Below are 134,847 nucleotides of genomic sequence, written 5' to 3'. Positions count from 1 at the left end.
GCCTCTGGATCCAGAGGGCAAAACCCAGTCCTGGCTCTCAGGTCCCTTTTACCCAGCTCAAGGGCCACCTTCCTCCCCTCCTGGCACAGCTCTAACCAGGAGCAGCACCCTCAGCACACCCACAGCAGGAGCTGCCCTGCTGGACATGCCAGCACACACAAATCATTGCAATCAGCAGAATTGTTTCTGGCCAAGATATTCCATGGATTCATCCAAGCACCAAACAAAACCATGTCAGAATGGAAAGCCCGGAGCACTGCTGCTTTCCCTGCCCTCTCCTGCAATCTCAGGGTGTGAGAGCAGGGCAGGCAAACCCAGCAAAGCCCTGGTCTGACTCACAGACAAGCAGCTTTGTAGAAAAGTTACACAGTGCCACAATTTCCACACCAAACCCAGGGGTTTTGGGCTGCAGGGCAGTGAGGCCTTTGTCTTCCACCACAATCCAGACAAGCAAACTGGACCAAAGCCAAAACCAAAGCTGCAGTTCCACCAACACTGCCAAACCAAAGGCAAAACCAAAGCTGCATCTCCACCAACACTCCCAAACCCAGCTCCCACCCAGCCAAGATCCCTCAGCACACACCACGTACCTCAGAGCAAGAGGGGACAAATCCAGGAGAAGTTCAGGGCAACGTCCACCTGCTGCATGCCACGGGAATCCACTGTCACCCCTGGCTGCTCCTCTGGCATTTGGGTGCTCAGAGGATTTGGGAACCTCTGCACAAACAGCACCTGGTCCTGCTGCAGGTGGTGGAGATTTGATGGAAATGATGATGAAATGATGGAACTCCAGAGCAGCTCACAGCTCCAAGCACCACACCCTGCCCTGCCTGAATGAATGAAAGGATGATTCGAGTGAAATCAACCCCAAACCTACCCCAGGTTCTCACTGAATTGAGTGGTGCTCAAGGGTGAAGCCAGCTCAGAGCCAATCTGGAGCTGCCCAAGTGTAAATACGGGCACAATTTGACTCCTGCCCACTCAGCCACAATTCAAACACATTTTTCTCATCAGCCTTCGAGTCTATTAGGAGAAAACTCAGGTGCATGTGCATTTAATTTCAGTTGCAAGTGCATTTCTTTTAACATTTATTCAACAATCTCCTCCTCTCTCTTTCCCTAATCACTCAAGCTACCCAGCCCTATCTGCTAAAGATGGTGAAGCTGAAAGAAAAAGGCACTCTGATATTTTTTAAAAATCACTTTATTCATCACAACCATTTGTACTGTTTCATGCCCAGTTAATCCAGGCAGCAATGAGATCTCCTCATGTCTCTCACCCATGTGCTGTTGGCCTTTTTTCCTACTCTTAAGAATTTGCCAATAGTCCCTATTAATTCCTACGTGACAGTCAGCCAGGAGAAGGTCATGTACTTTCCCTTCATGCACAAAATCATTCCCAAACTTGCACTCTCTGCATCATTCTGAGTCATTTTCATCCTCAGGGGTTTCTTTTCTGTTGAAGTTGACATTTGCCTTAAACCTGATTGCTCTTCCAAATAGTTCTCATAACTAAATCAGGTGGGCTTTGTTATTGTATTTTAATCTAGTAAATGTTTGTAACTTCATTCTCTCTGAAAAATCATGATTAATTTGATACTGGAGCCTTTCTGTCATCTTGCAGAAGTGTTGAAAAAAGTATTGCAGTGAAATTGAAGTGTTTAATAATTGCCTGGGAGGAAAGAAAAATTCTGGTTTCAAAAGTTACCTTCACTTCAGAAATTAAATACTTTGGGGCTGATTGCTGCTCTCCTACAATACTTTGTATGACTCACTACAGCCCAAAGTAGATGCCCTCAATTCTGCATTTACAAGGCATCATTTTCATCTGTTTATAGTCCCTTTTCAGTACTTTTCTTCCTTCTGACGTCTGAAATTGCCACTCTTAGAGCACTTTCTGCTCCTGCATAAAACATGCCTGGCTCAGGTCATGGTGGGCTGCTCTTCCTCCTCCCTTTCCTCGAGGCAGACACGTGCAGGGAGCACAAAAGTTGTGTTTTGGCTGGGTTTGTGCTGTTCTCAGCCCTGCCCTGCTTGGTGCTTGTGCTCAAGGAGCAGAGGGGGGACAGGTGGGGGCTCACCTGTAGGGAAATCTCCTGCAGGTTTTGGGGCACTTTCCCACTCAGAATGGGAAAGTTTAGGTTTAATTTCACAGACTGTGGTGAACAATTGCCAGTCTCAGCACACTGGGGCCATCCTGCATCCCTTTCCCCAGAGTCCCAGTTCTCTGATGGGAACAAGAAGGATGGCAAATGGGAAAAACAAGAAGTGGAATCCATTAGCTCAAACAGGCCCAGGCAAGGCAGAGAGCCCCAAAAGGCTGGGCCATGACTGGCAAGGGTTTGCAAGAACCTGCAAAGGCTTTAATGTTCAGAGAGGTGAGACATCTCAGACTCCCTGTGTGTTGCATAATCAGGAATGACAACGTGCTGCAGGCAGGGAGAAGTTTGGAGACTGCTGGATTCACTCTGGCTCCTTCCCACAGTGACAAAGCTTGTTCCCAGGAGCTCTGGCAGGGAGCTCTGTGCCCATGAGCTCTGCCCAAAGGGACTCTGTGTCACTGCACTGAAGGGTTCTCCACAATCCTGCCACTGGCATCCCTGCAGGTGCCAACTGTGCCTAACGGTGACCAGGGACAGACCCTGCCCAGTGCACAGGGGACACGAGAGGAGGTGGCAGCAGTGTGGATTCATTACCTGAGACAGGAGCAGGAGTGCTCCCTGTGCAGTGACAGGGCACAGGGCACACTCCCCTCTCCATGGTGCTCCTCCCTGCCATGGCTGGAAACAGCAAGTGAAGGGATTGGGGAGTGTTCCTAAAACACAAAAGCACCTCCTGCCTGCCCAAACTTGTCTCACTTTCATGTTGCACACACATCACATTTCTCTGAAAATCATATTTAACCTTTTTTTTATTTTCCTTGCTAAAAAACCATCTCAGGAACACGGTGCATCTTCAGGAGGCCACGTTGAACTGCAGCAGCACACCAGGACACGCCCAGATTCCATTCCTCTTGGACCTATGGAATGAAGGGGAGGAGGCCAAGAGCCCCAGGATCCCTCCCACACTTGCCTGATAAATGGAAACGCTCCTCAGCTGCTTTGGCAGGTCACCCTGACCCCCGGCTGAGGCACTCCAGCAGCTTTTACAGCCACAGACTGGAAGGGCCTGGCTTATGTTGGAATCTGCTGGTTGCCAGCTTTTCTCTGCTTTTTCTTCTTCTTCTTGACCTTGGCCCCAGCAGTGTCCATCCCACTGGAATATTCAGAGCACAGGAGCTCAGCAAGGCGACGTTTGCTGTGGGTCTTCTTGAGCAGCTCAGACCTGGGCAGGGGGAAGAGCAGAGCAATTCAGAAATTCAGGAATTCAGAACCCCTTCTCCTGCAACACCACTGACAGCTGCACATTACGGAAGGAGCAGCTCCCTTTCCTTGAGGCTTGATTTGAAATTCTGCCTCGTGCAAAATTAGGTTTTGTTGTGACAGGTTTCCACAAAGGTGGCAAAATCTCACGGCGTTTTTTCAAAGCAAGCCTTTGTTCTGTACAAATGCTCTTGCAGGGGTGGTGGGGAGAAGGAGGGAAGCTTGTGTGCCTGAAGGCTGATGAATGAGGTGACACAGCAGTTTGGAAGAAATAATAATAATAATAATAATAATAATAATAATAATAATAATAATAATAATAATAATAATAATAATAGTCCAAAACAACCTATCAGCCCAATGACATTGAACAATGGAAACATTTTCTAAACAGAGCTTAAATCCACAACCCCCTCTCAAATAAACCAAGGGAAAAATTAGAATGTCATGAGTCTAAACCCAACAGATCCATCAGATTTTCTTTTCTTGCAATGTCCTGCAGCCATCCCATGCACCTCACAGCCTCCCTCTCCAGAGATTGGCTTTTGCAAGGGTAGCTGCATTTTGCATGGCCACCAAACTCCAGCATGGGTGTCCCTGCAGCCCTAAACTGCCAGCTATAAATATAAAAACCCACTCAGCATTTTCCCACCATGAGCTCTGCCACTGTCCTGCTCTATAACCTTGGGCAAAGCTCACCCTCAGTTATTTAAAATACAATTTCTTGGGTGCAGGATCAGCCATTCCCTGCCTCATCCCCATGATCCTGGGCACAACAGGGTGTCCACATGGCATGTCCCACCCTCCTCTTCATCACCACAGAGTCACAGCCTGGTTTGGGTTGGAAAGGACCCTAAACATATATAATTCCTTTCTCTAGACCAGGTCCAACCCTTCCAGCCTGGCCTTGAACAACTCCAGGGTCACCTCTCTGAGCAAGTTCTGTAACAGATCTCAAGCGCTTCCAGAAAGAGCAGAAACCTGTTTGTCCCTCTGCACAGGAGGGAACTGAACTGAACTGAACAGCAGCCCCAGAGAGCTTTGGTGACAACACAGGGACTCAGCCATCCTAAAGGTGACACTTTCTAGCACTCAAAGTCCCTTCAGGTGTCCAAATCCATGCTGGGTGTTGGAGAGAAGGAAGAAATTCTGGCTGCAGCAATGGATCAAGGCATTCAAACACCCAGGGAGGACAAGGGAAGTGAATTCTTGCCTGCCTGGGGTGTTTGTGCTCCCCTCCCACAGCCTGTACAGGGATATCCCCTGCTCAGCCCCTCCACCAGTGGCTGATGTTCCTATCTGACACTTTGATTGTTGTCTCCAAGCATTTCCTACAGTAATTCCTGGGTTTCCAAGCAACACACCAGTTTACTGAACAACAGGGAACTCTCTGCTGCAGAAGGACAAGGAATCCACCAGTAGCTGCAGGGCTGAGCTGCAGCTCAGCAGGGAGGTTGTCCAACACTTTATTATCAATCAGGTGAAATTGCTGCCCAATTAGTAAATCAATACTCCCTGCTGAGGTGATCAGCTGTGCACAGAAAAGCAGGGATGCAGGGGAAAGGGAGCTCCCTCCCTCTAACCCAAGGCCACAAAAATCAATGGAGTTGTGCTGTGGAACCTGTGCTCATCACACAGAAGAAAAGCAGCTGTCAGGGCCCTGTGTAACCATGAGATGGAGGAGCTGCAGGGAACCAGGAAACTGCACCAGCTCAGGAGCCCTGATTCCTGCTGTAGAGCTGTGAATTCCCCTCTCTGCCCAGCTGGTGACAGCCTCTGGGAGCAGCAAGATAACCACAGGGCACCTTCCCTCACCAAGGGTATGAGACAAAGCCCAGGAGAACTGAGCAAGCCCTTAACACTCACCCCTGAGCATCCCTGGGTAAGGTTTTTAATCTCTTTGGCCTCCCTGTCCATTCTCCCAGCTCTCCCTGGGCTTTCCCTGGTGGGATGTTAATTTAAGGGAGCTCTGTGGTGATACCGTGGCAAAAAGATTCACAGAAAAGCTGTAAATGTAAAGATGCATTTGCAACACAGACAGAACCCATGTTCCCATCAATGGAAAAGCACATGGGTGGTGAGCATCTCTTGCTGTGATCTCATGTCTAGGTATCATGGTACACTGAGACAGAGGAAGGAATAAAAGAGCTCAGGTTCAGAGCTGCCTGTGCACATCTGTAATGAAGCTGCAACCTCACAAAAGCTGGTACCAAGACCCTCAGCAGAGAGACAACAAGGAGAAAGGGGAACTGTCCCCAGATGACTTTGTTATCTCCTCAAGGGCTGGAAAAGACCAGGCCAAAGTTTTACAGACAAAAAAAAAAAGCCTGACTCCTTCAGAAAACTGGAATGATTTAAACACTGTTTAAACATGAGAAACTTGTGAATCTTGCTAAATACATCACTGAATGGTGAAAAGGCAGGAGAAGAACATCTGGAAGGAAAAGTGTCCAGTGAAGGGAAGAGTAAAATCCTTCTCTCCTCTGCTTCAGTTCCCTTCTACACCCACTTACAGTTCCCAGCCTGCTGCTCCCCTTCCCCACCTCAGCCACAGGGTTCTCAGGGATGCTGGTGCTGCCCAACCCTCCATCTCTGAGCAAATCTGAATGCTTTGCCCTGATCTCCTTGTGCTGGCTCAGAAGATGCCTCCGCTCATCTTTCCCCTCATTGTGAGTTTGTTCTTGGAGGTGCCTCTCAACCTGGCTGGCATCACTGCCAGCTCCTTTGTCTTGCTGTGTGAGACGCTGCTGCAATGCAGTGCCCAGGTGTAGTGACCTTTACCCAACTCCCAGCATCTGCAGCCTCCAAAGGCTCCCAAACTGCTCCAGCTGAGGCAGGAGGAGGATGAAGTTGTGCCACAGAGTCCCAGAACTCGTGGTGTGTCTTTGGAGAGACCCGAGGAGGCCGTTCCATTTATCAGAAACCATTTCAACGTGGATTGCACCATCAATCTGCCTGACAGCATCCCCAACAGCTCCTTGACACTGTGCCAGCAGCAGAGCTGGGTTACCTCTGGGCCAAGGCTGCTGCAACACCTGCTTTTCCTGCTTGGAGCATTGGATGAACCATCTGCAGCCAATGCAACCCTGTTTGGGTTGGTTTTGCTGCTGTTGTTTGTGCAGAGTGGGGGCAAGAAATCCATCAGCAATCCTCCACTGCTCTCGACAGGTCAACAGATGGCCCAGGTCCTCTGCTCCCAGCTGATGCAGATGCTTGAGAAGACCAAGGAAAATTATTACCCAGCCAGAATGAGCACCAAGCCTGGTCCAGAACACTCAGGGCAGGGTGGTCTCCACACTGGGGTGTGCTGAGCAGCAAAGCCCACCTTGCCCTACTGAAGTTAAATGCATTTCAGCCACACAGAAACCCCAGTCTCACTTTCACTGGCATCCCTTGGTCTTCACCCTATGGAAAAAGGCCAAAAGCAGGATCCTCCCAGGATTCTTGCTTCTGTCAGGCCCTTTCCCAGCCCAGAGATCAGAATATATTTCAATTAGAGAGAGATGACAATTTTTGGTGCACAGAGGTTTTCCAGCTCTGTGGGCAAGCACTGTTCACTTGATTGGAGATGGAGCAGAAGCTCTGTGCTGCAGCCACAGTGGAACAGGACAGTAATAAAGGGCACTGCTGTATGCAGGAAACAATCAGATGGGTTTCACAACTATAAAACTTTCATTTCATATGAGGATTTCTTTTACAACATCATGATGTGGTAGCCAGGACTCACCTGTGTCCCTGAACTGCCTTAATGAAGAGTGATGGTGATGTTTCTTTTCACAGCAGCCATGTCTCTCTTACTCTCATTTTTGGCTCCATTTGCCCATGCTCTTACCTGAGCTCCAGTCTGGCTTTCTAGAGCAGACTGCCCAAAGTGAAATTCCCAGTGGGCAGAATTCCAAAGCTGCATTTTGACTAATTAAGTGATATCAGGAAAGCTCTAAATGTGCACATAAAAACTGGCAAGCAAAGTGCTTCTAATGATGAGACAATTGCTGTGCAGGGAGGCCCAGCTGCAGCCTTGAGTCACAAGCCCTGTATTTATTTCTTCAAAAATTCTCAATGCCAAGATGTTCAAAAGTGGAACCAAGGATGTGAGGGGGGAGAGAAGGTAAAAGGCCATGGTTTGCACCCAAAGCAGAGTGCTGCCCTGGCCATGTGGAGGACACAGGGCTACAAAGTCTGTTTCCCAGGAGCTGTCTGATTCTATCTGGCCATGCTGAAGAATGAATTAACACAATGATCCTGCAGCCAAAGCCTCCAGGCCATGCCCATCTCCACATCAGAGCAATGGCACTGTGATAATGATGTACAGCAGTGCTCTCAAACTCCTCTCCCTGATCCCATTTCACTCGAGGGCTGGGCTTAAACTCTGAAGCACGAGGGGGTTTTCACCTTTGTTTTCATATCACTTTTTGCATATGCTGTAGCAATTCTTGATACTCAAAAGTAAATTCAATTTTTCTGAGCATTTCTTGCATCAGAAATTCCTGTAGCAGGGAGTTCCACAGAATCAGCTGAACTAAAGAGCCACCTTTCTTTGTGATGGCTCGAACTCACAAAAAAGCCAAATTAAGTTGCAACTGCTCAGTGCAGTGAAAGCCTTTGGGGGCACACACTGATTTCAAAGGGAAAGCAGGCCCTCAGTTGATGCAGAATGCAAAAGCCTGAGCAGCACAGGGATGCATGGTGGAATGTGCATTGTGAAGGAGTCAAAAGACAAATCTATCTGGCCTGTCAGCCCCTTCCTCGGCGTGCTGCGACTTCAGCAAAGCAAGGACAGCTAATCCCTCAGTGCAGGTGGGATCAGCTTCCTTGCTCCAGCCTGCAGCCAAAGCATGAGCCCAGACACTGACTAAGCTGATGTCCTGTAATTCAATATGCAGTATCTGGTTCTTGTGCTCATCTCTCACCTCAACACAGCATTGCAACTTTCTGCGGACAGCGGCGGCAATTATTTCTCCGCCTTCAGATCGGGTTTTGCAAGATGCACTCCAGCTAAGGGGACAGCTGGTTTGCACAAAGACCTCTGAAAAATGCATGGAAGTTGACATGGGCACTGAGGAGAGGGCTGCTCCCACATTTCAGCACTGGAACATCACACACCTGGCTGCTCCCTCTCGCTGTCTCACCTTCCCCCAGCGGGCTCTCCAAGGAGGCGCCAAGCACAAAAGGAGACTTCAAAAGAAATGAAAAGTTTTCTTTGTCCTCTTAAGGAAACATTTAATGATTGCCTTTACCCCACTTTCAACCTGCTCTTTATTCTCTAGGCAGGTGCTGAGAGATGAGGCTTTAGTGAGCAGCCTGATTAAAAACCAGTATCAGATGTTGGGAGACAATGTGTAATACGACAACCAACACTCACAGCATCATGTGAGAAATATAATTAAAAAGATTGCTCTGTGACTGTGCTGTTATAATTTCAAGCCTTGCATTTTACAATGAGAAACCATTTGTCTTCTAAATGGCAGGCTAAGTTTTGCTTTCTGCTTTGTCAGTGTGAAATCAAGAGCAATTCTCTAAGTTAATAGCATAATCTTGAATTTATGCAAGTGCAGACTGAATTTGAATCAATATTCACTTTCTCTAAACTATCCTATAAATACTAATGTACCCTCTCCCTTTATTTATTTTTTTAAGCACACACAGAGAAAGCTGATTAAAGCCAATTTTCAAAGGCAGAAACAATTGTTGCACATCACAACTTTGGCTACTTTTTTTTTGCAGGGTCTTAACTCTGCAGATGCTCCCGGATTTGAAATCTGGAATCTTGAGCCGTGACAGAGCTGTGCAAAGTCTGCCCACTTTCCTTGAGCTGCAATTCTGTGATCCACGTGCAAATGAGCTCTCAAATCACTCTCAGACCATTTGTTCCAACACCTCCACATCCCCCAGCCCCACAGCTCCTGTGTGTAAATACCTACTGTATCCTGGGCTTGTCTGTGCTCTAATGGGATGAAGACTTGGGGAGGAGGAACCCCCATCTAAAAGAGGTTTGTAACAAGGGAAAAAGTAGCTCTAACAGAGTAGCAACATCACAGGAACAGAGAGAGGCATTGTTACAGGCCAAGTAATCCTGTGACACGCTACTGTCACTCATAGCTTGACACCCTGCTGGGCCAGCAAGACATCAAAGCCCACCCCATACCATCTTACATGCTCTTTATCAGCTAATCAGGCTATTCTTCCCGAAATAAAGCTCCCTTAAATCCCCTGCTCACAGGGGCATTCCCATCCTGTTGCCCATCTGCTGAGGAGGGTCAGCTGGAGCAGGAGGCAGAGCAGTGGCCTGTCCCTGGTGGCTGCTGAAAGCAGGACAAAGCTCAATGCAGGCTCCAACTTTTTATTTTCAAATCCCTTCCCCTTGCAATTTTTTTTCCTTTTCACAGGATAGGTGCATGTGCAAGAGAAGTGCCCAGCCCTGGAACAATTATGTGGATTAGTGCTTTAATTGCATGGCTGAGGTTTGCTAACAGGGTTTGTAGCAACAATTACACGGAAAGAGTCATAATTGATGCTGATAAACAAAAAAGATTTTCCTCCTTTGAATTATTGCAATGATTTTTCTGGATCCTGCCATTGCACTGGGGAAGAGAGCGTGTCCTCAGCACTGTGATCCCCAAAGAGAGGATTTTCTGTCCTGAACAACTCAGAGCAGCCAGGGTCAGATGCACTGAGCACCTTCAGCTCCCCTGCAGGCACACAAGAGGGCTCAGGGCTCCTCCAGCTCCTTACACACAACAGGAGGACCCAGAACACACACTAGAGGGGATAGAGCTGCAACTATCCTCATGAGAGATCCCACAGGATTTGCAGAAATTCTTTTCCCAGAGCTACTCCACACCTCCAGGCTTGCAGAAGGATCATTTCAACCAACAGATCTGCTTTTTTTACACTCGATTCCTGGAGCAAGCCCAACCACCTTGAGGAGCAAAGCACAGCTCAGGAACATCAGGCTGACCTACCTTTTTGGCTTTGCTTTGGTTTTCCTCTTTGAGCCTGCAGTTGGAAGAGCAGTCAGGTTCTGGGGGGCATCTCTCAGCCCAAAGCTCTTGGCCACATGACCCAGGTGGAGAGATTTGATGTGGAAGATGTGCTTGAGCTCCTTGGGATAGGTGGTATAGGCACAAAGGAAAGACTGCAGTGCTGAGGGGAAGGAAAAACACCAGTGAATTCTGTTTGCTGCTGCATTTTTATATATATTTATATAAACACTTAAAGATTCAGCTGTTCCAGCTGAAAGGACATGGGGCTGGTCCTTTGGGACACCTTCTGGTCAGCAGCTGGCAGAAAAGGTTGGCATGTTAAAAACCTGTGAAGGCTGCACAGCACCTGGTGCAATCCCAAAAGGTGCTGGGGAGGTGTTAGGAACTGAAACAAAGCTCCACTGAATCGTTGGGTTTGGCTCCTGCAAGGCTGCTCCTTTGGCCACAAAAGGTGAATTTGTGGCATTTCTCTCAAGAGCCATTGATACTGAGTGGCAGCAGATAAGAGGAGAGCGGGAACAGAGATGCAGGGATGAAGAAAGAGAAGCATGGAGATGGCACAGGAAGGCTCCTCTGATATTAGAGTCCCAGTAGTCCATGCATTTTTCACCAGTTACCAGCTAGTCCCTTATAAATATCTGAGAGCCGGATGGATTTCCTGACTCATCAGCACACTGAGAACAGAGCTCACCTTCTCAAAAGGGAAAAATAATAGAACTGTGTGCAAATTTCCCTTCCCATCTTTATATTCCTGTAATGCCCTTCCCTCAGGGCTCATTGCTCTAAAGACAATCATCCACTAATATGAGCACTACCTCTGCTCCTCCCCATCCCCAGAACGTTCACTACACCCGGGCTGGCCCCTGCTCTGGGAATAAAGAGACTTCCAGAAGGAAATTCTGCAGCTCAGAAAATGCCTCCCCTCAATCCCCTGCTTGCTAAACCTCCTGTGTGCCCCCAGCCCTGAGTCCAAAGCACCTCCTGCACCTTCCTCTCCCTCTCCCTCCCTCCAGCAGTGAGCTCTAAACTCTCACCTCTCCTGCCCTTGCCTGTTGAGCCACCGGACCAGCAAGTTTGCCCACAGCTTATGTCTAATCTCTTGGCAGCAGCCGGAGATTGGAGTTTATGAACAGTAATAAAAATGTCATTTTAGCAGATCAGCTCCTGGAAGGACCCAGGGAATCCATCAAAGCTCTGTTTACTGAGCAAAGCGAACTCCTTTTCCCAATCGATGAGAAGAAAAGATTGAGTTTTTTGCACCTTCTTCCCAATTTCACAATGCTGCTCTTTTAGAGGCTTCTGAGCACCAGGAGACCTGTGTTTTCCCAAAAAAGAGAATGCTAAATTCCAAATACTGTCTCAGTCTCCTGTCTGAAGGCCATCCTTCTGAGGGCTTATAAACCAGCTCAAATGCTCTTAAAACTCCTGTTCTGCTGCTGTTTTTTTTTTTTCATAAAGTTATTGGTCAAATTCACCTATGAGAAGGTGTAACTCTTCAAAGGGAACAACAGGAACTTGCTCCTGCTTTGAATTGAGTCCCATTGGAGCTAATACAGCTGTCTGCCTCAGAGCATTTGAAATGGCTGATACTAAAGATCCTGTTATTATGAAGGCTGAGCTCACCTCCCACAGCCGTGCAGAGAGGAAAAGCTGCTGGTACCAACCCCCCAAAATCAGAATTACAGAATGAAAAGTGTCAAAGGCTCCCCCTCTTCCCAAAGCCCTGACAGACATCTGCCAGATCCAGCTGTGAGCACACAAAAGCAGGGAGAGCTGCAAGGCACTAACCCAGAGCTGAGCTGGGAGCTGCAGGTCACAGAGCCAGCCCAGGAAATGCCTCACCTTGAGCAGCCCAGAGCTGAGATGTTCATTACAGCACCCAAGAGATTGAAATGAAGACCTTTGTGGATGAGATTCTTCTTAAAATCTTTACTATCAGGTCTTTGAACCTCTCAGTGTTGCCAGAGTCATGTTTTCTGGCTTTTATGTGCAATTAGAGTGGCCAGATACTGAATGCTTTATTGGATTTTTTTTTTTTAAAGTTGAAATTCTTTTATGATTTTGTGGTCAAAGAGACAGAGCTTTAGGAAAACAACTCACAAAGACTGGTAACAGGGAAAATTATGGTCAGGCCATAATTCATGTACAGGGTTCCTTACCTTGATGCCACAGGAAGTGTGAGCTATTGAGAGTTTTTATCACACCAACACAAGTCTAAGGTAACAAGTAGTGGCTTGGAGTGGGATTTGGGCTTGTGCTCACTAAGACAGAGAATTTAGGTTGGTCCTTTGCACCCCTCCATCCCTATTTTTTCTCCAGGAAATGTAAGTGTGGAAAATCAAAGGAAAAAAAGAAAAAAGCCAGAAAAAGAAAAGATGATGGGGGTTAGATGGGCTGGTTTGTTGTTATTTTAAACAGGGGATGAGAGGGTAATGGGATATGAAAGGGAGACAGGTGACATAACCTGTTCACCAGGCTCCCAGCACTGGCCCCAGGGCAGGGCTGGATAAACTGGGAGGCACTTTGGAGAGCAGCTGGAAGCAGGAGGGAAGGAGGCACCAAAACCACCACGGATTTGAGCATTGTGCCACAGCCCTGGGCTCCTGTGACTCTGCTCTGCCTCCCCACACACAGGTGCTGAGGACAGAAAGGAAGGAGGCAAAATGCTCAATGCTGGCTGTAAAACTGGGAAATAAGGAGGAGGAAAGCAGGGTTTGTTTTCTCACCCTCTCTGTGACTCAGGGGCACACAGGATCACTCTCCTGAGCTCCTTCTGGCCCCACAGCTCTGAAATGAAGCACTACCACCATGCAAATCCTCTGCTCCCCAAAAAGGGCTCCACTCTTGCTGAGGTTCATCCTCCAGGTAGCAGGGCCCAGGCAGAGCCCTCCTCCCACCCATCTCAGTGCTGATCAGTCAATCAAGTTTGAAGGGCAGCACCTTCCCTGAACCATTTGATTCGAGTGTGAAAAGCACGGGAGGCAGAGGCAGAAGGGGAGGGCGGGCAGGGAGCCACTCTGCTTTTGAAAGCAGGCTGAGGTGCAAGCACTGCTTATTAACATTGACTAGGTCAGAAAATGGGGAAAAACAGAAAAAGAGAGAGAAACAAATGCATCTCTGGCACAGTTTCCAATTGATTGTCTGCCATGAAAGCAAAAGCCAGCTGCCATGTTAATTATTCATGATGCCTGGCTCAGAGGGGAGGAAGAGGGGCTTATGGAAGCCACTCAGCAGTGGAAAATTTGCATATGTAGATAGCAGAGTTGGAAAAAGAGGTGGAGTGCTCTTCTACAAGATAAATGGGATGCAGAACATTTCAGCATTTCCTGATGTATTTTCTGTGGTTCTTTTCTGTGGCTAAAGAAGTTATTCATGCTGAGGTCAGCAACAAGTGTGGGTGGGTGGGTGCACAGTGACACTGGGTAGAGAGGAACCACAGAGGTTTTTAGGTGTGACCAGAGTTATTCTCTGGTTGTTCCTGTCACAGGCACTTCAGGTTAGAAGTTTGCAGGGGGTACAAGAAATCCCAAGGGAGCAGCAAAAAGCTCATCCATGCAGAATGAAGGATTATGATTGTTTTAGTCAGATGTTTTGAGATTGTGGATTTAAAAGAGCAGCTACAAAACTGCACCACACACCTGAAAATGGGCGCAAGCTGCTTGTGTAGCAATTCCAACACTTTCACTGCAGGAGGAAGGTGTTTGAAAACCCCAAGGAACTGAAATCAGCCCTGCAACTGCTGGAGGTGGGGTGAGATTTCAGCCCGGGGATGTGCAGTGGTGGGGGGAGAGCAGAGAGTGAAACAAGAATTTCAAACCCTTTGCACCTCAATCCAGCCACACACAAATAAAAAAGCATGCAGAATAATTGGGGTAAGCAGATAGTCACAGGAGATACTCTGGACTGTGTCATCACCTGAGAAGGGAGTACAACTTTCAGAAAAAAACAGCACCTCTGACCTCCTGAACAATCACTTCTCAAAATTCCAAACAATTTTCATGCTGAACTTTAATCTTGAGCACAGCCTCTCCTTCTCCAGTTTCTCCAAACACTGTACAACTCCAAGAGCAATTTCCCCATATGGTTTTGGACCCCTTGGAAGGTGATTTCAGGTGATTTCACCTGTCCCACACCTGTATGCAGGTGCACACAGCAGGTACACAGAGTGGTAGACAGGAATGATGCAGACTGTTCAAATTCATCTCTCAGGATGAATTAAAATTAATCTTAAACTGGAAATTAAATTAATTATGAAATTAAAATTCATCTTAAACTGGAAATGTTGCAGAACTGAAATAACTTCTACACAAGCTTAGAGAGCAGGGCTCTCAGCAATGAGGTAAGAAAACAATCAGGAAAGGAGATGTGGGAAGAGGAGACTCAAAAAAAGGGGAAAGGCTCCAGTTCTAAATACTGTGAGCAAGAATGGCACAGCAGTCTCTTTCATAAAGGGTTTGCATTTTGTGGACTTGTAATTCATAGTCAAATTCCCAGGAGTTCTGGGCCTGACTTCCCCAGTGCCAACCCTGCTCCACCTTTATGGCTCCTCTCAGTTTGGTGTTTCTTTTCCTACCAAAACCCCAGCAAGATTTTAATCCTTCTCCCAAATCTGTCTTCCTCTCCATTTTCCAAACTGAGAGGAAGAAGGGCAGAGTCTCTCACACTGCTCAGTGCTAACTGCTTGGAAAAGATGGCACATCAAACCCCAGACTTGTACACAGCTACGATTACCAAGTCCATCCCAGTTTTTATTCTTACTGCCTTTTTGAGTTGTTGCCTCCTCTCTTTTATCCCCCATCCCACTCAACCAGCTCCAATCCAAGATCTTTTACTGGTCAGGGTTGTATCCTACTTTTCAGGCTTGAAATTCACCCCTGGGGTGAAATGGAGGCATCTGATGGGAATTGCAGCAGGATGTGGTGAAGTCACCCATCCCCTTCCTAGCATAACACACACAACCCTGTGATTGGGTCAAAGCCCTTGGATGTGAATCCCACTGAAAGCCAAGACTAAATCTCATTTGCACATAATATGGGAACACCAGAAATTAACATTTAATATCACCACAAAGCCTTCTGGGCCTGCCTCAGCCCTCTGCAGAGCCCAGCAGCCCCAAAATGTTTCTTCCAGGCCTTTTCCCTGATGCTGTGGCCCAGAAGGAAACCTTGGCAGCTCCTCTGAGCCCTTGTGGGATAAGGGGAAGGAAATCACTGACCTTTCTTGGCCCACTGGACAGTCCCCTCGCTGGAGTGGACGAGATTTTCAAATTTTGTCTGCAGGACTGTGGCCCTCTCCCGGACTTCCTGAGGGTTCTTGCCACAGGATTTCTACCAGGGAGGCAGGAGGATTAGAGGAAAGAGAGAATTTGAGTCAGGAATAATGAAGCAGTTTACAATAGATTTAATAACAGTAAAATCACACAGCAACTACCCAGGGGCCAACAAAGGTAATCCTCTCAATATTACTAGAGGAGAAAAAAAAAAAATCCAGATAAAGATGTTAAAGTCAGAGCAGCCAGTGAGCGCCGTGTGGTGGGGAGAACAAATCAGTTTTAATTTTGTGTTTTCTAACATCTATCGCCTATCTTTTTCCTTTTCTTTTCCCTTCTCTTTTTTTTTTTTTTTTCTGCTTCCCGGTACAACAGGCCAGATCCCACTGCCAGTTTCCATTGGAATTATTTGGAATAACTCCCCCAGACCCTACAATAACACTTTCAGAGTGATGCTGCAAGCTCTCCTGTGCCCTTCTCCAAAACACCCAGGGCAGGAGACCATGAGATCCACAACCACCCCCAAGCTGCAGAGAAGAGACAAATTCAGCAGCTGTGAACAAAGGCAACCAAATGAACTTCCCATCAATTCCAGCATGGATTTCTACATGAAGTTTCCTGACTGCCAACACATCACATTTGACTGGAACTGCCATCACTTGGCTCCTCTAGAGCAGGACAAGCCCCTTGCACCAAAGGCATGACAGAATAAACTTCCTCAGGCCAAAAGGGCAATTTTGCACGTGTTCCAGCTATCCTGGGATCAGATTGTAGGATGCACTTCAGGAAATGGAAAACAAACATTCCTGGGAGCAAGCTGTTACTGGGAGGAGAAGAGAGGCTCTCTCCCTCTCTGAGGGATCCAGGCAGAGAAAGGAAATGTGGACCAGGAAAACAAGTGAAATGTTTGATGGAAAGCTGACAGCAAAGTGCAAAGCCAAGCATCCATGGATGTGCACCTCTCCACATCTCTCCAGTGGGACTCAAGACAGGAACCAGCATCCAAGTGGGAGAGTGCCAGATCCAAGGCAGCAACTTGGTATGGTGAGACCCCTCACCCCAGCAGGGCTGGCTGAATACAAACACCCAGCTCCTGGGATGCTGGAGGAGCCCTGTGCCAAGGCAGCAATCCTGCTGCTCCTCCCTGCCAGATCTGCATGCTAATGCTGCAAACCCCTCTGTCCTGTGCACTGCTGCCAGGCCAGAGCAGCCACATCCCACTGACACCACAAACCAACCCCGGGGACCCTGGGGGCTGCCAGCACCTGACACAAAATGCTCTCCTGTCCCACATGTGCCCCTGTGTACCCAACAGCAAATGTGCCCAGAGACAGACCTCAAATGGAGTTTAAATTTGCACTGTGCCCTCTCTGAAACTCCAGATCCCACAGCTTCCAGAATTGCAGGTAATTCCTCAGCAAAGCAAACACACCTGGGGCTGCAGCTCCTGCTCACTCACTGCCTGGACTGCCCCTCCAAGCACAGCCTGGCTCTTTGAACTCATTAACTCCCAATTTCTGCTCTCTGCTGTCTCCCAGTCCCCTCAAGAAAGGCTCATGACCCATCTCACAGAATCACAGCATCCTTTAAATCAGAAAACACCTCCAAGATCATCCAGTCCAAACTTGGACTGATCATCACCTTGCCAACCAAACCATGGCACTGAGTGCCACATCCAGTTTTTCCTGAACACCTCAAGGGATGGGGACTCTACCACCTTCCTGGGCAGCCCATTCCAATGCTCAACCACCCTTGCAGTGAAGAAATCCTTCCTGATGCTCCACCTGAACCTCTCCTGGCATGGCTTGAGGCTGTGTCCTCTCCTCCTGTCCTTGTTTTTTGGGAGCAGGTCCTGACCCCCATCTGGCTGTGAGTTCTCCTCCCTGAACCTCTTTTCCTCCAGGCTCAGCCAGTTCTCCCAGCTGCTCCTCACACAATTCACTCTCTGGATCCTTCCTCATTTTCTCTGGACACTCCTTTCACGGATTGTTCTAAATTCAGGTGTGCCCTGAAGCTGAAACCATCCCCATCCAAGAGCTCTGCAGAGTGCCACAGTTTCTTCCCCGAATCTCTTTTCCTCCAGGCTCAGCCAGTTCTCCCAGCTGCTCCTCACACAATTCACTCTCTGGATCCTTCCTCATTTTCTCTGGACACTCCTTTCACGGGTTCCTTTGTGAGTTGTTTTGTCTGAATCTCTTTCTCTCCAAGCTCAGCCAGTTCTCCCAGCTGCTCCTCACACAATTCACTCTCTGGATCCTTCCTCACCTTCTCTGGACACTCCTTTCACACGTTCCTTTGTGAGTTGTTTTTCCTGAACCTCTTTTCCTCAGGGTTCAGCCAGTTCTCCCAGCTGCTCCTCACACAATTCACTCTCTGGACTCTTCCTCACCTTTTCTGGACATTCCTTCCACAGGTTCCTCTGACTTCAGGTGTGCCCTGAAGCTGAGACCATCCCCATCAAGGACTCTGCAGAGGTTCAGTGACCCCCAGGTGGCCACTCCTTGTTGTCACCACCAACTTTCCACCGCCGTGAAACACAAAACTTTCTGGCCCCGCCTGCTCCTCCCGGCCCCCGGCACTTTCCTTTTGTTCAGCCTCCTGGCAGCACCAAGTGTCACCTTCCCAGCGCTTTTTAATATGAATGTGAAATTAGTGAGGTTTGCCCTTTCCCCTGGCGGACAGAATCCTCTGTTATTAAAAAGTAAAGCACTTTAATAATGAAAACTTTTTCTCTTTTTCCTGTGTTTTAACTGTTTAAAATTAATGAGAAGGGCATAACGGTTGTCAAAGCGATATTGAAAGCTGGGTAGCCAGGACCGAATAAGCACGAAAATCCCTCCAGAGTGTTAAATAAACAGTGCTTCAGCCCCCTCTGAATCCCTGTGTTGGTTATTGTATACATTCTGTAACAGCACTCAGAATAGATCTGAGCACCAGGGAGGCAGAAAGGTTTCAGAATTCCAATAAAGGCCTCAAATTAAAGACAGCCTGGTGCGAATTCCAGGAGAAAATTAAAGAGACCTCAAGCTTAAGTGACAGGTGACTTGCTTCTGTGTCACAACTGTCAGGGGATTTAGTGATAATATGGCAATATATTACAAAGGACTTTTCTTATTCCCCCCTTTAGGTTTCAAAATGAGGCATCTCTTCTTCCTGGTGCTGGGGGAAAATAATAAAAAAAATAAGAAGTAAGACAAAAATGAGGGATAAAAAGCTAGGTGCATAATTTCCAAAGTGTGAGGTCAGTGCAAGAGATATAAATAAAAAAAAAAGCAAATGGCAGGAAACATAATGTCCCTGAAAAACAGCTTCTCCCCTCCTCCCATCTCCACTTTGTCTTTTATCCCCTTCAGACCCTTGAGACAGAACTCATTTTAAAATTGCACCCTAATGGGCATGAAAAAAAAAAACCAACTGTGTTTGATTCCTGTCTTCCAGGGAGGTTCAGCTAAAAAAACAAAAAAAAAAAAAACCCCACCCAAATAATAATAATAAAAAAGAAATCTACATTTAAAACTGACTCAGAGGTAAACTGAAAATAAAACCTGCCCATGACTGAGTGTCTGGACAGATCAAATAAATCAGTGCTACTGGAGGGGCATGGAAGCCATTCCATGTGCTTTACTCACACAGGCAAGCTTTAATCCTGGTTCGGATGAGCAGGACAATTAATTTGAGACCTTACACATTTTTCCAAGACCCCAAAGATAAAAGCCTACCCCAGAGGTTTGCTTGATCTGCATCCCCATCCCTCTGTTAAACAAGCAGCACTGTTGCCATCATGGAGAAACAGTGGGACAGGAGAACTTTTTCTGCTTTGTGATTCCTTAAAATCCTGGCATAGTGAGTGTGGACAATAACAGTATTTAGAAGCTAAAAGAAGAAATTCAAGAAAAAAAAAAATCAAAGTGCAATGTTATTTAACCAGTTTGAGACATCAGGGTAACTCCCAAAAATGCCAACTCCACCAGGAAAAGATTCATGGATTTCTGTCAAAAAAAGGAAACTTCCAGTGATGAGGATGACAGGTTTTAGGTTTGAGAGGTTGGGATAAGTACTGAAAACTTTTGATTTCATTAAGAGAACATGATAATGGAAAGCAAAAAAATGAAACACAGTAAGACTAGACTGAGGTAGAAAAGTTCATTCTTAAAACAGGAAAAAAAAAAGAAAGATGGGGAAACCCACCAAAAAGCCTGGCTGTAACATCTCCTGCTTCCATTATACTTCAAAACAAAATGAAGGATTTTGTTTTAATAACAACTTTTTACTAACCTCCACACACCTTCTCTAGAACTCACCAAGTCCCCCTTGCCCCCCTTCCATAAAAGTTGAAAGATCAGATTTATTCTCTTTGTAGGCAGGTGAACATTCACACGCCCAGACATAGCCACATATATATTTCATATACCTAAATATAAAATATACATTTTACAGGCACTTCAGCTTGCTCCCTGGCTGCACACAGAAGCCCAAAAAATACATGTTCCAACGTGGTACTTATAATGGACTTGAGTTGAGGCAATGAGAACTGAAGAGCATCATAATGAGGTTCCTGTGTGCAGGACTATAATATATACATGACTCAGAGCTCAGAGAGAGTGAGAGCAGAGCTGAACCTCCCTCCAATGGCAACATCCCAGCAGGATCAGGTTCAGCTCCTCCTGACACCTCCTCAATCCCCCCTGTCCCACTCCATTCTCAGCTTGTTGTGCTGTCCATGTGGCAAATTTAGGGAATTTAATAGAGATTAACCCTCCTGAAAATTGGGAAATGCCCCTGCAGCTTCTGAGCTGACCACTCAGAGCCTCCAGGGCAATATAAACATGGAGCTAACAAACACAACAAGTCCTTGATTGCATTAATATGTTTTTCAAGTCAATCCTGCAGGAGTCTGTTTCATACTGACAGAACTGCTGTAATTCCATCCCCATTAAATGATACAGAGTTTTTCCCAGGAAGAGAAACTCTATTCTTAAATGCCAGTTCTTTCAGATTGAGTCACATAAAAACTGGTTATCCTGTATTTATAAGTTCCTGAGAGAGATTAAAACCATCCTACAGCCACAGTGGATGGATCTCAGCTCCAGTGAAGTCAACAGCAAAATCCCACTTGCTTTGATGTCAGTGGGAAAAGAGGAATTTAATCCCACCTTTGAAAGCAAAAGGAACCAAGTCCTTCTGTGCAGCACCTGGCACTGCCCAAACCAGCAACTGCTCCTTTCAAAGAGGGGCTGGGTTTGGAGCTTTTTGGAAAGAAAAGGAAGAAAGCCAAAAGATGTGTATTTAAAAAATTCTCTGCTTAAATGTGCAGGGCATTTGACAATTTGGAAGCATGGTAGAAATACCAAACAGGCTTGGTTAGGTTTTTGTTGCTAAAAAGGGATTTTCTCCTGCTGCTTTTCAAAACTTAAATTGAAATTTCCTGGAACAAAACATGTTTTCTTTTTTCCCCATGTCCCATGAAATAACATTTGTCCCCACATCTGGAACAGCGAAAATTCTGTTTCATGTCAGTAACAAATTTAAAGTACAATTTCTAAATGGAATTGTTGAAAAAGTCTTTAAAGGAAATATGAAGTCACTCTCCCTATAAGCACATTTGGGACAAAAGGCAAGTGTTTATACATGGAATTACTTAAAATAATTTCTGCACTAACAAAGCACAACTTTGTTACGAGGTGATATTTGTAGGCATGACCCAGCCATTTAAAACACAGGCATTAGAGGGTGATTTCAGCCAAAAACAGTGGTGGGAGAGAGCTTTAAACAGAGCTGCATCTGAGCTGAGCTCAGACCTGGCTGTGAGTGCAGAACACTGAACATCTTTCCCAGGCCGTGTTTCCCAGGAACGCCACAGCCCCACCAGCCAGCACTGGGAATGAGGAGCCTCAGACATGGGGTAACAAAGGCACAGGCAGGCAAAACAGCAACAAGAGGGAAAAAAAAGAGTGTGTGCTGCATCATGCTTGACACATTCTTGACTTCCATTCAAAAATGCAGGTTCTTGCAGGATTTAATTTGCCAGAGCGCAGCAACGCCCGAGACATCAATTGCAAATGAGTGAATTCTGTGAATTAGCAACTTGCAGGCAGACCCAGAGCTTGCCCAAGTCAATAAAAAGGTGCCTGTCAACCCAGGGAGCTTTGGTTTAGGCTCCAAGTAAATATAGATGATAAAAACCCTGATGTAACACATCGCCAAATTCATTTTCCTTGTTTCTTCAGAGAAGTTGAGAGCCATTCGTCATCTCCAACAGGATTTTAGTGCAGAAACACAGGAAAAACAGAAATATTGTGCATGAAGAAACACAGAGATTTTGCATCCAGAAACCTTCCCTGCCTGTTACAAAGACATTTGCTGAAGAGTTAGCAAACAACTGCTTGGTGGGAACAACAAAAGACTGAAAAATTGTGATATAAGGTAGTTCTATAATTATTTACACTGACTGACGTCATGGATGTAAAGACCAGACACTGAGGCAGGAACACTTGTGATGTTGGATTGGCAAGTGAACACTGGAGCAATTCCAAAGCAGCAGAGGAACTCACCCTGCTCCCTGGTCTGTGCACCCTGAAGCGATCATCTCTCATCAGGGTGGCCAACACCTTCTCCATCTTCAGCTCTGAAACACTGAGGCAACAAAGACAAAAAATTACTGTTTTTCCTGCTTTGAAACACAGCCTGGGATGAGCCTCAGGCTGGTAATGGAGAGCAAAACAATTGAGATTCACAGTTTAACTTGGGGGAATTTATTCCTGAAATACACAAGGTCTTAGCCCAGACACTCCCTCACCACCCCTAAAAGTGGAACTGCTGTAAAATCCAAATCCCTGCTTTCAGTGGCACAGAGACACAGTTTCACCCTCAATTTTGTCACTGTTTTAAGTCAGCAACACACACACTCCAATTCTAGCAGAGCATCAAAATAACTGAGGGTGCACTTTCTATTCACTGAATCTCCTTGACTCTCAACCAAGAGGAACTGATTAAAGAAATTAATTGGATTACACTTCCATTATTTTAATAATTTTTCTTTCCTTGCACTGAGAAGCATCAGGACAACTGGGAAGCACCTGGTTGCTCTTTTCACCAAAAGAATCTCAAGACAGAGCTGAAGCAGCTCATAACCTTAATGCTCCCTGTATATTTGTTTAGTAACTATAAAGAATTAGAACTGCAACCTTCACCTTGAACCCAGGGGTTGTCCAACATTTTTTTTTTTCACTAAGTGACATGGGCAGGAGCAGGTTGGTCTCAGAAAGAGACTGAGGCACCCACAGGCTGGAAACACCTGCTCCACTTTGTTTGCTACTCCTGCCACATCTTGTCTCCTCCAGTTTAGCTCCCAGAGTCTCTGGAATGAGACACAGTGCTCAACCCTCACTCAAAGGATGGCACTCTCATGTTTACACACGAATAATGACCACTCTCACAACACCAAGGAGCTGAAATTAAAGCTGTGCAAAGACACAGCTCCTTCCTCTCATAGTCACTCAAGAGGGTAACAACAAAACCTCAAGGAACTTTCCCCATCAGCCAATTCCCCTGCAGCTTCCATCCCTCTGGTGACATTTCTTTCCTTCCCACAGGATCCTGTGTGATTCCAGCTCCTTGCTACCTCACTCAGGTCAAAGCTCACAGGCACTTCCCAATGGACAAACTCACCCTCCAATTCATTTATAGCCTCAAAAGCCCCCTCTGACACCAGGCACACAGTTTGCTTTCCTTTCCTGCTCTGAGAACTCACCTCCCCTCTCATCTGAAGTGCCAAGCCAAAGCCCAGCCCATTAGGGACTCCACAGCAATTTTTTTTTTAAATACAGGAGACTCATTCAGCTGTCCTAGCCAGGCTTCACACTGGGCATTTATTTTCATTCTGTCGACTCACATTCCTCCTGTAGGCTCAACCAGATGATTTATTCTCCAGTCCTGCTTGCATGACACTGCTGGGTCCTGCTATGGCCCAGATATGGAAATGCTTAGAAACCTGCTTCATTTCCAAGTGAGCAGTCCTGCTTAAAGGTGCATTTACAGGACACTAGAAATTCTTTGTCCTCTTTAACACTGTCTTAAGGGGCACACACACCCCAGGTGACAGCACAGGAACAGCTGTGCAGCTCCAGGCCATTAATATTACAGCTGCATCCAAACTGGGTCCCATTTCCAAGGGAATCACTCAGATCATAAAAGCTGAGGTCTGTGGGCCCAGATTTTCAGTAATGGACAAAAGTTATGTCTAGAAAAGAAGCCAAGGAGTTCACTTGGGATTAAACCAATCTAAAGAAGAGAGAAATCTTTGGGGTTCAACAGTTCTGAGATTCCTGAATCTCAGCTGGTCAGAAAGCTGCCTGTGGTTTCTGAAAGGAAGCATTGCTGCTACTCTTCAATTTGAAAAGTATAAAAAGAAACTATAACAACAAGGATATCTTCTTCTTTTCACTCCAAGCTCTCTACCATCAGGCTAGCAGGAATGGATGAATTTCTGCCACAGTGTTTGACAGGATATTGTGATCCTCACCTGCTCCCATCCTTCCCAGCTAAAGCAACAAAACCTTTACTTTTGCAACCTTCCTTTTCAACCTCAGCCAACTCAGCACCACAGCAGAAGGCAAGGAGAAGGTGCAGAGGAACAGCCATCCAGCCTGGAAGGGATGGGCCAGAGTGGCCACAGGACACCCTACAAGGGAGAGCAGCCCCCCATGTGCAGCTGGGCCACCCCATGCCCAGATTCCCTCACAGAGGATGCAGAGACAGGCGGGGCAGCGATGGGGGAGAAAGGGAAATGGAGCATAAAATGACAACCGAGGGTTCCTCTGTCTGGTTTTGAAAAGTATAACAGCAAATTAAAACATAAATGGTAACCACTTAAGCAAGAGGAAAGCAGACCTCCCCCTTCCCCCTGCAAAGGTTGCTTTGACACGGCAATGAATGAAAATGTCAAACCTTTGACATTGATTTGTCGGAGTTGGGTCCTCCCCTCCCCTGGCGTGTCGCCAGCAACAGATCCCTGAACTGGGTTCACAGCAGGGAGCAGGGAGGGGAACAGCACAACCCTGAGAAGGGAGGGAAACACTGGAGCAGGGAGGGAAACGACTCGTGCCTTCACGGTGATGCCTCCTCCTTTATAAATTAGTTAGGCTGCTGTTAGCAGATAAAGAAATTATCTGATAGCTGTCGAGGCAGGCGCTGCGAGATTGCAGCTGAAGGAGCTAGAAGAGACATAAAGGAAAAAAAACCAAAACAAAACCTTGCATTTCTTCTGCTTGTTGCCTCCTCCCTTTGAAGGGAAATCTGTTAGTTTTGCTTGGAGCTGAGACAGAACATTTTGGAGTCTATCCTTTTTTTCCTTTTTTTTTTTTTTTTTTTTAAAGAGGGAATGGAGAGAAAACATGAGTGTGCACGTGCCTGCACATCCACATTTACAGCTGGGCAGAGCAGCCACAACTTCCAGGCACACAAAGCCCAACCTGAAAGTTGCAGAGAGAGAGGAGGCAGCTTTGCTGAGCCCCAACAGGAATTACAGATCTCAGCAGAGCCAAAGTGAGATCGTTTTGGCAAAGGCTAACGCTGCTTTTCCACACTGGAAGCCAAGGAGAGGCTTCAGGTACCGGTGAAAATTAATTGCAAGCGATTTCCAATTTCAAAGGCAGTCATCTCTAATTCCGAAGTGGATTTTCATCCAGGAACAAAGCCACGTCTGCTCTCATTACTTCCGACTCTCAACATTCCTGGACTTACTCCCATGCATGCTGGGGTGGGTGGAGGGGTTTAGGAAAAAACTCTGGGTCAGATCCTCATCCCCTGTAAACCAGCAGAGCACTGCTCATTTACACCAGCTGAAGGCTGCAGGGACACATCTCATGCTTTGTCTTCTTCAAAATACATATTTTATGAAGTATTTACATTTCAATAAACCCAGCGGGAACTTCATTTAAAAAAGGAAAAAAAAAAAAAAAACCAACAAATTAAAAAAGAAGATTCACAACACAAACTCATCCTCGACAAAAAAAGATTTTAAAATTAAGCTAAGAATGGGGGGGAAAAAAAACCAAACTCCAGTAACTTGTGCAGACCAAGTCAGAAGGCACAAAGATTGAGGGTAAAGGAACAGAAATGAGCAGTGCTTAGAGGCTCGGTGACAGTCCAACACACGCTGTCTTTCGCCCTCACACTGAATTAAATTGTCAGGATTATCACCATAATGCTCTGTTTATGAAGGGTAACGGCAATTTGTGCTGATGGCACTTGCTGCCTTGAGCTTCAAGCTGCCTTCCTGCATCTCCTCAGTAATTCATCAGCTCCCTGCTCTATCCCAGTGCCCCTTCTCCTCATCCTCCGTGTGGGAAAAGCAGAGAGGCCGGATTGCCCTGTGCCCATCAGAGGACGGGGGTCAAGGAAGGCAAATTCCACTCCTTTCTGGCAAGTCCTTCATCTGCAGAACGTAAAACAAACAAGCAAAACAAGAAAAGGCAATCCCCAGTGTTGTCTGGCTCTGAAAAATAAATTCACATAAATCTCTCCCTGCTTATTCAGAGTTTTCAAGATTCCTGAAGACCACGGCCAGCTCGACAACAGGTCTCCTTAGCAGATGTAATTACCAGCCTGAGTGACGCTTCCCCAAACTTGTTAAAAAACAACAACATTGGATAAAAGCATTAACATTTAAAATAAAAAGGAAGGAAATTTCTCTCTCCTTCCTCTAACACTACCAAAATATTATAAAATAGAAAAATAGAACTTTCTACTTGGAGTTAAAAATTCACAATTATGTGGGATTTCACCTTTAAATGTCAGTGCTGTTTGTTACATGAAAAAAAACCCTGTCAGCTTAGCCTTCAATGTCTTGCTGGTGTCTGCTTAATAGATAGTTACCTGGGATGATGGATGGCTCTTTGTTAGACCACTAAATGGCTCACAGCCTAGAATAAGCCTGTATTTACTGCCAACATTTGTTTGTTTCAAGGATGCAAAACCAAATTCGATTCCAAGCAGCTCCACCCGACAGAAACACAAGAAATAAAAGGGAACTAATTTGTGCATGAGTTTACAGGGCTCCATCAACACTGCTACAACACTGGAGGGACTCTGCTGATGTTCTCAAACGCTGAGAGACAGCAAGGCAGGGAGCAAGGGGAGGCACAAACACCCAGCTGGCTGCTGAGGAGGCTGGAGATCCTGCCTAGAGATGCTGAGCAGCCAGTTGTGGGTTTTCTCTACAAAAAGACCATTGTGCAAGCAGAGCTGGACTAAAATCTCATCATGTGTCAGCCATCAGGTACCTGACTGCACACTGGGCTGGTTCTTACTGAGCCTGGCTTGCTCTCCTTGCTGCTACTCTCAAGTCCAAGCCAGAGCCAGGTAGGCTTGGAAGCACACCCCACTTTGGGTCTGCAGAGTCCACCCTCCCTTTCTGCCTTCCAGGACCACACTGCACACTCACCACTTGGCAAATCCTTTCCTGTTCCTGTCACAAGCCACTTAAACAACACATCTCGGTCAACTAACTGCAGATATGGCCCACAGCCCCCCAGCAGATCCCTCCCAAAGGGCCAGCAGTCTCTGACAATATGGTGCCATGCAGGCAGAGGGCCAGGGACCATCTGACAGGCTCGTTTGACTTGCGATCTCCACATAGTCACAAGATTTGTCATAGGTTTGAACCCAGGGCCAGAGAGAAACAATGGAGAGCAAAGGATCTCCACTATCCCTGCCCCTCACCACACACACTCACTCATGCACAACCTGTCAGGCTGATGATTTTCACACACTTCCCTCTTCTCCTTTTGCTAGTCTGGGGCCAAGCCCAGATCACGAGAATTAATAAATTCTTATTAAAACCTGCACGAGACACAGTCCCGCTGAAAGTGCCACGGAAGGTTAATTAGCAAGGATGAGCTGAAACTTTTGTTGGCGTTTCTGACTCACTTAATCTTGTGAGAAGCCAGCAAGCTGACATATTCTGCCTCTGAAGGAGCCAGCACGAGCAGGCTGCTCCCGCGGCAGCCGATGCGCGCCGTCCTCCCGATCCGGTGGATGTATTCCGCAGGTGAAGCCGGAGCGTTGTACTTCAGGAAGGGGGGAAAAAGAGCAATTAACAGGATGTTAATTAGAAAGCACACACCCAGCCCGCTCACCTGGAACAAAAGGCACACCCCACACGCTGCACCTCCCGAGGAATTGGGCTGTTTGTAACACGCCTCGTCCCCCGGAACCATCACTCAGCCCCGCTAAGCCGCGGCGGGTTTTTGACATGTGGATGTGACATGTTGGCCAACTTTCAGATAATAGGACAGTTTTCCCCATCTCAGTGTCTCTCTCTGCCTTTTACATTTTATTTCTATACAGGAACCTGTTCGCTTCCCCTTAAAAAAAAATCAAATCTAATCAAATCTCACACCAAAGAGTGCCCAGGACTGCCCACATGGAGCAGGGAGCTGTCTGTTCTGTATTTGGGAGAAAAACCACAAAATAAAAAACAGCTGATGCCAATTTGGAATTGGGCTAAATTGCTTCGTTTGGATTAAAGGAAATCATAGCTGGTTACAGGGTAGAATAAATCTAAGAGAGAGAAGGGAGTGCTTTCATCAGTCTATGATACAGATAGAAACCATCTTCCCCTGTCCAACTACCAGACACCATGAAAATGTTCCTTAAAGACCCCCCAAATTTAGCACTGCCTCTCATTTACCTCACTGGGAATCAAAACTGCCCAGCCATTTGCAAGATCTGATAAAGGGTGACACATTTCCCTCCCTTTAACCTCCCCCTATTCTTTCCCCCCCTCTTCCTCTCTTTCCTGGAAAAAATGAACAAGCACAGAGATACTGCTCAGAAATGAGCCCTCAGCAGTTAAACTGGAAAAAACCCAACAACCAAAGCCCACTCTAGTGTTTATACCTGTGCCCTCTGGCAAAGTTTCTACTGGCTAGAGGTGTGAGTAAGATGCTGTGAGCAATCTAATTGCTCCCTGCAGGTCCTTGCTCTTGGACACAGCTCTCAGGACAGCTGAGATTTCGCCTTCTGGACACACAGAAGTCTCCCAGGGCTTTAGGTAATTTGCACTGCGTTCTAACACTGGCAACTATATCTTTGGTTAAATTATATTAATATACAGATCTGGGAATTAAAGACTTCACTTTCCACAGCCTTCATCGACTAGCTGGCTGCTACAATATCATTCCTTTTTTTAAAAAACACAAAAATCAAATCAAATTTGTTACCTGAAGGGATGAGGTAGAAATTAAAAAGCTTTGTTGAGGCTCTGTGCCCTGTTCCTTTTACCCAGGTGTCGCTTGATACATGTGAATCTCTGGATCAGTTTTTCCTCTATTCAACTAACCTTTTTTTAATTATAAATCTTTTATAGAAATGAAATCTGTCTCATGCTCCCAGCCTCCTCTTTGAAACGACAGGCTGCTATTTTTAAGGTTCAATCCATCTTCCTTTGTTTCTATTTTTTTTTTTCCCTAGGACTGTATTTCTGTCAACAGCAATGCAGCAGTGTGGGGTTTTGTTGGGCTTGTTTTCTTCAGGGAAAATCTGAACCATGCAGTTCTGCTGGAAGCTGGATGCCTGCAGCTACTCAGCCCCAGCCAAGCCTCACTCAAAACACTCAGGTCACTGCACTGGCACTACCGGGCTACTCAATGTTTAACAGTAGGAATTAACTTAAATTCCTCATGGAATTGCCTCCCCAGCAAGCTCAGGAAAATGGGAACAGAACTGCAAGAGATGGTTGGGATTTCACAAAATTTGGCTTCCTGGGTGGGAAAATGGAGGGTGCTTAATCTCCAGCCATGAGAAACTCTGGTAACATCAGTTATTAAAGAGAAAAACAGACCAAGCTATCCTAGCAATGCTTTATCCTGGCAAAACCCAGAGTTCCAGTCCTGCAGCCAGGAACTTGTGGGTCTCCCACACCTGTAGGCATCAGCACCAAGACCAGCAAACTGCAGGAAGGTTCTGGACTGGGAAGGGATTTAATCTGAGCAAGGCTGCACATAACACACACAGACACACACAGCAAACCCACCTGTACAATCCACGTCACTTGAGGCAGGTCCAGCCCCCGTGCTGCTACATCCTTTAAAATGAATAAGGAAATCACTTTAGTAAAAATCCTTTGGAGGTATCAGCAGAGTGAGGAGTCTTCTGGGATGGCAACTATGGAAGTAGGAATTTTATGTGTCTAATTTGGGGAGAGATGGACTGAAGGTCAGAAATAACACTGAGGGTTTAAAATGTAAGGATTGTTGGCAGTCAGAAGTGCAAAGCAATCAAAAATGCAATCAAAAATAATCCACTACTATGGCCCAAAGCCTGGAGGACACAAACACCTATTTCAGGATGGTGGTGTTGAATTACAGCATTTTGCTACAGCCCCTGAGAGAATCCACTGTGTAAATGGTAGTGATACCTCTGGTTCTTCAGTTTGTTTCACTGATGAAAAGAGATCTGCTCATGAGCACCTACTACCCAAGCACAGAGAGGGAGAATTAAATCTCTGAAAGGCAGCACTAGTTCTGAGCACACCTTTATCCACAGCAAATCTAAGTACTAAAATCAGGCTGCTTATGATGAAAGGGAAAAAAAACATAAAGGCCAATGGTCAGGAATCCCTGGCCTTGGGTGGAATGTCCAAGGATACACTGATCTCTACCTACAAATAATTAGTTATTTCCTAGGTGATGGTCTGAAGTTGAGGAGCAGATGATTTGCAGGTCATCTGGCCCTAAAATAAAAGGCAAATAAACAATTTAGCAGAATCTGTAGGAAGCTGGAGCACAGCTTGAGGAGAGGGGACTTCAGCTATGCCTTAGATTTGCACCAGTCTGACTTTGATTTGGAGAAACAAAATGCAGCTACGAAGAAAAGAGTCTGAAGCTGCTGTCACGGTGTTATCTGATGTGCCAGCTGGTGAAAAAACCCATCAGCTTGGAGAAGGACTTGAATGAGACCCTTTAGTTATCCACAGCCAGATATCTCCAAAAACATACCCCCTTCTGAGAGAAAAGAGAGTTTAAACGCTATCCAAAACAGAGAGTGCAAACACATTTCAATCTCCCTTCTTGATTTTCTGTTCATTAGTAATGTCCTCACATACTCCTCGGATTTTACATTCACCAGGCGCAATAGCAGAGCAGGTGTGCAGATTTAACTCTGTTAGGAAATGTTTTGCAACACATGTATCTCTTAGCTAGTTGCAAAATAGAATATATTAAGGACGTAAGCAGGAGCTTAATGTACTAAAAATGTGTCAGCCACCCACTGAAGTGTTTTCATGCAACTCCCACACACGTTAAAAGAATGGGAAGCTGATGTTTTGGCAGCAAAGGCCTTCCCATAAGCACTAACCAGGCTGTTTTGTGGCTCCAAGTGCAGTAAAAGAGGAGCCACTTTCCACAGCGCCCACTCCGAAATAACGCACGCTCGCGCTCCAACACGCTCATTAAGGAGTGACTTGTTCCCAGAGTCTGAATGAACAGATGTACAAAAAGCCATTTAAAGGAGGTTGGAGAAAATAAATCAAGGGGAGCTGGGAAGCATGTACAGCAGTTACCAGGATAACAAGACTATAAACTCTGCAGCACGATCAGACGGGAGCGCTGACGGCTGATTCCGAGCTGGCTGGCTCTGTTCTTCCACCAAAGCTGACAAGGCTTTGGTCTTTTCCCCCTTCCTGTGCTCTTCCTCCCACCCAGCAGCTGAGGAAAGGCTGTCTGAGGAGAGGGCTCTGACCTTGGCACAGGGCAGTTTCACCAAAATAAACCAACAACCAGGACAGCCCTGTGGTCTGGAGCACCTCTAACGTGAAGAGTGGACAGCATGGGCAGGAGCCATCCCTCCCATCCATCCATCCAGATTCTTTTCCTGCTCTTCCAAGACAATTTTCTCAACATCTCAGATTGGAAAATCATTATCACAGTCAGCACTTTTAAATACATTTGCCCAAGCTGAAAAGGTTCACTAAAAGCCTCATAAACAGCCAGGAAAAACATTTTAGAAGAAGGCTTTCTCCCATCACCAGCCTTGCATTCATGATTGTTTTCACAATGCCACCAGCTCCCCTCAGTTGTTACTGACACACAGCAGCAGCTACTCTCCTGGGGTTTCCCTTGCCTCTCTTTCACAAGTCTCTTGGGATTTACTGGTAATTGGAGTGTTTTGCAAACTCTCAAAGATTCCTCAGTATCAGTCCACCTGTGTCTCCTGAAGCTCCTTTTCCTCAAAGACCCTGGTAGAGAGCAGCAAGGTAGGACTAGGGTAAAAAGTTTGAGTTGATTTGCTTTCCTCTGCTGGCAGGGCCCAGGAGTTCCAACTTCTCAGAATTTTAGAAAAATATTTGTGGGTCACCTTTCCAGGAGAGACAACACAGCTCAAACAACAACAATCCAGTTTTACATTTATTCCACACGCAGAAGCACTAACCTGCTGCCAGTACTCTTTCAGGAAGGCCAAGAGATTTCCAATGTACCACTCTCCCTCTTTTCCACTGCCTCAGATGGCACTGCCCCTTCCATGTGTGACCTCACACCACCGTTCCTTAATTACAGGGAAATCAAGGATATGACACCTTGGCAGGTCACTGCTGCCTCCTTTCCATGGGCAACGGAAGGGCCAATTCTTCAGTGACCATCTCATGGGAGCAAAAAACCAAAACCAAACCTACACCAGTGCCATTTTAAACTATAACCTAAAGCCTTAACCACGTTCTTGTCCTGATCCCATCTGCAAGGCATACAAGGGCACACAATGATCAAGGAACAATCCACCTGAGGGATGCTCTAAAAGCTAAATTTCTGCTTTGAACAATTCATGTTACCAGCCTGCAGGGTACAGGGGTGGGTCCAAGAGAATGGGGTACAGAGAATGGGGTACAGGGGGTGGGTGCCAGGGAATGGAGGGCAAAAAGGTCACACTGAAAGCGAGTCCTGTCACTACAGAAGATCACAACCAACAGGGCCACTGAAGTTTTGCAAGGGCCTTGGTTTGTTCAGTCCCTCTCACACCATCTAATTAGGGCAAAGGAAATTGCTAAAGTTGCTTTTGAAAGACACTCAATGGTGAGGTCTTGAAGGCCCTGAGCTTGACAATTGGCTGCCTACATGAGGCCTAGAAGTACAGATGGAAGGCAGCTTGCTCAGGTGCCAGGCTGTCAGTTGGATTAAAATGACTCATTTATTTACCAAAGAAGCTCACAAAGTGCTTTAGCTAACAGGCAGAGAGGGCCTAACGGCTCTCCAAGCTGGGGAAGAAGCTCTCGCGCCTTCCCGGCCTGCCAAAAGTCATTACAGGCGAGTGTGGAAAGCCATCAGCAGGGTAGAGACCCCCGTCGGCAGGGTGACAGATTGGGCTGCGTAATCAGAGGAGGAAGGGGAGAGCACAGAAGCTGTCAGAGGCGAAAGCTCTTGGCTGGGGCCGCCAGAAAACTGGCAAGATGAGTTAGCGTGACTGAGTAAACAGCAAACAATCTCCAAATGATCTTTCCTCCCTCCCTGGAAGAGATGAACTTGTTTAAAAGGCACATCCCAAAGGAAGCAGCAAAGAACTTTCGGTGAAGGAGAGAGAAATAAATCTGGATGAGACCCTCTGAGATGCATGGCCTTTCTTTATTTTCTTGTCTGCCAGCTTATATTGTCTGGCAAAAATATTTTATGGGCTATATTAATATACATATGACATAGAGCAAATTAATAAAAGGAACAGCAGGTCCCATTGCTTACTAGAGCGGAAAGATGGGTGGAGAACATGGCATAAGGGACAAGGGAAGGACAGCAACATTATTTGTGTTGCTCTTTTGTGAGCCAGGTTTCAAAATTTTGTGGGCACAAAACACGATTTTGCAGAGAAAAGAACAGAACCACCTTACTGCAGAATTTTTTTTTTTTTTTTTTTTGCTGATATGGAGAAGAGTGTCAGAAAAAGCAATGCCCTCAGAGGCAGGAGGTGGTCACAGAGCCTGGCTGCCCTTTGGACATCTGCGTTGGGGAGGCACCTGTAATGTGGGACTGGTGCAAAGTGTATCTCTATATTAAGGTGTCCATATGGTCCCCATTACTGTGGTAACAGGCCACCTCCTGCTTTCAATGCATTTGTCCTCCCAACATCTCTGTAAGATGGAACTGTGCTACTTTCCCCATTTTACAGATGGGGAGTTGAAGCACAGGGAGATTTTGGACTCAAGACACACAACTCACTGTGCTTAACGTGCTGACCGTGTGCCAGCTGAGCCAGAGTCACCAGCACAGGCAGGAGCTGCATCCCTGCCTTGCAGGAAATGCAAAGCAGCTTAGATTGAAGAGGAGGAGGGCTACAATAAATGTGTTACCTTACACCACCCTCCTCATGGCAATCCAGGTTACTCCATATTATCTCCCATTTAGGACCATTACCTCCCATTTGTGACAGATCAGGAGCAAACCCACAGCTATTGCTGCTCGACTGACATGTGGCTATTTGCCTTGTCACCCCAATTCCACCTTCACCTGTCTGTGGCACAGTAGGAAATCAAAACACATCTCCAGTGTCTCAAGAGGGGAATCCCATCCACTGAGATTTCTTCATCCAAATTCTTCCTACCTTGTCAACAGTTGCTCATTTCCTGACAGATTTTTCCTGTCATAGGCTGCATTTTCCCTTCAAACCTTCTCACCCAGGAATTGCTAGCCTAGTGATTGCAATTGTTTTGCTTCCTCTTTGTCTAAATTTGAGCATTTACCTTCCTTCCAAACCCATTAAATTGGAATTTCTAAAACAAAATATGTACCTGACATTTCTCAGTTATGTGAATTAAGGATAACAAAGTTTAGCTATTTATTTTTCAGAATTTACCAAACACTTTTTATCTTCAAAACAATCTATGCCACTGAATGATTTAAGCTCTACTCTCCTCCCTAGTTCTGACACTCAAGTATTTCCTCTGTATACAAGGGAACCAAGTTACAGTTCCACTTATGCACTGCAAAGATGCATTTTGACCTTGATCAAATCACTGAAAGGTTGTACACACAAAGCAGGACCAGAAGGTAACAAGTAGAATTTTACAGGTGACATAATAAATAATTTGGCAATGCTAAATCAAACACTCCTATACACATGGCACTCATAGCTTGAACTGTGGGCAGAAAAAGAAAAAAAATTCAGCTCCCCACACTCTGAAAAAATTGCAACTGGTTTCCTTTAAGAGTAACAGCAGCAAGAACAGGAGTCATTTCAGAGCTGGAGAGGGTTTCTCAGCTCTAATTACTCCCGATCGCTGTAATTTACAGGTTTGCAGTGGGTAGAAATCGCCAAGATTCACACGTTTTCAGATCAACAGCTGCCACTATTAGAGAGCAAATCGTGCAGCCTTCTGCACCACTGCAGCAGCCTGTGGCCCTGGCAGGTCAGGAGCGAGAGGCAAAGGTGCCACCACAACCCAAGGGTGCCACCAAACTTCAGCAGAGGACAAGAATTTCACCCTCAGCATCCTTGGAAGGAGCTTGAAGGGCAAGGAGGGCAGCAAAGCTTGTGCTTTTCCTTCTCTGGTTGGACTCCCCTTTCCACCTCTGCAGGTGGTTGTTTTTAACCTTGGGGTAGTTATTAAGATGGGAAATAACCATATTCCATCCAGTTTTCCTGGCAGTTCCAGGGCACACTAGAAATCAGGATTGCGTTCTACTGGCTGCATGTAGGGGGCAAGGTTCCAGCTTCAAAGGAACAGATTTTTCCAGACATAAGACTACACAAAATACTTAGTGGTCTCTAACACAAGACATCCATTCTTCCAGTATATGGTAGCTCAGCAGAAGATCATGTTAATGGTTTGCAAATAAGGCCCCAGTCCTTACAGAACATGTGAGATGCAGAAAAAGGAGATGACTTTCCTCAAGGTCAGACAGTGAGCTGGAATTAGAGCTCAGTGCCAATTCCTCTGGTTACCCTTAGGGATCAGACAGGCCCATTAGTGTGGAGCTGCAAAGGGACTCCAAGTTACTCACAGTGCAAAGCAAGATGCCAGTCTTGGATTTTAGGAACTCCTGGAAGACCTCTGTCCTTTCCTAGAAGATTGAAAAGGAGGAATTAAAAGACTGCTTATGCACATTACAACCAAACACAAAGCAAATTAGCTAAAGTAACAATTTAATTGTGTCTTGTTCACTAGGATCATGTAAAGATCCAAAAGCAAAGGAATTGGCCTCATAAATGCTTCCTGCAAATGGAAAAAAATCTGTGGCACACAGGTGTGGTCCCAGGTAGGAGGGCAGTGTCTGGGGAAGCCTGGATGCATTTGGGCAAATCAGAGCAGCCAACACCTCCATGGTCTGCACAGAAGCAGAGCCTGTGAGTGCCAGCAAACAGGAACTGTTTGACGTGGAGAGGGGATCCACAAAGGATTAGGCAGCACCAACAGAAGCACTGGCACACTTTATGGGCAAGACAGGCTTTTGTGGAAACAAGCAAAGCTGGCCACGTTCACTGCTGTCTGTCCAGCCACACGATGGGCAGGATAAGCCCATTTTGTTGACACAGTGATATAATCACATCACAAGAGATCAGCCTCATCATGTGCCCAATGGGGCGTGCACACAGCCACTGCTCTGACTCTGGAATTACTGAGTGGCAGGGAAGCTCAGCTGCACAGTGAATGCTGTGGGACAAGGCTTCAAATAACAGGGCACGAGAGATGGCCAGAAATCCCTGCCCAAGAGGAAAGGAGATTTCCCTCCCATGCTTTCCCTTGTACTGGCAAAGGCCACCAATGGGGCTGGTGACACTGGGACTGAGGCTGCTCCTTCCATTAGGATCAGAGGCAGGTGCCCTCCAGCCTTGTCCCCATCTCTGCTCCTGCAGCCCCCTCTCCTTACATGAGCTCAGCCCCACAGGCAGGGCCATCTACAGCACCAGATCCCAAATTACCACCCAGATCCCAAATTAATTACCCTCCAGCAGCCTCTGAGCCATTAAAGGGAACTGCAGGAACCCAGGACAGCCCCTCAGCTCCCTTCAAAAGCCTCCTGCCTTGTCAGTCCCCAAACCTTCCCAAGCACATTCCAGTTATTTTAACTAACAGCTTTGGGGTGTGTTTTTCTTGATGAAAGCCACAAAAACTGACTCTACAACTCACATTACATCACAATGGCATTTGCTATCTCTGAGCACCAATAACCAAAGTTCTCAGCAGAACTTGGTCTTCATTTCCCAATACCACCTCTGTATCTACACTCCCTTTTCTGCTCACCTTCCAAAATATCCTTATTTCCACATTTCAAGCCTTTCCCTGGAGTTCTGGCCAGGAGTTAAGTGTTACATTGATGACAGAGAAGAAACCTCACACACTTGACTCCCAGCTAGAGGTGCTGTTCTAGAAAAGAAGGGAAACTTGGGCCTTGCTGACACACTGAACCCTCTGCTGACAAAAATTAAAGAAGAGAGCACGCTGTATCTTGTTGACAATGACAGCAGCCGTGCTCAGCAGTACCATATGGGATCCACAATTTAGCTCCATTAATGCTCTTAATTTGAAGACATCAAGCACTAATTACACACTGGGTACTAAAAAGGCAAAACCCTTCCCCTGGTGCCAGCTACTTAGTGGTGTTCTGTTGGCTTAACAGCTGGTCAGGGTAGAGTTGGGCCAGACCAGGCCTGCTCACTTGCTCAGGCAGGCAGGTTGAGGAAAGGCCAGACTGCAGGGACAGCAAAGCACATGTTTCTGGTCTCCACAGGATGGGAATGAGTGAGAAAAACAATGGCTCTTCACCTCTTGCTTCATCAGAAGAGCTCCATTCATTTACCATCTCTGCTGTGCAGCTCAGAGTAGAGCAGCAGCTCTCTCCATCACAGACCAAGGGCAGGATCTGGGCCTGAACTTCCAAGGGAGGTCTCTCAGCTATTGAGAGAAATTCTGCAGTGACAGTTCATCTGACACTCTCCTCCTGGCCTCTGTAGCAAGGTCCAACCTCTCCAATAGGTCCAAACCTATTTTGGGGTAATCACTGTGAAATGCCATTATTCCATCCCAGGGAAAACAGCACTCTGTCAAGACACTGCTCTTCAAAACCAAAGCCAAACTGCTCCAGCCTCATTTAATGGGGACAACTTATTATTACAACAGTAATAATGTTTTGGGGCTTAGATAAGGTTTTCCTTTGGCATTAAAAGTCTGTCTTGACTGCATGAGAGAGAAACACAAGAGACATAAATGGTTTAGTGCACCCACTGGGAATAGAGAATGGCTGCTCTGCCTGCTGAAATAACACATTTGCTTCTTCAGGTGTGTTTTTCAGATACAGCTACCAAGGTACTTTCCAGAAATGGGACAATATCTTTATTCTCATTAGCAGATGGAAGACTGAGGCCCCTAGAGGTGAAATGACTCTCTGTCCTCTCTTCTGCCCTCCTCCCCAAAAATAGCCACATAATAAATCATGGGAAAAAAGGAATAAAACTGCAGATCCTGACGTTTTGAGAGTGCTTACTTCCTGTTCCATGTCGCCGTGCAGACGTAGAAAATGCAAGCTCACAGAGGAGAGGGGTGAATGTCCAGGTTGTTCTGACTCTGGCCCTCCTGAAAGGACCTTTGCAAGGAGCTCGTGGTAGAATTCCACTTGTTCACAGCTGGAGAAAAAGATGATCATCTTGTGGCGCTTTTCAAACTGCAAGAACAAGAGAATTGCACATGACCACTTCCAAAGGGCTCTCCCAATTCCCAGATCATGAAAAGATGCAGGTGGTTTACACTTCTGGAGATATAATTATGTGGGAAAGGATTACAGAGTCTGACACCAAACAGAGAGCCCACAACAGAAGAATGAGTACACGCTGCACAGGGATCTCTCTGCCAGCATGAAAGACACAACAGCACCTCAGCTCTCTTGTGGTTCAAGATGCACTTCAAAGCCCTGGATCTAATCCATGCTATCCTCAACAGAGGAACAGATAAAGGAGCTGGAAAAGGCAAAGGGCTACTTAGTAATATAAATGCAAACAGAGTCTCACCTTGCATTTCTGCAGGATAAAAGCTGCTAACGTGACAAGCCTCAGTTTGCTGGGGACCACCATGACATACTGCTGGAGTGTCTCTGGAACAGCAAAGTTTTCCTGCTCCATGCAGTTTGATGAACTGCTGGCTTTCCTGTCTGTTTGTGCTGCTGGTTCAGGCACCTTCTGGATTTCATCTGCTATGGAAATGCTGACGGGGTCATTCAAGCTGATATCAGCCAGGCATGTCACTCCTAAACCACAGAAATGAGAGACAGGTGAGGCCCAGTCTGGCATGGGATGATGCACTCACAGAAAAAAAAACAACTGACACAATTCCAGTGAAAAGGAGTGGAGGGCAAGAACCCAGTGAGCCACCCTCAGACACTGACAGCACCCCCTCACAAACCTCAGCTTTTTTAGGGCTTACCAGGCTTAGCTGCTGTGGACTCCACCAGAACCTTGACAAGACACTACTTCAGCTGACTGTGCTATTTTACACATTTTATGAATGTCTTTATGGACAGACAGCAGTTGGCAGGCCTACTTTTAAATGTGTGTGTGGGAAAATCCCAGCAGATCTTCACTCTGTCAGGAGTGCAGAAGTCAGGAGCCCTGGCTCAGTTCCTGCCACAGCAGATGACTGCTTGTGTGCTACAGAGCAAAGCATACAACAGCTCCCTTGCAATCAGCTTTTTGCCTTAATTGTGCATTTGTAAAGCAAATAAATGAAATTTCATGTTCATGGTTACTTTGCTATGGAATTTTGGAGACATACATGGAGACCATGGAACATACACTAACAGAAATTCCAGTAATAAAGGAAGTGCCATGAGCCAAAGAAATTAACAGAAATTAACAGGAAATTAATTCCACTCCTGCAAAGGGCTTCAGACTGGGCTGTAATAGAGGCAGACTCAACCAAGTATTCTGCAGTTGCCTGTGCATAATTCAGCTACAAGAGCCTCCATCTGTCCATAACCCACCTTCGGTGAGGGTGGCTGAGAGCAGCACATTCTGACGTGTCTCTCTCTCAGCATTTAAAGCATTCAGTATCACAGCCACATCCTTCTCAAAGCCCAGGTCCAGGATCCTACAGAAACAGCAGAGATGGTTAAAGGTGCTGGAGGAAGGAGAAAGTCTTAATACTGCATGACATCTTTGCAATGAACAATTGTCCAACAATCTGTCCAAAGTGGGTATTTCATCCTAATCCCAGACATCTGGTGCTTGGCTGAGGCCACTGAGCATGAATGGATTATAATCACACCCTCTCATCATTTAAAAAGATATTTAGTGAATTATGATGCAGAGGGTATTGTAATAATTCTCCAGACCTGAGCACTTGGAAGTTTACCTGTCTGCCTCATCAATGATCAGCCACTGAGTGCGACGGAAATGAATGCACTGCGTGGACCTGATGTGATCAACCAGGCGGCCAGGGGTGGAGATGAGGATATTTATCCCTTTCCTTAACCTGTGCAGATTCAAAAACAAAAAAATAAAACCCAGGTAAGAGAAAGAAAAGAAAAAAAAAACAACCCCATGAAGGTTAGCTGGACTAGGACCCACAGTGAGGAACTGGAACCTACAGAGGTAAAAAATGCCACAGTAAAATCACAAACAGCACCTTCTCACTGATAAAAACTGATTTATTTGTTTTGCCCAGCTAAAATGTAGCCTTGATCATCACTGATACTCTGCTCTGATACTCAGAGGCACACTCAGTGCTAAGGATAGAATGGAAAAAATTATTAATAATATTTTTTAAAAAATCTAACACACCCCAGCTAGGTTTTCTTTTCTAATTGAGTACTTGTTTTACTGTCAAGAGTAAACTTCTTTTTGTGTATGATTTATAGAGAGAAATGAAAATTCCATTTTGGATTACCGGCTTACAATTCAATTCTTGAAAAGGGGAAAGAAAGGAATTTTTAACACCAGGAAATCTCTTCTCCAGAAAGTAATTTCCCCCATAACAAATACAGTTGGTGGTAAGCAAATACAGGTGTTTGTCAGGAGAGGGAAAAAAAATACTGACACAAGAGCTCATCTTCTCAGAAGGCTCATCAACATTTTAGGAATAGATTCAGCAGGGGGAAGTGAATGTTTCCTGCTGCCCCAGCCACTGTGCCTGTGGAAGATCCAGGGGATCACAGCTTGATCCACCCTCCCAGTAAAAAAACCACTCTGAAGAAGAGTAGTAGATAAAGTCTGTAGAGCCAAAGGACCCAAAATACAATTTAAGAAGTTGTTTTCCTACCTGGCTTTTTCTGATTTTCTCTTTTCTCCCCCCATTAGCACTCCAGGCACAATCCAGGTAAATGGCTACAGGTAAGAAAACCAAGACCAGCAATGATTCTTCTTAATAACAAGACAAAGCCTAATCAAAAAATGATATTTCTTGGCATAAAAAGAGACAGGATGGGGCTGACAGCAGTGTGCATGTGATGTGATCACAGCTCCAGCACTAAAAAAAGACTTGTAAGTCTCTTTTTAAGACTTATAAATTTATAAGACTTATAAATAATGAGGAAGTACCCTATTATTCCAAAGAAAAATGAAGAGGGGGTGGAAATATGAATCAGATAAATAAATGATTTAAACACCTTCTAGCCCAATGGTAAGATACTCTGCCTCAATTACAAGGAAAGCACTATCATTTAATGATTTTAAAAGCCTTCTCATTTCTCCAGTCATTCAGCTGGCAAAGCATTTCCCCAAGTCCTGCTCCCCATCTGAAACCCATCTGGCCAGTATTAGTTTCAGTAAAACGGTCCTTGTCACCACCAGAGTTTCCATTCATAACTCAGCCTGAGACAATGAAAGGTATTTCTACAAACAAATGGCTGTGAAAATCAACTGTGCTTGTTTATCAGCACATGTGCAACTAGGGTGCCATAATTAATCACTTAATTGCTCATGTAATAATTTAAAACATGCCACAGGGAAATCACACACTTAAACACATTTATCTTTAAGGACCATACATCTTGCCAGGTGCTGGATTTCCTTAAACCTCCCCCTGAATTCACAGGAACTGAAGTTGTTTAGTTCCTCACAAGAATAAGAACACAGAGCATTGAATTCTTACCTTAAGTAGTTTCTGGATTGTATCAAAACTTTGGAGTGCAAGCTATGGAAATCAACAAAAGAAAATGAGCTCTGACAAAGTCTCTCTGGACTAAAAAGCTGGATTACAAATCCCCATGGCACAAAAATCTGTAAATTAATCTAGTTATGTTTATCAGAATTCTAAATGCATCCTTAGTTTTTCTTTTAGAAACTGCTTACTATTTTTTTCTCTTGAAGAATCTCTCTTTTATTTTATTTTGACCTGCTCAAAAACCTCTTTACTGGCTCAGCTCCACAAGCCAGGTCTCAGGACAAGAGAGACTTCTGCTGGCTTCTGTGAATGCCCTGGGGAGAAAACAAGCTACAGGCACAGAAGATTTTGCTCCAGAAGAAGAATAAAAGAGAAAATTATAAAAATTCTGGGAAAAAAGGAAACACATAGGTCAATTCTCTTCTGGCAGCCCTCACTGTTCCTCACCTGACCCGTGGAGTGATTGTGCCACTGGATCTTTCTGCATTTCTTTTCTCAAGGAAGGTTATTGCTTCCATTATAAAGTAATACCAATTATAATCACAAATTATCTTCCTAAGTACTCTCAATGGCAGCCCTTTAAATGAGTTTACACACAGTTTCCTCCATGCTTAGTATTCACATGGCATCCTAAAGAGGCAGTAAAAAAATTTAAATAGCTTCAGAGCCTTCTCCTTTCAGTAATAGAGCAGAGATATTGTACTGCAGGCTGCATAAAATATGGGACCTCAAATGAGATACCTGCAATCAATTCTCCACATGGCAGTTATTATCATTTGACATACCAAACAAAAATAAAAAAGGTTGATAATCTTTTCTGACACTGCCTTTGCAATTGCAAATAATATAAATTAAATTGAAGAGTTCAGTGGAGAAACCAACTCTTGAAAGGCCTCAGCTTCAGCATTCACTTATGGATTTGAATAAACAGCTTTGAAAATGAAATACTTGTATAAAGCTACACATTTGCAAAGCTGAATTCATTGGTTTTACTCATTCCCCTTGCACTGAGCCAGGGGGGTTCTGCAGCCTCCACAAAGATCTCCAACTGCAGGAGGAGAACTGAGAAACTCCTTTCTTACTGTGGCTAGCACTGAACAAAAATGACAACACAAAAATGACAACATGTTTTGTGAGGGCAAGATCTGAGCAAAGGGATCTGACAGTGTTTTCTGATGTGGGGAGCTCTGATGGACCCACACCAATATCCCAAAAACCAGTGTTGAGGCAGACTGAGGAAGGAAAAGCCACCTACCTCCCCAAAAATCAGTGTTCAGACAGACTGAGGAAGGAAAAGCCACCTACCTCCCCAAAAATCAGTGTTGAGACAGATGGAGGAAGGAAAAGCCATCTACCTCCCCAAAAATCAGTGTTGAGGCAGACTGAGGAAGGAAAAGCCACCTACCTCCCCAAAAATCAGTGTTCAGACAGACTGAGGAAGGAAAAGCCACCTACCTCCCCAAAAATCAGTGTTCAGACAGACTGAGGAAGGAAAAGCCACCTACCTCCCCAAAAATCAGTGTTGAGACAGATGGAGGAAGGAAAAGCTACCTACCTCCCCAAAAATCAGTGTTCAGACAGACTGAGGAAGGAAAAGCCACCTACCTCCCCAAAAATCAGTGTTCAGACAGACTGAGGAAGGAAAAGCCACCTACCTCCCCAAAAATCAGTGTTGAGACAGATGGAGGAAGGAAAAGCCACCTACCTCCCCAAAAATCAGTGTTGAGACAGATGGAGGAAGGAAAAGCCATCTACCTCCCCAAAAATCAGTGTTGAGGCAGACTGAGGAAGGAAAAGCCACCTACCTCCCCAAAAATCAGTGTTGAGACAGATGGAGGAAGGAAAAGCCATCTACCTCCCCAAAAATCAGTGTTCAGACAGACTGAGGAAGGAAAAGCCACCTACCTCCCCAAAAATCAGTGTTCAGACAGACTGAGGAAGGAAAAGCCACCTACCTCCCCAAAAATCAGTGTTCAGACAGACTGAGGAAGGAAAAGCCACCTACCTCCCTGGTTGGGACGAGCACGAGCGCGTAGGGGCCATCACTGCGCTGCAAACACACAAGAGCAGGGCTCTGAGAGAAGGCAGCACTGAGCACAGCCCTTCACAACCTCCCTGCTCTCACCAGCACTGAAGGCCTTCAGTGCAAGTCTGTACATGGTATTTTAGGGTATTTCTGCCCCACAGCTTTCATAAAATCAAGTTTTTCCCATATCAATCCCACACTGCCTTCTTGTCCCTGCTGGGAAAGCTGCTCACAGCCAAAGCCAACGTTTCCTTGCACACACAATTCTTGTTTCATTTTCTTGTTTCACTCCTGTGCTCCTGAGCTGCAGGGATGCTCTCCTGCTCGATGCACAGCAACAATCTGCAGGTGACAATCCAGGATGGGCTGGAAATGCTTCAACCCTTCAGTCAGGATGATCTCTTTCCATAAAATGCACAAGATCTGCAGCAGCATTTCCTGGTGTATGATCCAAACTGGGAGCAACTACCCAATCCCACCCCATGCCAAAGATTACCAAACAGCAACCTCTGTTTTCAGTTCTTCCAGGCCATTTCTTCTGCTCTCTGCTTTCTCCACACCTGATAATTTAGCCCATTTCCAATTCATCCTGCAGTATGGAGCAATGGTGAATAGCTAACATGGATCTTGTACCATCACACATCTAGAGAACTGGAAAATTCCTTCTGTCACATGTATGAATAAATGGGAATATGGATTGCTTGTATGAAAAAGAGACAGCAATGACTACAGGAGCTGGATTTTATTTTTATTAATCTTAGTTTCAAAAGCAAATTTATTTAGTGCTGTTGGACCTACCTGTATTTTGGATTCCATTCCTTGCAAAGACTGTACAAGTGGAATCCCATAGGCAAGAGTTTTACCTTTATGAAAGGGAGAAAATAAGAAAAATTTCCATTAAAAAATATATATATGGCAATTACAACCCTCCAGAAAACCAAAGCCCCATTTTTCCCATCACTCTTAAACTGCAGTCATAGTCTGGAAAAGTTTCTATTAAACAGAAAGTTTGCAGAATGGAAGATTAACAGGCAATTCAATAAAGGGTCAATTAGAAAAGAGAGGTGGTGCTATCTCACTAAGATCTACCAAAATAAATGCAATTAACACACCCTAAGGAGGGACAGTGACAGTTCAACACTGACCTGAACCAGTCTGAGATCTCACCAGGGCATCTCTGCCTTGCAGGAGCACAGGAATTGCTTGCTTCTGAACACTGGGTGACAAACACAGCAGGGCAGGAAATGCAGATGCAGCACAGGATGGAATTCCAAGATTTCAACACACAGTGACTGTCTCAAAACTCTTTACACATTCCCCACCCTCATCTCTGCTGTGCAGCTGCATCAGCTGAGGTGATTTCTAAGCAAAGCCACTGGGATGTGATAAATTCAAACCAGATGGGTTTATGATTCAAGTACCAAACCAGAAGGCAGGAGTGCCTACAAACCCAATAGCAAACAGGACAGTGGTACTGTGGTCTCCCCAAACCCATTAAATATAATGAAATAATCACAGCTGATTGGCTTTCAGGGGTAAACTGCAAAGTTTTGATATTGATTTGCTTACCTGGTCATGCTGCATATGTTTAGGACAGTGCTTATTGTGGAGATCTAAAGAGATAACAGAGAGAAATAAAGGTTTTATTGTCAAACTGTTCCTTTTGTTACTTCTTGTACTGCTAAGACAGAACAAAACCCAGAAGACTGACATTTATTGTCTGCATAACTGGTCCATAAAGTTCCCATCTCCTCAATCAGAATTACACCATTGCTGGTTTTTTTTTTGGTACTACAGCTGCAAACAGTGAAGAGGGCTGGGACTGTGTCTGGGGACAGGTCAGGACATGGTCCAACACCCTGAGTGACAAAATCAGGTGAAGTATCCAGGTCACCATGGATAAAGGCTCTCTGAGCCCCCACCCAGACCCCCATGGTTTTGAGGAATGCAGCCCTCCTGCCACTCACCAGGTGTGGGTGGAGGTCCAGCTGGCTGAAGGAATCTGTAGTGAAAACATTTTCTTGCACCTGCCGCACTTCTTTTCTGAGTTAGGAGAAACAAAAACAAAACACATAGCAGGGTTAAAAATATAACACCATTCTGCATAATCAGCAATAAAACTTCATCTGCCAAGCAAGGGTAAGAATTCAAGAGCCTGAATTTCAAGGCATTGCAAGAGCTGTTTTTCTTCCCTCCCATTTATCTAAAATACCTGTGAATTTCTGGGATGTCTGGGTTGTTTTTAAACAAGCTGGATGTCTTGATGAAAGGTTTGTTTTTCTGGCTTTCATTCTGTTTGTCTCTCAGCTGCTTCTTAGGAACAGTTTTTTGTGATGAGCTTCCCTCCTCCCTCCTGCCAGCCTCCGTGGCATCCTTCCTGAAGGTGTTTGTGGATAATTTACGTTTTCGTTTCACGGGCGGGTTTCCATGTGGTGACTGGAGCTTCCTTTTCAGAGCACCAGATTGCTTTAAAGTGAAACAAACCGGTCAGCACTGACTGGGAGTTAACACACAAACATCAGAGCCTTATTTTTGGAATCCCCCATTCCATGATTAAGAAATCAAAGCTGCTTTCTGCAGCTACACAACTCCTACTCCAGCAGATCCACCACCGTGCCTGAGGCTTCTGATGCTGCTGAAAGCCAAATCTAGCGCTGAGCCCTAAAGGATTCCATTCAACATCCCAGTGAATGGGCAGAACATGCTTTAAAAATCTCTCTCTAAAGTATTTTAAAGCCTATGCAGACGAAGCAGAGGGCAGGGAGAGCATCGCCCGCAGCCCGTCACAGGGAACGCGGTGAGCCGGGGCAGCGCCGTCCGCTCTGCCCGCAGCTCCGGGGGCTCGGAGGAGCCGGATCTGCCCGACCTCTGCCCGGGGAGCCCCGGTGCCGGATCAGCCCCGGCTCGGGCTGGGGAGAAGCCAAAAGCTCCATTTAACATCACATAAACTTGGCGGATGCTGCCTCCCGCCCGGTCACGGTACCGTAGGGTCGCACGTCCCGCAGGGTCCCGTGTGCCATATGCCATATCCCATGTCCCCTGTCCCGCAAGTTCCTGTGTCCCGTGTCCTCTGTCCCGCAGGGTCCCGTGTGCCGTATCCCGTGTCCCCTGTCCCGTAGGGTCCAGTGCCCCGCAGACCCCACACTCCCTTCCCTTCCCCTCCGCTCGTACCCTGCCGAGGCCGCGCATCCCCACGCCCGCCGCCATGTCCCACCCGCTCTTCCTCAAGACCCCGGGGCGGCCTCCCGCCCGCCCGTCTCGTCCCGTGAGGGCGGCGCGGCGGCGGATGCGGAGCCTCCCCCCAGACCGGATCCCACCCGGCTCCCCATCACCCCGCGGCGCTGCGGGAGCTCCATGAGGGCTCTCCGCACCCCGCACCCCGCGCTCTCGGGGCGGCAGGGAGCGCAGGCGGCGGCGGGGCAGCCCCGGCCGGGCCCGCCGGCGGCTTCGGCGGCGGCGCGTGCGCGCGGCCCGTGAGGCGGCGGTAACATGGCGGCGGCGGCGGCGGCGGCCGGGCGGGAGGAGCCGCCGCTGGGGCTCGAGGCGGTCGTGGAGGAAGCGGCGGCGGCTGCGGCAGCGAGCGCCGGGTTCCGGCTCACGGCGGTGCGGCGAGAGCCGGCGGTGCGGCTGCAGCACGGCGCCAGCGGGCTGGAACCGCTGGCCTGGTCCGAGGATCACCGGGTGTCGGTGAGCACGGCCCGCAGCATCGCCGTGCTGGAGCAGCTCAGCGACGTGCACAGCGGCGGGCAGGACATGGTCATCCACCGCACCGCCGTGCCCGCGCCCGCCGCCGCCTGCATGCTCAAGGTGAGTGCCTGGCCTCGGCAATGTGTCCGTGTGTCAGTGGGGAGGTGGCGAGGAAAAGGAGCCGGGGAGGTTCGGGGCGGACATCGGGGGGAGTTTCCTCCCAGGAGGGGTGGTCGGACTGCGGGATGGGCAGCCCAGGGAGCTGGTGGAGCCACGGGCCGTGGAGGTGTTCAGGGAGCCGCTGGAGGTGGCACTCAGGGCTTGGGCTGGGTGACAAACAGGCTGGACTCGGTGATCTCAGAGGCTTTTTCCTACTTAATTGGTTCTGTGGTTGTTCACGATGGTGCCAAGCAATAGGACGAGAGAAACGAGCATAAACTCATAGACAAAGTTGCACCTGAACACAAGAACTTCTTTCCTGTGCAGAATCCAGAGAGAGTCTGGAAAACCTCTGTGGTCCCTTCCAGCCTGACCCATGCTGGGATTCTGATCCTCTGCCCCTGCCCAGAACTCGCTGCAGGCTCTCAGTTTAAAAGCATCATCCCAGAGATACCCAGGGATTCTGAACTTCTGCAGTTTTCCCGAGAATCACTTGAGCTCCAGAACAGTTATTTCAACACAAATTTAAGTAGGAATCTTCCTTTGTTTTGCTGCCTAAGCTGAAGGGTTTTTGCATTAGGGATTTCTGTGGCCTTCAGGGGAATATCTGACTTTCACAAAGATGGCAGATATGGTTGAGTATCTTATTAATTAATACTTTTGTTGTTGTGAATCTGATTTTATTTTCCAAACAATGCTAAGAATATGGAATGGAGTTGAGATATTGAGTATTTACATATTATGTCAGGCATCTTTAAAAGAACAAAAATATGAAAAAAGGCTCTTTGATTCAGCAGACAAAACTTCAGTAGCTGAGAGTCAAAACTATGCAAATTCAGGGCATTAATGAAGCTGAATTTTTTAGGAGTGACATCAATTAACAGTGTGTTACTATAGGATATGAAACAACACGACATGGACTTGCTGCTTTTTTTAAGGTAAAAAAAGGGACTTTTGTTTTTTTAACTTCAACATTTATAGATTTTTAAAAGTGACAGTGGATTGGAGGGTGAAAGTACCACCTCTTCAATGACACTAAACAAACTAATATCAAATTTCTTTTGAAATTGAAAACAAGCTTATATCAAATTTACTTTCTTTTATAAAAGCATGGAAAACAATAAATAATTTACGTAAAATATGTAAAAAATTTCATTACAAAAATATAAATATGAAAAAACTTTAAAAAATCTTAAAAAATCAAAGCAACACCAGTGTAGTGTTGATTGAAAAGAATTCATTACAAAAACATAAACATTAACAAACTTTACAAATCTTAAAAAATCAAAGGAACGCCAGTGTAGTGTTGGTTGTGATTGAAAAAAAATCATTACAAAAATGTAAACATTAAACAACTTAAAAAATCAAAGGAACACCAGTGTAGTGTTAGTTGTGATTGAAAAAAAATCAGTACAAAAATTAAACATTAAGAAACTTGAAAAATCTTAAAAAATCAAAGGAACACCAGTGTAGTGTTGGTTGTGATTGGGGATGCTCTGTTTGAAGACGGAATTAATTCCAGGAAGGTTTCCCTTAAAAAACCAGCTGTACAATTGTTTGAGAGGTTCTTTTTGTTGTGTTTTAGGTGGGCCCAAAGAAGGAGGTGGCCGAGTGCAAGGAGAAATTCGCCAGCTCAGTGGATCCCACCGTCAGCCAGACCTTCATGCTGGACCGAGTGTTCAGCCCCGAGGGGAAGTCGCTGCCGCCCCTGCGGGGTTTCAAATACTCCAGCTGGTCCCCCCTGGGCTGTGACGCCAACGGGCGGTGCCTGCTGGCTGCCCTGACCATGGACAACCGCCTGAGCATCCACGCCAACCTCAACCGGCTGCAGTGGGTGCAGCTGGTGGATCTGACCGAGCTGTACGGAGAGCGCCTGTTGGAGGCTGGCTACAGGCTGTGCAAGGCTGACGCTCCCTGCGGGGAGCTGGGGGATTTCCCCGAGTTCCAGAGGAGACACAGCATGCAGGCCCCCGTGCGCATGGAGTGGTCGGGCATCTGCACCACCCAGCAGGTGAAGCACAACAACGAGTGCCGGGATGTGGGCAGCGTGCTGCTGGCCGTGCTCTTTGAGAATGGCAACATTGCTGTGTGGCAGTTCCAGCTGCCCTTCCTGGGGAAGGAATCCATCACTTCCTGCAACACCATCGAGTCGGGAATAAGCTCCCCCAGCGTGCTGGCGTGGTGGGAGTACGAGCACAACAACCGCAAGATGAGCGGGCTGATCGTGGGCAGCGCCTACGGCCCGGTGAAGATCATCCCTGTCAACCTCAAGGCGGTCAAAGGCTACTTCACACTGAGACAGCCCGTGGTGCTGTGGCAGGAGATGGACCAGCTGCCTGTGCACAGCATCAAATGCATCCCTCTCTACCACCCCTACCAGAAATGCAGCTGCAGCCTGGTGGTGGCTGCCAGAGGCCCTTACGTGTTCTGGTGCCTGCTGCTGATATCCAAAGCGGGGCTGAACGTGCACAACTCCCACGTGACGGGGCTCCACTCCTTGCCCATCGTCTCCATGACTGCAGACAAGCAGAATGGCACGGTGTACACCTGCTCCAGCGATGGCAAGGTCAGGCAGCTCATCCCCATATTCACAGACGTTGCTTTAAAGTTTGAGCACCAGCTGATAAAGCTCTCAGAGGTGTTTGGCTGTGTCAGGACTCATGGGATTGCTGTCAGCCCCTGTGGGGCGTACCTGGCGGTCATCACCACCGAGGGCATGGCCAATGGGCTGCACCCTGTCAACAAAAACTACCAGGTTCAGTTTGTCACCCTCAAGACCTTTGAGGAGGCAGCTGCACAGCTCTTGGAATCTTCTGTTCAGAATCTTTTCAGGCAAGTGGACTTGACGGATCTCGTACGCTGGAAAATCTTGAAGGATAAGCACATTCCTCAGTTCTTACAGGAAGCACTGGATAAAAAGATAGAGAGCTGTGGTTCCACTTACTTCTGGAGGTTTAAGTTGTTTCTCTTGAGGATTTTGTACCAGTCGATGCAGAAAACCCCCTCAGAGGTCACGTGGAGACCTTCACACGAGGATGCCAAAATCTTGATATCAGATTCCCCTGGGATGGGCAGCACTGAAGATGATCAGGAGGAAGGAACTTCAAAACAAGCCAGCAAGCAGAGCCTGGGGGACACAGGCAAAGGTGTGGACATTGATGACACTGCAGAGGATTCTCTCCATCAGTCAAGTGACTCTGGAGGCCGTGAGCCGATGGTAGAAAAGCTGCTTGAAATACAGGCACAGATTGAGGCTGTAGAAATGCACTTGACACGAGAGCACATGAAACGGGTGTTGGGAGAAGTTTACCTGCACACATGGATTACAGAGAACACCAGCATTCCCACCAGGGGAGTCTGTGACTTCCTCATGTCTGATGATGCCTATGATGACAGAACAGCACGAGTAAGTGACACCTCTGCTCGGGGAATTCTGTGTCACCGTCACTTCCTTGTCCCCTCTCCTGAAAATACAGCTGGGCTGGGAAGGAGAGCTGTGGTCATGTCATCCTTGCCAGTCAGATTCTGTAGAGCATTCAGCTTAAATTGTCCTTCCTTGATACTGGGAAAGAGGAAGGAATGTAAATACAGATGTTGAAATTTGGATCAGGTACAGTAAAGAATAAAGTTTTTGGAGAACAGGGAACAGGACTGGGGTTATTGTGCTGCTGTGTGTGGGTTTAGAACACGAACTGCTTGAGGGATGTTTGTTTTCAATACTGTTTGTTTATTCCATCATCTTTACACAAGTGAACTTCAGGTGCATTTCCTCTAGTCAATCACACTGTGGTTCTCATGTTAGTGTGGTGTTTTCCCTGCTGGCATCACAGCCAAGTGTGGCCATCAGGAACTCCCTAGGAAAGGGCTCTGGCACAACTGCTGGGTTGTTCTGGCATCCAATCACTATGAATTGAAAGTTTGAGAGGTTGCTTTTCTTATCTTAGAAGAATCATGTTTCTTTTTTATAGTGATGAAAAGCGACTTCTAAATTGTATTTTATCTATTCAGTTTGCTGTCACACTTTAAAGGTCCCTGGGATGTGTTTATATCTATTGAAATGTCACAGACAAATCTGATCACATAAATGTTCTGCTGTAAACATTGTACTCCCAGTGCTGAAGACACCCAGGTAATTTCTGAACAGGAATTTTTTTTAGCACATCCACTATGACAGGCATGAGGGAAGGAAATTTGCCAGGAATTACTATTTTTAAAGTCTGTATCCCTTTAGTGTGGGACAGAAATCTTTAGGAGAATAAACGAATACTTACCAATACATTGAATTTCTTACACTTCGATTATTTGGGATTCAGCTTGTTGTGTGTCACTCTGAAATGACAGTGAGGGCTGTGTCACCAAGTGCCTCCTGTGTGTTGCAGGTGCTGATTGGGCACATCCTGAAGAAGATGAACAAGCAGACCTTCCCTGAGCACTGCAGCTTGTGCAAGGAGATCCTGCCCTTCACCGACCGCAAGCAGGCCGTGTGCTCCAACGGCCACATCTGGCTCAGGTAATGCATGGGCTGAGCATGCAGAGCTTGTCCCTCTGGATAATCCAAACATCCTTCAGGAGCTCACTGAACCACTGTTAGCACTGGAGTGAAAAGGCTTGAAGCACCTCAGCCATGCTTCAGTCTTTTTCTGTCCTCTTCCATAAGAGTCAAGGCACTGGAGGTTGGATTTGGTTCTCTTAGCAGGACAGTGTTTTTGTAATAAAACCATTTTGATCATCTGTTTTTTTTGGGAATATTGAGTCAGGGAGAAAGCAGGCAAGGGAAAATCGAAGACAAGTCATCCTTTGGAACATCACTTGAAGGAGGGTTTGTTCAAGCTCCTTCAGCATTTGAAAACAAGAACAGTTTAACAAGAAATGATTGAGAACAGGCACATTGAGAAGTCAAACAAATTAAATGAAATTTTAGAAAATGAAATATTAGAAAATGAAATATTAGAATTTGAAATTTTAGAAAATGAAATCTTCCTGTACCAGTGTGGGAGGTACATGCAGATTGTCCCTGGAGCTGTGGCAAGTCACTAGTTTGTCACAGAGAAAAGCTGTGCCTAACATGTTTTGTGTGCTAGTTTGGGTAAATAGTCATGGCCTTAAGGACACCCTGGTTCTTCCCTGTGCAGTAGAGCTCAAGCTTTTCAACTCCTCTACTGTATGCTAGATTTTTTGTCAATGAAATATTGATTTTTGACCTTTCATTTTTATGTCCATATGCAATTTGGTACACTTGGGAAATTTACTTGAATTTTTAAATTATTAATTTTCATATTTAATGTGGTTCATTACTGCCTTTACTCTCCTAAAGATAAAACTGCTTGTCCTTTCACAGGTGCTTTCTAACCTACCAGTCCTGCCAGAGTTTGGTGTACAGGAGGTGTTTGCTTCACGACAGCATTGCACGGCACCCAACCCCAGAAGGTAAAATGTTCTTGGGGCCAAAAGAGGCAGGATTGGAGCTTTTAAATTTTATCTACAAAATGGCTTGAATTAGTTTCACTGATTTTACTCTTTTAGGCAGTTCCCATGTGAAGCTCTGCATTTCACAGTGTCCTGGTGTTGTCTGGGCATTAGTGAGGTGTTAATTGCAAATTAATAACTGCAGAAATTGAGGTATAAATCCCACATTTGAATGAAATCTGGGTAAACACATAATCTATGCTGGAATGCTAGAATTAGTTTGATATTCAAGTTGAATATATCAGCATCCAGTTCTGGAAAAGGGATCAAGAAACAGGAACCAAGGACTGTGTTATGAGAGGGATCTAATTTCAGTTTAGAAAATGAGAACATTGCAGTTGGGCCATGGTGATCCTTTACATTTTTTTTCCTATATAGCTATGAGCATGTAAGGATAAAGCATGGAGTGTTTCACCTTAATTTTGTTCCCTGCTAAGGTGGAATTTAAACTGGCATTACTGGAAATTTCAGGGCAGAAACAGAGTTGGATTTCACTGAATTCTCAGTCACTCCTGCATGTCCATATATACAAACTGTCCAGGATTCCTGTTGAGTTTGTGCATCTCAGGTGTCATTCCTCTGTTCATCTCTACCTCCAGCTTTAAACAACTTGTTTTCTTATTTGCAGATCCTGAATGGATCAGGAGGTTATTGCAGGGACCTTGCACCTTCTGTGATTCTCCTGTGTTCTAGAGAAAAGCTGGGTCAAGACTGAAAGCATTTTCTCTACTGCATAAGCTCCCTTCAGCCTGGGAGGATACAGGGACAGGAACACAGACTCTGCTGGAGGGAGAACACCTTGTGCACAGCCCTGTACATAAAACATCACAGGTTCTACAAACTCCTGAAATCCAGAGCCCATTCCATGCTCCAGAAACAGGAATGCACCTGGAAGAGCCAGTTTAAAGCTGTTTGGAAATGCACCCAAGGAAGCCTCAGCAGCTGGACACTGACAAGGAACTGAGTGTTGAGCAGAGTGGGAATTGTCCTTTCTGCCTGTCAGTTCCCAAAGCTGGGATGGGAACAGCAGAGCTGCCTCTTGAATGGTCTTGGTGGGTAGAGAAGGCTCCAGCTTGCAGTGCTCTCCTTTGCTTTTTCACCTTTGCTGTGGAACATGGAACTCTCCAGATAATCCATGGTTCCAGTGGCTTGCCCAGAGCAGCAGGTGCCAGGTACAGCCATAGGAGAGAATTTGAATTTCACTGAAACTCTGAAAGAGTATCTGCCTCAGAAATGTAACAGTGTCTCAGTCAGAAGGGTGATATTGGCTGCCTGGCATCAGTAAGGATAATTTTAAAATATAATAATAATAATTAAACTAATAGCAATTAGCTTAAACACTAATATATATACATATATATATAAAATTTCCAATGCTCTTAAGTCTCTTGCCCCACTTTCTTTTTCTGAACTAAGTTCTAACTCCTTCCCAGCTCTTGCCAAAGTATTTGCCTTTGGTTTCACTTAACCCTCTACCAAGAGGAATCCTCTTTTCCAGACAAACTCAGTTACCAAAAGCATTAACACTAATTACCAAACCAATTAACACTACTGTCAATTAAATTGAGAGTCTCCCTCATACAGAAATGAGTTTCATACAAATCTGACACACAAATAATCACTCCCAGCTGACAGTTTTTCTTTTCATAATAGCTCAATAAAAAACCCCAAACAAAGAACAGCCCAAACCCAACCCCACCATGCTGACATGCTCTGGGTAGGGCCAAGGAGGCTGGTGAAGCTCTTTGTGTATCCCAGACTGGTTTGGTTTGGATGGGACCATAAAGTTCATCTCATTCCACCCCTCCATGGGCAGGGACACCTTCCAGGGTGCTCCCAGCCCTGTCCAGCCTGGCCTTGGGCACTGCCAGGGATCCAGGGGCAGCCCCAGCTGCTCTGGGCACCCTGTGCCAGGGCCTGCTCACACTCACAAGGAAGGATTTGTTTCTGATATCCCACCTAACCCTACTGAAGCCATTCCCCCTTACCCTGTCACTCCAGGCTCTTGTAAAATCTCTCCATCTCAAGTGGCTGAGTCCAGAAATTTATTTTGCCTTCTAACTGTCCTATCAGAAAAAACATCTTTTTTTGCCATCTGTTCCTACAGAGAGCAGAACCCTTTTCAACCTCCTATGCAGTGTTAGAGGAATAATACCTCCCAAATGTGTGAGGTTACCTGGTACAGTTTGTCTTGTTAACTTCAACCCATGCTGTCAAATAACCCTGAGTTTGTGTATTTCCATTCTGCAGAGTGCCAGTGGCAGAGGTGTCGCCCTGTCTGTGATTCCTGACACTTCCACTGTGTGGGAAGTGCTCCACAGCTCTTGAGAAATCATGGAATTGTGCTGACACTCTGTGTCCCACCAGTGCATGTGTGATTGGTGCTTGTTTCCTCCATTCAATGACTATGCATATTTTGTTCATGTTCCTTCAAGTTTAATAGGAGCAATTTTTTTTTTTCAGCAAACATTAGTCAGCTGTCCTTCTGCTCAGTGTCTCATGCATTAAGCATGATCATGCATTGACTGAGAAGAACATTACTGTAGTAGCCTAGAAACAGCAGAAGCACATTCATCTGTAAAATAATTAGCCTTGTTTGTAAATATCCTTGGAAGTGATACCATAATTGTATTAAAGAAACATTTAGTTTTTTATTGCTGTGCATTGAAAATTGAAATTACTTCAGTGTGTCTGCAGAGAAGGGAAATGTAGCTCATGTTGGTATCCAGTAAAACCTTGATACCCAATGTGTGTGAGTTTGGGGCCAGCTCTGGTACCTGGGACAGAATTTCCCAGTGCTGGTGGGGCCTGGGGGAACAGAACATCAATTTTCATATGAGCTGAGTAGGATTGGGGTTTATTTGTGGTGGTTGAGAAGGTTTTTTAAATGGAAGCTGCAGGTCCTTGCCCTGGCAGCTGTGACAGCTCATCAGTAAATGTTCCAGTTTAGAAATTCTCCTGCCTGTGGATGAGGGGAGGGAGCCCTGCAGAACCCTGGCCCAGTGCTTCCAGAAAAAGTCAAAGAACATTTCTTTGGCCATGGCTTGGACACCATAAAAATATCCCGAGCTACTGAAATGTTTTAAGTCTGGCTGACCCAAAGGTTCACATGATAACAGATTAGATTGGTTCTTGCTGATCATTTCTGGCAGTTCTCTTGAATTTCCCTGGACTGTTTTAATGCTTTGCCATGGAGAAGCTCTAGCACACCTCACATTAACATTGCAGCATTAATGCTCATTTTCCCTGTCTTTCAAGGCACTGGATACTCTTTTCTGCCATTGCCAGTTTATTTAACCTGGTTTCAGACTTCTGGGAAAATGGAATTTTAAAGCAAACAATGTTGTCTTTGCCTGCCAGTGGAGATCCTTTAGCAAAAAGCTTTCACTCTTCACCCTGACCTGTTCACAACAGGTACAGAGGAATTGGGATTTCATTTCTGTGTAAACCAGCACTTGTCCCTAAGTGCATTTTTAGCCAGAATAGCAGAGCCCACCTCACTCAGTAACATTTAACCCCTGGTGCTGACCTGAGTGGGTTTGGCTGCCCAGCAAGCACTGAGGCTGCTCCAGGAATCTTTTTATGCCTCAGATTTGTGAGGGGCAGTTGTGAGCACTCAGGGGCTGGTCCTGCTCTTGTCCTGATCAAACCTTGCTGTCACCTCACAGATAAGGGGAGCAAGGAACCAGCACCTGCTGCCAGACCCTTGTGTTATTTGGCCATTTTCAGAGTTGCCTCCTCAAAATAACACATTTCTTCAAGGCCCAGTCTGTTTTGAGACACCAGCTGAACTGTTCCAAGAACAAATCCCACAGAACTGGAGTTCATCTCCATAAGTTTTTGCCCAAGTTTTGCAGGATACTTCAAACAAGTGAATACTTGGAAGATGTCAACTGCTTCACCATTTGGTGCTGAACACTCTGGCTGTTCAAAGACCCTCATCTGCAGAGGGAGAGCAGCATTCCAGCAGAGACTGAGGGTTCCTGATGATCTTTTTTTAAAAAAAAAAATTATGATACTTGCAGCTGAGAATTAACAGGCAAAGATCCTGTTTGTCCAGAGCTAAGGTGTAATTTCCTTGGTGAGGAGCTTCTGACAGCATTTAAGATTTGCTGCTCACGCTGGTATCACACTGGGAGTTAATCCCTCACCACTGGGATGAAGAAATCATCCCCTTGGCTAATCCAAGTTGGATGGATAAGTGGAACAGCTCTGGACTGTACAGTGCCTTGGTGCTAGGTGCTAATTCTTGGAACTTAGGAGGGAGTTTGGGGTTACAAGGACTCAGTCCTGTCTCCAAATTACACCCCCTGCTCTGGGATTGGTGCTGAGGGACCTCATTGCTGCCTTTTACCTCAGTTCATTTATGGCTCTGGGACTTCATCATTCATCACCCTTTCCTTTGGTGTTCCCTCATCCTCTTAATCCTATTGAGTATTTCTAGAGAGGAGATAGTGTGGCTGTCAGTGCATACATAAAGACAATAAATATTCCTTGGGAGAGAGGAGGAGGAGGATGAGCCATCCCTGCCCCTCAGAGCCCTCACACAGAGCAGGTTGGGGTTAACTCCATTCTCTGAGCAGCACCCAAGCCTCACAGGGAAAGGTGAGAGCAGGGAAATCCTTGCAGAGCTACAGGGTCCCTGCAGAGGTGCTGCTGGAGGAGGGATCTCCTCCCTGGGGGTGTTCAAGTGCCCTTCACCACTGAAGGATCTGCTGTCCAGAGCTGGTGGGCACCAAACTTTGTGGAACAGCTGGACAAACCAACCTTATTGCTAAACCACATAATTAACAGCAAAACTTATTAAAACTTACAGCACAAGCTCCAGGCTCCCTCTCCACAAAGTGTCTCTGGGAAGCAGGGTGATGGAAGATGTCCATTCCAGACCTGGGCAAAGCTGTGCAATCACTAAAGTCTGATCCCTGCTGTGCTCCTACCACCTCCTCTTCACCTTGTTTTTCTCATTGCTCAACATTTGTTTTGCCAGAATAAGATGCTAATAAAATCACGCCTAGTTACCAAATTGCTTTTCAAGTGTTGCATTCCAATTATAAAAGCCTAATTCCTCCTTCCACCCACTGAACCTTTTTGGTATTAACAGGCTTTACTATGCAAAGTCATGCAGGGGCTGTTTCGTTTACAGTAATTAAATGAATGTCAATTGTTTTAGTTGTTTCTGAGGGAGAGTTCTACATGAGTATTAGCATGTTCTGCTAACCCTGACGTTCTGCACTTCAGGCCTGCTGCAAACCCTTGGGGGTTGACCACTGACCTGAGACTCCTAGCCAGACATGCCAAGTGCATCTCAATGAGTCTGAGCCCTTTTGCTCAGTTTCTATGGAACCAGCGGAGCAGAACTAATATAGCATCCGCATATAGATGAAAGAATGAAGAGGAAAAAGGGCTTTACAGCTAAATTAATTAAGCAGATGTACCTGTCTAATTAAAGATGCAATGTCCCTTTTGTACCCTAGCTGCAGTACAAACAGTATTTAAATACACTCTCTACCCATTTCATCTATCACAATATTTAGTAGGAACGCTCAGATGAAGGTGATTTTAGCAAGATGAGCTTCCCATGTATTATTAATAGAAGGGCTCCCAATTATGCATGAATGCTGCAGCACATCTTCATAGCAATGGCAGAAAAGCCAGCTGCCCAAGCAGTCACCAGCCAGCACATTTGTAACAGGTAGGGCTGTTAAAGATGTCCTTGCCCACTGAACACAGGGGTTCTGGCTGGCCCTTGTGCCTGGGAGCAGCCTCTGCCTCAGCCTGGTGCTACAGGCTGCAATTTGTCAGCTCAAGAGGCACCAGGACTCAGGTTGCTTCAATTTGGCTTTCTTGGGTGTCAAAGATATTTATTCTGAGACTTTAAGAGCTGCCCTCAAGGCTGGAAAGTCCAATTCCCATCCATCAACATCCCATCCATCCTCCCCTCCCAAAAGCATAAAAAAATCTGACTAAATTCTCACAAAATAACACAATATCCCCACTGCCACCTGGACAAACAGGTTCTTTCCACCTGAAGTTACCCTACAGGAGCAAGAAGGAAATTTGGCCTGGACATTTTTAATTTCTCCATATAGATTTAGACACACACAGCCAAAGACAAGAACAAAGACCCAGACATCTACTGACAGCAACAGGAGCAGAGGAGTCACCAAAACCTAAAAGCCTGTTCTCTCTGCCTGCACCTTCCCTGAGGATTCCAGGAGGAACCTGAAGCTCCTCTCCATGCCCTGGCAGGGAGAATTCACACTCACAGAGGGGAGAAACAGTGGGAGACATTACAGAGGCATCCAACCCAGGTCTCTACCACAGCACAGATCATTTTCCTTCCTTACAGGCATTGAGGATGTGCATTTTCCCAGCCAGAATCTGAGACAGCCAGCAGGCTTTCAGCAGAGATTTTCCAGGTAAAAAGTTTTCACTGCTGCCATACCCAGCCAGACAAGGAAAAGAAAAAGAAACCCTGGGCACCAATGTGCCCAAGCACAGCTCAGGCAAAGAGAATTTAGGGACCCACCTTCTCCTGCAGCTCGTTATGTCCTTGATTGGGTTCTGCAAGTGATGGAGCTGCAATCAGCTTTCCATGGCTCTGGGTACCTGTCCAGCAGAATGGGGATCTGCAGAGGGTTTGTCAGCACTTTTTAAACAATCTGAATTAACAGGGGAGTTAAAACCTCAGCCCCAACCTCAAACACTGTGGAGAAAGCTCACTGCAGAGCTGAGAGTTTTGTTTTTCTCTTTGCTTTAGGGTTTGCTTGCAGGGATAGAGGGAGGCAGGGAGTGCCTGGGTGGTTTTGGTGGAGAATTAAGACACAAACACATCTAACAGCTTTAATACTCCAAACTGGCTTCATGGGTCTTACATAGTGAAAACAAAACTACTATTCAGAAACAGAAAAAATATTTGAATTAAACACAGGACTTCCTCAGCCACAGTGTTTCATATATTGCATCATGAAACAAAAACCAAAAAACTTTCTTCTAAAGCCCAATTTCTTACCCTCTGTACTTCACTCAGCCTTGGTGAGCTTCAGGTTTAGCACAGCTTGGCTGAATTCCCCCTCCCTGCTGATAACTGCTACTTCAGCAACCAGACTGCAAATATTACAGGGAAAAATTTAAAATCAACTCTTCCAAAAATAATCCCTTTAAATTTTAAACTTCTAAGGTATTTTACATGGAAGGGGCTTAATGATACAGCTTTCTATGAACTCAAAGATAACATAAGGGTCTTGGTCAGCATTGACATAAAAGGCATCTTGGTAAAAATCCTCCAGGGCCTTGACATTGCTGTAGTAGATGTTCAGGCGCTTCTCAATGTTCTCTTCCTCATCCTTGGGGTTCTGCCTGAGCCTGGCCTGGATCTCTGGGGTGGGAGCTGGTCTGAACGTGGTGTGGTACCTGCAGAGGAGAGGAAATGTCACAGTTTCAGCTCAGCTGAGGACACAGCAGCACCTCTGCAGGAACTCCATGCTCTCACCCATCACAGTCCCCTGGCCTCCTTCTGCTGCAGGAGGGGTTTGAAAATAAATATTGGAAATTTCAGAGCAGGTAATCTGTCATTGCTGCCTTCAACAACCCTGGATCCTCAAAGGCCAAGGGTTTCTCTGGAGGTGACACTGTAGAGTTCATCTGCTCCACACAGGGGGAAATTTCTATTACATTACCCAGTGCTCCAGGTTCAAAAGCATTTCCAGATCTTTTACTTGTAATCTTTGATTCCTGTCTTTAAAAAAGCATCTAAAAACCCTAACCTTAGACATAAACACAGCCCTGTGTCCAGCATTGCTGGGACCTGTCACTTAAACTGCATTTAAGGCTCTCAGGCATTTAATTGCTAACATCTTTATGTTAATTGCTAACATCTTTATGTTAATTGCTAACATTTTCATATAGTAGCAGAAGGTAAAAAGAGGTTAATTCACCTGAGATAGGTTTTGGTTATTTTTGATTTCCAAATGCCAGAATTTGGCTTGCCTCAATCACAGTTGTGCTTTCCCTCAGTTACTTCAGCAGAAAAAAGGATTTTCATCCTCAGTCCTGTAGCAGTGCCACAGCCCAGCTCAGCTGACACCAAAGGAATTCTGATGATGTTCCTGCATTGCCAAAGGCTCCCAACAATCTCTGAAAGTTCCTTTGCAATCAAATGTTTAAATTCCCTGTTAGAATTGGTAATCCTAACTCTGAGTAAGTGTCTCCTCTGCCCTAACACAAAACCAGCTTTTCCCTCTTCCTGTACAGACGAATTTCCTGAAATTTGGGATATTTTGGGATATATTCCTGATAATTTTGGGATAATTTTCCTGATAATTTTTGCAGAACCAAGGAGAGAGCAGAGCCTGTGTCTCTGCAGAGCTGCACCCAACGATGTGGACACAGAATTCTTCCACATGGGAATAATTCAGGGCACAGCTGAAGGCCACCCCCTGCCCTGCAGCCAGAGGGGCAGGATTTACACATGCCAAGGATCAGACCCAGCACCTAGAAGAATTCAATTCACGGAGAATTTGTGAGGAATAAACCCCAGAGTGAGGGAGAGGGAAGCGTGTGAAGTGGAGCAGATCCCGAACAGCCTAATCCTAATGATGAGAAATGCAAAGATGTGGGAATGATTTGCTTCAGCCTGCTCCTTTCTGCTGAACAACCACATTGCTCATTACCAAAGCAAAGAGAGCAGTTACAGCAAATCACTGCTGCTGTCACAAGTTAATGCTGCACCTCGAGTGAGATGTCTGAATAATCATCCAGCACTTTGGGACAAATCCACTCCTTGTGGCCTTAATCTTGGAGGGTTCAGGATTTGTCTTTGATGCAACAGGATGCTCTCAGCCTTTGGAAAAGCAAAATAAGGGTTTAAAATGTATGTGTGGGGAATCATAAATCCAGGCCACAAGTTGTGAACACATGGCAACTCTAGCAGGTATTTGGGAAGGTGAATTGATTTGTGATTTGTTCCCTGGACATGAAGAATGGAGAAGGCAGGAAAGGTCATTGGTGAGACAAGGGGATGTGACAGCAGTGAGAGGAACCAACCTTACAGTGACTCAAACAAGTTTGTTTGACTGAGCAGGGAACACATCAATACCTCCCAGCACACAGGACCATCACAGGAGCCTGGGGAAGCAAAATGCAGCAAATTTTCCATTTTCCCCAGCTGGGAAGCCTTTAGAATTCCCATGGGAATGTCTGAAAACCATCTGCATTTAGGCTAGGTCTCAGACATCTTCCCTCAGCATTATTTTCCCAACCAATTGAGTTACATTAAAATGTCAGACCTGAGCAATTTGCTGCTGTAGATTTCAGGCACCAGGATTTAAAACCCCTGCTCTGAGGAGCAGCAGGAAGGTGGGCTGGTGCTTCAGGAGCTATGAAAGTTTTAACTCTTCTTTTAAGGAATCCCTGAGCAGGAGTAGAGCATTCCTGAGCTCCTTAGATTGCTAAGGAGCCTTTTTGGTGCTTTCATCTCCCTGGCAGCGAGGAAAACGTTTGACATGAGGCAGGAGTGCTCACCTCTCCCCAGTGACAGGATCAGTTCTCCGCTGGGACAGGCGCTCCATGATGGACTCGTAGGGCAGATTAAAGAAGAACACCCTGAGGAGAACACAATTAAATCAATTAACACCCTGAGAACAGCACTGGGGTGTGGTGGTGTTCACAGGGGTCCCAGGATGAGGGAAGAGATGAGAATCTTGACTCCATGTTTCAGAAGGCTGATATATTATATTATATTATATTATATTATATTATATTATATTATATTATATTATATTATATTATATTATATTATATTATATTATATTATATTATATTATATTATATTATATTATATTATATTATATTATATTATATTATATTATATTATATTACATTATATTATATTACATTATATCATATCATATTATATTACATTACATTGATATATTAAAACTCTACTAAAATAATAGAAGAAAGAATTTCATCAGAAGGCTAGCAAGGATTAGAAAGGAATTAATAACAAAAGCTTGTGACTCTCAGAGAGTCCAAGCCAGCTGAATGTGATTGGCCATTAATTAGAAACAACCAACATGGACCAATCACAGATGCACCTGTTGCATTCCACAGCAGCTATTAATCATTGTTATAATATTGTAATTATTGTTGACATTTCGTTTCTGAGGCCTCTCAGCTTCTCAGGAGAAAAATCCTGGCAAATTCTTTTTCAGAAAATATCACAGAGACACTCGTGACCTTCAGAGTGGGAGTTAATCGTCACCAAAGGCAGAGTAGCAGTGAGGGTCCCCCCAAAGCTGCAGATGTGAGCACAGGATTCCTGCACAGCCTCTCCTCTTGTGGTGGGGCTGCAGGCCCAGCAGGGCAGGAGCTCTGGCCCAGGGCTGTGTGTGCTGGGTGCTCTGACAGCTCAGGCTGGGGAACTGCAGCTGGAGCCGCTCCCAGTCCGTCCCTGCTCACCACCCCAGCCCTTCCCAACCCACCCAGCACACAGAATCACAATGACCCCAAAAGTAAATAAAAACCTTTGCTCTTCCTGTCAAGGACAGAGAAAGAGCTTCCCTGCCAGAATTATGCATTTCTCCAGTGCCCATGAGAGGGATTTTCCTCTGGCTGTTTCAGTCCACTTCCACCTCTTTTGCCCTTGTCTCCCCCAGAGTGAATCCTCTGCTCTCCCATCCCTCAGAGCAGGATCAGTGCTGGGACACAACTCAACCCCCCTGGTGCTGCTGACAATTCCTGTCCCCTCCATCAGCTCTGCCAGGGCACGGGGAGCAGCTCAGCACGGCTGGGCATTGCTGGTGACAATGCTGAAAGGAAATATTAATGCTGAATGCTTCATTTGGAGATCAGAATCTGCAGTTGCCATTGAGCCTGGGAGAGGGAGAGCTGCTCAGCCCCTCAGAGGGGCAGCCCCACGGTGCCACTGCGTGGGTCCCACACCAGGAACAGCTTTTCATCACTGGGGGATGGAGCAGGACTTGGCAACCCATTTCAGAGATGACACAAATGACATGGATGAAGGATGCAGAACCAGAAAACAACAAACCCCACATGCACCCAGACACATCCCACTGTTGATATAAACTGCTGTGCCCATCCCACATTGATTCCTTGTCTGTTTGGATCATTATAGTGCTCCTGTTAATTTTATTGCTTGTCTTTTTGGTTCATTATAGTGCTCCTGCCAATTTTATATTTGTGCTCAAAAGCTCCTCAGCAGAAAATTCTGGACAAACAGCTGAGAATGAGCAGACATGAATCCCCTGTCCCCCAGCCAGTGGAGACTGGAGCAGATCTGCACAAAATCACATTTAACAATTAGCTCAGAACAAAATAAAAAATAAGGCTCCCTTTGAACCTATGAATAGAATTTTTCCCAGTGAAGCACAAGCTGAAGGCTGTAAATACATCTTTCTTTACAACACACCTTCTCCTGCTGCTGCCTTCAAGGCCAGGCTTCCTGTTTTCATTTTTGTCTGCTTCTCACAGGAGATACTGCGTGGTTTAGACATTCACCAAAGGAACATTTTACACTGACTGGGTGGGATCAGACCAGATGAAAGGCTGAGCTTTACCTTGGCATGCACATAGCAGATTACTAGAATCCTTTGTAGGATTTAAAGTTATGAAAATCATCTCTCTTTTCAAATGTTTACAGATAATGACTTCTATTCACACTGTGGTAACAAAATAACAGCCAGGAATAAAACATTCAAGATCTTGGAGATTCCAAAGACAGGAAAAGAACAACAGTTTCAACACTCTTTTATCCCTTACACTCTTAACATTTTGTTTTTCTTTGTTTCTGTTGCCCAACAATGGCACAAAAACGTGATTGTCACAACAGGTAACATCTGATGATGTGTCTCAAGATGAATATTCTAGTAGAGAGGAACAACATTTATACAGTCATGATAATTGATAGAGCTTCCTATTATATCCTGAGCTAAACAAACCCACTGAAGGATTAGAACCTGGCATATCAAGAAAGCTTGTCGTAATTCATAGTTAGGAACACAAAAAGTATTATGGGATTTGAAACACGAGAGCCTAAAAAACTCCACTTAAAAAGCTGCCAACAAAATGAACTCTGAAAGCCTTGTCTGAGGCTCCCTTCTTTTCCAAACAAGATGCTGCTTATTATCCAGCCTGGTGTCACCATTAAAGAGGAGAGTGGGGGAGATGTGGGAGGCTGCAGACATCCCTGCTAATGTGCATTTCCTTTTCCACATCCCTGCTAATGTGCATTTCCTTTCCCACACACAGAATTCACTGTGCAGCAGCACAAACTCCCAGTCCAAGGGTCCTTCCAGTGCAAGGTGGGATCCTCACCCTGCCACTCCACACATCTCCCACTGATAACAGAAAACAACATTCCCCAGGGCTGTCAGTTTAAAATCCTTCAGAAGCAAGAGAAAAAAAAAGATGAAGGGGAAAAGCACTGACAGAACTACAGTCTAGACTTAAAATACTTCCAATTAGAAAGCTTTATTACCATTTGGAAGGAGACACATACCCCACACAGTCTATTAGGCAGCCCCAGGAGGTTTACTCACACGAGTAAAGCCTATTTCCATGGATGCAGGCTGGGAAGTGTTACCCTTGGCTATCTGATCCATCTCCTTCAGCTCCTCAAGGTGCTTGGGAGCAACATTTGGCCTCTGTCCCTTGCTCAGGCTCCTGTGACTCTGCTCACATAACAAACCTGGCCCTCCAACTGCCCAGGTAACACATTTGATGGATTTCTCTTGGAAATCCTCGTAACACACAGGGCTGCACCTGTGACCTTGATCCAGCAGCAACTGGAACAACTCCCTGCAAGTACTGGGTTCCTCTCCAAGCAGAGCTTGGTCCCTTCCACAGTTGTTTTGGGGTTGGGTTCCTCTCCAAGCAGAGCCTGGTCCCTTCCACACAGCAGTCGTGGTTTCCTCACATAAATGCATCCCCTGTAAAGCTCACTCTAGGAATCAGCCAGGCTTTGTATGTTGTAATGTCACAGCTCCTATCAAGGGGAAATATGAAACAGATGTCATCAGGATTGGTAGACAGGGAGGAGAGGAAACACAGCCTGATATCAAAGGACACGACATTCCCCTGCTGGATGAGCATCCAGCACAGTGCAGCAGGGGAGTGGTGTCACTCAGCACCCAGGGGAGGGCAGGGCTGGCCACAGGGACACCAGGGATCCTCTCTCCACTGCCACAGGGTCAGAACCCACCTTTGGGCAGCCAAATTTCGCTGGTACCCAGCTGGAGGCTGTGGGGGAAACTTTGGTGCAGCCTCTGAGGTCTCTGAGGGTAAATTTCCCCCCTGGTTCATTGAGTGAAACCAGAGATTCCTGAGCACAGCTCTGTCCTCTCTCCTTTGTTCCATCTCCCAGGAGAGGGATATGTGGGAAAAGGTCCAGTCCTGTCAGCTTTTATAGATGATAAAACTGTGAACACAAATGTTAAAAGGCACAAAAAACTCCGTGTGTCAGAATCCTGCCTCTTCCTCACTGTGCTTGACATCATTTATCTAATCTAGTGCAGCTTCCAGATACATTAGAGAGATTAAATTCCAACAAATTAATAATGATGATGACACCTTCACTGTGTACCCAGTCAAATGAGAACTTGCTGCCTTTGGATGGTGATGAAATGTATTCCAGCCCTAGCAGCTGGAATGAAGCTCTGCTTTCCTAGCAGCCATCTGGCATTCCAGAAGAGTATTCCAGCCACTCCTGGCTACTCAGACAGTGGCATCTCAGAGCCTGGAGGTCACCAGGGCATCCTGATGCTTCCCCTGGCAAAGGGGGGAGGAGAGGGAAGGGCAGGGGTGGCAGGGCTGTTATTTCACCTCAGAATTTGAGACAGGATTTTTGGAAAAATGTGTCCCAACCACGCCATAAGTGAAGGATTTGTGACCTACACAGCAGCATTCAGCTAATCCTGAGCTGCTTTTGTTCCAGATGGCAACCAACCCACTTAATCCAAGTTATTAACAACTGGCAGTGCTCAGTGCTGTCCTCACAGGAATTCATTTGGTGGTGGTTTTCCAGTTTTCTGGACATAACCAACACCTGGAAGGGAAACATTTTGAGCATTGTTGTAAGAGAAACAGGTGTGCCTGAATCCTGGAGTCCTGTGCTAGGGAATGAGGGATGCTCCTGCTAAGGACAGTCCCTCTCCAGGGTGGCACCACTGCCCTGCCAGCTGCCTGCACACCTCCAGAGAGCTGCAGCTCTGCCTGGCAGCCAGTCCTGGCATTCAGGCACAGCTGCTGCCTGAGGCTGACCTAGATGGGGCCAGATGTTGGCTGTTCTAGACCTGAGCCATTTACTTGGGTCACATTCTCATCCTTGGCATTTCCCACGGTGACACTGGGGGAGTGGAGCCCAAAGCCAAGCCCTGTTTATTGTCTGTGAAATCAGATCATACCATGAAATCAAATCCATACCTTGTTTTCATTTAAGGATGTAAAGACAACACAGGATATCTGAGACAGGATCCTGATCCCTACCTGGCTTTTAAAAACAGAGACCACTGGCTTGCTTGTGGCTATACCAGGGCCAGATCAAGCTCTGCAACAAAGTTAGGATGCTTGAATTAAAACAAAAATACACCACTAACCATTTTTAATGCAGCTTTTAAACTTTCAAGTTGAAGCTGCAACTTTAAAAATAGTAAGTTATTAATCTTTCCCTTATTTTCTTGACTCCTATATATCTTCTCTGTCTCAGGCAGGTACCAGCTGCCATATTCCCATTCTTCATGCTCTGCACTCTGCAAAAAAAAAGAGGCCCCTGCTGGCCAATTCTTGTTTAAAATTGTGCATAATTGATAGTGGCAAATCTACCCCAGCTGTGTCTAAAACCTCTCCAGGGGCAAGAAAAACACTCTCTGTGACTGTCATTAAGTACTAAATTAGCAAGTGCTCCTGGCAGTTTACAACGTGCCACATCAGTCTGCTTAAAAAAAAAAAAAAAAAAAAAAAGGAAAAAAAGTGAAGATCAGAGGCCTGTGTGATGTCAAAGTTGCAGCAAACTTTGCTGGCAGAACTTTGACAGACCCTCAGCTAAATCGGAGCAAAAAGAGCAGGAAGGAGAGAGTGAAAGAAAGAGAGAGGAAGAGACAAAAAGTTATCTCCTTTTCCAGGCAGACAAACAGAAAACATCAAATTCAGGGCTATAAATAATGGTGTGTTTCATGAGGCACAGAACATCTTACTCCATATGGAGATACCAACAGTGCTCCTGATGGTGAGGCACAATTCCCCATGGAAAACATCTCCTGGGGGATGCTGTTCTGGCAATGCAATGGCTACAAGTTCTGTAATTGAAATACAAAGCTGGAAAAGAGCTGAGGTTGGAGTGTAAGGATGCAGAAGGTCCTAAAAGGCCACCACAGCACAGGTACAATCCTTGTGGGACCCCTGGCACAAACTCAAGCTCCTCCCTTTGGTTCACAAAGCAGCCAAAGCAGGTGGGGAAGGAAATCACAGAGTTCTCACAAATGTATGGAAAATCCTTGAGGGCATCATGGACTGATGGCAGAGGGACAAAACTATCTCTGAAAACTGTCCTGAATCTGGGTAAACTCTAGGACTCTCATTGTTAACACCGACCATGTTATTAACTTTTAAAAGATTCAAAAAGTGCACAAAACTGTACAAACTTCTGGATTTTACAAGCAGAAAGGAGCTGGATGGCAGCTCTGGTCAGGGTACAAAAATTATCAGCATTGCAAAAAGGTCTTTTCCTTGGGTAGCACCACTGGGTGATCACAACAATATCACAAATCAAGTTAGTGGTCCAACCTGACAGGTACAAGGAGGTTCAGATTTGAATCCAAGTAATTCCAGATAAAACCCTGACCACTTTAGCTTTGTTGACTTTCCAGCCAGAGATACTGACTTGGATCAATCAATTCCCCTAAAGAACATCCCCTGCCCAATGGCAAAAATACACTTTGAACCTGAAACTTTGGCTAAGCCTCTTCTCAAGCACCATGTCCCAGACACAAGATGCCAAGCATGTTGTATTTCCACAACCACATTCTGCACCCCCAATCCCCCTCTTAAAAATGGAAACTGGTGACACAGATCCCATCTTCCTTCTCCCAAGGCTTGCTCAGGCTTCAGTGCAGCTCTCACCAGGTGTTTTGCCCATGGGTAACCAGACCACAAAGGCTGCACCCCTGACTCAACATGAATCACACTTTATTCCCTACCCTAAATATTCCTCCTGCACGTCTCTGCAATGGATAAAATGATCCTTATCTCTTATTTATGGAAGGAGCTGTTGGGAGGTTTTATTCACTGATTTCTTTCAAACTCTGGGATATCTTCTGATGAGAGATGCTTGATTCTATTTCGGGAAGTAATTTCACCCTCTAGGTTTCAACCATAAGGGAGAATACACTGCATAAACACTAAAACCCAGGTTAATCAGCACAAGTGTTTTGCTCATTGAGCTCTTACAGTGATTCGTGGCATGACAAGCTATTTCCAGAGCCTGGATCTTTTCAAATGGATGCATTTCTGTGCAATAACTACAAAAGGCAGCTCAGTGGGGCACTATTCCCAGGTCATGGCTGCTGGCCAGGGGAGGGAGATGTACAACCCTTTGAGGCTGCAGAGATTCCTTCCCCTCCCCAGTGATGACTCTGGTAGATGTTTTCCACCCCCAGCTGCATGAGTTAAGGTGACAGGGTCCCTCCTGTGTCCCACCCCAGCAGCCTGGTGGCTCAGCAGGTGCCACAGCAGCTCACACAGGGGCAACAGGCTCTGCTGGCTGTGTGACACAGCAATGGGCTGGGTCTGGAGCTGGGATAAATCTGAATCCATGGATCCACAGCAGCAAGGAAGCCCAGAGCCCTTCCATGGTCTGCACGACCTGGGGCTGTGCAAACATTACACAGCGAGAGCAAATGTGCTTGTAGGAGTGGCTTCAATGCATTTTTAAAGCTTCTCTGGAGGAGGCAACATTAACTCTTCCTGTGTGCAATCAGTGGCTTGGATGCATTAATACCTGCATTCAGAACTGCTTTACATTTCTCTCTCCTCATTTCTATTCTTTGCCTCCTCCTTACTCTCAGCTGTTATTCCAGCATCTTTGCATTCCCCCTGGAGTTCATTCCAGCGGTCCTTTATGAATCACAGGATGAGATGGCAGCCAGCAGTGCTTTGGAGAAGTGTGGCTGGCACCATTCCTGCCCTGCACAAGGTTAATCAAACCCTCCTCAGATAATCCACAGCCTCTGCAGCCCCAGAGGCCCGAGGTCAGGAACCTGAACCCTCTCCCCCAAATGCAGGCCTGTTTCCTCAGATCCCTGCAACCCTGCAATAATTAGATTCTGCAAAGCAAATCTGGAGCAGAGCAACAACTCCAGGGTTAAGCACCAGCAAACTCATCTCAGGACTGATGTCTTTGCTACCTGTCTGCAGCTTGGCACCAGCACCTCCTGCTCCTAACAAGGATAAAACCTCTTCTTCCTTACTAAATAAACTAAATCAAATTTAGAGTAAATGATGTTTAACCCCCACCCTCAACATTTAAACACTAACTTTTGTAGTTAGTAACATATTTGGTATGTAAAAATAAATAAAAGAACTGACACCAGAAAAGTGTGTGATTTGGGGGCAAGGGGAGGGAATAAAAGAATGGATTATAATGTGTCATTTTATATATGTGTCAAAGGAAACCAATTTCATAATAGGGAATAAAAATTCCCTGTTTAAATACTGTCAAATAAATCCTCAAATGTAATAGGGTTCACTTGTGGGGAAAGGAAAACTAAATCTGATTAAATATTAATGTGGCGTAGTATTAATTAAGAGAGAAAAAAGTCCATCAAGAGAACCCCAATATGTTTACTGTGTCCCCAGGAAGCTGGAAAATTTCACAATCAAGTGTGTAAATGTTCTAAAAAAGGCTCCTGAATATTTTATGAATATTTGTCATAAAACAGAAATAATAACCACTGTGCAGAGCTATTAGAATTAATATTTATGCTGCCCGCCATGAAATATTCATGGGGACAGAGAAAGGGGGGCCCGTAAGACAAGAATTAATTTACATTGGGCTTGGTTTACCCGCTGGCTTGATGTTTAAAGACGGCTTGACAAGGCTCCATATGAATCCGTCAGTCACTTGCAGCGGTAGGTGGGGTGAAGGCAGGGAGGGGGAGCGGGTCCAGGCTGCTGACAGCTCACAGATTGAGTTTCTGACAGCCCTTAAAAAATCTAAACGGCCCCCCACCTTTTTTTCCTTCTTCCATTGCCCAAGGCGCTCTGTACTGCCACCGTTCATCCGATCTCCCCTTCCATCTGCTGAAATTAAGGAATTAATGAGCGCTATACACTTTACAGCAGGCCCCAGGAATGTTTACTGGTGATTAAATTATAATGCAGCCCGAGCTGTATAATTCATGAACCAATTAAAGGAAGTGTTAGTTGATTTGATGGGATGAGGACGTACAAAAAGCATTTAACTAATAGGGAACCGTGGGCTGCCGGGCGCTTTGGCTTTCTCGGATTACGCGGCTAATTGCTCTGCTTTATAGGGCTGTCACAGATAGCCATACATATTTCATTGTTCTCAAATACTTCAATTGTTTGCTTTCGTGTTGCTGCTGTAATATGTAGAAGCCCAGCCAAACTTCAGTGTAGTTAAAGCACTACTCTGCAAAAAGCAGGTTGCTCTGGGAGGAGGGAGGGACCGGAGGGGCACGAGGAGAAGGCTGGCTGAAAAGGAGTAACTTAAAGCCTCAGAGTTAAATGTCACTCAGCAATTACATGATTAAAAGGTGCAACATATGATAGTCTTTTGTTTTACAACTTTTTGGACACTAATATTCTATGCTGACTTCACCGTGGAGAAAATATTGGTGCGCTGAGCTGCTTTTGGTTTTCTAATACCGAGGAGCGAACGAGGAAGGTGGAGAGGAAAAGTGCATTAAAAAAACCCAGCAAGGAAGAGCTAGATTGCTGTGGTTATCAAGAATAACACATTCATGTTTAAACTTAGCTGGTTTGATATTCTAAAACTCACCAGAGATGAAGGGGGTTGATTTCCCATCCGGGAGAGTGCTCGGTGTCTAATTCCGAGAGCTGCTCATCCCAACAACTCCAGTTTGCTGCACAAGGAATGGGGGAATTTGCCATTCCTGCTGTTTCACAAAGCACTCCCCCACAGCTGACAGGCCACAGGGTTTGATGAAACAGATTCTCTGGATTTGAAGGGACCTATCAGTCAAGTTACTCCTCAGTCAAAATAGGCACATTCCTCTAGCAGTGAAATCCCCAGCTCATATCCAGAGGTATTGCTGAAGAAATTAGGCACCATCAGATAAACATCTCACACAGGCACTACCTTGTGGTTAAACCCTGGACTCTATTAAGTAAACAACAAGCTGGGTGAATACTGGATTTCCTTAACTCAGTGATGAAGACTGCAGGCCTCCATGTGGCCCTGGCAAGGTGTTTTGTCACCCACCCGAGGGACTCTGTGCTAAATCCTGACCTGTTTAATTTGGAGCCTTCCATTCCAAACTGTTGTACAAAAACCAGCCCAGCAACTTCCAAGATAAGTTATTGTGTAACGTTTATAACCTGCTTCATCCCTTTCCCTGCACCTGTTCCCTCCAGGATTTGGGTTTGGAGAGCCCTCCACCAGAAATCAGGATGTCTTTGCAGGTGTTCAGCAAGAGATCTACATTCACTGAATAGTTACTTTTTTCTAAAAAGCAGAGCAAACCTAAGCAGCCCCAGGAAGAAGGAGCTGCACATCCCATTTCCCAGGGCAGCACTCAGATTAGCAGGCTCAGGGCACTCTGGGTGGGAAAAAAATTGGGGCACTAAAGAAAATAGATTTCTCATCAAGCTGATGTTAAAAAGCATACAAATTTTAAAAAAATTCCCTTTATTCAGGACTACCAAATATCGATTGTTTGTCCCCAGTTTCTGGATTAAGTGATGCAAAACTTTGTCTTAGTTTAACAGGTAGGCTCCAAAATAAGGGATAATGACACCAGTCACACAGCAGGAAAACTTGTCATCAACCCACTGGGAGGCTGAGGAAAATGGAAATTGGATTGCCCGCTCTGGAAAATAGAAAGGTTAAATTGTCTGGGAGATAAAGTTGATCCTAAACTCACCTAAGTGGGCAGTGAAATCTGACTTCCCAGGTAATGATGGGGACAGTTCTACACACTTGATGTGATCCGGGGAGGCTTTGAAGTACCCATTGCAGGATTAAATAAATCTGCAATTTGGTAAAATCCGTTCGATTGTGTTTCTGACATTCAGCACCTGGGACAGCAACAGAGTGTTGGTTATAACAAAAGAAGTGTTTGTGCAGAAAACTGAGCTCAGACTCAGTCCCAGAACAGTGAGCAGCACTGTGGGCACCACATGGGAGAAAAGCAGAGGTGAGAGCAGGCTCAGGAATCACTCTGTGCCAATGATTGCTAACAGGAAACGTCAGAACTTGGCAATGTCAAGGAATCAGAGGCACTGCAGAAAGTATTTTCTTTGTGTCTTTTGAAGTACCCTGGATACAATCAATCATACAGAAAAAAAGTCCCACATTTCAGTTCAATGTGGAAAGGGCTATTTGCATTTCAATATGTTCAACTTATCCTGCCAATAAAAACATGGAATCATGAAGAAGAGATCAGGCCACTGGAGTGAAAAACAAGAGATGACATCCTGCAGACCTTTCAGATAAAACAACTTCTTGTTTGTAACATTTCTGTTGATGTCCCAATATTTCTGAATGATTGGGTTTTCAAATGAGATCAGTCAGCATGCAAATAAGGAAACAGGATCAAGACATCTCCCATATCTGATTGGATAGAGAAATTATCAAAAGACCCTTTTTTCATATCAAATTTCCATCACAAAAGGTCAAACTTTCAACTCCCATTACTTTTGCTAACTGCATTTCACTGTGCCTGCCAGCTCATTGCTGCTGCTGTTTTCAGAGGAAAAACAGTGGAGTAACAAATGATTCCATCTTCCCCCACATCTGTCAGACAGGATGGACAAACACTTTTTAATCTTGTTCAATTTTTCTCTGCAGCCCTAAAAATCCTTGCAGCCAAAACATCCTTTCTAACCTGATTAGCTATTCCTAGGATGCTTTTATTTTCCTTACAGGTTCTCTTCTTATTTTCTAGCCCACAGACTGACAGAGCACCAGCTGTGTTGCCAGAATGTTTTGTCCTACAATTTGGCCATTTAAAACACTTTTTGATGTGTGCTTTCCTAAAATATATGTCCCTGTGTTGTCTGGCTGGACTGGTGCCTAAATACACAAGTAATGGATGTTCCAGAAATGGCCCAAGACTCAAACACTCAGCTCACACAAACTCAGAGGAGCAGCTCTGAGGTGCCCTCCACTGCTTTTCAGGTTTAAAGCTGAATTCTGAACAGCAGGGATAGCAAGTGGGGCAAGCACAAGAAAAATGAATTCATTAGCAAATTGGCAGGACTCGATGTATTTGTTGCTACTGGTCCCATAAAAATTCTCCCTCGCCATGATTATCATTGCAACATATATAACCCATCAGACCAGCACCTAGAGGCTTCTGTGACTCTGATTTTCTCTGTTGTTCTTATTACTCAACAACTAAATGCTTCACAAAGCCATTTCCTACAGAAATATTTATGTTCCCAAATGTTTATTGGCCCCTCTATCATGATCAAGCTTTTATGAGCACTCTATACAGAACTCTGAATTAAATACATAATTCCTGCTCTATCAGATCTGTGTTTGTCTATTCCACACAGCCAGGCACCGTGGTGAACCACAGAACACCTTGCAGAAAATCTAATTTATATGGTAAAGATATTTCTATGCACACTGACTGTGTGGGTTGGTGATTACACGAAGCTAATGAGGACGAGGAGGATGGAGGGCTTAAATTCCATTAAAGGCTTTTATTCATTGTGCTGGCTGTCCTGAACAACCTCTCCCAGTGATTTCCACACAACCACAGGCTCTGAACCATCACAGGCTGGAAGGAGATGGAGGAAATGTCACATAAATGCTTCTGACTTGCTCCACATCACACAGGTGACCACGAGAGCTCAGATTATTGATGTAGATTATTGCTACATGGAATAATCAACCCTCAATCCCCTGGAATCTGCTCTTCCTGCCAGCTCTGAGCCAGGACCACTGAACAGCTCAGATCAGGAGCTGTTCCCCCTGATCACTTCCTTCAACTCTGATTTTTCATTTTTCTTCTCTTCTCCTGTTGACCAGCAGTGCCTGTGGTGATTTGTCAATGTCTCTATGCAACTAAACCAACATCAGGTCAATGTTCTCAGCTCCTTGGTGCCCAACAAATGCCAGATGCAGAATACAGGGAAACTTTTTGCATATAAATCCTTGGAAATGGCTGGAGTTGTGCCAGGGGAGGTTTAGGTGGGAATTAGGAAAAGGTTCTGCCCCCAGAGGGTGGCCCAGGGAATGGGTCCAGGAGAATTTGGACAGCAGGGACATGGTGGGATTGTTGGGCTGCCTGTGCAGGGTCAGGAGTTGGATCCCCTGATCTTTGTGTGTCACTTCAATCTCAGGATATTTTATGATTCTATGAAAATAACAATGAATACAATTGATCTGTAGGTCTCTGCTCCTCTCAAGTCTATTATTATTGACACACCAATCATCAGGCCAGTTAAATGGATCAAAAGTCATTATCTGAAAGGTTAAAATCTTTAATGTTCTCTTTTTTTCCTGAGATGTGTCTGGTCAAAGGTATTTTGAGGATGAACTGAGGATTTCAGTCACTAGGTAAGGTCTGGAGCTCATGGGATTTAATAACGGGCTCTTCAGAGTAGATGATGAAAATATAAAAGATCTGCTGACTGGAAACTGTATTTGACATTCAGATCCATTCATGACTGAGGTGTGGGAGTCTAATAATGAGTAACTGCATAGGAAGTTATTCACTCTTGGATTGATTGCACAGGCAACTTTTAAACAGAGTGATTTCTCCCCTCAAAGATACTCCAGTTCAAACAAGACTCTGTCTGAACCTGTTGTGAATTACAATGTGTTTGGAATTAATCAGACAGAATCTGATGTTTAACAAAAAAAGAAAAAGATGGATTTTTCTTCTTAGAACTGTTTTAAGTGAAGACTCCTGTTCCTTAAAAGGGCCACCCACTATGCATGACTGTTTGTACTCTGAAATAAACTGAAGGAAAGGGCACTCATCTCCACTTGCAGCTTGCACATACCAGGAAAATGTGAAAAACCGAATGTTTCTATTATTTCCCCACTAACATACACAGAATCCTGCATAACACCATAATGAAAACATCTTTTACAAAATCAAATCCTCTGGTTCTTCCGAGGGCAAAGCTTCCAGGTTACCCAACAATTAAGAACTTTCCAAATGCACAGTTCAGACAACCACACAAACTCAGCAGCACACAGGCTCTGTGCACCTTGCGAGAATGAGGAATATTCACAAATATCAGCCCTTTGCAGAATGTTTTTAAGGGCAGGGAGGAAACCAGAACAGCTTTTTGTGTTGGCTTCCAGGAAAGAGCTTTCACTGCCATTACCATAAATCAGCCCAGAACATCCACAGTGATAGAGCACCTTTCATTAAAAAAAATACTGCAGCTTCCATCAGAAGCACTGCCACTTGCCATTTCTTTGAGGTAATCAGATAGCTGTTAATTAATAAACCTGTCAGGTGAATCGTCCTGCTCTGGTCATCATTATCCATTCTGTAACAGAATCCTGCTCTCATCACTGCCATCCACCCCATAGCTTCCAGCTCAATTAACTTAATGCTATGCAAATGAGAGGCTCTCCTCATCATTAGCTTATAGCCCACAAATGTTAATAACATAATTGGGCCTTCAACAGGGTAATTAGACACGATTTCTTCCATTAGTCTTACAAGGCTAATTATTGTTGATAGGAGAGAGGGGATGAGTCCCAGTGCTGCATGCAAAGAGGGGCATCTGGTTAAAGCAAATATAGACAAACCACCAACAAGGTAAAACAACAGTGGAGATCCAGAGCGGGGTCAGGTGGGGATGGGGTGGAGGAAGACACCACCAGGAGAAACTCAGGAACCACAGGAGGGAAGAAATCCTACAAGACAAGAACTAACCCCAAATATCCAGCCTGGTGCTGGAGCTCTCCTGACCTCAGCAGTGAAACAAGGTGATGCTTAATAAACCCAAGGAAGCTCAAGATTTTGCAGACAGGGCAGTTGGGAAGCTGTGCTCATCAAAATCCCCAACTCTGAGATGCACAGAGACTTCAAGAACTGAATTCATTCCTCCACTTCCCAGGTCATTATGTCCAATAATTTCTCCTGCCATCACTGGGTTGGCTGTGTTGGATCACAAGATTTTTCTGAGCAACACCCACCTGCTGCAAGAACCAGAGGAAATGGTCTCAAGTTGAGCCAAAGGAAGTTCAGATAGTAGGAAAAAAATTCTTCATGGAAAAGGTGGTCAGGCATTGGCACAGGCTGCCCAGGGAAGTGCTCAAAGTGCTCAAAAATGTGTAGATGTGGCACTTGGGGACGTGGTTTAGTGATAAATATCACAATGGTGCTGGGTGGAAGGTTGGATTTGATGATTTTAAAGATCTTTTCCAACCTTCAGGATTCTGTGATTCTAATTACAAAACCGGAGTTCACTGAATTCTTTAATAATCACAAAGTAAAATGCATGCCAGCAATTTAGTCACAGAAAGTTAATAAAAACCTGGATTCAGTGTAATGGACTGGCAGTACTATTTCTAACAAAAAAAAAGGTAGCAAGTTTCCAAATGTAAATTCTCTTTTGGGTGGTGGAATGAAAGGTCAGGATTTGTTCCTGTGCCAGTTAAACCTGTGCATCCATGGAGGTTAGAAATGTGCAACTGGAGACTCAGTTCTGTGAGAAAACTGGACTTTCAAAAGGAGAAAGAAAATTTTACAGAAATATGGCAGGTTCTCCACACCCAACACCACTTAACTTTGACATTCAGTGTCTTGCTGCAAAGTATTTAAAAATAAAATTCAAACTGAAGAGTGCACAGGGCTCAAGGGGTTGAAAAAACCACATTATTCCTTCGTTTTGTATCTGTTTAACTTTGGGGCACGTTCATGGACAATTTGAATCCTTTGATTTCACTGCAAGTATGTGAGGAGGAACCTTTCCTACAGACTTGTCCTGAAAATCAGCTTAAATTATGTTCACAGAAGTAGCAGCTTTTACTGGAAGGTTAAATGAAACCATTACTCTTTTAACCTTCTGTACCTTGACCTTTGGTCAGTCTCTCCACAGAACAGGATTGTTCACTCAGCGAATATCAGTGGGATATTAATCAGCATTATGTCAAGAGAATGACAGAGCACAATTTTTTAAGAATTATTTTTATCAAAGCATGGCAGTGCCCCACTGAGCTAAGAGATACAGAACCTGTTAGGAAAGGGTAATGTTTAAATCCTCTGTGGAATAGATAAAAATCTTTCACAAAATGTATTTCAAAGGACAGCATTCTGTAATATGGAATTTTGCAAACATAATGGGTTTAGGGACAGAAAATATGAACCTTGCAAACCTCTTACACCTGAGCCAAAGGAGGCCAATTTAAGTGATAGTGATTAATACATTTACGTGACTGCAGGTGCTCCAAGCCCATAGAACTGGATCCAGTGCCTCTGTCAGACACCAGGGATCATTCCCACATCTTTCCTGCAGAATAAACCATGGCAGGATTCAGTTCCCCTCTCTTAAATTGCCCTGCACTCACTAAATTTACTCACTAGAAAATTCTGAGCAAATATCTTGTTCCAAGGCAAACAGCAGTAAATCCACTGATGTTTTAATGAAGATTACACTTTCTAATCCTTGTGGTAATGACAAACCAATCTCCATTTAATATGCAATATTCCTTGTCAGTTTTAATCACCAAAACTGTATTATATTTGCTACAGACTGATGTACTTGTCTTCCTTCAGCCTGGAGAATCCAAGCAAAAGCAGCAAAATTCCTGTGCTGCTCAGGGTTTTCTACATGGGTCAATTTTGGCACATGAGCTCTGAGTAAAGCCTTACTCTGGGATTAGTCCCAGATCCAATAAGATCACTAAATCAAAACACAGCTGGCACAAAAATCCTATCCCTGTTTTTACAGAAATTATGTATTTTACAGAAATTCTGAAATTCTGTCCAATTTTTCAAAAATTCTGAATTACAGGAGTTCATAAACTCTGTTTTAACCTGTACAACATGTAAGGGTGGCTTTACTGCATTTATTCAGAAGAATATTCAGCCAAATTCAGCCACCACACTACTGAAGGAATCATGATGGGAGATGCTGAACAAGACTGGCCAATCCTCCTTTCCTCTCGTGCTTCCTCAGCCACTAAATGTCTTCATTTGCAGCTCTCACCATGCAAAACTCTCCTCAGTTTTACCTACACACATCCTCTTACCAATGCAAAGAAAATGCCCTGGTTAATTGAATTAAAATGCTGCCATATCTTCATCTTTAAGGTTTTCCTCACTCATTTTTCAAAAGTTTTTGTGGTTCTATGTAGCTCTCAAAACCAGTATCTTCATTACAAAAACACTTCAAAATAACATTTGGACTTCCTTGGCTGTTTCACTCCATTCCTTAAAGTTGGGTTTTGGGTGAATGCCCTAAACAACCTTTGCTGATTTGCAGAGATTGGTGTCACAAAGTTGTCATTGGACTGAGACATGACTGGCTTCTCTGTCTTGTCTAAAATTTGCTACCAGTGCCAAAAATATCAAAATTAGCCCAGACTCTGCTGCTTTTATAGAATTTTCCCTCTCCAGTTTGGTGCTGAGTTCAGAAATGCAGCCTTGATGTTGGTGGCAACTTCCAAGAGAAACAGTTCCAACATGAGGGCAACCAGGACAGAAGGTGTTCAGGTTTCCCAATGTTTCCTCATTTGTGAGAGATATTTACTGCAGGAAAATCTCCCTCCATTCAGCAGTGAAAGGAATGAAAGTGTTGTGCATGTGCTGTTGGGTCCTTAAAAATAACAGTAAAAATAAAAAATACTGACTTAGAAGTAGAAGCTTTTCTTCTTTCTCTTCCTGGAGACTTTGGAAGCTTGCTGAGATCAGAGCACTCCTTAATTGCTGCATCCAGGATTTCACCACACAAACCCCAGCCATCAAAAGGAGCTTGTATGAGATGAGGTAACTTCTAAAAATAATCCCTGCCTCCCACAACTGAAGCCAAATATACCTCCCATTCTTGTTGGAGCAAAATCAGCTTGTGACAGCAAATGCAGCATCCTACAGAAAGCCCACAGAAAGGTTTTAAAACTGCATTTGATGTTTTGTTATTGCTGGCTCAAGATGCATATTAATGCTTCTCCCCAGGAGAGAAAGGCTCTTGTGGGACCAATATAGGTCAGGCAGGATGTGCAGCAGAAGTGACATAATCTTTTTATTGTAATCATCCAATTTTCTGTCTATTGGATTATTTAAGAGCAAGAGCTTCTATTCAGAGGAGTGTAGGGAGGGAAGAGAGAGGACAGGCTGAGGAGGAGGAGAATGGAGAGGAAGGATTGGCTAAATCTGAACAAGAGCTTCTTCCATTGGGTTTGTGTGGACAAAAAGAAGTATCCACAAAAAAAGAATGAGGGTGAGTTTTTGCACTGGGTGTAACCCCTGGGAGTGCTGAGCAGGGGACACAGGAGGGAATGGGAGAATCCTGAATATATTTTGCCCATCTCTCCATGCCCCCCTGGTGCTTCTTGCACTGGAGACAAAGGTAAATGACTTAATTACAATCTTGTTATAATAGATAAGATTGTAATTAAGTCATTTACCTAACTCTAACCCTAACCGTAACCCTAGCAGGATAAATGTCCAAACATCAAGAGAGAAGACAATCACTGAGTTAGTCCTGTAGCTTGGAAAAGGTTACAGCAGTAGAAATTGAATTAAACAGATCCCACTCCTGAGTGAAGCAGAGTCCCAGGTGAGAGGAAGATTTGCTGATTCTGCCCATTAAACTTTGGGATTTTGGCTGGGTGAGGAGCTGTGATTCCCCCTTGCCCAGGGGGCTGTGGTCCCTCAGGGCAGTGTCTCTGCTGATTCTCAGGATTCCTCACCTAAACCACACTTCCCAAAGTTTCTGTTCCATAAGCACATCCCAGAGCTCTGCAGGAGCTGCCCCTGGTTTCTACAAAAACCTGTTTGGTTTGGGGATGGAGGAGAAGAGCCCAGCTGAAACAGGAGCACTGAAATGCAAAGGGAAAAGGAACCCAAACCAATTAGTGAGAGTGAAGAGTCACTAAAGCAGCAGCCACAGAATGGCTGGAAGAGTGAGCTGAGAAGAAAAAATGAGAATGATTGAAACAGAGAATTGTGCTGCCCGTTATTTTCACCATTTTACAAATTATCCAAATCCTACGTAGTTTTCTTGGACTTTTCCTACAGTTTCTCTCTCTGGTGCAGGCAATTTTTATTATACTGATTTAGTCCCTTGATTAGCACATCATTTTTCTCTTGTTGTTTTGTTTTGTTTGGGTTTTTTTGCCTTAAAATGAGAAGAAAATAAGATATAACATTTCTTCTTTGCTACTCATCATATTTTTGTACGCCATCAACTAAAACCACACCTATTATAAATACACAATATCCATCATTTAAATTAGGTCAAAGTTTTTAAAATGCTCTGTAAAATTTTTCCACGTCAGAATAATTCAATCACTATCATGTTTCCTTGATGCAACTATTTTGGGATTTAGCTTGTTCCTTACAAGGGATTTAATTAAGTCATTTACATGCAATTTCCAAATAAGTAGCTGTTGCAAAAAGCAGCAAAGAAATGAAAAGGCAAAATAGGAACTTGAAGGCAGGAGATCTTTAACAAAAAATATTTCTGATATAAAAATGAATCTGAGGAATACATATTCAGTGATAAGTATTCCAGTCCATGTCTGGTAAACTCTCAGATAATGGCAGCATGGTGGGGTCACTGGGGTTCTATTAGCTCAATTAATGAGGAGTAAGGTAAGGCTAACACCCAGCTCTTCAAACGGCTCAAAAATAGAGCTGATAGTAATGGAGTTATTAACCTTCACCAGCCATTGAATTTTACTGCTGATTCCAACTCCATTTCCTAGTTCAGGCCTCCATTAATAGGCTGTTTATTATCCCTAATCCACATTGGGATCAGCTGCAGAAATATGAAAGCCCCATGTAAAGACCAAGTAGCTCAAAAAAATCTCTTTTTTCCCCCATTCTGATTTCTCCCTTTTCAACATATTCAAAGATTTTTTTTTTTTAGAAATTAGGACTTCATTATCCTAAACTGTTTGAATACATGTTCTCAGCAGCGTGGCGAAAAAGAAGCTTTAAATATATTATGTAAAAAGATGACATAATTGGGAACACAGCCACATCATTTTGAAGACCAAATAAAACCCTGCTGGAAAGCTTGCACTGGAGAAGCTGTTGCTGTTTCTTTTCTCTACTGGGAAAGAAACAACTTTAATTTTGGAAAAATGGGTTTTGGAAATATATTATGGATGTATTGTTAGGCCAATCCTTTGGCTAGGCCCTGCTCTGCTCAGCTTTGTCTGTTCACTTGTATTATTTGTAATGTAATTAATCAATACTTAAAGTAAAATAACTGACCCTGGATTCAGATCAGAAGGACAAAACCAAGGAAATAATGGAGGAGGAAAGGGCAATCCCAGCAGCAGAGCCTTTGGCAGTGATGGGAGAGCTCCAACACAAACCTGCCTCCAACTTCAACACAGAAATCTGGAGTTAAAGGCTCTCTTTAGATCTCTCTGAGTTTGAACCCACTCAACTGAGATTTTTCACACTTTGTACATTTTTGGTGCATTTTCACAATGTTTAGTTATCACAGTCTGCACACAGAAGATGTTCTTCCAAAATCTATCCCAGTAACACCTGATAGAATATCAGCAATTATGAGTGATGGAGTTAAGATCAAAATAAAAATGTTTATTATATCCACCTCCAGGACACAGTTCTGCCCTCAAATGCAGTTCTGGGTGTTCCACCTCAGCAAAAAACAAAGCTGGAATGCCCAGTGAAGGGAGAGAACAGGATGATCAAAAGAGTGAAATGATTTCTAGGGAAAAAAAAGGATAAACAGATCAAGGTTCTTTGTCTGGGAAAGAGGTGACTGAAGGGCAAATACAAGAGGCTTAGAAAATCAGAAATATTGGAAGACATGATCAGGGAATGTCTGCAACTGCTTCTCAAGAGAAGAAATGCACCAGGAAAAAAATTATGAAGTATTTTGATATGGCACCCAGTGAAATGAGAAACTGGTTTCCATGTGGTTTGGTGGCCCAAAGGTTTAAAAAGAGATTAAAACTCAAGGAAAAGGGGTGATTAGAAGTTTACCAGGGGATTCTCTGGCTCAGGGAATCCTTAAATTTCTGATTGCCTCAAGCTGGCCCAGCAGAGGAAGGATCAGGAACCAGCTGAAGGTGACAACCAGAGCTTCACAACACGACCCTGCTGCTGCCGAATCTTATTTTAACTCCAAGTTTCAGAGAGAGAAAAAAGGATTAAAAACCACCTTGGTGGATATTACACTGAGTTTTCAGTAGAACCACCTCATGGCTGTATCATACATTTATTTTTGTTGCTTAAGCACTAACTAAAACAGCTAAAACACTCATTTGGGTGAGAACTGAAGCCTGTCCTTTGTGTCAGAGCCTCAGCAGCCGCCCTGTGGCTGTGGATCCTGCTCAGGTGGGCACGAAGAGGTTAATGGCAATAAATGGTTAATGGCAATAAATGGTTAATGGCAATAAATGGTTAATCCTTTAGTCCCAGGTGAGAGGCCATTAACAGATCCAGCTCCTCATTTCCCCGCAGGCTGCCCGGGTTCAGTGCCAGCAGGATCCTGTCCACTTAGGCAGGAGCTGCTCCACAGGGGGAGCCCAGGGCAGCTCCCTCCTCTCTTTGGGAGACAGAGTTTGCAGCTTTTGCTGTGCCACTCCACCACCAAACCCAGCAAACCCCTTTCTTTAAATCAGAATTTTTCTGCTGCAAATTCTAATTTAAACAAACCTCCTGCTTTTTCAGTGAAAACTGAATTATTTTCCTTTTTTGCTCCGGAGCAGTTCTTTGGATGTGGTAGCTGATGCTGCATCAGGGTTGGTTTTTTTTATTATTACATTTTAACAAACTTTATAGCCCATTTTGTTTGTTTTCAAATAACTTTATTTTCCTTCTTTTCTACCATCAATTACTAGGTTTGTTTTTCTTTCTGTAAGATGGAGGAGTCAGGAGACTGATCCTGCTCAATGCTGTATAATTTAGTATTATGTGTGGTAGCTTTATGAGGTGAGAGTCAGATAAAACATAGTATTTGAACACTAACCATTTATTAGCTCTAAGGAATAGATTTGTGACTTGACAAGCAGACAATAACTCTGTGTTCTGATCAGCCAAAGAGGTCTACTCTGAGTTCAAAAAGCAGAGTAACATTCTCTTTCACAAATAATTTTGTTTACTGATGTGACTAGATTTTAATAATAAACTTGATATATATGTAAATTTATTTTAATCTAATTTCATCAACTGAGCCCTCCTAAAAATGAGACTTTGTAGATTGTTCTGTGTCTGATTTATAGATTTCTGCATCCTATTCCCAGATTGATTTCAAGGCCATAATTCTATCAGGTTTTTCTCCTGATGTCAGAAACACCACCTCTGCAGATAGTGTTTTATAACCAGCATCACAACTGAAACTGAATTACTGCCCTGCTATCCTGTGCTGCAATGTGTCCTTTTGTTTATAATCACCCTCCCTGCCTCACATCCCCACCACTTCAGCTTCATGGAAAACATCAGCTCTGAGATCAATCAGGGAGCTCCGTGCCTATTTCTGTCCCTCACTTCAAGCCCTGTGTGAAACAGGGACCAAATTCCAAACTCAGATGTGAACGTGCAGAGCTCTTTAAAGTGAAGGGAGGCTGAGCAAACGGAGCAGGGCTGAATTTCCACCCATCCAATTCCATAATGAGCTGCTCTCCCTGCCTTGATGAAGTCCCAGTCCTGTGAAGGAGCACCAGGGGCACACTCCAGAATTCACACTGATCTCAGGGACTCTGAGTGCTCAGGGATTCTGCACCTTCCTTCTAAATGCACAAGAAGAATAATCTCTGGGAAATTACGTTTCAATGAGTCCAACACAAGTTTGGAGGTTCTTTCTCCATTTTTTACTTTGCAATGGGTTCCTGTTTAAGATGCACAAAGTCTTATTTTGAAATTACGTTTCACTGAATCCAACACAAGTTTGGAGGTTCTTTCTCCATTTTTTACCTTGCAATGGGTTCCTGTTTAAGATGCGCAAAGTCTTACTTTGAAATTATGTTTTACTGAATCCAACACAAGTTTGGAGGTTCTTTCTCCATTTTTTTTCCATGCAATGGGCTCCTGTTTAAGATGCACAAAGTCTTACTTTGGATAAATAAAGTTACTGCTGTTTTCACACATTTTCCTTTTCAAACCTTGATGGATGCAGAGCTCCCTCCCTCTGCACCCTCCTCTATTCTCTTTCTACTCACCCCCAACCTCTTCCATCCTGCTCCTACCCCTGTACAGGAGGGAATCCAGGGCAATCACCCAGGAAGAGGAACTTTGCCAAATTAAACACTGATGTGGGTAATGCACCTCTCCTACCACTACATTTCAGGTAAGAACATCTTCCTTGGTAGCAGAAAAATCACAAATTTCCAATGTTTGCCTTTGGAATGGCCACTGTGCCAGGCAGTGGGATAGACAGAGCCTGGAATGGAATGGAATGGAAAAACCTCTCAGCTTTGATGAGTGCACCAGCACTTTAAATCCTCACCACCTTTGGACCAGCTGTGGAAAGTAACTATTTTATTTGCTTGGCACTCGTAACAGTTCTCTTTGGATGCTGATGTCTCTCATATTACATTTCTGAACAATTCATTATAGCTCAAATAAAATGTAATTCTCATGTTGTTTTTAATTATTTCACAAAACCCAAAAGTCTCATAATGAGCTCCTTGCAATACCAATATATTTCCATGGTATTATGTCAATGCTGAAGAAAGAAGATGTAGATCCCCCCCCCACCTCTTGCTGCAAATAAAATACATCTTCTCTTATAATCCAAACTTTAATCCATTTCTTATGGTTTGGCTTTAGAGGCAACTCAAACAAATAACCAGAACAACAAACCCCTTCTCTCTCCCACAGTTTGGCCATCTGGAGCATTTGTCAGGCCAGGCTTTATTTCCTCCTCTCCAGGAGCAGGACCCCTTTCCTTGCTAAGAAAACCAGAACTGAGATGCAGCAGCACAAACCATGTCCACAAAGATCTGCATCTTCCCACAAACAAACCTCGGCTTGCTGGGTTTCTGCCTCACCTGTTGGGGTTGATCTGTGCTTTCTGCAGCTGCTCCCCCTGCTCCACATCCCTGGGGAAGCCTGAGAGCACCCAGCCATGGCTCAGGCAGTCCAGGGAGCTCAGGCGCTCTGTCAGCAGCTTCAGGACCAGGTTGTTTGGCACTGCAGAGGAGGAAAAAGGTGACATTTATTCTGTGTGCTGGACCTGCACTGAAGGGAGATGCTCACAAGCCCTTCTGGAGCCAAACCAAGCAGTTAATCCCATTCAGGACTGACTGGCACTGGGAATTGTTGGATTCTGCATATTTGTTGTCATGGAAGCACCAAACTCACAAGGATGAGGACCAAAGCATTGGTAAAACCTGGTGGCCACTTCATTTTGTAATGTCCTTTTTCCTCTCAGCCACACTGGACTGGTGGCACAGTGATGTGTGTGACACAATCTTATCAAAATGCAAAAACAATGACCTGAGCTGTGGAAAAGAAATCCTGAGGCAGGAAAGGAATTTCTGAGCATTCTGGATCGAGCTCTGCAGGTGATATTGGTTCTGCCACAACAGTCTGTGTGTGCTACTGCTCCAATTTACCCAAAGGCTTGAAGATCTTACAGCTGAAAATAATTTTCAAAATTAATTTCAACAACCTTAACTACTGCATTGATGAGCCCCTAATTTTAGAGTTAAAAGCTCTTTTTCCTCTATTATTATTTTTCTTTAGGGCAAGAGAGAATATCAGCAAGATACTGACTGGGATTGCAACTACTGTGGAGCTTTTAAAATTCTACTTAGTGGGGCAGAGTGGTAAGGAAGTATCCTGCACTAGAGTCTTTATAAAGTAAAATACTTCTATTAAGATACTTAAAATTTGGGGTTTTTTTTTTCTTTTTTTGGGAGGGGGGGTGTGTGAAGAATTAAATTATTAAGTTCAATGAGAGTGACTGCTGTCATGTCTTGGGCTCAGTGTCCAATCACCCCAAAGAAAGGACAGCAAAATCACCTGGAGCTGCTTCCCACAGCAGCAGCCAAACCAATTCCCAAGCAGCAGGAGAGCCCCTTCCCTTTATCTGTCTGATACAGCAATGCCTCCACCGAAAACAAGAGAGAAATTGCTACATAAACCCCCTTCGTGGCAGGTTGATGTTTTGATGCTCACCCTGCCATCACATCTGCATACAAAAATACAACAACAAGTGCTTGTAGGAGAGTGTATGTGTCAGATTTCTAGCACTGCACTTCTCTTCAGGACAAGCTGACAGCAATCTGCCTGGATTTTAGCAGAGTGAATTATTAGCAGTGCACAGTTCCACCCCGGGAACAAGCAGGTTTTAAACTGCAATAATAGAATCCATTTGCTCCTGGAATTTAACATTGTTGCCTCTATCATGAAATTCGTGGCTTCTCCTTTAAATAATCAAATTACTGAGTTTACAGAACTGCACTCAGGATTCAATGTACCAGCAAAAAGAGAGGAAAACCACAGGGAATTAATTAGGAAACAGATTAGTGTATTAATTGAGGATATCCACTTCACATTATAAAAGAACAAGTTAAAGAGAGTAATATTCTCCATCTGCTGAAAGGAGGGGGAAAAAAAAGGAATGGAATAAACCCACACACTTGACAAAGAGCAAAATGACAATGCAAAAACTGAGTATTCTGTTAAAAATGGGATTCATAAAATTAACTGCAACAATAGCACAGCAGCAGGGAGGAATTTTATCAGATGGAAGCTTCTTCTCTATCCAAGACTGAGCTGCAGGCAGGCATGGCAGGGAGAGCAGGAGAATTTCAGTGCTTTTTCCAGGGCAGTTGTCTCCCCACCCTCCAGCTTACAAGAATTAACACAAACCCAACACATCCTAGCAGGAATAAAGAAAAACAAATAAACAAACCCAAAATTTCTCTTTCCCAACAATGCATTCCATACAAAGAGCAGTGGAATTTTCCCATGGTCCAGAATTTCTGGCTGCAGCACTGAACTTTCTTCCTGTGTGTTATTTTATGACAATTCCTGCTGGAATCATTGACAGGGATTTGCAGAGATGCCAGCTGACATGATTTTTTTTTTTTTTTTTTTCATTTCAGAATGCTGAAAGCAGTTTTGCAAGGAATTGGAATAAAACCCACAAACCCATGAGTGAAACTGCAGTGGGATTCTGGCAGGGCTGACATCCCTGAGCAGGGATCAGGGCTGGAAGGCCCAGGAAAGGCACAGAAAGATGGATCTCCTGTGCTGCTGAGCTTCCTGCAGATCCTGGAGATTGCCCAGCTCCACATGGGAAGGAGAAACAGCCTAGGAGGAAATCAAACAGCAATTGTGGTGGGAACCTGGGGCATCTCCTGGGTGTGAGACTTCCCACAGACCTCCTGTGAGCCCTGATGACCAAAATTCTCCTCTGTGGTCACTACTTTGGAATAAAACTGAAGAAATCACACGAGGAGGGAAAAACCTGAGATGCAGAGACAATAAATTAATATTTTATCTAATGACAAGCCAGGTTTGGGGTGCTCTGAGGGATGCTGGGCACATCCCTCCCTTCAGCCAGGAGTGACTGCAAGACATCAGCAGCACCATGTGCACATATACATCACTGAATAATATAGATGCTTACATATTTTCTGTGCCTCCCTCTAAAGCTTGATGGTGAGAAATAAAACATAAACAAGTCAGACAGCAAGCTCTGCTCTCCTCTTGATTAGCAAACATACCTATCACTTCAACACAATGGGGGAACAGAGCTTGTTGGCTGCTTGGTGGCATTACAAAGTACATCAGCTGCCCTTGAACAGGAACAGTCACACTTAAAACAGCTGCATTAAAACTGTAAAACATCTTCCACAGACCAGAGGGAAGGAAAAAAATAAGAGAGAGAGAGAAAAAAAAAATCAGTATTATTCTTATTTTGTAGTACAGACAGAGTAGGTAATGAAGAACTCTGCAGCACAGAATTCCTTTTCACTCATGTGGAACTGTCTCTGGAATGCAAGGCAAATTAATAACCTGTAATTGGAGGGGCACACAGCCTGTGAGGAACTAGCCAGAGGTCTCCTGGTCTTAAGCACATAACCCAATGGGCATATAGCAAAGTGAAATATAGAGATTTCCTGACGAGACAGTCAATCTACATGTTTTAAGGAGATTATGAAGCACAAGAGCTTTGAATAATCAATTCCTTTTCAACATAAGCTTGTGTGAGTTTCCAACTCTGAAAGTTGGGGGAATGAGACTCGAGAGAGATTTTACTTTATCATTAGAGAAGTCCAAAGGTAAGTTTCTTGTAAAAATTACAATGTGCTGCTGCAAGGAAATATCCGGGCTAGGTAAGGTGGGAGCACATCTCTATTAGAGAGAGAAATCGAGGCACAGGAGTAAAATTCACCCCTCAGAAGTAAAGCTGCAGAGATACAGAGCTGCAGGGACTCCTGAGAGCATCAGCACAGCTGAGGACCACAGCAAACCCCAGGCATGGAGAGCAGCAGAATGATGGAAACCAGCCCCAGATGGAAATGTAATTTGTCTGTGCCTGCCCCAACCCACACCCTGTGTCTCCTTTATCTCCCAGCCTGTTTCACCACGTTAATGATCAGCACTACACCCCTGAATAGGCAGCTGTGGATCTGAGAAGTGATTTAATCATTTCAGGGGTTTGATCAGGCAGGGGACAAGGTTTAAAGTGCTGCTGCTTGCGCTGGAGCTGCTACGTGGACACCCAGAGATTTTCCATCTCCAGGGCAGTAAATCAGCACCTTCCAGCAGAACATTTAAAAAATAAATTTACTGCTCAGAGCTTCAAAGGTTTTCACAGGTAAAAAGCACATTTTTTTTCAGGTGCTTCTCATGAGAGGTACGTCCTCCTGAAGCTCACAGGAGCGTGGCCCATTAGCTCTTCCCCAACCCGTGGATCTGCAGGACTAACAGGAACCAGGATCAGGCAATCAGTTACAAAATCACACCATCTGCTCCAGACAAAAGTAATAGAACATTAAAGGCACATCCTGAAAGGGGGAAAACACCACTTGAGAGATTACAGGGCACTATTCTCCAATAACTTCAATGCTGTCAGTGCTCCGAGCTATACAATTATCATATTTAAATTGATACCTCCTCCGTGCATTTCCCTTTAAAACAGACTTTTGAAGGGTATCAACTCACTTCTCCAAACCTATAAAACCTCGATTCTAAGTACAGCATAAATGAATTTACAGATCCAAATTCTGTCAGCTTTGTGCTCTAAAAGGTCTTTTTGACAATACTGTCCATCTATGCTTTATCCTGCTTATAGAGATTTTTTTTTAGCAAGGTCTGAAGACTTTCACAGCTAATTCAGATGCCTGAGGCTCGATCCCAGTAGTTGACAGGTAACATCTTGTCCCGAGTATAAGCTACTGCCAAATGCTACTTTCCTGAATTGTCCACGAACACCCAGATTTAGCAAAGCGTGAGATTTCCTTATTTTATTGCTCTAGAAACTCTGGATGATTCACAATGAGTAATTGCCCTTTTCTACTCCGTTTCCTTGCCCACATAAGGGCGCTCAGAGATGGTATCGATTGAGACTGTATAAATTGGTTTTTAATGTGTTTGAGAGTGATTTGGCAGTGATTTACCATGGCGTGGGCTGATCGATAATTTCGGCTGATTCTCGGCGGGTGAGGCCGGGCAGGGCTGTGCTCAGCCGGCCCCGGTACCGTCACTAACAGCGAGCACCGGCAGGAGAACACCGGGTCAGACTGGCCGGGGTCGGAGAGGGGAAATGCCGGGAGGTTCCGAGCCCAGCATCCCGAGGGTCCTCGGAGAACAGGGGGGCTCCGGCCCCACACCCGGCGGGGTCCCGGAGGGTCCCGGGGGTCTCAGCCCCGCAGGATCCCGGGATGATCCCGTTGGCCCCGGGGGTCTCAGCCCTGCAGGATCCCGGTGGTCCCAGGATGATCCTGGGGAAGTCCCGGAGGTCTCAGCCCCACGGTCCCGCAGGATCCCGGGGGTCTCAGCCCCGTAGGATCCTGTTGTGTCAGAATGATGCCGGGGCTCTCAGCCCCACAGTCCCGGGATGATGCCGGTGGTCCCAGGATGGTCCCGGTGCTCTCAGTCCCGCAGGATCCCGGTGGTGCCGGGGTGATCGCTGTGGTCCCGGGATAGTCCCGGTGCTCCCGGGGCTCGCAGACCCGCAAGATCCCGGTGCTCCCGGGATGGTCCCGGTGCTCCCAGGATGGTTCCGGGATGCTCCTGGCCCTCCCGGGATGGTCCCAGATTGGTCCCGGTGCGGTCCCGGTCTCTCAGCCCGCTCGGCCCCGGATGGTCCCGGTGCTGTCCCGGGATGATCCCGGGCCGGTCCCGGTGCTGTCCCGGGCCGGTCCCGGTGCTGTCCCGGGATGTTCCCGGTGCTGTCCTGGGCCGGTTCCGCTCTCTCAGCCCCGCACGGCCCGGGATTGTGTCCCGGTGCTGTCCCGGGATGATCCCGGGATGTTCCCGGTGCTGTCCTAGGCCGGTCCCACTCTCTCGGCCCCGCACGGCCCGGGATGATCCCGGGATGTTCCCGGTGCTGTCCTGGGCCGGTTCCGCTCTCCCAGCCCCGCACGGCCCGGGATTGTGTCCCGGTGCTATCCCGGGATGTTCCCGGTGCTGTCCTGGGCCGGTTCCGCTCTCCCAGCCCCGCACGGCCCGGGACTGTGTCCCGGTGCTATCCCGGGATGTTCCCGGTGCTGTCCTGGGCCGGTTCCGCTCTCCCAGCCCCGCACGGCCCGGGATTGTGTCCCGGTGCTATCCCGGGATGTTCCCGGTGCTGTCCTGGGCCGGTTCCGCTCTCCCAGCCCCGCACGGCCCGGGACTGTGTCCCGGTGCTGTCCCGGGCCGGTGCCGCTCCCTCAGCCCCGCTGGGCCCGGGATGATCCCGGGATGTTCCCGGTGCTGTCCCGGGCCGGTGCCGCTCCCTCAGCCCCGCTGGGCCCGGCCCGTTGTCTGTTCTCTGTCGCCACCCCGCGGTCACGGCGGGCAGCGCAGCCGGTCCCGCCCCGCGGGCAGCAGCGGCCGCGGCGCCGCCGAAATGTCGGGAAAAAATCGGGAATTCGGGGAAAACGCGCCCGCTCCGGACACTGCTGAGACCTCCTGGAGCCCCGGCAGCACCGGGCTGGCACGGAATCACTGAAAGCATCTCCGGTTCTGTCGGTTCGAAGAAGGGACGGCAAACACCGGCACCGGCGCGGGTTCGCACCGCGGTGATCGATCCATCCCAGGGACCGTCCCTACACAAATCCCCTCTCACTCGCTCCTTTGACACTGCTGAGAAGGGCTTCGGCAAGAATCGGAGTCATTCTTTTAATACAGTAAAACAAATAATGTGGTAAAATATTTAATTTCTGCCTCTAACATATTTTTGCTTGTTAGCATATATAAGAACCAGTCTTTCCTTGATTTTATTTTTGGTTTTTTAGGTTTTTGGTAATTTAAAATAGGAATTAGCTGTGTTAAAGTGGAAATGATGCTATTTATAAAGCAGGTACAATCCCGAATTATCAATCATATGTAATCATAAATGGGTATTTGTATTTCTTTTCCTTTTGTTTTTACAGAGAGACTACAGCTGGACAGAGAACACTTCAAACCCACTGGACTCCTCACTTCCATTATCAACCAAGTTCCTATTTCCTCCTTATTTCTAAAAGCTCAGCTCTGCTGAAGAACACAGTGCAGAATTTGACCTACAAACCCTTCTTGACAGTGATAATATTAAAAAAAAAAAAAAAAAAGGAATAAATTGGTGAAAAACATTGTGGCTTTTTACACCAAACCCTGCTTCCCGTGGGATGAGAAGGGATGGGGTGCTCCCGAAGGGGCTCCTCATCCCTGCCAGCTCCTGGTCCCGAGCCCGAGGCTGGGATGGATCCTGCCCTGTGCTGTGTCTCCCCTTCTCCTGATACCTCCCAGCCACACTAAAGGGACATTTAAAAATATTAAAGAATGCACAAAAGCTGTTTTGTGTTTTCCTTGTCAGGCTGTTTCATGCACCAGCCTGGTTCTGTTTGTATCACACCCTGTGAAACAGAGCCAAACCCAGAATTTTATGTTAAACCCCAAAATAAGGGGGATGCTGACAACATGCAATGTGCTTTTCCTTCTGGCTTTTGTGTAAAGATTCCTATGAAATCTCCACCCCAAACTCCAAACCACCCAGAATTCAGGTTAGCAGCCCTTTGGTGAGGGGACAGTGCTGCAAGGAAAGGAAAGGAACCTCCACTTCCCTAAATTTTAAAGGATAACTGTCAGCAATGAAGATCAATATAAATATAAAAGATTAATACTTCACATTTATATTGCACTTTGCTGTTTAAATGCTCCTGACAACCACGAGGCCCCAAATGGCCAAGGGCCACATCTTCACTCAAATCCATGAGGGTTTGTGGCACAAATATTGGAATATTGATCCTCCAGCAACAGCAGGAATGGTGAACACCACTGCAAAACCATTTAACATGGGCAGGGCCATATCCATGAACTGCCTGATTATCACAACTGCTCCAGAAAACAACTGCATTCCTCTCTTTAATAAAATCACATTTATTTTGCCTGGTCTGGCTTCCAGGATTGGCTTTTTGGGGTGGATTTTTTTGGTTGCTTTGTTTTTACTCCTAAGTGGGGTGGCCTTTAAAAATATCTCTGTAGATCAAGGCTCACTCCAGCCATGAATATCTGCCAGACTGGATTGTGGAATAAAGAAAAATACATTCCAGATTTTCAAATAAAAGAAAAGGGAATTCTGATTTATCATCTTGTAGTGATTCAACACAGGAAAAAGTAAAATTCAGGGAAGAAAATTACAACCTACTGCCTATATGTCTGCATTTAAAACTTTCTGTTCTACAACCTTGCATCTCATATAAAAATATGGCCACCTAAAAGAGAAAATAAAAAAAAATAAATTTTATTATGTTCTCTTGACCACCAATTTTCTCTTAGTAGGAAAAAAGACTGCTACCTATTTTCCATAAAAAAACCTTTGTAGCAGTCCCAGAGGAAAAGTCAAAAGTTTGACTTGAAAAACGGAGCTACTTCAAAAGCATTGTCAAACAGAGGTGAAGGTTTCTTAAAAAATGCATAAATTAAAGCGTGGTGTATTCATAAATATCTCTGTAACTTTACACAGTTTATTTGTGAGCAAGTTGCACATTTAGGGGAGCTACAGAATTGCTGTAAAACTAACTTAAATAAAGTAGAAAATCAATTTGTTTATTAGCTCCTGTTTGGACTCTGTGTGTGTGTATGTGTGTGTGTGTGTGTGTGAAAAATGAAAGAAAAATGGAGAGTTTTTTTCAATAATAAAAAGGGAGTTGCACTGCAGGGCCCCTAAAGCTTGTGAAAAATTAAACTCGACGGATTCAAACTGTCCTATTTCCACTTCAAAAGAGAAGAGGCACTGAGCTCTTCCCAACTTATCTTCAAACGCCCAGCACCCTAGAAAGTTTCTTTAAAAAAAATAAAGTCTCCAGTTCCCCCAAGCACTGTACCCGTTACTGGAGCTGCTGTCTCTCCCTCTTCTAATTATACCCATGTGAGTCTATTAATCAACTTGTAAATTATTTAGAGAGCCATGCGCTGTCTTCAGCCAGTACAAACACACGGCATGCAAAGGCTTGCTGAAAACCAATGGAGCTCCCAAAGGGTCTGTGCAATGTTCAGACAGCTTGCAGCTCTCCAGTACAGCACTCTTATAAAAAAACAAGAAATAAAAACTGAGCTTACCCCCTCAGATATCAAGATTTACTCGTCCTTTCAACTCGGGAAGTCTCGGCGAGTTTTTAACAAAGAGGAGCTGCTCTATTGTCAAATCTGTGTTTCGGGCTTAGTGATGAGAATATTAATTTGATGTCAAAATAAAAATAAAATAAAACCAAAAAACAAGCCCACCCTCAACAGAGCAAAGTGTTTTCAGTGAGACTGTGATCACAATCGCCAGGGGACCCCCAACTTTCAGAGGCTGCACCAAAAAGCACCCTTTAAAACCGCTGCAATTTAAAATCAGGGGAGATCTGTGTTTGTACAAGTAATGGTTTTTATTAGAAAACAGGAGAAATTAGGGAATTCCAGATTTTACCCCCTACGTGCAGACTGCCATTGGGGACAGCTTCAGATATTACAACTTAAAAAAAAAAATAGAAAAAAGGAGAGGAAAAAACCAACATGGATTGTGTGTGTTCAACTCTAACAGGCTGCAAACAGTGCAATGTTGTGTGTGGTCCATGAATCAGTTCTCTTACCTCCTGAATCTTCATTTTGGTGGGAAAAAACCCAATCACCCAAACTAATAGCAGTTCTCCCAGCTGAAAAGCAGAATTTTACTGGTTTGGGAGTGGTTTTTTTCCTTCATTCTGCTTTCCTGTCATCTCACTTTTCTTGGCTCTATTTATTACAGCCTCACAAAGAGATATATTAATTAGCAGGGATCACTCCATGCTATTTCACCACAAAAATTGGACAGAATGACATGCAGATTTCAACTGACTGATGATCTTCCCAATCTTTGTGATACCCCCAAAATGCTCCTGTTTGTCCTTCCATTAATACAATGCAAACATCAGGTACGTTTTGGGGAAATCAAAAACGCTTTCTGCTTTTTTTTTTTTTTGTTCTCCCAGGGTATCAAATTCTGATAGATGTCTTTAAGATGGTGATCAAAGATCATGCAGATGGAACTTTTAATTAATGTTTGTCCATGTTTTCAGTGAGACACGTCCAGCCCTCCTCAGAACTGGAGCAACCTGAGGACAGGAATTCTGTTTGAAGGTTTCCTTCAGGTCTCATCTGTCCAGAGGAGGGCCAAATCTATGGAACTGCTTCCTCAGAACGTTTCAGAAGGAATCAAACCAAATAAATTAATTTATGGCACTTGTCTTGCTGCCTGTGGGAGGGTTCTGGCCACTGCACACACATTCTACTCCATTTCTTCCCAGTCTGCCCAAACAAATGGTGAGTGCTGAATTTAGCATTATTGACCAGGAGTTAATCTAACTGGAGTTAGGGACCAGAAGATTTGACTTAGACTCCAATGTTGGTGATTTTCTGCCCAGGATATACTTAATATCTACTCAGTACCCAGTGAAACCACAACTTCCTAAAGGAACAGTCTCTGCATCTCAGACTGGTTGTCCAAAGCACAGCTCAGTGTTTATGACAGGCAGAAAGCTGTCAGGTTACTGAACTTATCCCCAAAAATGCATTTTTCAATATCTAGTGTGCACCTATTGTAGACTAGAGTGTCCTGGGAATTAAAAAATTAATGGGCTCAAAAATATCTATGCTGCCTTCATTAGGTAAAATAAATCACCAAACACAAAAACGAGGATTTTAAAGGTCTTCATGAGACAGCAAACATTAGAAAACACTGACAATAGGAATACTGGGTTGCCTTTTGGGGTGAATAACAGAATTGTCTGGGCAGTTCCTGAAATACATGGTGTAAACATGAAGCAGCAGTACAGGAAAATGTGGATGGATCCTAAAGCCATGAAAATCTGGGTTAGCCAAGCAGAACTGGGGCAGAACGGGCACTGGGCAGCCTCCAAAACTCAATAATGAGTGAGCTCTGAGCAGGCAGGGCTTTGAGCCTCCTTACAGCCCCACACCACGCCCTGCTGGCACATTTTAAATGGCTAATTGTATGCCATCAGTGCTGTCCACAAGAAGGGAAACACGCTGGGACCAGTCCCCTGGGGCAGCGTTTTAAGAATATATGAGGCATGTCCTCAAGATTTTATGGCACTGCTTTTGTTTTGACAAGTAATGATTTGAGAACAACATTTTCCCTGCTCTGCCTTTGGTTCCCCTGCTCTGTGGAATGTCACTTGCAGGGTTCCCAACCCACAGGAACAGCTGAGCCTCTCAACAGCCACAAATCCAGTGGAAAGGCTGAAGTTCTAATTGCTTTCCCACTTCCAGCACTGTCTGCTATTGGCTACACTGAGTTTTTGTAAATGATATTTTCTGGAAACTATCAATAGTCAATCATAGCAGCAGAATTTTTCCCCAGTTTCAACCTGGCTGCAGCAAGAGAGCAAAGATGCAAAGATTCTTTGCCCACCTTTTCTCTTCAGTACCCTGTGTTATTCCATTTTCTCCAAGCCTCTTGTGAGGGCAGTAATGAATTCTTGTTAGTGTTTACTAATGTAAATTCATTCTTTGTTATCCCTGGGAGAGGAGGATTAGCAAAATGACAGAACTTATTATTTCTGCTTTTGCTGGATGATATTTATCTTTATTCAGCCCTTACTTTTGTGCTGTGTCCCACCAAATAAAATATATATGTGCATATCAGCAAATCTAAGGGAGAATTTTTAGCATAATGCACAGAAATATAGTTATGATCCCTATTAATATTCAGAAGTATTGTACAGCTTTATCTGTGCATGCTGTATTAAAAAAATTCATCTAAATCTGAAATAATTTCTAATTTGGAGGAAGAAAGGAATTACAACTTCAATTTCATTTTCCTGAAATGAAAGCAGCTCCCTTGGACTAAGGATGTGCATATTTTTAGGACGGGCTAAAAATTATGGTCTGTGCAATTATTTTACTCTACTGGGAATGCATCTCCTTTAAGGAACTTTAATGGTTAAGATGAAGTTTATAAAACACACAAAGAACATTTTAGTAAAGGAAGCTCTTAAAGGAGCTCTCTTGGAATAAACAGATCATCCAAAGTCCCATCCCAGCCATAACTGAAATTTAGAGAGTGAGGTATTTACAATGCTCCTCTCCCCAGAGATGAGCAGACAGTGAAATTACAGCAGGCACACAAGATTCTGAAATTAATGGATACCATGAAAGTCAGGGCTAGAGCTTAAAAGGATTTCTGTGTGGGAGTTAAACTGAACTCAAAACTCAAATGTGTTTGACCACATTCAGGTCAAAACAGATCACACAGGAAGGAATTATGGGCACACCTGGAGATCCTCTGCATGCCATGCTCTGAGATCTCCTTCTTTTGAGTTAAATGCCCATTCTGGGTATCTCAAACTCAGAAAATCCTCTCCTGGATCTCTGTGCCCATTCCAGAGGACCCAAATTTCCTCTGCAGAGATTCCTGCTGTCCCTCCCCATGGCCCCAGAGCAGCTCCCAGAGCAGAAATTACAGCAAGATTCTGAAATTAATGGATACCATGAAAATCAGGCCTAGAGCTTGAAAGGATTTCTATGTGGGAGTTAAACTGAACTCAAAACCAGCCACATCCAGGTCAAAAAGCAAGGAATTATTGCCACACCTGGAGACCTCAGATCCCCTGCACACCATACTCTGAGATCTCCTCCCTTTGAGTTCAATGCCCATTCTGGGTATCTCAAACTCAGAAAATCCTCTCCTAGATCTCTGTGCCCATTCCAGAGGACCCAAATTTCCCCTGTGAGGCTGCAGAGATTCCTGTTGTTCCTTCCCATGGCCCCAGAGCAGCTCCCAGCAGTGTGGTGCTGCTGTGAGTGCTCTGAGCTGGTGACTGAATTAGGGATAAATGCAATCCATGGACTGCAGATGGAGTTCAGAGGTAAAATATTTTATCCTGTGGCTTAATAAAGCAAAAAATAAAATGGCACCCCCAAAGCTGCAGGCTGGCAAAGATCTTTTGGAAAAGTCCTGAATCTCTGGGTTTGCTATCAAGGAAACCTTGATTTCATCTCAATTAATTTTAAAGGCTCGTGTTTCAGAGCTGTCTAATTCAGCCTCAGGATTAAACTATTGTGCAACAAACAAAGGAGATTTTCAAGCTTTTCACTCTACCAAATACATTTCTTTGCTGAAAATAAAGGACAACAAAGATTTCTCTTTGCTCTGGGGGGCTTTGCTCAAAATTCCATTAATACTGAAGTTTAACTGAGATTTCCCCATTTCAGCACGATTGTCTCCTGGTGTTTGTACCACTGGAAACCATTTGGGCTGCTGCCAGAAACAGCACTGAAAGCTCCTCTCCCAGGCCATTGCAATTTGGCAAAATAAACATTCCTCCACCCTCCTGCAACGTGATTTCTCTTCTTTAATTACAGATATTCTCTCATTTCCAACACCACACACAGACAGCAGGACAACTGTAACAGACAGACAGGTTTAAGCTGCTGCCCTCAGGAGCTCACAGTATTTATAATTTATCTAAAATCCCTGCAGAGCCTTCCAAAAGCAAAATATACCCAACATTTCTCATGGCACTCCCCTCCCACAATCAAAAATGCTGATAGAAATGAAGTACAAAGAAATTTTAAGTTTAAAATATTTACACGAAAGCAGAGGAAACTATGGTAGCATTCTAAAAGTCAACATCCAAATGTAAAATGAAACACAATATTATTGTGCTTTGAAAGCAGTTTGACACAATAGTGTGCTATAAAAACACTATTTGCTATTACTATTTGCTATTGAATAGCACTAGTGTGCTATTCAAACACAGTTTGAATTCATAACTAGAACTTAATTTAGATTTAATTAGAGATTAAAATGTGGAATTCAGATTTCAGAATCTGCACAAGAAATCTGAATTTTGTTGGAACAGTGAATATTTGCTTTGAGGATATAAAAATCCCCTTAGAAATCAAACTTCTGTTAGGGAGTCCTACAAATCCCATGGAATAAATGTAATTAATTGACTTTCAGGCTACTCTGATTAGAATCTGACCAACAAAAAAATCACTCACAGTTTGGTTTTGGCTACAAATTTGTGACTACAATGTAATGAGACAACAATGTGCCCTACCTGGGCCTCCACTGTCAATGTAAGGCTTAACGAGTTCTCCAAGTTTTGTGTTGTCTGCAACAGCTTCCTTTAGCAGTTGCCCACAGCAAACTAACAGGAAGGAAGAACAAAAAAGACACAAGGTTAAATTTTAAAAAGGAGGCAACAAAGCAAAGCAAAGCAAAGAACCCAGAAGCTGCATACTGGAATAAGGTCACTGAATAAAATAGAAGTTGTATGTTTTTTGAGTTTGTTGTTAGGGTTTTGTCGGGTTTTTTTTGGCCAAGCAGAGTGAAAAGCAAGGAGAGTGAGGATATGGAATGAAGAAAAAAAAAGAATATATTTGGCAAAGAACATATTAAAAATGGAGAGAATGACATTAATCAAATATATTTCTGAAATAACAACTCAAGGGATTGCTGGTGGCTTTCACTTTTTATAAACTTGTAATTACTGAATAAAGTTCCAGCTGCTCAACAGCATCTGAACCACTCTGCTGGAGGTGCAGCACAATGCTCAGCTCAGGAGGGGCCTCCTTGGATCATTCAATGATCATGTAAGGATTACATTTAAAAAACTGTGCTAATGCAATATTATCATTGATTTCAAACACACACAGAACACCAGGAGATGCAGATTTCAGGTCTGAGCCAGGACAGCTGTACATGAAATATTCCTGGTTTGGCCTTGGAGGGCACTGGCTGCCCAGGTGAGGGAGGGAACCAAGAATGGAGAGGTCACACAGCAGCAGAAATCCTGGTTACAACTCCAATTATTTTTGGTAAAAAAATATTAGCTACAGGTCCCCCTGGAGATTATCCAATTAATAATCCTAAATTGATTCCTTTTTTTCCTGGAATCAATAGCACTGACAGGCCCTGCCTTTGATGGGAGAAGATGGAGCCCTTTAATCAGTTTATTGCTGTTAATCACACTGCCAGGCCAACAGGAGTGAGAACATCCCAGCAGTGCTCCTGGGACAAAGCTGATAAAATTCAATGTTTAAGTGACAATTTGAACAGTCTCCAGTTGTCCTGGAGAAGCAAATTCATATTCATAATAAATAGTGTAAAAAACACAACAGAAACTCAGTGCACAGACCCCAATTTAAGACACCTAATGAGTACACACCTAAATTCAATCCAATTCATGAGACTTTTTAAATATAGATTTAAATTTCCGAGTCTAAGCTTCAAGCCCAATGGCCTAATAGAAATTAAGTGTATGCTGAATATTATTCTGAAAAATTATGGTATTCCAACTCTGTATTAAATACTTAATTCTTCTAATATTTGGGTTATAGAATACTTAAAATAAAATTCAACATATGGGTAAAGCACTGGTAATGATTTTTAATAAAAAGAGCTGCAACTCTCTAATATTTTAGTTACTTTAGAAAAAAAATGCAAATTTTGACCTAGATGGAACACTATGAAACCTGCAGTTTTAGAAAAAAAGTTGAAAAAAATTCAAAAGGACAATAATTTTTTCTACATTCAAGCATGATTTGTTTTCTTTAAGCCAATTTTGCAATTAATAAAACTACAGCTTTGAATAAATCTAAAAATATCAGTTTTTCACATGATATTTTAAAATACAGCAATGGCATAATAACTGACAGCAGAAATATTCTATCAAAACTGACTTTTGCTTAACTAACATGATGTGGCTAATCAGCAAATTTTACAGCTACCAGACATTTGTTTAAAATAATTTATGGTCACTCCAGTTAGAAGACACTACAGAACATGGAAAATACTGCACTGATCCTATCAGCAAGCTGCACTTTTATATACAGAACTTTTTAACATTTAAATGCTAATCTTGAACAAGTCTCATGCAGAATTTTTTGGTCTTCCTTTACAGAAGAAAGATGATGCACTTTTAACTAATTCCTTCATTTTCTCACACATTACTTGAGCGGAGACCTCACTAAAGTTCAGAGTGAATTCTGTTTTAAAAGTGCCCCAATTTTGGTCAGAGAGCTGAAACTGAAATCATTCCTCATGATCCACTGATCCACAGAAGAATTCAGAGCACTGCAGGAGTCTAACAATAGAAAAATACAGATGCAAAAGGTATAAAAATGATGAAAAGATGACTAAAAAAACCTTAGAGCTGCTTTGTCACAGCACACATACTTGGTTTACACTTCTTCATTCAAATACTTTTCACTTCTCTCAAAAAATTGACATCCACAGAAATGGACAAAGAGAGAGATTTTATAGCAAATAAGACAGACAGACAGCAAAAGATAAATGATCAAAAAGAGAGAAAGGGGGAATTGAGCAAAGTGCATGTTTACTGAGAACTTACTGTTGACAACATCATATTTCTGAGCTATTAGTGCTGCCTGCAGGCTCTTCCCACTGCCTGGGGGGCCAAAAAAGAGAATCCGGGGTGTGAAGGGGGCAGCAGAACGGTGCCGGGTTTGGACAAAGGCAAGGACTGCAACAGGGGAGAAAGGCAAAAAATTACCTCATTTCTTTAGAAAAATAAATATAATCATTGATTAACTACTCTCTTTTTAAAGGCAAAAAGTTATCTAATTTCTTAAAAAAATAAATATAATAATTTATTAGCTACTCTCTTCTTAAAGGCAAAAAATTATCTAATTTCTTTAAAAAATAAATATAATAATTTATTAGCTACTCTCTTCTTAAAGGCAAAAAATTAACCCATTTCTAAAAAAAATAAATGTAATCATTGATTAGCTACTCTCTTAAAGGCAAAAAATTCACTCATTTCTTAAAAAATATATAATCATTGATAAACTACTCTCTGCTCTTAAAAAAATGTTGATCATGGTTTATTTTATCACTGAAACATCCAGACTCTGCACCCAAAATCAGGACACTGAAATAAAAGTGTCCTGTCAGCAATTTGCTCTGAGAGGAATTTCAGAAATCTCACTATCATTACACTCCTCTGTCTTTCATCAGTGCCTGTCAAACCATTTTAAAGAGCAGATTCAATTAATAATTGCTCTCTTACCATGTTGTTTTTAGCAGAAGTAATTTTTGCTTGATAGCTACAATTTTACCATGCAAATTATAGAGGGCTGTAATTACATTTAATACTTTCTGCAGTTTCTGAACAAATATTTAAGCGTAAAAACTGGGGATGTTAAATTAATGACATTTATCCAGCTGTGTGTGATTAGGACTCCTAATTACAATATTATAGACTTGTAGCACAGTGTGTCATGACACTGCTCAGCCTTGACAACACAGAGCTGAGTGTGGATGTTTTATTCTTTTACCCATCCTTTTTGTGCAACTTGTAAAGAAAATGTGAGCTGCTCCGCCTGATTCCACTCTTTTGTTGGATACCACCCTCCTAAATTTTGCTTCAAGCAGGAAATAGAACCCTGAGGTTTGGAAAGACCAGGGGATATGTGAAGCATCATCAGCACTGCTAAAGAGACCTGGACTTGGTTACAAACCCAGAGGAGAACCTGAGAGATCACCAAGAAGCCAAAAGATAAATTTGGATTGTATTTGGACACAGTTGTGCCCATTTGATGGCTGAGAATGCCAGAGAAGGGAGCAGCCCAAGCCATACTTGTGACATCTTTTGGCTTTTCCAGGGATCAGTCCAATGCCAAAGTTAAACTTTCTGGTTGGCCATGACCAAAGCAGCAAGGACACATCTTCAAAGCTCTGATTCCCCTGGGATTGCAGTGGATACACCTAAAGGTGAGCCCAGATGAGCTGCAGCCTCTCTCTGGTTTTGTGAGATCTTCAGTTCCAATAAAAGACTCCCTAAAGAGTCCTTGGGATAAAAAAAGAATTTTAGGTTCAGGAATAGGACAAGCTTAAGCATGAGTGTTTGTATGAATCATAAGCTATATTAAAAAGCACAAAAGGATTGGTGGGGAACACCCTGAGGATCAGGATTTTAGGAGCCATTGTCAATGCATGGCTCTGTACCAACAATTTCTCAGGGAACCCTCCCTGAAAATCTTTTCTAAAAAAGAAACAACTCCAGCAAACTCAAATTTGTACATAGCAGCCCTAAAATATGGAGAAACTAAAGGTGCAGCCCCATGGGATTGGATCCATCCCTTCCTGCAGAGCTGGGGTCCTGCACTGCCCAGCTGCACTGGGTGTCATTCCCGCATCAGGGCAGCAGCAATTCAGTCCACAGCATTTTATAATTGTGTGAAGCAACCCACAATCCTGCTCATTTTTATGGGATTTCTTCCTTTTTTTTTTTTTTTTTTTTTTTAATTTTAGCTGGGTCAATAAAAATCTAAACAAAAAACCTGTTTTTCTAGCAGGGAAAATCCTGCTAGAAAATAGTGTTTGCTGCATGGAACCCTGAGAATCAGCTACCCAAGCAGTGCTCCAGTTATTCTGAACATTTTCCACAAGCCAGTGTATTGAAAAGCACAAACATTACAGGCAAAGCACCCTGCTTACAAATGATGCTTAATTTGCAGTAAATAACCAAGTTAATTAGGAGTAATGATCCCCTAGACAGTCTCCACATCTAATTATTCTTTAAAAAAAATGTGGCTGCTTGATGCACTGCAGAAAAAAGATCTAGAGAGGATTTTTTCATTCCAGTTTTCAATTTATCTCACTACATTATTAATTAATAATAATTAATATTCAGGCACTCACATTTTTATTTACAATTCAAGGCATGAATTCTTTATGAATGATGATATGAACTTTTAAATTTAATTAAGTAATTTAGAGGTAATTAATGTGGAAATTCAGAATATAAACTTCCTACTTGTTTATCTTAAAAGTGCAGCACTTGTTATTAAAAAAAAAGACCTTTTTGAGATGCAAAATTACTGGGATATAAGAGATCATCTGCAGACTGACAGCTACAAAGTACATCAATTGGTCTTTCTGGCAGTTTCCTTATTCTCTTCTAGAAGGATCAACATTAAAAGTCAGATTGCATTACAGCCAAGCAAAGGCAAACAAGAACTGATGAACAGGAAAGCTCCCAGCACAAACAGCTTTTAAACAATGAAATATTCCCAGCTTTGAACTACTCCTCCTTGTTGTTCTCAGACTTTGGAAGGTATTGGCCCTTTGGGAGATGAACAATTGAGCCACAGGGCTCCCTTTTAGAAGAGACACTCACAGAAATGATGGTGACATTTGCTCTGCTGACTCAGCTCTTCCTTGGCAGGGCTGGGAGCTGAGAATTTCCAGTTATCTGCACTTACTCCAGTAAAATAATCACCAGGAACAGCCCAAATGCTGCTCTAGAGAGGGCACAGCTCAGCTGGGAGCATCTGAGCTGCCTAATCCTACAGAGTGACTCCAAGAGCCAGGAACCAGCCCTCAAACAGGACCTGCTCCCCCTGCCACAAAGCACAAATTTACCCTGTGAGAGAACGTCCACGGAGGGCTGGTCTGCGTTGATGGATTTCAGAACCTTCTGGTAGATGTGGAAAATCTCAGGGAAGTTTCTGTGGTATTCCAGCAGCCTCTTGGACACCTCCTGCTCAGAGAGATCTTCTGGTTTCACCAACCTCTCCTGCACCAGGGGGTCACTGGGCCAGTCAAAGGTTGTGTGGAAAACCTCTACAGGGAACATGGTTAGGAGCTAAGAGCATGAATTAATAGGTCTCTAATTAAGAGTGCCCCTCTTCATTCCACTCCTCAGAACTAAGAGCGTGAATTAACAGATCTGTAATTAAGAATGTCCCTCCTAATTCCACTCCTCAGAACTAGTAGCATGAATTAACAGGCCTCTAATTAAGAATGTTCCTCTTAATTTCACTCCTCAAAACATCCAACTTGATATTTTTATTGAGCAATTGCAGGATTTTATCTCATGATTGATGATTGATGATAAAACTCAACAGACAATACAGAGCTGAGTCGATTTGACCGTTTATTTTATTTAATACAAATGCTTTTATTTAACCTAATGGAAATTATTTTATTTACCCTAAAAGCATCCCTGCACCTCAGAAACAAAGCAGGACCTAGCAGAGATGCACAGGAAAATTATAAACTCATATGGACAGATCTAACCTTTAAATATTCTGTACTGTCATAGTCCACTGTTTACAGGCTCAATCCTGAGCTTTTTATTTCTCTGTATTTTATTGGCACTAAAAATAAAGCAATGTCAACAAATACCATTTCCAAACAGCTGAAATGTATAATTACAAATTCCTACTAGTTTTAAAAGGGATCCCATTTAAATTTTAGCCCCATCAGTAGTACTACGACATTTCTGAGACCAAACAACACTGCAGTGTGCAGAGGAGGTCAGGAAAAACAATACTGCACCTTGTGTGAGGGGATCCAGCCTTTTCCCACCACTCCTCTCAATCAGCACAGTGTCTGGGGCATAGAGCATAACTAGGCAACAAAAAAGGAAAAAAGGAGAAAAAATTAAAAAGTGTAGCTCTTGTTAATAATTTGCTTTATTCCCTGTAACTGTTCATATGTATCCTAATATTAAAGGTGGCTGAATTTATCTCGAGCATATTTCATTTCCCAGCATTCTGCCTGCAAATATTTTACTCCACTTTTAATCAGAATACTAAACAACACAGTGGGATAAAATATCCATGAATCCAGTACCCATGGGCACTAACTGTCCCCACTATGCAAAAAACATCACCAGCAGCAATAAAAAACTGTCTCTGGAGCCTCAGACAGAAGTTCCCACTGACACTTGAGGCTGATTCTCTTCTACACCACAAACATTACTTTTCACCCAGGTTCTTTGGTGGTGACACCAGTGAAACTGATTTTTTATATATATAACCTCACAGAAAAGTGTTCAAACTTGATTAGAAAGCATCAAAAGAGGAAGAACCTGTCAGTTCCATGGGTTGCTTTTGGCTAATCATCCTTGCAGTTAAACACTGCAATTTAATTACTATTTTCAGTGCATTTGATTACAGGTTTCAAACAAGTTCTTTTTATGACTTTCTTCTTTGTATTAAATGGCTTTTTCAGGCACTTTTCTCCCTATTAAGGTACTCACACACAGTAAATCTCATCTCCTCTCAATCTTCTTTTTGATTAACTAGACAGGCTGAGCTGTAAGATTCTCATTCAGGTCTTGGTGGCACAGATATAATTGTGAGCAAAACTCAACTTCAGATGTTATTAGGTATATTAAAAATACATGCAAGTACTAGACATTAAACACTTTTGCCTAACTCTACTGCAGTGATTCTGAGTTCTTCATTAACAGTTGAATATCGTCCAAATCAAATCCAAAGTGACAATTCATCAAGTTGGATAAATTCTGTTCACTGGCAAGCTCTGCATTTATCATTTCACACTGCATTCCACACAGTTGCAGTGATTTTTTTATATTCTAAGTAGGTCCTTTAGCTATAATTTGGGACAAATTGCTTCTCCTGTATGGCAAGGGCAGCTGCCAAGGTCTGTAAAACATTCCACCCCAAACCAGCCAGAATCCAGCCCCACTCTGAAAGGTCAAGCTTAAAATCACCATGTTTCCACTTCACTTGGTGAAATTTACATTCCCTAATTCAACAGAAACATAAATTTGTGTTTAGCACATGAGGAACTGCTTTAGTCTGAGCATAAAAGTGATTTTTAGAGATGGAATTCAGGAGCAAAGCCATTTTAGCTGCTCAAACCCACTTGGTGCAGGGTCCGGAATTCACAGAGCTCTGATATGGAAGGAGAAAAGGCTGTGAAAGACAGAGCTTAAAATCTCCCAGGTTACCTCAGGCTTTCAACCCCACTGAAATATTGTGCTGTCTGGTGACTCTGTCTCCAGCATTGGTATTGAATTTATTGAGGATTTTTGGAGACAAACCCTTCCAGTCTTTCCTCCTGGATGCAACCACACACAAACCTTGTAGTGCTTACCAACATGCCTAGGAAAAATGCCAGATGATTGCAGCATCCACGCCTGCTCCTGGTTTTCAGGGAAGCCTTCCAAAATCCATCCCTATTGAACAAAAACATGAAAGAGTTATTGATCTGGAAGAGAAAAAAAAAACCCAACAAAATTCACACTAAATCTCAGTGCTGTTTACAGAAAAATTACCTCATTCTGATCCTTCCACAGCTCAGTATTTCTCATGGATGCTTGTGAGAGAAGAAAGCAAACATGGAGCACTGATATTTTTGTGAAATTCATGCACTGATTCCACTGCCACACAGCAATGGGAACTTATGGATTGTAGCAATGATTTTTTTTCTTTTCATGTTTCAATCTTAAAAATAAAAACGAGCCAACTTTTATCTCGAATAAAAACAACCCAAAACAATTTCTACAGTTTTGAAATATTCAAAAGGATACCAGCCCACACTGTGTATATATATATATATATATGTATGTATAAAAAAGGAGCTAAACAAATCTAAAGACAGATTTAATGCCAAGAACACCGAGGAAAATATGCATGCTTTCATTATTTTCTTAAATTATACAGGAAAACTCACAGTAATGGAACCAGCGTTCCCAGAGCTAATGAAGCAACAGAGCAAAAGAAAGAAAAAAGAAAAAAGAGCTTTTTGCTCCCTTAAGTCCTTGTTATAGCCAGCTAAGTGTTGGATTGAGTATCTTTAAAAAAACATTTACAGATCTGTGAAATACCGACGGAGAGCTGCAGCCTCACTCAGTTTTTGTCTGATGCAGTATTTGAAATCTAATCCACTTCCCAGGCTCACATCTGAGTCTTCTGAACTCCCCCTAATTTATCTGGCAGTTTCCTGAGCACACAAGTCCTTGCTTTTCTATCCCACCCCTCCAAATAACTTTGTGATTCCTCAGGAAATCTGGGAGCTATCTTTGTGCTGAAATAAAGGAGATATTTTAATATTGCATTAGCTGGCAATCATTCTCAGCTCCCACATAAATCTGGTGCCCTGCCAGGGTGGGGTCCAAAGGTTCTCCAAGTATTTCAGGGAAATCTATCTCCAGGACTTCTGTGGGAGGGAATGGGCCATTCCAATTACACAAGAAAATAGAGCAGATTATTTAAAATTCCTTAATTAGCCTGGTTTCAGGAAGGTGTCATCCTGCTGACAGATGTAGAAAATACAAGACTCAAGTATCTGCAAGCCATTTTTGCCACTCCCAGTGTTTGCTCTGCCAAATTAGAATGAACCACTGGCTAAGGTCACACAGGTGCTGAGAAATCAATTTATCCCTTGGGACTTGCAGAAGGCAAAGCTGAACAATGTTTGTAGTGCTATGCCAGGAACTTCAGCACTAGTTTGGAATATACTGTGTACAAAATACATATATATAGGGCCAGATCTTCTAGGGAGAAAGGCCTGATGGCAAATAAATCAATGCCAATTTACAAAGACTACAAATCTGGCTTGTTTTCTCCGAGTGCAACATTTTTGGAAACTATAACAAAACAAATGTAAAAAACCACAAAAATTGCCCTACAAAACCTGAAGTCACTACTGCTTATGGCTCAAACCACATACTGTGCAACAGGCAGTAAAAACAATACTATAACAATAACCAATCCATACTTTTAACAATCCACAGCAAACTTCAAGAGGTTTACACACAAATTTCAAAGGTCCTTAAAACAGGCAATAAACAGAAAGTTTGGGGTATTTAGGAAAACAAAGCTCAATAAATAGCTCCCTGCTGAAAATATATTTTAAGGCATTAAACAAATGCAAAACCAACACACATTACAAAAACAGTGAGCATTTTGGAGCTGATTTCCAAAGGTCTCTGAGTTGCAGGCTATCAGTCAGTCCCTAATTAGAATATATTATCCATCTACTTGACACTTCAGTGAAATGTCTATTCCAGCACAGAGCTGCAGCTTTGTTCAGAACAGGTTTATTGATATTCTGCTGCTCTGCCTCTCCATACCCCCAGTGGCTCGGTTCTGTTTTATCACACATCAAAAAGGCCGTATGCTCAGGGCACCCCGTGCACAGCTCAGAGCTGGAGGTCTGAACAGCTGCAAGTAGTGTGCTATCACAGGAGGGACAAGCTCCAAGCAGATGTCACAGATAAAATAAAAAAAAAAAAAGAAAAAAACATAAAGGGGGAAAAAAAAAAAAAAGAGTGGAAAGGGAGTGTGGTTTGGGAACGCAGCAAGAGGAAGGAGACACAGCAGAGCAGGACCTGACTTAAAATATGCCTATCATGCTTTATGCAAACATTGGTCTTTTTTTGCCCTCCTGACTGTAATTAGCAACTTCACATGGTAAATTTGTTTCTTTAAGAAGCCATCTTTTTTTGCTTCTTGATAGCAGTAACCTTCTATGGAGGCATGGGCTGCACCCTATCACACCAAGGCTGGAACAAAGGCTAAAAGTGAGAAATTCCACTGGTCACTGCTCCCTGTGTGCTATCACAGGAGGGACAAGCTCCAAGCAGATGTCACAGATAAAATAAAAAAAAAAAAAGAAAAAAACATAAAGGGGGAAAAAAAAAAAAAGAGTGGAAAGGGAGTGTGGTTTGGGAACGCAGCAAGAGGAAGGAGACACAGCAGAGCAGGACCTGACTTAAAATATGCCTATCATGCTTTATGCAAACATTGGTCTTTTTTTGCCCTCCTGACTGTAATTAGCAACTTCACATGGTAAATTTGTTTCTTTAAGAAGCCATCTTTTTTTGCTTCTTGATAGCAGTAACCTTCTATGGAGGCATGGGCTGCACCCTATCACACCAAGGCTGGAACAAAGGCTAAAAGTGAGAAATTCCACTGGTCACTGCTCCCTGTGTGCTATCACAGGAGGGACAAGCTCCAAGCAGATGTCACAGATAAAATAAAAAAAATTAAAGAAAAAAAAAATAAAGGGGAAAAAAGGAAGAGTGGAAAGGGAGTGTGGTTTGGGAACGCAGCAAGAGGAAGGAGACACAGCAGAGCAGGACCTGACTTAAAATATGCCTATCGTGCTCTATGCAAACATCAGTCTTTTTTTGCCCTCCTGACTGTCATTAAAGTCTAATTAGTAACTTCACATGATAAATTTGTTTCTTTAAGAAGCCATCTTTTTTTGGTTCTTGATAGCAGTAACCTTCTATGGAGGCATGGGCTGCACCCTATCACACCAAGGTTGGAACAAAGGCTAAAAGTGAGAAATTCCATGGTGCCTGCACTCTGTGGACATTGCTCCCTGTGTGGTATCACAGGAGGGACAAGCTCCAAGCAGATGTCACAGATAAAATTTAAAAAAAAAAAGGGAAAAAAATAATATCAGTAATGGCTTTGCCAGTGTGGATCTAAAATTCTGGAGATTTTTCAGGGCACAGCAGACTGAGAGTGCAGTAGAAACACTGACAACCCAGCTCTTGCAGCCCATCAACATGAGCAGTATGGATGATGGAAAATGCTCAAACCTTGCCAAATTTCCCATTAGAAAGGAACCTCTTGTGCCTCACATTAGTTCTGTCAGTGGAGTGATGTTTTAAAAAGTTCCCTTCTCAGAAAATATAAGATGTGGTGAATGGGCAGATTCTCTCCCTGAATAAATCTTTGTACCACTTTCTTTGCATGGAGTTTCACAGAGAAATTATTATTACCTTTAGCTACCAAGGTAAAACTAAACAGAACCAACTGAGGTATAACCCAACAGAACCAATTGAGGCAAAACCCAACAGAACCAATTGAGATAAAACTCAACAGAATCAACTGAGGTAAAACCAAACAGAGCCAATAAAGGTAAAACTAAACAGAACCGAGATAAAACCAAACAGGACCAATAAAGGTAAAACCCAAGAGAACCAATTGAGTTAAAAGCAAACAGAGCCAATCAAGATAAAATCAAACAGAGTCATTGTTCTTTTTGCCTTCCCTTACAAGGGCAGCCACAAAAAAATACCAATCTCAACTCATTCTGCCACTCTTTATGTGACTCACTGGCCCAAGCTTGGTTTCTAAAGATGCTAACCCTCCAGGAAAGTGGCTCAGCTCTCCCTCAAACTCATCCTGAGCAATTTCTCTCCCCTCCATGAATTCCCAGCAGTCAGAGGGGCTGCAGCCAAGCTGTGCTAACCCTGCAGGATGAAAATTCTCTGTATCAGCCTCACAAGTGCCAGGCTCTGACATAATGCCTGCAATAAGTTTCCTGTGTGTGCTGCAAGACCTCCCCACCTGATCCCTCCCAGTCCTGACCAGGTTTGTGTTACAAGAACACATAACACAGAGCCTCAGCAGAGCTGTTGATCAATAAAAATGTTCTCCTCAGAGAATGCCAGTGACATCTATAAACCTGTGAGTGTCAAAACAACGGCACAAAAAATCCTCTATTCCTACTGTCAGTGGGATGAAAGCTGCACAATTAATGCCAAGGCAATGACACCACAAGGAGAAATAAAACAAACAGCTGGTGGTACTGTGGTCCAACATGCTGCTCCTAATCTGTGAACATTTTCAGTGAAAACATGCTGACTCATGTTTTGAGAGAAATGGCATAAATCTGGTCAGTGATATAAAAACCCCACAGCCTTAATTCTGTTTTGAGTTACACACAGAAAATATTACACTTGAAATGCATAGATCCCCTTTCAAAGGAGAAAATAATTTGTGGTCACTTTGTGTGTGTCTATCTATTAATGTAAAGATTTTTAATAACCATCACACCTTTAAAAACAAATAATGTGTTTTTCCAAAAACCAGTTGAAATCTCAGCTGGGTTGATTCCATCCACTCCATTCCTGCTGAATGTCAGGGAAGCTCCATAAAGGTTTTTTCCCCCCTGGTTGTGTAAGACACCCAGCACTGATTCAGAGCTGCTGGTGACAACAACAGGAACATGAAATGCAGGCAGGACTCTGTGCAGCTGTTGGCATTTTAACCACCTTGTCACCTTACTCATACATGACCTACTACTGAAAATAACTCACTGAGAGATCCATCCCTCATTATTGACAGAACTAAAGCCACGCCAACAATCATAGAAAAAAAAAAAAGGAAAATAAGGTGGATGCAGCCTGTGGAGAGTGATGGATTTTGCTTGTACACTGAAAGTAAAACTCATGTTAACAAACACTGGGGAAAGTAGCTGCTGAAAGCATATGTTCTTTTAATCAGGGAAAGAGACCTATGTGGAAAAATGAGCATTTTTGAGAGGTTTTAGAGCTCTTGTTATAAAACACAAATGAACAGGACAGAATATCATGTGTGGTTTTATTTCAAACAGGTTCTCCTGCCAGCTGAAGGGCCTAAGTCCTATGTGGATATATTACAAATAAAAAATACATTGAGTGCTACCAGATACATAATCTGGAATGCTAAGTAACTAAAATTACTTAAAATTAAGTCAAATAGCTCAGCTAAAAAAACCTTCAAGGAAAACCAGACAGACCCATATAATTCAAGCACAGTGAACAGCAATACAAAGTTTAATTCTGCTTTGCAAATTCAACATTAATAGGTCAATTATACAGTAAGGTCTGCAGTGTTTAATGAAGAAAAGTTGATACTATTTAGGATTTCTGCAAATTCCTTTATTTCTTCTTTCTAAGGATCTAAAAAGTCATTGCTTCAGTCTCCCAGATGATGAAACATGGAGCAAGAAACACAGAATGCCACAGTTTTGAACACAACTAAACCTATCCAAGCTAAGAGTGAAAATATTAATTATTACCCAGAAGACAATATATTCAAATGCAGTGTTTCCTAACAAAGGAAAAAAAAGAGACACAACCAGAAACAAAACTGAAATTAGTAACGTTAAGACTCTTTTCCTCAAGAAGAGCCAAAAACCCTCAACAATATCGCTTCCTATCTATTTTCTGTTTATCTTTTTTGTCCACTCCATCTCTGCCAGTTGCCCCAGGCAATCAACAAAGCTCTGCTTGTTCAGCCTTTGATCATCTCCGTGCTGGAAGATTAGCATATGCATACTCTCATCCTCCCCTTTATCCTGTTAATAAAGCTCCAAACTCCCTCCGCTGATGTTCAAGAAAGCAACTGGCTCGGGAGCCCCGATGATTTGCCCCCATTCCCTGCTCTGCTCGGGACTCGGAATGCTAAACACCAGGCACGAGTTGTGTAAGTGCTTATCCTGCAGCCCTCTGAGGAGCAATTCTTACTTGTTTGATGCAGTCCACGTTTGACAGACGCTCCTGGATCAGATTGGCCCAAAGCGCGTTGGGAATTTTCTAAAGAAAGAACAAAAAAAAAAAAAAAGAGGGAAAAAAAAAAAAAAGGGCTGAATATTCACAATTGAGTTCAAAAGGAATTTTACCATGCAGGCACTGTTGTGGTTAAAGGTGAAGTGAGATGTCTTCTTGGAAATAAAGAAATAAATAATTCCGTGCGAGTCCCGGGTCATTAACACGAGTTAATGACCAAGAGTTAATAAGGGCACAAAAATCAGTGTTAAAGGGAAGCTGAGCACAGAGCATGAATATCCATGGGGGTTTTGCACACTGGCATGGAAGCAGTGCCAAGTTCTGCACACTGACACACACATTGGACACCAGACCTGCAGAGGGATCCAGAGGAACATCACATCCACAAATCATCCTTTTAACCACGAGGATCTGACCCCCGACTGCCCCAGTGACAGAGGGCTCAGCACCAGGGACCTGCCAGCTCTCAGTGACACAAACAGAACCTCAGACACTGAGCAAACAGCACAGAGTCTGATTTTCAGGAGGTTTGTTTCATTGCTTCAAGTAACTCTCATCATCCAAAAGGTTTATTTAAAATGTATTTTGCAGTTGAACTTAGTTTATTTTTAAACTCAGGACTGTGAAATGGGATGGAAACTGCATCTGCCAATATTTCCAAAGTGCTGTTTAGTTCTGTGACTGCTGCTTTGCCCATCTCTAGAGATGTTTTGTAAGAAGGTATTTGCTATGTGACAGAAGAACCAAGTTCCTATACAGATCAGCATCCCTCAACATTTCTTCCATTGTATTCGATTTCCTAACAAGAAATCAGCAATACTTTCCTTTCCTTCTAGTAAGAATTTGTTCCACTATCTTGTTAATTTAGGCTTTTATTCTGTGCTGAACTTGGTTAAACTCTGAGTTAGCCAGTTTAACTCAAAGTCTAAACTTCTGTCCATGCAGCTCATGACAGCCATTAATCATTTCAATAAATGCCTTGTCTTATTCATTCTGTCATTATTGGTAAATGAATACTCAGGAAAAACCAACCTTCAATCAGATTCTCTACCTCCTAATTAAAATAAATGATCTTTTACTTAACAATGTGAGCTTGACTCTCTGCTCCCTTTAGTTCCATATCCTGTGGCTTCTCATTTCTATTTCCTAACCACTTTGAAGGGTATAAACCTAAAAATGAGTATTTCTATAGGCTGGGAGAGTTAGATAGGGCAGGAATCAGATAATTATCTGTATTCAAGATAATATTCCAACATATTTTTCTAATCTACATGCCTTTTCCAATCTACATATTTAATTGCCGCTAATTGTTAATAATTAGACAATTGTCTTTTAATAAGACAATTAATTACATTGATCAACTATAATACATGGTTGATAATTACATAATCAACTAATCCTGGGACTCGTAGCATCTGGAAAAAATATTCCTTGGAGCAACCCCTTTGAACTTCAACTCACACAACGAGAAAAATCTGGCTGATGATGTGGGAAGATTTCATAAAATCTCCTTTACTAGATGATGAGACAATCTCACAAGGAGTGGTGGGAATGGCACTTTGAAGGAAGGTGCAGAAAGTGCTCCAGCACACCCAGCAGAGCCCAGGTGGCCCAGGCAGGCAGGGTTTGCTTTTCTTTATCTCGTTTCTCCCCAGCTCTCAGTGCCTCTCCGCACATCAGCCAACGCTGGGGCAGGTAGCAGAGCGGGAGGGGAGGAAATTGCTGCTCTTGCTCAGAGCCAGCAGGTCCCCAGGGTGCTTTGTCAGAGCCCCTGCCACCTTGCACAGGGGCACCACGCTGCTGCCAGGGACAGCCAGCACCTGCCTGCTCCTTCCACGCGCCGTGTCAGAGCAGGCTGCTCGCTGCTGGGGGCTGCCCTGCCAAACCAATCCACACCAAACTCACCCTCCCTCCTCTCCGTGCAGCGGTGCTCTCACTGCTGCCTTTGCAGTGGGGTTGGCTGCACAAAAACAGCCAAGGACACGCGTTCAGCTATTTCAGTGTTTTCGCTCCTTCTGCTCTCTGTGGCTCCATTCCAGTCTCATTTCCTGGGCAGTTTTTTCCCCCCACTGAGCAGTGGCCTACAAAATCATTTTCAATAGGCTGCTTGCAGAATGCCTAATTATTCCTCTAGAAATCAGGATATCTGGTACGTATCAGGCAGCCCATTTATCATTTATCTCTCATAAACACATAAATATATGGTGAGCCTGGGAGATGGGATTGCACTTCCCAGAAATCTGCAATAATGGGCAGTGACACACATTTGGTAACAGCCAAACCACACCTTGCCCACAGAGCTGTCCCAACACTGAGAGCAGGTAAAGGAAAACTGCTCTGGGGTTTTGGTCAGGTTCAGAACACTTTTCTACCCACGCTGGTTTAATCACTATTTCCATATTTGCTGAAAAACAGTACCCACTCATGATTAATTTTAAATATTCCATGTTATTTCAGGAACATCATACTTCAATTTCCATGCCTGGTCTACTCAGAGTTGTATTTCATTCCCCTTTCATAAAATTGCCACACTTTTTTTGTAGGGCAGCTTTTTCAGTAGACATTTTTCTTGGAAGTTTTGGATATATTTGCTCTGAAAACAACTTCAGCTAAAAAATTCTGGCTTCTCCAAACTGGCACCTTGGAGAGAACAGCAATCAAGTCTGAAGAAATTTACTTTGGGATCCTGAGTATAATGAACGTTTAGATTTATTTTTTTCAGATAAATACACATGAAAGGTTGGTCTTGTTTTTAGATACACAAACCTGAAACATTTTCTTTTTGTTCCTTCAGAGTGGCTTACCCTGGAATAGATTGGAATGCTGACCATGCATAGTTAAGGATGCCTTGGATTTATTTTTCTCTTCTATTTTATTTCTTTTTAAAAAGCACAGGGACGTGACACAACTCTGGAGCAGCTTGAAGTTATTAGGTATTATGCAAACACCTTAACTGCAATTTAGTGGAGCATTAAGAGCACACCCATCCCACAAAACCCACAATTACCACAGTTGTTTCAACTTCTTATTTTACCCAGTTAACAGGAAAAGTGAAACATGCAATTGCTCATCATTAGACTTCACTATAGGAAAACCTGAAGATGCTTCCTATTAACATTATAATAACTAGAGATGAGGGAGTAATTTGCAATGATTTATCCAAAAATGTAGCCTCTTTTTCTGTTCATGGAATATTTATTGGTAGCTTGTGGTTCTCCAATTTACTGAATATTCAAAAATATCTGACTTCTTTTTGGAGTATTTTTACATGCAGAATGATCACATTTTGCTTTGAACACTCAGTATTTAAAATTCACTACCTGAGCTGTGCTCATTAGTCAGTGGCCAGGTATGTGTGGGTGAATGATTGCTTGTCCAACTTGAAAAATGGAACTTCAGAGAGCAATGATGGATTTTAAAAATGCCTTCCATGGCTCCCTGTGCCAGGAAAACCCAAATGCTTCAATGGGTGAACACAAAGGAGATGGAAGCTTGGCTGAAGGTAGGTAAAATGAGTAGGTAAAATATGTGAACAAACATTTGCAGAGTTTTCTGCAGCATTTGACCTGATCCAAGTGACCTCAAACTGCCTGACCTCTGCTCTGGGGTTAATGCAGCCACATCAGCCTTAGGAGTGAGAAAAAACATTAAATTGTGTTTATGATCTTCACACCAGACTCTCCAAAAACCACAGCCTTATCTCCTGCTTTTCCTCTCCATTTATTAAATTGCCTTGGCCAGGACTACAAATTCTTAATGCCCTGGTTATATCCAAACTCATATAAAAGCTCTTGTTCTGCTCCTGAACATTGATCCCAACCTAGAGAAACCCAGGAGCTTCCTCCTAATTCTAGGAGTTACATTCAAAGAAACAAACTCACATAAAAGAACAAAATTATTTAGTGAAAACCTCCTCCTAGGGTGTAAAAATCAACTCCAAAGGCAAACTGCACAGTGCTGAACCACCAGCAGCCTCTGCTCTGCAGGCCCTCCTCACTACCTGATTAGCCTTGACATTTTTGACTTTCATCTTCCACACCATCCATCTTTTTACATCAAATAAGCCCAAAAGGACACCCTTGAAAGTGCATCTGTATAGTCTGAAATATGTTAATAATTACAGTAATTAAACCAAAGGGAATTTTTGTTTTAAACTCTCCCCCTCCAAGTATAAATTTATGAACCTATCAAAACAATCTTTAATAATTAGAACTAAGATTTCAAAGTACATATCCTCAGTAAGAATAATTCCATCTCACCCCAGCCAAATGCAAACATTTTTGCCAGTGAGTTCAGGGAGTTCAGTGAACTCTTTGCTCTCAGATCTTGAAGTGTGCTACTTGAGGCATCTCCAAACTTCATTTACTTATCCAGTATTTTATTCAATTATAAACACTACCCTATTTTAGCCTAATTTTCTAAGGAAAAAACCCCAATCTGTGTATCACACTGTCTGCCATATCAGTAAATTACAAATCTGTTGGCCAATTCCAATTCTAAATTGGATTTAGCAGGGGTGCAGAATTTCTACAGGTAGGAAATTGCTTAAATTTTTATGAAAATGGGTGATAAAGGACAAAATATAAACTCAAACTAGTAGACTTGTTAGAGAAAATCACAAAAACCCAGACTTCTTCCAGTTATTTCTCATGGAATACCTTGACACTGGAGGAAGGAATCAGCCAAAAAGGCAGGAATCAGACAGTTCTCTGTATTCAAGATAACCTTTCAACATGTTTTTTCAATCTGTCACTAATTTTTAATAATAAGACAATTAATTACATTACTAATCAACCGATCCTGGGAGTCATGGCACCTGGAAAAAAATGTTCATTGAACATCAATTAGGATGCTCACAATGAATGGATTTAAAAATCTGACTGGAGCCACTCAGGTGCACAGAATTGGGGAAAATTCAACAATCTGAGTCAGCTGCTCCTGCCTCAGCTTGAGAGCTTCCAGGGCTGTCAGGAGCTGACTGGATTGTCATCCTCCTTTTGAGCTAATGCACCAAGTAAGTTATTTGTGTCATGCTACAGAGAAATCAAGCATGCACAACTAAGTAGCACTGTCAGATCAAAAAAAAGTTCTTTGTGTACATATTTTCCAGAGCATTTTGTACCAAAGGAGACCTCAGAGATTAATGCTTATTTTATTGAGATTATCAAACATGCCCAGATAGAAGACACTGTGTTTAATAATAGAATGGAGCTTTTCTAGACTGGATTGTGCATTCCTGGATTTTTCCCAGTTCTGCTGCTTGTTCCAAGGTTGGAATTTTCAAGACTTCCTTTATTTTGGATTGTCTCCCTCTCTTGCCCCTGCTCTGTGTCCTGACACACCAATGCACAGCACAGAGAGAAGAGAATCTTTACTGTCATCTGCTCAACTCAGCAGTGGAAATCATGGGAATGCCACATAATTCCTGTTCTGTGACACGAGAACAACTGGTACTATATTCTCTTACACACCTGGTTTCTTTCTTTATATGCCTTTGCTTCCTCTGTCTGCCTTAATACTTCCTTGAATAACAAAGTCTCCTGAGAGACACGTATGGCATTGAAATGTTTACAAAGCCACATTGCCTGAGGGGAGAAAAAAAAAATACAGGTTGAAATATTTGGAAAGAAAATGAAGCATTTTTTTTCAGAAGGCTGCAGAAAAAGTTTCCTTAGCCATACATTTAAGTATTCAGACATATATAAGCACCTTTAAGTAGTTTCTTATAAAGATGCTCAAGAGTATCCAGCTTTGAATAGCAACTTTTTCAACTCCTGCACCTTAACACAGAATTTAAAGAAGGAAATATTCTTCCTGCCATGCCCTCACCAGCATCACCTGCCGTTTCTGAGGTTCAAATGCAACTCTGACCTTTGCATTTAATGGTGCCAGTGGACTTGAGACAACTGACCATGCAAAAGGAGCAATTCACAGCAAGGGAACACCACAAATGTGGTGTAATTGTGTAATTAACTTATTTCCCCCAGGCTAATTAGTCCTGTTAAAAGGCAGGGAAAACAAGGCAGGCAGAATCCTGTTGTATTCCAGTAGTTTCACTACCTGAGTGAGTTCTCACAGACCTCACTTGAAAATATCTATTTAATATGTAGTTTAACACCCAGGTGTATCCCTCAGGAATAACACCCTTTAATTTGTCTGGTGTTCATCTATCACTTGGATAAATGTCAAAATTCTTTTCCCAGAATAAAATTCTCCAAAATGCTGAGCTCAGTAGAAAGTAAGAGAGAGAGTGGGAAGTGCTGCAACACTGAGGGTAAGGTACTCACAACTGTAGTTTTCCCAGAAGCAGGTGGACCAAGGACACAAATTCTTGGAGCTGTGGAACAAGGACATGCAAATATCAAAGTGCAGAACAGCAAAAATCCCCTCCAGTTTCCCACTCTTGTACTGCATAATACCAATGTAGCCAGCATGAAACAATTATTGCAGCTGGAAATCTCAGTGGGGATTTCAGGATTTGGCCCCACTGGGGAAAAAAAGGGGGAACAGAAAATCAGTGCCACCTGGGTCCTCCTTTAATCTCCATGGTCAATGAGATTAACACTCTAACCATGCCACTTGGAGAGATAGATAAGATATGTATATCTCAATCCATTGAAACATGGAGAGTTTAGTGGGTGAACCATAAGGTACAAACATTTTCTTACCTGAGCTTGACTTTTATTCCTGAAACACTGATTCAGAACTAACACATTTTGTGCTGAACAAATATTTCAGTTTTTAGTTTCACCTAAATAGGTTGTGTCAGGGCTCAGAGAAGATTTAGATACTGCAGAATGAAGGACTCCCTCACTGTGCTTTTTGACAGCAGCCTTCAATTTTTCTAGTCGCCATTTAAAGTAATTTTCGTCATTTCTGTTTCTTGTGTTTCTCTGCTGCACATTCCTCTCCTTTCTCTGAGGGGGCAAGGTGCAAAACTGCATCCCAGTTCTGAGGAATTCCTAATCCAGTGCACACACACAACACAATGGGCATGACTGCAATGAGCTTTGTTGGGAATGAATCAGAGGCAAGACAAACAGGAGAAAATGGAGTCACTCTTAGGAAAGTATTTGGGACTTGTTCCATAAATACACTTTGGGCTGCAATCCCTTGAACTGTCATTTTATATTAACAGCTTTGATGTTTTTTCCCCCTATACCATAGGGGGGAAAAAAAATCCCCAAATCAGAGTCTGTGCAGCAGGGACTGGTTAGTATTTATTGGGAGTAACACAGGTCAGAGCAGAGGGGGGATTCACTCACCCAAAAACCTCCTCAGCTCTCAATAACCAAGGGAGATCGTGTCTGATGGGAGCAGACAGGCAAGGATGTGAAATGTATTTTCATGAGGCCTTCCATGCACTTAACAGTTATTGGGCAGGTGCAATTTTTAAACATACATGAAACCCAAATTACAGATTCATCTTTACAAAGTTATCTGACTTGGAAGGTTTAAGAACAACTCCCCCCTTATTGGTTCCTGCAAGTGCAACAGAACTAGTACACAATGTAGAAAAATACTTTAAAAGGATACATCAGCTTTTTTTATCACCTAATTTCTTTCAAATGTAATGTGATTAAATCCTAGGGTTTTTTTAAAATCTAACACCTTGAAACTCCAGCCCGGTACTTAGGAATTATTTATAAACAGCGTCATAAAAGAGTGCTTGGGTGCCAACACTAATCAACTTCTTCAAACCACTTCAAAGAAAATCAAAAAACCTTTCCATCCACAGATCCTTTTGAGGTTTAACTAGGAGCATGATTTAAAATTCACAAGAAAGCCCTTAGGTATTGAAGCTTTAATACACAGCTTTCTTGGACAAACGTTTGATAAAAAACGAAACATACCATTATATACACCATCTCATGCTTTAATATTGCCCAGGGCTACTGTAAATGCTCACTTTGTACTAAATCTGGTTTGCTCTCTGCTTAGTGGCTGGCAGCAGATGGGGCAGTGTAATTCACTGATTTACTCATTTGCACACTTGTAGGACTCCTCTGAAGCCTTCTCCCCAAACATCTGACACAGGGGCACCACCAGGACACCACTGGGTGTAATGTTTAACCCCTCCAAGCAGCAAATAGTCACTATTTAATGCAGCAGCTACATGAAGGCAGGAAATTCTGGGAAATGCCTTTTTCTTCAGTAAAAAAATCATATTTAATTCTGTATTTAGTCTGATGAGATCTTATGGGCTTTACTTGTCCAAGTAAAGCTAGTTTTAACATTCAACAACAATTTTAGCAACAACAAATTACTCCTTTTGTCAGGTGTAAATTTGGGTTCCTATTCCTAAATATGGGTTCCTATTTTAATCCTGAAATAACACAAAACAGCTGGACTCACAGAGTTCCATTTAAATCCAGAAGATTCTATGATTAATGTCAATACAACAAAATTTGCTTAACTTGTAAGAGAAATCTTTTGTCAAAGAGGAGAAGCACAGGGTACACACTGAACATTCTTGCAGAACTTTTTCCTTCAGAGGTTTGAGCTCACAGAAATGCCACTCAGACCCTGAAAGCTTTTTTCATTAGCACAAACCAAGATACCATGTAGAAAACTTGCATTTTTTGAATATGAAAGAATTATCAGCCTTTATGTGGCCCTTGAAGGTTTTTAGAAGGAACACATGAAAGAACAATAGCACAGAGCCCTAAGCACACTTTGCCACACATTTGACCTACAAGATTTTTGAGGCACTTGTAAGCTATAATCACCATTAGACTGGTTTATATTTTTAAAAGTACTTTGGATCCTATTATTAATTAAAAAGGGTTTTTAACTTCACACCTGGGATAGATGCAATGCTTCTTTTCCACACATCTCTGTTTGAAATTTTCTCTAGGGCTAAAACTGTCTAGGCAAGGCAAGATCATGAAAATTCATCACTTTACTGATGGCTCTAATAAGGTTTTTTTTTCTTCTAAATAGTCAGCACCTTCCTCCATGATCAAAAAGTAAAATCAACTCTGCTACACATTTCTGTTACATTATTTTCCATATAATTTATTCTTAAAACAACATTTAGGCTTTAATTTTAATTAGAGTCCCTCTCCTTCCTTACCAGGGTGTTCCAGACCAAAATCAGACAGCATTTTCCCCTTGACAAACAACTGCTGTAATTCTGTCTTTAGCCTCTAAGTACTGAAGTCATTAGATGGAAACCTGCCTAATTCTGCTAAAATAATACTGTGGGGCTGCAGGACAAATGTTAGCCCAATGTGAAGAAATTTTATCAGCATTCTATCAAACTGCAGGAAATTCTTACACATATTTTCCACGGGTCTGCAAACCAGATTGATTATTCAGGCTGCTTGCACCAGAAAAGGCTGGGCACAATTTGCAGGATTTGATTTTTTTTTTCTTTAACATATTTAGCAGCATTTCAATCACCATCACTAAGAGCTCACAGCACCTCCAGTGATAATGATTTCATTGATGCTGCAGCACAACTTTCATAATGGTTTACTCTGGTTTTAAAGAAACATCAAAGCTCCATGACACCAGCTCCCCCTGACAGCTCACGCAGAACAAAAATTACAGTTCACTTGTGCATATCCAAATATAATCTGCCTAAGGGTGAACAGTTTGTAAATCAAATAATTTGATTGAGGGTACATGCTTTTATTGTGCAGAATACAGACTTCCCATTCAATTTACCAGGTTTTGTTCCACAGAGGAGCAGACACACTCACTGTTCCTTCAGCTGAGATGCCACTGAGCTGTGGAGCTCATTAACAGCAGAGAGTAACAAACTAATCAAAAAGCAGAGAAATCTGCCAGCCCAGGTAGAATAGGAACCCAAATTTACACCTGACAAAAGGAGTAATTAGCGAGCTTAAAGACAACAGGAAATATCAGATGGGGCACAGAAGGCATTAATAATTGATACACCAGAACTCTTTGTTATTCCCTTAGAGGGTTTCATTGTTAGAACGGTTAAAGTGCATTTCTTATTAGATTACTCACTAAAAAAAGAAATTAAAAGCATCTTGCCTGTAAGTATTCTAAAATGCTCACCTTTTTTTTTTTTTTTGTTTCCCCCCCCTCCCCAAGACTCAGCCTGAAAAGTTTGATCCATCACCTGCCAAGAGCAGCACAGCTCCCAACAAATCAGGAGCTGAACTATTTCTGGTGTCTCCATTTCCACTTACCATCATCATTGTTTTGCTTTAAGTGGTTTATCATGAACTCAATGGGATCATCTGGCTTATGAATTAATAGCTCTTCAAGCATGTTCTGGAAATAAATAGGACAAAGTCAGGGGAAAATTGAACACGGCTCTGCAGTCGTGATATCTTGAATTTTTACAGCAATTTTACAATGAGGATCCTAAACAGCTTATAAATGCTTATTTATTTTCTTTCACAGACAAAATTGAGACTTCAGAACCTATTTTAGATGCTGAAAAACTGAAGATCGTCAGAAAATTGCCAGTAAAAAAACCCAACCTATTCAATTCAGTACATAAGGACACCAGAAATATTTGGTTCGAGCAGACGGGGGTTGAAAATGAGGCAGAACGGACATGAAAACCATACAAAGAGTTTAAAAACCAGAGTTAACTTGGATTTGTGTCGCTGCAGGGCAAGAGGAGCCTTCTCTAACACATTCCCTGACCAGCCCAGAGGAGTGCAGAACGGACAAGAGCTGTGGAAAACAAAACCCACAGAAATGGCACATTTCACACCTGTACCAGCCATGGCTCCTGCTGGAAAAGGAGGGGGGAGGAAAAAAGGCAAAAAAAAGGCTTAAACCTTGCCTTGAATGTCTGTTTTGGAGCCCATTTTCACGTTGAACCCTTGAGGTTATACAGAACCTTGTTTCAGCCCCCACCCATAGCAGTGGGGAGCTTGCACTGGTTTCAGGGAGGATTTGGGCTTTACGGGCAGAAAAAAAGAAAAAACCTGAGAAATCCACACATCTCCTAGCAAGACATTTCAGCCCAGCCACAAGTCCTGTAATTAAAATTAAACATCAAACAGAACTAATGCTCTAATTTAGACAAGCTGCAGAAATGCTCATGCTGGAAGAGACATTTCTGAACAGCAGTCATAACACTTTTATATCTGCAACTGAATTCCATAAAGTCCATCTAGTCCATAAAATTTTATATCCTCACCAACTGATTGTCTGTTATTAGAGTGGCCTATTTTCCTTTTCTACCTCATCCACTTCATTAGAACAATTAAAATACTTAATTTTGTTTATAAACTGGTTATCATGCAAGTCCTGATGCATCAAGGTCTGAGTAGCACAGAGCATAAAAGATGAAATTTGTATTTTTATTGGAAGTTCATTTAAAAATTATTACTTTCCAGCAACATTTATTTAAACTAAACAATCTGGATTCTGCACTACACTTACCAGCACCTGTATAAATAACAAACCTAACAAAATCTGGGTTTATTATAATTCAAAAACATTCAGGCTGACAGTGATTGACACTGGCACTGCTTCTTGCCCAAATCCTTTTATTTCTTCAACTCTGCTAAACTCAGTTTAATTTCATATGAGTCGATCTGTTAATCTCTGGGGGAGGTTCATATTTTGGGTCTCGTGTAGTTTCTACTTTTGTGTTTGTGTTTTGTAAATGCTTTACCACAACAATTTCAACCCGTGTTTGTGTCATTATCTTGCTCCAACACAAGTAAAGCACGAAAATACCACCCTGAGTAAATCCCACAAACATTTTATGTAATATGAGTCCCTGCAGCTGCATCCAATGACTTGTGACTTGCAAAACACAGTAATTCATTAAAAAAAGAAACAAAAACAAATCAAAACACAAATATTATGCTGCAAGAGTCATAATAAACAGAGAAAAAGACAGCACAAAAACAAAACAGGAAAAGAAATAAACATGTGTGTGTATTTCAGTGAGCTCTGAGCAAGTGAAAATGACTTTTTAGCAGAGTTTAGAGCAGCACACAGGGGAATGCTCTCCAGCAAGCTCTCCTATCACAACAGCACCAGGATTTTTAGTCCTTCCCACAAATCTCGCCATGCCCTACACAAGAGCTTTTCCCGAAGTGCAGAACCAAACCCACCCTTCCCTACAGCAGGGGACCAGCGCTGCCAAGTACCGAAATCATAGCGCCACAAGTGCACTTTTACCGCTTTATCGCTGAAACCGCGGCGAACAGGCACAACAGGAGCAAAAGGGTGAAGGTTTCACCCTGGGGATGAGCAGCAGGCGGGGACGGCCCCGGCTCAGCCCGCAAAACCTTCACCGCCTTCTCCCGCACCCAAATTATCACTGGCCCCTTCCTCCTCCACCCCTCCCGTCCCGCCCTGCCCCGCCTTCCACCGACTCCTTCCTTCCATGGGGCGCCACGTTCTCCCGCAAATCAAATCACACCTATGAGCCACCGTAACTAATTAAAATATTTAATTGGGAAAGCCCACGGCCGCGTCCCGCACGCGGACACCCGCCCATCACCTGGCAGACCCGCCCATCGCCTCGCACAGGATCCCGCCCCGCTGCCCCTCAGTCCCGCCCGGGCTCCCGTTCACCTGCAGGAGCTGGAAGAGCCCCCGCTCCTCCGCGTAGGCGCCCGCGGGCGGCGGCCACGGCCGGGCCGCGTCCTCCGTGTCCGCCTCCGCCATGGCCGCCCCTGGCAACGCGACGCGTTGCTAACCGGGGCGTCACCACCGCGCGACAGAAAGCGGCCTATCCCCACACAGGAGCGTGGCCAGCGCCTCGTTTAGTGTAGAGGGAATGGGGGAGACGTCATCGAACAGCGACGGTTGCCATGGCGGCGGCGGCGCGGCGGGGCCGAGGGCCTGCGCTGTCCGCCCGCTCCTCCCGCCCGGCCCGGCCTCTCCCGGGAGCTGCCGCACCAACAGCGCCGCAACACCGGCCGGTAGGAGCCGCAGGGCCCGCGGGGCGGGAGCGGAGCGCACACGGCCGCACGGGGGGGTTCCGGGGGGTCCGGGCCGGCCCCAGGGAGCGGGAGAGCCGGGGAGGCGCTGGGGCAGCTCCGGCCCCGCTGTGGCTGAGGCGTGGCCGCTCTGCCTTCCCACAGCCCGGCAGCGTCTGTGACATCACACTGGCACCGCTCCCCTGGGGCTCTCAGCATTCCGAAGGCACTGAGTGACTGCCGGGGCTCCGGGGCTGCAGGGCTTCGGCACAGCAGATCTCCGTTTCCCCCCCCCTTTCCTTTTTTTTTTTTTTTTTTTTTTTTAAGGTACGTTTTCCATCAAGCTACCCAATTCCAGCTCAGGCAAGATTCAGAATTGCATCATTTCTAAAAAGCAGCTTGCTGTCTCTCCTGTCCCCCACAGATCCAGCAATAAGTACAATAAGTAACCATGAATGAGGTGCTGGAGACCCTGAAGAAGATCGAGGACAAGTACAAGCTGTTCCAGCAGCAGCAGTTCACCTTCATCAAAGCCCTGGAGCGCACCCGGGAGGAAGCCCATGACATGATCAGACCTGTGTCATCCATTGTCCAGGTACAAACCCCTGAGCCATTCCATCCCAGTGAGGTGTTCCCATTCTGCCGTTTTCAGCAGCACATTTTCCCCCCGTGCAGGTGCAGTGCTACAAGGACCATCACTGCTTCAACGCCACAGACAGGCGCATCCTCAACATGTTCGTGTCCCTGTGCAACGAGCTGCGCTGCCTGAGCCAGAAGATGGAGACGGTGCACGCTGGGGACAGCGTCACCCACGGCCTTTTGGAGAAGTGCAAATTGCTCCTGAACGACAGCAACGACCTCACTGCCCTTCGAGCCACGTAGGTGCCTCCCCAGCCCGGCCTGGCCCAGCCCCTGGGGGCTGGCACTGCACGTTCCCCCCTGGCTTCTGTCCCAGTCCCTTCCTGGCTGTAGGGAGGGCACGAGGTGCTGCCCAGCTGCCTGTGCCAGTGTCCCTGCACTCAATGAGTGCTGCTCTGTTTGTCCATCCTCCCTCGGGTCCATGGCAGGGCAGGGGAGTGCCCTGAGGCCCCTGCAGTGCTCAGGCAGGTTCCTGCTCCTTCCTGCTCCTCTGCACTGAGCCAGTTTCTGCAGGGCAGTGTCTGTGTGTCCTGTCCAAGACCCCAGATCTGTGCCAGGGTGGTTTTTGGCAGGACTCTTCAATCCACGTCCAGCTCTCTCTGTGCTTTTGGGGAATGGCTGCCTGTGCACTGCTGCTCTCCCTGGGGCTCTCAGGGCTGTTTGTTTCCCTCTGTCCTGTGCCAATTGTTTCCCTGTGTCCCCCAGGTACCCCCACAGGGTTGTGAACTTCCTGAGCATAGAGGAATCAAAGCATCGCTATGGAGGGGTGGTGAGCTTGCTGCCCATCGTTCTGGACACCATGAGGGCCTGGGTCACACACTCCAAGAAGTACCTGATCCCCAATGTGAGTCATGCACCTGCCATGGCCTGGAAGCACAAATCCCCTTCCCAAACAGCCTTTGCTGGGCACTGTGCAGCTCAGACCTCCAATAGTAACAAAAATATTGTGTTATTGCAGGAGAAAGAGTGTGAGAGGTGCAAGTATGAAGACCCACGTTTAGGAAAGAAAGCCCCTTGGATCCCACCAGGGAACACCTCCTGTTAGAGGATCAGAGCTCCTGCGTTGTATGCTCACCACCTTTTAGCACCTGGCTGATCTAATACAGTGCAATCAACACCAGAGAACCGTCCTGAGCCCACTTTCTGCAGCCAGCCCAGCACACAAGCATTCCCTCTCCCTTGCTGATGTTTGCACTCTGCTCCTCACATCCCCACAGAAGCAGCTGCAGCTGCTCCCTGGGGCCAGCACTGCAGTGGGAGCAGGGACCAGTCAAGACTCATCAGGTTCTAGTCTCTCACACATGAATCTTGGACAAATCATTTGAAACAGGATTTTACATTTTCTGAGCCTTCTTCCTGAGGAACATCCCCTCCTTGCTGCAGCTATTGGGTGAAGAAGCTGCCTGTGTGAAGGATGGGATACTGAGCAGCAATGGCCTGGCATTACAGATTCATACACGTCCCTGAAATTTTACTTGTCTCTAAAGCTCCCTCAGCCCCACAGAAACAGTTTGGTTATCTGGACCCCACAGTCCCTGTTCACAGAACAAACTTCCCATACCCGCCCATCACCCTGCACAGGATCCCGCCCCGCTGCCCCTCAGTCCCGCCCGGCTCCCCGTTCACCTGCAGGAGCTGGAAGAGCCCCCGCTCCTCCGCGTAGGCGCCCGCGGGCGGCGGCCACGGCCGGGCCGCGTCCTCCGTGTCCGCCTCCGCCATGGCCGCCCCTGGCAACGCGACGCGTTGCTAACCGGGGCGTCATCACCGCGCGACAGAAAGCGGCCTATCGCCGCGCAGGGGCGTGGCCAGCGCCTCGTTTAGTGTAGAGGGAATGGGGGAGACGTCATCGAACAGCGACGGTTGCCATGGCGGCGGCGGCGCGGCGGGGCCGAGGGCCTGCGCTGTCCGCCCGCTCCTCCCGCCCGGCCCGGCCTCTCCCGGGAGCTGCCGCACCAACAGCGCCGCAACACCGGCCGGTAGGAGCCGCAGGGCCCGCGGGGCGGGAGCGGAGCGCACACGGCCCCACCAACGGCCCGGGCCGGCCGCAGGATGCGGGAGAGCTGGGGAGGCGCCGGGGCGAGGATTCCCAGGCGGGAGAGAAGGGTCTGGGGCAGCCCCGGCCCCGCTGTGGCTGAGGCTCAGGCATGGCCGCTCTGCCTTCCCACAGCGGCGTCTGTGACATCACACTGGCACCGCTCCCCTGGGGCTCTGCCTCCTGTTGCAGCACCGTCACCGAGGCATTATTGACTTACTGCTTGGGGCTCCAGGACTGCAGGCACAACAGATCGCTGGTTTTTCCTGCTTTTTACTTTTTTTCTTTTGTAATTGTGAGAAACGAGCCTCAATCTTTAAAATTTTAAAAGCTTTAAAAGGGATAAGAGGGACAAACTAATAACAGCACTGGGTGCTCGGCAACTGCCAGAGGCGTGCCAGTTAACTTAAAATTATTTCCTTATATAGTTTTTTGTTACATTGGTCAAATACATTTCATGAAGATTATACATAGTCAAAGATTCATTTGAGTTTTCATATTCTGGGAATTCTTTTTGCTTGCTTCAACCTTGACACTTCTTAAGGTGTGTGCCATACTGCAGATGAAATTGATGTATTTAATTTCCTCACAAGGGTCCGTGTTCTGTGGTTTGGCAGTTAGTGCCGGCTGAAGGTAAAATCCTTGGTAAAATCAGTGGTAAAATCCTCCTTGCATTCTTTCTTTCTATATTTATTTACCTGGTTCTTTTCAATGTTCTCATACAGATAAGATACTCCACTAGTACATGAAATCAGCATTAGCAATTTCACAAAATTATCTGACTCATTCTCACCATTGTCAGATAGTTACAAAAATAAAAGCATTAACTATTCTGCAACAGTTAATGTTATAATGCACAGCACACAATCTTTGTGGTAATATTTTGTGAGAGCCTAAACTATAATATATTTATCACACTACAATATATAATCTACTCAGGGATTGGGGTATTAACCATAAAAGGCAGACAAATGATACAATAATAAAAGCAGTGATTGCAAAATATATTATATCAAAACAATTTGCAAAAGCCAATGATTACACAGTTATTTATAAGTTTTCCATTAGCCTATGCTGTCACAGACATATTTTATGAAAAATCCTTTTGCTAGGATATTTTCTCCTGAGAAGCTGAGAGGCCTCAGAAATTAAATGTAAACAATGATTATTTGCTGCTGTGGAATGCAACAGGTGCATCTGTGATTGGTCTCATGTGGTTTTTTTTAATTAATGGCCAATCACAGTCAGCTGGCTCAGACTCTCTGAGAGTCACAAGATTTTATTATCATTCCATTCCTTTCTTTGCTAGCCTTCTGATGAAATCCTTCTATTCTTTTAGTAGAGTTTTAATATATAATTTTCTTTTAATATAATATATATCATAAAATAATAAATCATCCTTCTGAAACATGGAGTCAAGATTCTCATCCCTTCCCTCATCCTGGGACTCCTGTGAGCACCACCACACCTGCACAATTTCAGCCCAGGTGAGATGTAGAATTGCATCTTTCTAAAAAGCAGCTTCCTTTCTCCTTTTCCATCCAGATCCAGCAGTAAGCAACCATGAATGAGGTGGTGGAGACCCTGAGGAAGATTGAGGAGAAGTACAAGCTGTTCCAGCAGCAGCAGTTCACCTTCATCAGAGCCCTGGAGCGCACCCGGGAGGAAGCCCATGACATGATGAGACCTGTGTCATCCATTGTCCAGGTACAAACCCCTCAGCACCAAGGGCTCCCTGCATGGCCACAGGGACAGCACGGGGCAGGAGGGCTCCTGGGGCTGCAGAAATGGTTTTCATGGAGGGGAGATGGACAAAAAGTGCCCCAGAAGGTTTGTGTGTGACTGGAGGGGTGGGGAGAGATCACCCCACCTGTGATCTCAGCAGGAATCTCAAGGCTGAGCAGCATTTTGTGTTGTAGCTGAGCACTGCTGAGCAGCCAGAAACACAGGCTGCAGGAAAACAATGAGAGCAAGGCTGCTTCCCCAGGCACACATGGAATCTGTAATCCTCAGCCTGTGGAAAGCAGCATTCCTGGCTCTTCCCCCTGGTATTGGTGCTGCTGTATCTTTCTATAGTGCTTATTAAAAATAATGGCTGTGTTATACAGGGAGGATGATGAATTGAGGGCTGAGAGTCCCACGTGGGCAAGGGCTTTGCTGGGCTGCTAAGTGAATTGTCTGGGAATTTTTATAGCATGCTGTACTGAAAAGTAGAACTTAGACCACCTGGAGACAAGGGAAGAAGAAAAATCTAAATCAAATCAGAATTGTGGATTTGAGACAGCAGAACTCAAGCCCAAAACCCAGATGGATGCCAAAGGCAGAGTGAAAGCCAGGCTGCTGTCAGGATTAGGGCACGCAATGAGCTGGTTGTCCTTTCCAAGGGCTGCCTCTCCCCAACAGCAGCAGGGCTTTGCTCATTGCCTTGAAGAGGATTGTGGCAGACATTGCACTGAGCCATTCCATCCCAGTGAGGTGTTCCCATTCTGCCGTTTTCAGCAGCACATTTTCCCCCCGTGCAGGTGCAGTGCTACAAGGACAACCATTGCTACAACGCCACAGACAGGCGCATCCTCAACATGTTCGTGTCCCTGTGCAACGAGCTGCGCTGCCTGAGCCAGAAGATGGAGACGGTGCACGCTGGGGACAGCGTCACCAACGGCCTTTTGGAGAAGTGCAAATTGCTCCTGAACGACAGCAACGACCTCACTGCCCTTCGAGCCACGTAGGTGCCTCCCCAGCCCGGCCTGGCCCAGCCCCTGGGGGCTGGCACTGCACGTTCCCCCCTGGCTTCTGTCCCAGTCCCTTCCTGGCTGTAGGGAGGGCACAAGGTGCTGCCCAGCTGCCTGTGCCAGCTCCTGGCAAACACTTCCAGTGTCCCTGTACTCAATGAGTGCTGCTCTGTTTGTCCATCCTCTCTCTGGTCCATGGCGGGACAGGGGAGTGCCCTGAGGCCCCTGCAGTGCTCAGGCAGGTTCCTGCTCCTTTCTGCTGCTGCTCTGCACTGAGCCAGTTTCTGCAGGGCAGTGTCTGTGTGTCCTGTCCAAGACCCCAGATCTGTGCCAGGGTGGTTTTTGGCAGGACTCTTCAATCCACGTCCAGCTCTCTCTGTGCTTTTGGGGAATGGCTGCCTGTGCACTGCTGCTCTCCCTGGGGCTCTCAGGGCTGTTTGTTTCCCTCTGTCCTGTGCCAATTGTTTCCCTGTGTCCCCCAGGTACCCCCACGGTGTTGTGAACCTCCTGAGCCTGGAGGAGGCGCAGCATCGCTATGGAGGGGTGGTGAGCTTGCTGCCCATCGTCCTGGACAGCATGAGGGACTGGGTCACACACTCCAACCTGAAAGTCCTCTATATTGTGAGTCCTGGATGTGCCAGGTGCAAGGAGGAGACACCCACTTCCCAAACAGCACCTGAAGCTCTGACCTCCAATAGTAATGAAAATACTGTAAAATTGCAGGACAAGGATTTCAAGAAATTCCTGGCTGCAAATCAACGTCCGCAAAAAAAGAAAGCTCCCTGGAGGCCACCAGGCAAACACCCCTATTAAAGGATCAGAGCTCCTGCATCATCTGCTCACCACCTTTAAGCACCTAGCTGATCTAATACACTGCAATGAACACTTGAGATCCATCCTGAGTCCTTTTTCTGAAGAGCTGCCCTGCAGCCAGCCCAGCACACAAGCATTGCCTCTCCCTTGCTGATATTTGCACTCTGCTCCTCACATCCCCACAGAAGCAGCTGCAGCTGCTCCCTGGGGCCAGCACTGGGATCAGGGAACTCATCAGGTTCTAGTCTCTCACACATGAATCTTGGACAAATAATTTGAAACAGGATTTTACATTTTCTGAGCCTTCTTCCTGAGGAGTATCCCCTCCCTGCCACAGCCATGGGGTGAAGAAGCTGCCTGTGTGAAGGATGGGATGCAGAGCAGCAAAGGCCTGGCATTACAGATTCAGACACATCTTTGCCATTTAGACTTGTCTCTAAAGCTCCCTCAGCCCCACAGAAATAATTTGGTTATCTGGACCACAGAATCCCTGTTTACAGCACACTAAGGAGGTTTCCCATACCTGCCACTGGCTAGAGTCCAGTGTTCTTCAGCTGTGCTCTGCTGCAGCTCCTCACACCACAGAACATCTCTCCTTGCACCTCTTGACTCCTGTCCTGTCAGAGCTAGAGATGTAAGGGAGAGCAGATTTAATTTTGCCCTTAGTTTCTGTGTAGTGACAACAAGCAAACAAAACACCCACGAAACACCCCTGTGCTCCTCAGATCCCTACAAAATCAAAGCCATTTCCAGTCCATGTGATCCATGGGAGTGTGGTGGCAGGATGATGCTCAGATGGTTCCTGTTCAAACTGCAGACTGAGCTGCCTGTGCTGCTTTCCCTGCTCCAAGGCAAGGTCAGCATCAGGCCAGATGTCCCACCATGGCCCTGGGGCTCAAAATACAAAACATGAGGTCAGCACATCTCAGACCCTACAGACTTTTCTAAATAAGTGTCCTCCCTGTGTCTGAATGCTCTTGTCCCCTCCAAATTACCTCCTGCTGGAAGACACTCCTGAATAAACAATTTCCCCTTGCATACCAGGCTCACTTTTCTGTGAGAAAGCTTTTGCCTTAAAATCACCAGGTTTTGGCAACAAGCAGCTAAAAACAGAAGGAAGACTTAATACAGAGGAGGGGGCATAGGAAGAAATGACAGCTCAGATGAAATGGCAAGTATTTCCAGGAGCATTTTTATTCCTCACATAACCCCACCTTGTTTTGCACTCCTTTCCTTTCCCCTATCCACTTGCACTGCAATGCACCCACTCAGTCTGGAGCAGAGCCCTATTTTTAGGGAGATTTCATCCAACTGAACTGAACCTTGGTGAACTCAAAATGGTCACAGAGCAACTCCTGGGCACTACTGGGGCCACAGCCAGTGGAATGTCACTGTCACCCTCTCTGGCTTCACTTGATATCCCTGGGGCAGAGGCAACTTCAGGTTGAAAAATCCAAGTTGTGGCAGCTGCCCTGTTGTGTTCCATGGTGCAGACAAGTGTCCAGTGACACAGTTGCTGTCTTGGAAAGGTTTTCAGGACAAGCTGCTAAGACTGAATGGTGACAAGTGTTGGGGACACAAGAGATGCTATTCCCAGATCTTGTTTCCAACCTTCTTGGCCCTGTCCTG

At 44.4% G+C, this 134,847-nt stretch overlaps 6 protein-coding genes across 7 annotated transcripts; 3 read left to right on the top strand and 3 right to left on the bottom strand.

Annotated features, from left to right (window-relative positions):
- Nucleotides 1-2,895: 2,895 nt before the first annotated feature.
- DDX31 (DEAD-box helicase 31) lies at nt 2,896-46,921 on the bottom strand. The gene is made up of 20 exons (XM_058818114.1): nt 46,882-46,921; nt 45,923-46,176; nt 45,678-45,753; nt 45,280-45,323; nt 44,856-44,926; nt 44,509-44,573; nt 43,690-43,734; nt 41,673-41,714; nt 40,842-40,906; nt 39,936-40,055; nt 39,565-39,671; nt 38,597-38,832; nt 38,077-38,253; nt 35,596-35,655; nt 29,649-29,699; nt 27,542-27,681; nt 22,165-22,246; nt 15,560-15,671; nt 10,324-10,504; nt 2,896-3,323 (listed from the first exon to the last, which is right to left on the bottom strand). The coding sequence occupies exons 1-20, from the start codon at nt 46,915-46,917 to the stop codon at nt 3,173-3,175; spliced, it is 2,115 nt and encodes a 704-aa protein (XP_058674097.1). The 5' UTR covers nt 46,918-46,921; the 3' UTR covers nt 2,896-3,172.
- Nucleotides 46,922-46,934: 13 nt separating this feature from the next.
- Nucleotides 46,935-47,465, bottom strand: LOC131567021 (testis-specific gene A8 protein-like). The gene is made up of 2 exons (XM_058818501.1): nt 47,389-47,465; nt 46,935-47,337 (listed from the first exon to the last, which is right to left on the bottom strand). Exons 1-2 carry the CDS (start codon nt 47,463-47,465, stop codon nt 46,935-46,937), a joined length of 480 nt encoding a protein of 159 aa, XP_058674484.1.
- GTF3C4 (general transcription factor IIIC subunit 4) lies at nt 47,267-55,613 on the top strand. Its single transcript, XM_058818115.1, has 5 exons — nt 47,267-47,517; nt 49,142-50,962; nt 51,936-52,066; nt 52,895-52,983; nt 53,651-55,613. Exons 1-5 carry the CDS (start codon nt 47,464-47,466, stop codon nt 53,713-53,715), a joined length of 2,160 nt encoding a protein of 719 aa, XP_058674098.1. The 5' UTR covers nt 47,267-47,463; the 3' UTR covers nt 53,716-55,613.
- A 4,381-nt stretch (nt 55,614-59,994) lies between these two features.
- On the bottom strand, nt 59,995-126,403 carry AK8 (adenylate kinase 8). The gene is made up of 13 exons (XM_058818345.1): nt 126,257-126,403; nt 124,294-124,378; nt 120,415-120,464; nt 119,599-119,712; nt 114,086-114,154; nt 107,929-108,010; nt 106,360-106,431; nt 105,442-105,642; nt 102,407-102,538; nt 100,112-100,201; nt 86,411-86,552; nt 62,545-62,625; nt 59,995-60,435 (listed from the first exon to the last, which is right to left on the bottom strand). The coding sequence occupies exons 2-13, from the start codon at nt 124,373-124,375 to the stop codon at nt 60,198-60,200; spliced, it is 1,353 nt and encodes a 450-aa protein (XP_058674328.1). The 5' UTR covers nt 124,376-124,378; nt 126,257-126,403; the 3' UTR covers nt 59,995-60,197.
- Nucleotides 126,404-126,939: 536 nt separating this feature from the next.
- On the top strand, nt 126,940-128,772 carry SPACA9 (sperm acrosome associated 9). Its single transcript, XM_058818437.1, has 5 exons — nt 126,940-127,005; nt 127,427-127,597; nt 127,678-127,880; nt 128,347-128,485; nt 128,600-128,772. The coding sequence occupies exons 2-5, from the start codon at nt 127,454-127,456 to the stop codon at nt 128,684-128,686; spliced, it is 573 nt and encodes a 190-aa protein (XP_058674420.1). The 5' UTR covers nt 126,940-127,005; nt 127,427-127,453; the 3' UTR covers nt 128,687-128,772.
- A 737-nt stretch (nt 128,773-129,509) lies between these two features.
- On the top strand, nt 129,510-134,557 carry LOC131566912 (sperm acrosome-associated protein 9-like). Of its 2 annotated transcripts, none has more exons than XM_058818370.1 (4): nt 129,510-129,617; nt 131,219-131,380; nt 132,196-132,398; nt 132,888-134,557. In XM_058818370.1, the coding sequence occupies exons 2-4, from the start codon at nt 131,237-131,239 to the stop codon at nt 133,216-133,218; spliced, it is 678 nt and encodes a 225-aa protein (XP_058674353.1). In that variant the 5' UTR covers nt 129,510-129,617; nt 131,219-131,236; the 3' UTR covers nt 133,219-134,557. The 2 variants fall into 2 exon arrangements, with proteins under 2 accessions (XP_058674353.1, XP_058674354.1); XM_058818371.1 differs by lacking the exon at nt 129,510-129,617 and adding an exon at nt 130,146-130,306.
- The last annotated feature ends 290 nt before the right edge of the window (nt 134,558-134,847 follow it).

The sequence above is a fragment of the Ammospiza caudacuta genome, chromosome 21, assembly GCF_027887145.1.
Source record: "Ammospiza caudacuta isolate bAmmCau1 chromosome 21, bAmmCau1.pri, whole genome shotgun sequence".
Classification (NCBI taxonomy): Eukaryota; Metazoa; Chordata; class Aves; order Passeriformes; family Passerellidae; genus Ammospiza; species Ammospiza caudacuta.
This window is presented reverse-complemented; position numbering and strand designations above follow the sequence as displayed.

Excerpts from the sequence above, each read along its gene's own strand:
- DDX31 (XM_058818114.1), bottom strand. The coding sequence starts at position 46,917 with ATGGCGGCGGGCGTGGGGATGCGCGGCCTCGGCAGG. Across the intron at positions 39,672-39,935 it reads ATCATTGATGAGGCAGACAG|GATCCTGGACCTGGGCTTTG; the intron begins GTAAACTTCCAA and ends CTGTTTCTGTAG. Across the intron at positions 27,682-29,648 it reads AAGTGACGTGGATTGTACAG|TACAACGCTCCGGCTTCACC; the intron begins GTGGGTTTGCTG and ends CCCTTCCTGAAG.
- GTF3C4 (XM_058818115.1), top strand. The coding sequence starts at position 47,464 with ATGGTCATCCACCGCACCGCCGTGCCCGCGCCCGCCGCCGCCTGCATG. Across the intron at positions 47,518-49,141 it reads CCGCCGCCTGCATGCTCAAG|GTGGGCCCAAAGAAGGAGGT; the intron begins GTGAGTGCCTGG and ends GTTGTGTTTTAG. Across the intron at positions 52,067-52,894 it reads AACGGCCACATCTGGCTCAG|GTGCTTTCTAACCTACCAGT; the intron begins GTAATGCATGGG and ends GTCCTTTCACAG.
- LOC131567021 (XM_058818501.1), bottom strand. The coding sequence starts at position 47,465 with ATGTCCTGCCCGCCGCTGTGCACGTCGCTGAGCTGCTCCAGCACGGCG. Across the intron at positions 47,338-47,388 it reads GCCGTGCTCACCGACACCCG|CCGCACCGCCGGCTCTCGCC; the intron begins GTGATCCTCGGA and ends GCCGTGCTGCAG.
- LOC131566912 (XM_058818370.1), top strand. The coding sequence starts at position 131,237 with ATGAATGAGGTGGTGGAGACCCTGAGGAAGATTGAGGAGAAGTACAAG. Across the intron at positions 131,381-132,195 it reads CTGTGTCATCCATTGTCCAG|GTGCAGTGCTACAAGGACAA; the intron begins GTACAAACCCCT and ends CCCCCCGTGCAG. Across the intron at positions 132,399-132,887 it reads CTCACTGCCCTTCGAGCCAC|GTACCCCCACGGTGTTGTGA; the intron begins GTAGGTGCCTCC and ends TGTGTCCCCCAG.
- SPACA9 (XM_058818437.1), top strand. The coding sequence starts at position 127,454 with ATGAATGAGGTGCTGGAGACCCTGAAGAAGATCGAGGACAAGTACAAG. Across the intron at positions 127,881-128,346 it reads CTCACTGCCCTTCGAGCCAC|GTACCCCCACAGGGTTGTGA; the intron begins GTAGGTGCCTCC and ends TGTGTCCCCCAG. Across the intron at positions 128,486-128,599 it reads AGAAGTACCTGATCCCCAAT|GAGAAAGAGTGTGAGAGGTG; the intron begins GTGAGTCATGCA and ends GTGTTATTGCAG.
- AK8 (XM_058818345.1), bottom strand. The coding sequence starts at position 124,375 with ATGCTTGAAGAGCTATTAATTCATAAGCCAGATGATCCCATTGAGTTC. Across the intron at positions 86,553-100,111 it reads CATTGACAGTGGAGGCCCAG|TGCCAAACAACCTGGTCCTG; the intron begins GTAGGGCACATT and ends CCTCCTCTGCAG. Across the intron at positions 62,626-86,410 it reads GCACAGATCAACCCCAACAG|GGTGTTCTTCTTTAATCTGC; the intron begins GTGAGGCAGAAA and ends TGTTCTCCTCAG.